This window comes from Mytilus trossulus, unplaced genomic scaffold (genome assembly GCF_036588685.1).
Source record: "Mytilus trossulus isolate FHL-02 unplaced genomic scaffold, PNRI_Mtr1.1.1.hap1 h1tg000486l__unscaffolded, whole genome shotgun sequence".
In the NCBI taxonomy this organism is placed as follows: Eukaryota; Metazoa; Mollusca; class Bivalvia; order Mytilida; family Mytilidae; genus Mytilus; species Mytilus trossulus.
Genome location: NW_026963378.1, coordinates 112,874 through 245,825, shown reverse-complemented (window position 1 = coordinate 245,825; position 132,952 = coordinate 112,874). Strand labels below are relative to the sequence as shown.

General features: G+C 32.4%; 4 protein-coding genes and 1 long non-coding RNA gene across 6 annotated transcripts; 2 read left to right on the top strand and 3 right to left on the bottom strand.

The window, feature by feature from the left end:
- Window positions 1-15,866: 15,866 nt before the first annotated feature.
- LOC134702472 (uncharacterized) lies at window positions 15,867-26,071 on the bottom strand. Its single transcript, XM_063563371.1, has 5 exons — window positions 25,988-26,071; window positions 23,949-24,748; window positions 23,214-23,412; window positions 22,448-22,567; window positions 15,867-16,889 (listed from the first exon to the last, which is right to left on the bottom strand). Exons 2-5 carry the CDS (start codon window positions 24,594-24,596, stop codon window positions 16,108-16,110), a joined length of 1,749 nt encoding a protein of 582 aa, XP_063419441.1. The 5' UTR covers window positions 24,597-24,748; window positions 25,988-26,071; the 3' UTR covers window positions 15,867-16,107.
- Window positions 26,072-33,800: 7,729 nt separating this feature from the next.
- Window positions 33,801-56,661, top strand: LOC134702475 (uncharacterized). 2 transcript variants are annotated; one of them, XR_010104420.1, is made up of 3 exons: window positions 33,801-33,868; window positions 53,819-53,906; window positions 56,238-56,660. It is a non-coding gene; the product is annotated as an uncharacterized LOC134702475 (long non-coding RNA). The 2 variants fall into 2 exon arrangements; XR_010104421.1 differs by lacking the exon at window positions 33,801-33,868 and adding an exon at window positions 53,170-53,332 and having other exon boundaries at window positions 56,238-56,661.
- A 28,685-nt stretch (window positions 56,662-85,346) lies between these two features.
- Window positions 85,347-87,950, bottom strand: LOC134702477 (perlucin-like protein). The gene is made up of 3 exons (XM_063563373.1): window positions 87,835-87,950; window positions 86,745-86,829; window positions 85,347-85,670 (listed from the first exon to the last, which is right to left on the bottom strand). Exons 1-3 carry the CDS (start codon window positions 87,889-87,891, stop codon window positions 85,447-85,449), a joined length of 366 nt encoding a protein of 121 aa, XP_063419443.1. The 5' UTR covers window positions 87,892-87,950; the 3' UTR covers window positions 85,347-85,446.
- A 1,103-nt stretch (window positions 87,951-89,053) lies between these two features.
- Window positions 89,054-109,377, top strand: LOC134702466 (alpha-1,3-mannosyl-glycoprotein 2-beta-N-acetylglucosaminyltransferase-like). Its single transcript, XM_063563366.1, has 8 exons — window positions 89,054-89,072; window positions 94,974-95,112; window positions 100,657-100,791; window positions 104,164-104,254; window positions 104,737-104,841; window positions 105,491-105,581; window positions 106,359-106,529; window positions 106,993-109,377. Exons 1-8 carry the CDS (start codon window positions 89,070-89,072, stop codon window positions 107,104-107,106), a joined length of 849 nt encoding a protein of 282 aa, XP_063419436.1. The 5' UTR covers window positions 89,054-89,069; the 3' UTR covers window positions 107,107-109,377.
- An 11,844-nt stretch (window positions 109,378-121,221) lies between these two features.
- Window positions 121,222-125,332, bottom strand: LOC134702474 (uncharacterized). The gene is made up of 2 exons (XM_063563372.1): window positions 125,148-125,332; window positions 121,222-122,410 (listed from the first exon to the last, which is right to left on the bottom strand). Exons 1-2 carry the CDS (start codon window positions 125,169-125,171, stop codon window positions 121,499-121,501), a joined length of 936 nt encoding a protein of 311 aa, XP_063419442.1. The 5' UTR covers window positions 125,172-125,332; the 3' UTR covers window positions 121,222-121,498.
- Between the last annotated feature and the right edge of the window lie 7,620 nt (window positions 125,333-132,952).

Below are 132,952 nucleotides of genomic sequence, written 5' to 3'. Positions count from 1 at the left end.
TAATACGATTGGTCTGGTTTTAACACTATTGTATACCCGATAATATCTATCGACAGAGTTATCGGTCCTGAATAGGACTGATATAGTTGGGTATGGATTAAAAAAATCACGATGATGATCGTAACTTCGTCTATGGATGATCGTAACTTGGACTTGTTATATAAAAAGATGATCGTTACTCAAAATTTACTAATGTTTTTCTTTTCACTAAATGAACACCCTATTTAGCAGTCACAATAAAAAAAAATATTGTGATTTAAAAATTATAAACAAAGAATAATTGAAAACTGCTATTCTGAAAAGAAATGCCATATGAGGGATTAGCAGAATTATATGCAAATGTTCTCAATATTTTTTTCTCATGAGAAATATAGTTAACATTCAACATATTTTTACGTTGGTATGAAGTTGATATAAATATCATTCTCATGATACAGTTTAACAATACAGGCCAAAACTTAAGTAAAGTAAAGGGAGACATGAAGATCAAACTATGACTAGTAAACATTGGAAGACTACAGAGGCGGACTAAGGGGGAGGATCAAGGTGATCGCGTCACCTTTTTGTGGGGGAAATTTGGTTGATTGTATAGGGAATCAATGAAGCATGACTGTAGTGGGTCTACTCTTAGGCAGCCAGTACCCCATCCCTTTATGAAAATCTCTGGATACGCCACTTGACTACTGTTTCCTATATTTGACATGGGTGGGCTATGTATGTAAAGAAGGAAAAGTTGAAATAGATGGTAAACACGTTCATATAAGTTTTTTCAAGCTCCAAATTCTTACGGGTTATATGACATGTAATATTGAAGTTAGTCTAGAAGTTGTTTTAAGCCAAACAGGGATCTACCGTTTGATTTTTATATGGGGGGGGGTAACATTTTGAAAAAGGCAGGACAGGAGATTTGAGTAAAAAAAGGCCGGATGAACATCTTGACCAAACAAAAAGGCAGTATGACAATTTATGTAAAAAAATCAGGATGAAAAAGCAGGACCCAATAGGAAAAAAATAAAAAAGCAGGATAGAGATTTCAACATAAAAAATGTAGGACAAAATTATTCATCCTAGCCTCTCCCCCAAATTAAAATAAAGTAGTAGCTCCCTTTATTGACGGTTTCGTTGGTTTTTTTGTCATTGAACATATATGATTACACTTCTTAATGCTTTATTTTTCAACCTTTCCTTTTAAAATCGTAAATCTGTTAATGAAAGAAACTATAAAGTCTGAATTCCAAAAAATACCAGATCCTCGAAAGGTACTATTGACCCTTTAAAGTGTAAAAAGGGGTGGGGGGTGGGAAAAAAATATCCAATTTCAACAAACTGGTCAATAATATGAACTGTACAAAACCTTATTTATAGAAAACATTTGAAATCAATATTGAACTAGATAACTATGTGATCGTTCATCACAATATCAGCTGATAACGTACATTTTTTCGCATACTAAACCGCGTTATCTGTCCTTATTTATCAGAAAATGCTTCTTTTGAACAGACAGTTACGATCATCTTTATTACTATCACTGGGTCGATGCCTCTGCTTGTGGACTATTAGTCCCCGAGGGTATCACCAGCCCAGTAGCCAGTACTTCGGTACTGGCATGAAAATACGGATTTTTTGTGTTAAAATTTGCTGTAACAAAATATTAGAAATTATTTTAAATTAAGGAATGTATCTCCCTCATGCAAAGCTCTGATTCCTTTCACTGATTTGGCTTTACTTTTTGGACCTTTTGGATTATAGCTCTTCATCTTTTATATAAGCTTTGGATTTCAAATATTTTGGCCACGAGCATCACTGAAGAGACATGTATTGTCGAAATGTGCATCTGGTGCAAGAAAATTGGTACCGTTAATTTTATTAAGTAGAAGTTACGATCATCGTTGATAAAAATAAATAAAAGTTACGATCATTATCGTGATTTTTTGTATGTCGATTTTCATTCTTCTTGTTGCTTTTCCTTCCTGTCCGAAAAAATATTTCAATGGCAATGCTTATAAAGATTTTCCTTGACATAATACAAATCTGAAAATAAGCTGCTAAAGTGGAGAAATCAGCCTTATAAAATTTCCCTATATTTGTGTCCGCCATATTGGGATGATCATCACGTTGACACCGGTGATACTGCCATGACGCCCATAGGATATATCGGTCATACCCGAAAAAACGAAACGGCCATAGAACAAAAACGGCTATACGAAACGGCCATAGAACAAAATGTAGAAATGGAAACTGATGCGTTTTTATGTGCCCGGATGTAATCGCCCCCATCCATGCTACCAGAGCTATTTTCCTAGTCTGTAATAAACGGCTATACTTTGTAAAGATGTTTTTATTTAGGCGGTGGCTATTTGACCGGCACCGGCAAAATAGCAAATTTGCTATTTGACCGGCACTGGCAAAATAGCAAATTTGCTATTAAGCCGGCTCTGATTAAATTATATCTAACTGGAATTAAAATTTAAGAATAATAATTAAATATCAAAATTTTCTATTTAAAAACTTTTGTTACGTTTGCTCATATAAACACTTGAACTCTTATCTAAAAAATAAAAAAAACAAAACTGTGCCGGTACACATCGAAAATTTGACAAAAAAACAAACTATTTTGAATAGAAGTGAAGTAATAAGATAAATTATAAACAGTAAATTATAAATAAAATAATAGTCACTTTGTAGCTATACTACGTTCCAGAAACTAGTATACTCTTTTCATTTTAAGGAACCAGCATTGTGATTGTGTTGCCGATGCAATCGCAGAATGGTCTTTCAGTACCATGAGAAGACTTGAGAAAAACAATTATAATCAAGCGATTATCTGGCTTGGTCTTAAACACAACAATTTCATCAGACACATTTTTTTTCACTATAAGAAGGAAATGTTCCTTGATTTTTAGAATTATATTTGAGAATGAAAAGGTCACGAAAAAAAGACTAAAACAAAGAGAAATGTAATTGTATTTATTTATGTATTTTCTCATTTTGAAAAATAGCATGTAAGTTGCACAGACGCTGCTCCGTATTATCCAATCTAGCTCAACCTAATACACATTAGAAGTTTGTTTTTCTCTTATGATTTTTTTCTTCAAATTATTATATGATATTTATGAGTTCATGTTAAGTTCCAGGAAATTGCGAGAATGCAGAATTTCCAACTATTAACACCAGAGCTTCCAGGTACCTTGAGGGCCCCAAGACCCCTCGCCATATGACTTTTTTTTTTTTTTTTTTTTTTTTTTTTTTATCCAACATACATTATAAACAACAGTACAGTTATTAAACAATAATTAAAGTTCATATATATAAATGTAATATAATACAACCTATTATAAAATGTATAGAACTTGAAAATAACATTTTGTTTGGATTTTATAATTGTATCTAATTAAAAAGGACATACCAAAAAAAATATAGAGAATTAATAAATAAAAGAATTAAAAGATGATTAAGAAAAAGAAAAAAACAAAAGCAACAAAAAACAAAAAACAAAAAACAAAAAACCAATATAAAAAAAAAAAAAAATCATTTTGATGTCTGCTAATTTTTTCATAGTTGCTAATCCACCAAATTATAAAGACTCTTGGTAAATGCACCAAGCTTGATTAAACTTTTCAAAACATTTATTTTTAACTGATATCTTCTTCTCCAAAATATAATGATGCTTTATTTTTTCAATCAATGCTGTTAAACTTAATTCTCCTTTAAAATATCGTGTATTATATACGATTTTACTGTTACAGTAAATAGGTGAAATTAGGAATTACACGTAATTACTAAACATTTCAGTAAATACCTGTAATTACTAGCCAATTTAGTAATTACATGTATTTACTAGTTGTTTCAGTGATTACTGGTAATTACTGATTTTTATTGTCATTTTTACAGCTATTTACTAACTTGATGTTTTTGTTTTAAAATTAAAAACATAACTCAAGATACCAAATTAGAAAGTAAAGGGGTAGGGATTCTATGGGAGCTTACTTGAGGATGTAGGAATATAAGGCACATCAAAAGTGCATATGCTTTATTGTTTGTGGATTGAAACTGAAAAATGGTTGATTTATAGGTCTTGAAACTCCATAAATATATGCATGCAAGACAATGATATCAATCCAAAATTGATTTTCATAATTTTGTTAAACTAAAATCTCAATCATGCATTGTGGTTTAAAACTTTAAAATAACTTTCTCCAAATATCTTGGATTTATATCAAACTTGGACAGAAGCTAAATGTATATGATCATAAGATAATATCCCAAAGTAAAGATTGTAAAAAAAAATCCTTTTTTTTCTATATTACTTATAAACATGATAAATGGACTATTTTTTTTCCTAGTTAACATTACATACACGCTGCAGTTAAAGTTTTTAAAACATTAGATTATATAAACCATCCTGGATTTTTACCTAATTTTGACAGAAGCTTCTTATAGTACTAGTCAAAAGATAGTATCTAGAGGAACATTTTTATATTTTTTCCTCATTTTTGTTGAGCCTGCGATTAACATCAAAAGTAGGCGAGACTATTTGTTCTGCAAAACCCTGACAATTATAATAGCTTAATACATCGATAACCCATCTTCACCTAGGGGTTGAATTAAAGGTCATATGAATACGTATTCAATGGGGTCCAAATATTCACTCGCAAGTGCACAACTCATCAACCTTGTTTTTCAGCTACTTTAACAAAATAGAACTAGATTGGCTACTAACAGTGAAGTTTAATTTCACTATATCATTTTTATTAATGATTTAACAACAACAAAAATATAAAAAAAAAATTATATCTCAAAGCTAATGCACATAACAGTTCTTTCTAGTTCTAAGGTCATAAGTCTAAATATTCTTCAAACTTAAATTTTTTTTGAAAAAAGTTAAAACATAATGCTTTGGGAGAATTTTCCATTTCTGATTTCCATGTCTGCTGAAATTGGTAAAAAATTATCTGTATAATGCTCAACTTTAACCATTTTGGATTAAAACTTAACTTACTCTGATTGAACCAAATATTTGAAAGTCCATATTTATTCAAGATATTTTGAATACAAATCAACCATTCAATATTTTATGAGTAATAACTGATCTTCTAGTTAGTATTACCATTACTTTTGATCATCTGACCATGATACAACATTGTTTTAGCAGTCAGTAAATAGGTGTAAAAACTCATTTTAAAATTAGTAATTACTGGTAATAACTGGGCCGTTTCAGGAATTACATGTATTAACTAAGTGCACCGGGAAGTACCTGTAATTCCTAAATTTCAGTAATTACATGTAATTCCTAATTTCACCTATTTACTGTAACATATATATTGTTTAATCCAGAGAAAAAAGGGTCACCTTTGTACATTCGTGATAAATTTCCAAACAAAATATCCTGTGTAAATGGTATACTAATACCATAATGGAGAAACCACATTTCAGTTTGCTCAATAAATTGTTGTACATAATAACAATCCCACAGTATATGTTCAATTGATTCAAGTTCAGTCTTACAAAAAGTACAATATGGGTTTTGCACTATCCCAATTTTGTTTAAAAACGTATTTGTTGCCAGAATTTTATGATTAATTCTATACTGAAGCCATTGTAGCTTAGTATTTTTTGTGATAGCAAATGGTAGTTGAAAAATCTTTTTCCAGTTTTGATTTTCTAAAACTAAAAATGCTTCCCATCTTTTTACTCCTGTAGGAACAGTGTTGTTTTTGTTTAGCACCAAATACATATCTTTGGATCCCTTTTTGCTTTTGCGAATGGTCTTTATAACTGATGGTATGAAAGGAGATACTAATTTATAATCTCCCCTATTAATTTTTTTGGAAGTTTTAGTTAGCATAGAAATTATGCTATTATATTTCATGATGTCTATATCCATCTGAAAACACTCCTGAAATTGATAAAAATTTAGAAAGGTACCATTCTCCCCCACAATATCATTTACATATAAAATACCCTTACTATGCCAGTCTTTGAAAAAAACTGGTTTGTTATCAATTTGGAATAGGTTATTCATCCAAATTGGACTGGAAAGAAAATATTCCCAGTCGTGCAAATTCATTTCTTTTTCAATTACCATTTGCCAAGCACCCAGTACATCTTTCCAAAATTTATTCTTAATACTTTGTTGTAGTTGCTTTACATAGCTATTACCACAACTAAATAATCTATCTCTATCAACATATGACGAAAATATATTTCGCCATTTACAATCATTTTTACAAATTCTTCTAATCCAAGAAATCTTCAAAGCATTTATAAAAGCATGTAAATTTATCATTTTTAAGCCTCCATCACAATAATCTTTTTGTATTACATCTTTTTTCACTCTATGAACTGGTGAGTTCCAAATAAACTTATACATCAGTTCATTTATCTGTTTAATAATATCTTCACTTGGATTAGGTAGTGACAATATTAAATGATTTAAAATTGGCAACATAATTGTCTTTACAACAGTAATTCGACCAATAACAGTAATGTTACGTCTAGACCATTGTTTGACTAGTCTTTTTCTTTTTACAATATTTTCATCATAATTAATTTTAACTAGTTTTTCTAAATCAACATCAAAATTAACACCCAATAATTTAAAGGATGTGCTTCCCCAAGTAAGATTTTGATTTGTATTAAGTGTCTCTGTGCTGTACTTTTTGCTTCCAATCCAAATGACATGAGTTTTGGAAAAATTTATATTCAAACCAGAAATTTTAGCAAACCAATCTAGTTCCAATAATGCCTCATTTAAAGATTCTTCACTACCATCTAAAAGTAGTGATGTATCGTCAGCAAACTGCGAGAGTTTGTGTTCAACATCAAGAACTTTGATTCCATTTATATTTTTGTTATCTCTTATTTTTAACGCTAAAATTTCAGCACAAAGAATGAAAAGATAAGGCGATAATGGATCACCTTGCCTACAACCCCGTTCAACTGTGAAAAAGTCTGAAAGATTCCCTCCCTGAATGACTGCCGAATTAATGTTTTGATAGAGCACTTTCACCCAATTTATAATAGAATCGCCAAAATTTAAAAAAATCAATACATTTAAAAGAAATTCCCATGAAATGGAATCAAAGGCTTTTTCAAAATCTACCAGCAATAAAAGGCCTGGTATATCATTATCTTCAGTATATTCCATGATATCATAAATCAATCTTAGATTTTCCCCAATATATCTTCCACTCATAAAACCTGTCTGATCAGTATCAATAAGTTTAGTCAAAACTGTTCTAAATCTTCCTGCCATAACCCCAGAGCCAATTTTATATACAGTATTAAGCAAAGATATAGGGCGCCAGTTTTTTTTTTTAAATGTCTAGGTTTGTTACCCTTTGGAAGACATGTAATTATCCCCTGTTTTTGAGTAACAGAAAGTTCCCCTTTATCATACTCTGCATTCAAGGATCTTACAACAAAATTTTTTTTAAGTCAGGCCAGAAATTTTTTAAAAATTCACTTGAAAAAACATTTGATCCAGGCGTTTTATTGCTTTTCATTCTTTTTAAAGTTTCACCAGCTTCCTGAACTGATAATTCACCTTCTAGTTTATCTTGTTCATCAAAAGATAACTTTCTTACATTTACATTTTGTAGACTATTTTCAATATCTTTGGGTTTACAACATTCAACATCTCTTTTTTTGTACAAACTTTCATAAAATATTTTAACCTGTTTAAGTATTTCTTTTTGGTTAGTTACAATATCACCATTTTCTTTTTCAACCTTTGGAATAATCTTGCTGGTAAAATTCTTAGATTCAAGTCCACAAAAATAACTTGTGGGTTTTTCTCCCTCTTCTATCCACTGTATTCTAGATCGAACTATTTTACCATGCATTTTTTTCCTTTCTGAATTTTTCTAGTTCATTTTTTTGTCTTCCAAGTGCTGTATAGAACCTGAGTTTACATTTTCTTCTAAAATATTAATGTCATCTTTTAAAGTTTTTTCCCTTCTCTCCCTTTCCTTTCTTTTTGAAGCTAGAGTATGAGATAGTTTTGCCCCTCACCTCCATTAATAGAGTTTCCAAAAACAACTGACTATTAATTGTCAAATGAAGATCATTATTATTCACTTCATTAATATTGTCAAAATTATATACCAAGGCTGCATACTGTTTTTTTTACATCCAATATTTTTTCCTTGATAACATTAACATAGTCAGCATCATACAACAAATAATTATTGAACTTCCATAAACCTTTCCCCCTAATGAATGGATTCCATTCAAGTTCTAGAATAATTCTAGAATGATCCGATCGGTAACTGGGTTCTACACAGCAATTTTTCAAAAACGACAAAATGTTTTCAGAAAATAAGAAAAAATCAAGCCTAGCTTGTTGGAAAGGTGATTTTTTTTCTCCAAGTGTATCTACACAGGTCAGGAAAAAGTTCCCTATAGGGGTCAACTAGAGATCTATCGTCAATTAATTCTAATAGTTTGTCTCTAGCATTAGAATTATTAATGTGTAAATAATTATAACAATCTAAACTTGGATTTAACACAAGATTAAAATCTCCACAGATAATAAAACACTCATTTTCAAAATCATCAATAATTGACATAATATGCTCATAAAAAATGGACTGTCAGTATTGGGCCATATATAGTTATGAGAGTAAAACGAACTTTATCTACAACCAAATCCAAAGCTAAGTAATTTCCATCAATGTCCCTTTTTTCTTTAAGTATTTTCCACTCAAAATTATTTTTAAACATAATAGCTACACCTTTTGAATTTGAAGAAAAGGATGAAAAGTAGCATTCATATCCCCATAACGTTCTTATACTATTTTCTGTATCCACTGTGAAATGAGTGTCTTGAAGACAATAAATGTTATGGTTTCCAGATTTTAGAAAACTAAATACATCCCTCCTTTTAGAGAAATCACCCAGACCCTGACAGTTAACAGACAGTATCTTTAAAGAGCCCATAATGGTTTGAAATATGTGTACATCATCATTTCATATAGGCATGCATTTTTACATATGATTATCCATATTATACATTCACATGAGACACAAAGACATATACGCAAAGATTTGCTCAAAACATCTAGATATGGTGGTATAAAAATTCTCAACATACATGTATTACCAAGCCTCGTACATGGACCAACAGTGTAATTCAATACTTTACAGACATTCAATTCATAGAAAAAAATTAAATTAACAGACAAAAATAGTGTTAAAAAAAAATATATTTCAATATGTTTGGTCACATTGTAGTTGGGATTTGTCAGTTTATGCAGTTTGCCTTATATGACACCAACAAAATAATAGTTCAACAAAAATTAAGATTATCTGTACAAAAAAAAAATTAATATCAATATGTATTGTAGAAAGAAAATCAATACTATACATGATCTATAGTTAAAAGAGAGATAACTCTGATTTCTTTTATACAAAGAAAGGGAGATAAGCACAAATATTAAGACAAATATCAACAATGAACTATAGAATTTTCAAAACTGTCCGTGAGGTCTAAGTTCTAATTACGTAACATCTATTTCCCTTGCTGTACTCTGTAATGAATGTCATCATAAAGTCCAAATTTCAGCTGAAGTCCTGCAGGTGTTCTACCATAAATTCCACAATTAAAGTACCAGACAGACTCAAACTCGTCAGTTTTTCTAAGTCTCTCAATTAAACTCATGTTTCTTTGGGTAACGTAATCCACAAATCTATTTTACTGGTCAATTCTTTCCTACATCTCATATATAATCTGGCGCTAAATAACATCACTACTGAATAGCTTGACAATAACTGGATAGGGCCCAGCCTTTTGGGATGGTATACAGTGAATAGCAACCACGTCTCTGTCTTCTAATTGGACATTTAGTTCTTTTTTCACAGTTTCCATAAAGTCCTTTCTCAGATCTTGTTTATCCTTTCTTGGAAAATTTATTATTTTAATGTTATTTTTTCTCGAGTACTGCTCGTTATAATTGCTGCTTATATCAGTCTGCCTTGAAAGTCGACTTGTTTCGTTTAAGTCTCTTCTAATTGTTGTATTGGAATACTGTATAGCTTGTTTCTTATTTTTCAGGTCTTCATTTTCTATAGTTAAAGCATCAAATTTTTCCTGCATTTCATTTTTAACTTCTTCGCCACATGACTTACCCCCGGCTTTGAGTACGCATCATTTTGGCCTAGCTACAACCCTGGCTGTTTATATTATTTATTTATGAAAATTATTTGTTTTTTATTGTACTGTATTTTTTATGCTTGATATTGTGATAAAATGATTTAAAATTATTATCAAGCTTTTTTATTCTCCACTAATCACATCAATGAACAGTTTTATTAAATGCCGGCTAAATAGCAAATTGCCGGCTAAATAGCAAATTTGCTATTTAGCCGGTGCCGGTCAAATAGCAAATTTGTTATTTTGCCGATGCCGGTCAAATAGCCACTGCCTTTTTTTTTATATATATAGATGTTATTATATGAATTATTCTGATACTTATAGATCATGTAGATGGTTATTAAAACTTTGAATAAACTATACTGTTTTAACATTATTTATCATGTTTTATTTTGTTATACATTCTCCGAAAGAAGGTTGTTAATTGCTTATTATTACTTCTTTGAAGAACATACTTATCAATCATGCTTTTGTCAAAAATTGCAAAGTAATTCGAGAGGCTATAAAAATACAGTACACATGTACACAGTATATAGCGGAATGCAAACATACATTAGGTAGTGAAATTTTTGTAAAAATACAAGCTGTTTGAGCAGTCTTTTTGATGTACCGACTTTGCTTTATAAAAGTAACCAGAAATGTCGATGGCACTGTAGTACCCCGCTAGATTAAAACTGACGAGGAAAGGTAACACACGGCCACTGAAAGCTTTATTATTTGTAAATTTTTGGTTCTTCCCTCGCCATGATTCGAACCCATGTTACTGAGATATCGTGATACCAAATCGCCTGCACTGCAGCCGTCCCGCTAGACCACACGACCACCTGGGCTCTACAAATAATAAAGCTTTCAGTGAAATTTTATTTATGACATGGTCTTTCTAAATTGTATGTTGAATTATAGTTTCAATCCTAATTTCATGGTTCACAGAACAAAGTAACTAATACAGACATTATGTATGTGCCTGTCCCATGTCGAGAGCCTGTACTTCAGTGGTTATCATGTGTTTATGTGTAACATATTTGTTTTTCGTCCATTTTTTTTTAAATAAGGCCTTTAGTTTTCTCAATTGAATTGTTTTACATTGTCTTATCGGGGCCTTTTATAGATGATTATGCGGTATGGGCTTTAATTGCTCATTGTTGAAGGCTGTAAGTTTACCTACTAGTATACGTTTGTAATTATTAATTTCCGAGTTATTTTGGCCTCTTTTAGATAGTTGTGTCATTGGCAATCATACCACATCTTCTTTTTCCCCTAAATTATTATCTTTTCATTTTTTGTCCATTCTGTCTACTTTGTCCATTATTTTCTTTTATATCAACACTCCACCCAGACCTTCATGCATGTGTATGACAGGCACCATTGTTTGGTTAATTAGAACGAGATTTACATTTTAGTCTTTAAGTTGTAGTTTACATGAATTATTCTCTATTTTTACATCAGAGGCCCCTGAGGGGCCTCGGGTGTATTGCCATCGCCTACTTTTCAAAGATCTTCAAGATCAAAGAAATGCATATATAATTAGAGTTGGGAAATTAACCGACAGTATGAACCCGCGGATATTATAGTGCAGAATTAAATTCCTTGTCGCTTCTTTTAAATTCATGTTTTCAATGGATACTAAGATTATTTTTTTTTAAATGCAAATTAATAATATGAAAATGTTATGTCGTTAGAAATATTCGTATATTAATCAAACGATCTTCAATATCAATGATATACCGAAAAATTGTTGCTGCGGATGAATACCACGAATGCATATTCATCAAGTTAGCAAGAGCGAGAGAAAATTAATTTACGCAATTACACACAGAAAGGTACCCCCAGATAGCAATACTTTGTTGGGCCAACATCAGAGGCGGATTTAGGGGGGGCAGGGGGCCCGGCCCCCCCTTTTTTGGAAAAAAATTGGTTGCTTATATAGGGAATCACTGAAGCGTGACTTGAGCGGGCCCCTCTTAGGTCAGTCAGTGGGCCCCCACTTATGAAAATTCCTGGATCCGCCACTGAACATTGGTGATTAGTTGGCACAGTTGGTAAACAGTTGGCGTTGGTAGGACAACAAGAGCCGGACCAGCGTTGGTCCAACAACATTCAGCCAACAGTTATTTTGACACTGTTGGCCCCTCGTTGGCCCAACAACTTAGCACCAACTGTCATTTTTGTATGGTTGGCCAAATGTTGGCCCAACATTTTCTTACCAACTGTTATTTAAGTAGTTGGTCCAATGATATTCGACTTATGCCGTCCATTGGTTCAGTGTAAGATCTTCTGACTGAACCCACTGAACCAATTTTAAACAAACTCTATTTGAATGCTCATTCTTAGGATATATTTCATGTCAATATTGAAATATAAGCCAACATTGTGCCTACAATATGCCAACGTATTAAGTACTTATCTCCCCATTTTATACCACAGATTTTTTATTTAAAAAAAAATATTATTCCAAAGTGCAAACAAAAAGATGTGCTCTTCATTCTCTTTATCTAATATTTTCAAATCTGTGTAGTCATCTAAATGTATTTATCTTAATGTTTGAATATTATTTTGCGCAAATAAAAAATATTTAAAACCAGCCCAAACAAATAAATTAAATTTGAATATAGTTTCATTTGAAATTAACCATTAATTTCTACTGATCAATTGACACGAGTGGATTTCTCACTCTCCAAATGATAGGCGGTTGTATATTTTATATCAATATACAATACAGTATAGACCATAATATACTGATTACTAATAAATATATCATGGGAAGCATAATAAAACGTTGGCAAACTGTAGTACAACCAACAATGGCCCAACATAATTCCAAAACTAGACTACGTTGGTAGACTGTTGGCAAACAGTAAGTAAGTAAGTAAGTAAGTAAGTAAATTTTATTTAGAGTCGGCATATATATACATTATAACAGAGAAAACATGAGCTCTGGTGATCTCTTTAACCGACTATCACATAAAAAATCATGCAGCATCATGCAAATACTACCAAATAAAACATGCAATATAATGAAAGCAAACTTCTATTTGATTTGTGAGCCTCCAGAGTCAAAGCTCATGTGGCAGGCGCCTCTATGTGCATTGAAACAGGGGAATCAGCAAATCACTTGACGATCATAAAATATAACAAACTAAAAGCATACAAACAATAAATAAATAAAAATAAGCACTAGCATTTAATGGCAGATATATTAAAAAATGCATAAAAAGCAGAGCAAAAGGCCATTATAAAAAGAAAGAAAGAAATTTCAGCTTTGAGACAGCACTGGGTGGAAACGACATGAACTGCAGAAGCATTTTTGACTCCCACACCAGGAATTTATGTAATTCCTAAACTGGTCAAAAGAAGTCATGAGTCTAGCCTCATTAGGAAGTGAGTTCCATACTTGTGCTGCCTCAAATCTAAAAGATCTTTTACCATAACTGGAGGTTCTAGGTCTAGGTACCTCAGCAGTGTTTACATACCTGAAATTATATGAATTGTTTTTTATTACAACTAAACCTTGTATAAATAAAGGACATTTTTTATTAATTATTTTAAAGGTCTCCAAGGCAATTGAGGGCATTCTACGAGTTTTTTTAATGATGGAAGGTTCGAAATCTGTAGGAGTGTTTTGTATGAGCTCAGATGGTCTTCATAAATAAATCGAAGCGCTCGTTCTTGTATTTTTTCTATTTTTCTGGTATTTTGTTCCCCACAGAAATGCCAAGTCAAAGGGCAGTAACTGAAATTAGACATAATAAAAGAGTAGTAAATTGTAAGCTTACTCAGTTTGTTTAGATGTTTCCCAATTCTTTTCAAAACATTTAATTGCCTTGCAGCCTTTTTACAAATATTTGAAATGTGTAAATTAAAGTTTAATTTAAAATCAATCGTAACTTCAAGAAGTTTCACCTCATCCTCACATGATATAGATATACCATTCAAGTCAAACACAATCTTTTTATCATGTGTTTTTTTGCCAAGAGAGATAGCTTGAAATTTCTCTGGGTTGGCCTGCATTTTATTGGAAGAAAACCACTGTATTAAATAATTGCTGTCTTCCTCAAAAGCAGATATTACATCTTGTAAGGAATTTCCAGACTTTGACAAAGTATTGTCATCAGCATAGTTATATAAAGAGCATTTTTTTACAAAAAAGAACAAATCGTTCATAAAAATATTAAATAGGATGGGTCCAAGGATAGAGCATTGTGGTACCCCTTTAAATATGTGAAGCATACCACTTAAATTTTGGTTTACTTTCACACATTGTTTTCTTTTTGTTAAATAACTATATAACATATCAAGTGAGGATTTGGATAGACCATAAGCTTTTAGTTTCAGTAGCAGTAAGTCATGGGGGAGACAGTCAAATGCTTTGGACAAGTCCATAAGGATAGCTGCAAGGTATATTTTGATCTAAGGCTAATTTCCAATCTTCAATCACTCTTAATAAAGTTGACTGACATCCAAAACCAGATCTAAAAGCTGCCAAAAATGGACTGAAAATTTTATCAAAGTACTGTACTAATTGTACTTCTATGGCATTTTCAAAAATTTTAGAAATAGCCGGTAATACACTTACCGGTCTATAATTTCCTTTTTCTAAAACACTATTCTTTTTGTGAATAGGTGCAACTTGAGCTTCCTTAAGACGGTCAGGGAAGGTCGATGATGATAATGACAAATTAACAATATCAGTAAGGGGTTTTACAATAGCTGGTTTAGCAAAATGCAGTAATTTAGGTGAGATGCCATCTATACCAGTGGCTTTTTTAACATTAATTTTACGTATACGTTTCTCAACAAAGTCTTGATCAATAGGGGAAAAGGTAAAATTGTTTTGATCAAGATTAGGAATATTATCTTTAATGGCCAAAATACTCGGGTGATCATCATAAACCTTTATTTGACTGCTACCTATATTCTTTGCAACATTTACAAAATAATCATTAAATATATCTCACACCTCCTCCTGTTTTGTAATTAAAACATTATTTTCAGAGAGGACAGTTTCCTTTTGTTGTACATTTCCCTTATTTGTAAGAAAAGGTTTCACTGTTGGCCAGAAATCTTTCGACTTCGGGCCTCCAGCACACCTCTCTACAAAATATTGGTTAATGGATTTATTTTTTAGTTTTGTAACAAAGTTGCGTTGCCGCCTATATGTCTCCCAGTTCTTACTACCACTGAATTTTTGAAATTTATTATACAACATTTTTTTCTTATAAATGGCACTTTTAAGCTCTGCATTCATATATGGTACTTGATTAGGAAAAAATTTCCTTTCCTTAAAAGGTGCGTGTTTGTCAGCTACCTCAATGAAACTTTTGCTAAAATTATCATATGCTGTATTTACATTATCAAATTCAGATATATCAAAATGCTGATTTTCTAAATCATTTAAAAAATTTGAAGCATCAAAATTCTTAAAGCTTCTGCATATCTTCTTTTTTGGTAAAATTTTAGGTAAATCACAATTTAACTGCACAGATATAAAGTTGTGCACATCACTAATTTCAGTGCCAAAATTACATATCTTTTTAAAATCACAGTCATGATTCATTAAAATCAAATCTAAAAGGGTTGCTTTAGCAATTTTTGTAAAACATGTAGCTTTCTTCAGATAATGTTCTTCAAATTAAAAATATCACAGATTTCTCTTATCATTGCACTCTTATCACAGTTAAGATTTTCATTAAGATTAATCAATGAACCATTTACATTCAGACAGGATGGCTATCTTTCTTTAACAATTGCAACTAATATCGGTCAACACTTAAAAAAGTCATTTATTGATAGAAATAAATTCATCTGGAAAGTTCTAAAATTCTGTGTATAAAGCAGGAGATTATACAAAAACTATTTACAGACAAGTCATGATTGGTGATGAAAATTGCCAAAAAGGTTAGCTGAAAAGATATACATGTAATATATAAGTCAATATAATTACAAAGAATAATCAACTAGCTTTCAGGTGTTAGGAAGTCAAATATTTTGCGAATGACCTTCATACAATTTGTGACTCGAACATTTCCTCTGTCAGTTTTTTCAGACAATAAAGCTTTTAATCCTTCTAGACCCATTCTCTCAATAGACAGTTTCAGATGAGAAAGCTTTAAGTTGGATTTTGATGCCTTCAAAGCAGTGGCTCGTGATATTGCTTTACAAGCAATGGCTTCATTGTAAGACTTCAAATTGTCTTGCTGGACTATACAGTCATAAGGATGACTTACAGGAAATACAAATGCATCCAGATTGTTTAAGGCTTTTGAGGTTAATAATTTAAACAATGCTCTAGTGTCATCAACTGCATTGTGTGCACAATAGTTTTCACCGAGAATATGTGACACCAATGAAGTTTGAGAATATGATGGTAATCCTGGCATTATCTTCTTAAATAGCTCCAGAGTGTCTACAAACCCACATACATGAGATGAAAACTCATTCCACATCTGATTTGCCTTTAAAGAATAATACAAAACATGGCAGTCGAATCGTTTGATGTTGTGTCCTACTAGAATTGGCTTTGATGGATATTTGGAAAGAAATGTTATAAAATCAGTGAGAGCTTCATGTGGTAACTTGTACGAAACAGGTTGTAAATCATAAAACATCTGATTAGCAGAAACGGTAATTTTTGTTATTTCGGAGGCCTGTATTGAGATTGGTTGGTTTGGAAAGACGTAACTGCTAAATTCATTATTGCTTGAAGTTGCAGCAATCTGTATAACATCTGATGTTCTATCTGGAAGAAAAAATATTTAAATATTTCTCAATTTATACAAAATATGTCACCTGCTAATTTTATAGTTTTAGCAATTGACGTATTACACCTATTCTCAGAATAAGTGTCCACGGTTGGAAAATAATTTCTAATTCAAAAAGTTGTAACAAACATCAATATTTATATTTTATTTCAAACATAAGCATACAACAAATCAAAATGCAAAACGGCAGATCTCAACCAATAGAAATAAAAAAGAAAATACAATGCCAAAATATGGGTATAGAGTATGCTGTAATCTACGTTTCAGGTACTTATGCATAGATTCAAATGAATAGTTCAAACATATTTTGTAAATTTGAATAGTTTTCAATGGCTAAATAAACTGATAATAATACAGTCAAATAACTGTAAAAGTTTCTCCTCAAAATTCCTATTAAAAAAAAACATTGGATCGAAATATAAACTGATAAAAATTTGGTATAAAACATGACAATAATATGACAGCTTACATTTTCAGTATTAAAAAACATGCTCAGTGTATGCAAACACTCTACATGTTGTGTATTGCCTCTCATCTGATGAAAAAATAATTACTACACATCTTTTGAAAATGTTTTCATAACAAACTTGGATTGCCAACAATGAAACAATAACGTAAATTACACAAAACTGTAACGTATCTTACAAAGAAAAATTCTCTCATAATCAGGATTGTTTCATCCTTCTTCCTGAATTCTTTCAAAATGTATGAAAAAAGAAATATTGTAACAACATTTTGGGTGTTTTATCATTAAACTGTAAATGTTTTACAAATATAACGTAAATTACACTTTATAAAAAAAGAACGTTCTTTCTTGATTTTCAGTTTTTAAGCATCTGTTTAAGTATTAGATCTTAACTGTAACAAACTACAGGCATTTCTATAGTCCTGAGGATCAATTTCAAAGCTTCGACCACTCCGTCCAACTTTATTGGGCTCTCTAATGTTACACAATATGTCTGTGACCTGTAACCATATTTTGTCTTCTGGATTTGGCCATTTATACAAAGGATTTCCAGTATTCCTTCCTTGACTTGGCCGCAAAAAATTAACTTGACATTCTTTATCAGTTTCATCGATGTCTGTTATTTTTCCAACGTGCCATGCATTATCATATATTGCCGCAACAAATTGGTCGACGGCGATGGTTATCTCAATCCTGTCAGCTTCGACTTCAGCTGTTTCAACATGCTCATTTTGATTTATATTGGCCTCTTTTTCTGGTACTACAACACGACCAGCATTCTCTCCTTTCAATATGTTTGACTCTGAGTAATCATGGAAATTACCTATCAAACATTCCTCACAGTAACAGGAAGTCACGGTCGTCTTGACTATACCTTTAGATACACCAACCACACAGTGGACCTGCATTATTCCCTTCAATGGAATTATGTGTTTGTTGAACTCTGAAATCTCTAACCTGCTATCTGTGCATTCTGTTGAATTGTAATAAATGTATTTAGCACTCGTGTGGTGCTTTTGCACTCTTTCAAAGTACTCAGGTGCATCCTGTACTGTTATTTTTCCTTGTCTGACGGCGAGGTCTGCGGTACGTTTTGATGTTCCCCCAATGCCATCGCATGGCCCTTTTCCGTGCCCGGTTTCAAAATAGTTCCAAATGGCATTGACACCAAATATATTTTTATGATCAGACACAATGTAGAAGGCCGTCTTGTTACGATATTGTGAACTTGGACTATCTGTCCAGTAGTGAACAACCTTCAGATTATTGACATGATTCTTTATTTCAGACAAAAGCTTTTGAATGATGGTATAAACAGATCCTATGTTGTGCCCAAGATCGTCGGAAACGAAGACATAGTTTTTATGTTCAAGTTCCTTCTGTTCGTTCTTGAAATAAACAACAACTGGATGTAGGGTAACAGCACTCGAATTCCAATATGCACTCTGAACTTCATCGGCTGAAGTACATGAAAAGTTTTCGGCAAAGTCCATCTGCACGATTACATTTTCACACGGTAAATTTTCTTTCAGATTGTTTAAGGCTTGGTATTGAAGTCGAACTCTTGACACGTGTTCTTGAAAATCACGAACTTGAGTATGTACAATTGAAATGAAGCTGTTCCTTGTTTCCTCTCTCTCAACAATTTTTGTTCTTTTTTTGCCATCTGCCATCTCAACCTTTTTCCACTGTTCATACCTGACATTTTCATTTCGAATTTCTGAGAGTATCTCTGGGAGTGGCTTGTCTTTTAGCTGCCTTACAAATTCATCGGGATTGATGGTTACGTTGGCACCTGACGTTTTCATGTTCTTAAGGGCTAACGCCATGTTTTGGTGCTTTTGGCAGAGGCATTTATTTCTACTTAAATGTTTGGTTAGGCATATATGCTTTGGTCTCAAACGACAGAAGGTAGCAAGTGAAATTTTCTTCGGTGACTCAGTTTTGAATTTGAGATGCAAAAATAACATGCTGTCGTTAAGAACTCTTTTTTGTATATGACCGGTTTCAGTTTTCTTTTTATCGTTTTTGCCAGGCATCATTCTGCTATTATCGTCTCTTTCTAAGAATGTGACGACGTCTCCACGAAGTATTTCTCTTGATTCTACACGCTTCCTCAATAAAGGAAAAGAGAGCAATTTGTTGGAACACACTGTGGCCTTGAAGTGATGACGTCTTATTCCGGATTTGATGCCTAACATTTTCTTCATCTTGTACTTCTTGATTATTTCTCCGTTAACAATTTTCTTCAAAACGTGTTTTCCCTTCAACCCATTTGATTTCCAAGCAGCCCCTATCTCTTCTGTTATAACATTTGCAAAGAGTAGTTTTTCCTGGATCTTTTTTGGAACCTTATGTGGTGTCAGACCCTCTTCTCTGATTTCTTGTATAGTTCTTTTTCTAGGTGTCAGAGCAATTGATGTTGATGTAGAAGGGCTATTTCTGGAGGAGGATGATGTAGTAGGATTTCTTATGATAGTTTGTGTTTTCTTTTCCCTGTTTATTAATCTCTGATATCGCTTTGATACGGTCCTAATTTTTCTATTGAGTAGTTCATTTTTGTCTGTCAGGTCTGCTATTGTTCTTCTATGTTTGGCGTTGGCACGATTTACTCTAGTTCTGGTTCTTTTCTTTGTAGCCAGTGACGGTAACTTAACTATCAATTGTTCAGTCACAATGTTAACTGTAGATGTGACATCTGATGATGATGATATTTCTGAACATTGCTCCAAGTTATTAGCTACTGTTTTGGTTTGCTCCAAATTATTAGCTACTGTTTTGGTAAGATTCTTTTTCTTTAGCCTATGTTGTCGAACCCATTCACGAACCTTTTTACGCCTTTCATTTGCCTTTCTTTGTGGCTTTTCTTCTATTGGCACATAGTATCCTTTGACTCTTTCTCTTTCTTTTTTAAGATAAGCTTCTCCTTCTTTCTGTTTTTTTCGCTCTCTATAGGCTTTCTGAATTTCAGCCTTTGATTTTCCCATTTCTGAAAATAAAATAAAATTTGATTAAATCAACAGAACACAAATTAACTACAGCATTATAAAGCCAGCTATCTGAAATGATGGTAGAAATTCTTTGATATACTCTTAATAAGAATGCGTAATCTACGTTATCAAGTTGTGTAGTCTACGTTATAACATTTTGCACACGTTAAATGAGAGGATACTTGGAAATTAAATAGCAATGAAGCCGTTAAAATAACGATAAACACCCTTGCTGTTGTTTACATGCTTTCAAAACATGTTTGAATTGACACAGCAAAAGAAATGTTATAAATTATAAGCCTTTCTGTAGCCATAAGTAAGCTACGTTATCAGGGATTCAAAGGAGCAAATATGCAATATATTTACACGTCTGGATACACAATGGAATAAGTTTGCAAAATTCATGAACAATTATGTCTATTTTTATAAATTTTTGGGATGCTAACTTCTTTGTACCTTATTTGTAGTCATAACATTCGGACACTACTGATCACGTAAATTACCAATTTTTCTAGTGTTTTTAAATTGAAAATACATGCTGTAAATGCTTATAGCCTCTAATGAATGCATCACAAAAGGTTTGATAAATATGCATTTAACTTTATATATAATCTTGAATCACAACGAAAGACAATATAAACTCCTTACCTGAATTTAAGCTGAGTATTCCACATTCATATATTTTGAAAAACCTTGAAGGTCAAATGACGCTTTCCTTATATGATGTCAGACGAAATATGAAAACAAAGAACCACTGGCGGTAGAATAACGTCAAAATTTCCGTACTAACGTCGCGTTTTATTGTCATATTGTATAGCAGGTAACGTAATTTACAAAACGTAAATTACAACCACCATCTATTTTCAATTTTTCAGCAAGTTCTAAAGCCTCAAATCTAAAACACCGGGTATTTAATTGGTCTTTACAATAAGGTGTACCTTTTAAGGCAAACAATAAGCATTAATTCACATACTTATGTTAGTAATCGCTATAACGTAACTTACAAGCTTATAGCAACGCTCGTTTTCGGTTTCATAAAATGTAAAAAAAAATATTTCAATGAATTTCAAGACAAAGTTTGTACATATGTTTAACAGCAATACTTTTAAAATAAGTTTGGTCTAGTTAACATTCGTTAAATACTATATGTAGTAAAATTGTATAAATTTTAAGCTTAACAACGTAGATTACATAGTTTTCGGCGACATCAGAAAAAAAGGTGTATTGAAAAAATGTATATATTTGAATGAGAACTGTTTTTTTCACTTTGTTGTAACGTTAATATGCTACAAGAAAACACTTTACATTGTTCAGAACTATAGATTGGTTTATATTTGGCAGTTGTTTCATTATAGCCCTATGCCTGGCGACATGCATTTTTGGTGAAATTAGCGTACTTTCGACACTAAAATTTTACTGAACTAATGTAGGCAAGTCAAATAAATTGATTGAAATCATTAAATTATATATATCTTCGTATAAAAATCACAATAATTGACAGATATATGCTGTAATACTCCCCTCGGGCATCAGCGACAAGGATTTCACAAGCGTGGACACTTATTCTGAGAATAGGTGATTAACCTTATCACCAAAATGAATTGACAAGTGTGCACACCCTGAAATGTCTCGTCTTCTTTACTAATCATTGATATTATGTTGATAGTTCTAAGTATAAAGCTTAATTACAACTGTCACATAAACTTAACATTAACCAAGATAACTAAACAAAGACCAATAAACCATAAAAATGAGGTTAAGGTTAGATTACCCATGCCAGGCAGACATGTACAGCTAACAAGTTCCATACAACCAATATAGTTGACATATTACTTATAGTTTAAGAAAAATAGACCAAAGCACAAACACTGTGCAATGAACCGTGAAAATGAGGTCACATAAAATAAAACCTGCGTGATTGACATACAGATCATAAAATATTTCCATACACCAAATATAGTTGACCTATATAGTATTAGATAAAAAGACCAAAAATCAAATACTTTACTTTGACCACTGAATTAATTTTTTTTTTTAATTTTAAATGTTAAACTTGTTTTATATTTTTAAAAGGACTTACATAGGCTTGTAGTTTCTAAATCAAAGACTACCAGTGGAGCTGTAGAAATATCTATCGGTATACATAAAGATGCATTCATTGGAGCAGGGATTTCTTCATCTAACTGCTCATTGTCCATTCCTATAACACATTAAGTTTTGTAAAGACAAAATTGCAGATTTTAATTGTTACATACATGTATGGTATAAAATGTTTTTGTACATATGTTTGAGTGCATAACTTTGCATCAATTTAACAGACAAATAAACAGGCTCTCCCCTTAATAGACAACTGTATTGTATTTGAAGATCTTTACCTAATGGATAATTTTTTCCCAATGTCATGCTTTAGTTATTGAGATATATACATTTGCAAGCAAAAATCTACATTTGCAAGCAAAATCTACATTTTATCCATATTTCTAGTTTAAGCCATGGCAACCATCTTGGTAAGCTGGCCAGGTCATCAAACACATTTTTTTAACTAGATACCCCAATAATGATTACGTCCAATTTTGGTTGAATTTGACCCAGTAGTTGCAGAGGAGAAGATTTTTGTAAAAGTTAACAGATGATGGACAACAATCAAGACAAATGAAGGAAGCTAAATGCAAAGTGATGAGAAAAGCTCACTTGGCCCTTTGGGCAAATTGAGCAAAAGATGAATATCTTAAATTGAAACTGTGTCAGAAGAGCAATACATTACGCCATTTTTATGAGGGCTTGGATAAAATTTAAAAAAAGGACAGGATAGAAGTTCTGATTAAAGAAAATGCAATGCGATTTACCTATTTCACTTTCATAAGTTTTTCCTTCTCTCATTTCAACTCCGGTACTTTTCACTGATCTTTCTTTTTTCAGATTGATTCTTCTTTTTTTGTGTTGCTTTGTTTTGGCTCTTTCAGATTTTTTATCCCTCTTTCCATTCAATCGTATAGCCCTCTTGATAGTCTCATTCCCTGGTGACAATCCAGCTGCTTCACTCACCTTAAAATATAAATAAAAAACAAAATGTATAAATAAGATATGAGTATCGTCCTAAAAGTTATTTAAGAATTGACTGTTTCTTTTTGTTTAAAATTTTAAGTTTGATGTAAAAGCATTTATCAAGGCACATGTTATATTTAGTTAGGTTTGTTAACACATACCCCATTTCAATTTTTAATTTTATTTCTTAAAATAACATTTCACCTTGAAATATACAATGTACTGGTTGTATAGTGAGATAACAGATCTCCCTTAACTTGTTTTTAAACATTAGGGAGCCATTATTGAATTTCAGTTGGGGGAGGGGGTATAACTGTTGTGGGAGTAAAACAAAATATTTTCGCACTAAGTTATTGCATTGAGTCTATGATGCAAATAATATTTTTTTCAAAATTAAAAACTATCGGTGGAAATTTTGATACAGAATATTTTTTGTCATTTGATCGAACAGAATATTTTTTTTCATCAATATACATCAAAATAACTTTATTATGGAAAAAAACATAAAAGTGTAATTAGCAAATAATTAATATTACCTTTGACACATAACCATATCCCTCATTCTTTTGTAAAACTGCGGCACTGACACGATAATTTAAACTGGAGGAGCCCGAATAATGTTTATTCTTTGCTGCCTTGGTCGAGACCGTATGGTTAAAGCTCTCATTTGCTTGGGAACTGGCAAGTTTTGATAGTTTTTTTGATTGGCTCTCTATTTTTCCCAGAAACAATTTCTCCAGATCAGCTCTGAGACTTTCAGATTTCAAGTCCTTTCCGAAAGGTAAATTTGTGTGCCTGTATGACGCTCTGTCTTTTAAAAAACCACACCATTTTATATCACAGTTTTCGTGTTTCCCATACATATGATCAATCATCCCTCTTACTCCTTTTTCTATTTTTTCTGGAGAATCTTGATTTTGTGCCAACATGTATGAATAGTTCTTGGTAATTGAATTGATAACCATTGGTGTCAACTCTTTTTGCTTTGGTTTAAGAGCGTAAAGCTTTTTGGTGACATTTATGATGATATGATTTCTGTCGCTTGTTTTTACCATTTTCGAATTTGGTAGTAGTTTTTTTACCCGGTCAAACCCAACCGAATCGTCATCACCTGCCAGTTCATTTATATTGATATCTTGTTCATGTACATCTTTCACTAACTGAACTACCATGTCTGGTTCCATGCCTTTTGCTGTCCCTGACCAGTTTTTCTTACAGTTGTGGGGTAACGGTGGTCCTCCCTTCTTTTGTGCATTCCGACATATACGGCAACCAGCAATTCTGAGGGTGTGATGCACAATTTTCCCTGTTTTTTCCCCTATCAGTGAGGCCACACCTGAAAAGTGAAATACATACATGTATGCTAATGCAAGTAAGTGTAAAAAATTTAATATGGAGTTATCATGTTGCTATACTACTCATTTAAAATGATTGTTTAATTCTTTTTATATGGTTTGCATATCTATAAATACTTGACTTGGTTAAGTTAATTCAAATTTTTCTCTTGGTTTAAAATTAGATAATTCATGTTTCCGAAACTCATTTCATAATCTGTTTATGCATGCTACACATGCTTGCAGGGATCCTATGTTTTTCAGCAAATTGAGATTGAATAACAAATAATAATTACCAGCTATGCAGGGCACAGCTTGATACTTAAGTTAATGTCCGAACACTAAGTGATTCCCATTATAATCAAACAAATTTTTCAAAGAAAAGGGGGGGGGGGGGGGGCGCCCTGAAAAAAACCTATAAATCCCCCTCTCAGGATTCACAAATATTTGGCTGAAGAATTATCAGGATTATGGGGGCTCGCAGGTCTAAATCATTTTTTTATTTAATATAAGATTTTGCTAATTTTTTCTATAAATGAACTTTATCTTATACCTAATAAAAAAATGAAATAAAAAAGAGGGGTCACCGATCATTTACGCTCACAATCTGCCTTCGAAAGAAACATACATTTTGTAAATGTCCTTTTTTCTGTTGAACTAATAGGAGAAAAAGATGTAATATCGAAATAAAAAAAAGAACCTAATTACAGAAATTGCTTAAATTTTACAATTATTTAGTTTATGTATATAGCTTATTTGAAAACAACAATAAAAAATATAGGTCACCGATGAGTAAAAAAAAAGATATTTCAATTTTCATGCCAAAAAATTGCATTTTTGCACCAAAGGGAGATAATTTCGAGCTTTTTCAATGATATCTTCATTTAAAAAGTCAGCTGGGGCCAACACAAATTAATTTTTTGGAATGATTTTTGTGCCATATGATAAAGTAACAACTACTTAAGGTAATTTATAAAATTTGTTAAGAAAATTAAATGTTTAATTTTTTTCTGAATATCTTATACCCGCGAGCCTCCTTAAGCACAGTTTTTGTCTGAATTTGGTGTCCATACTTTTCAAATCTGTTCTAAGATGGGCATTTTATAACTATATACGAATGTATATGGAGCATGATTTTTTTCTTTCTATTTTAATATTTGTTTATTTGTACTATTTCTTTAATTATATTACCTGCACATTTTTTGGGTCCTATTTTAAGTCCAATATGATTTTATATTTACCTGACAAACTATTATAAGCCCTTCCGGAACCTTTTTTTTGCCAACATGTGTCTGTGGATGCATTAATACCTGCTTGTTGATTACCCTCTGTAAAAAAATATTAGATTTGTAGTGCAGTACCTGGAAGTCATGTATTTAAAATCAGATATCCAGTCCTAAAGACATAAACCAAAAGGTAAAACTTAAGCATTAAAAATATACCAAATTGGCTCAAGTGCTGTAGAGCCAATTTGTCCTTTAATTTATACATCAGGACTTAAGCTAATAATTATCACTGATTTAATATGAAATGTTTTCATAGAAATAAACCTAAACACAAAACTTAACCACAAAATTAAGGTATTAAAGTGATTGTGGCACCTTAATCTTATCGTTAGCTATTTATTCAGTCATTTCATATATACTGAGCCAAAAAAGTTTATATACAATAAAAGAAAAGTTCCTAACTGATTATCTATAAAATATATAAATATAATTGTTTTTATCCTGCAATTAGCAAACTAATGTACAAATTACAGGTATAAAAGTATATTTTTGCCTAACCAGTTCGTTTTAGGGTCTTCTTCATGGTCCACATTTCAACTAAATGTATGTCAATTTTTTTTAAATGTAGTTTTTTGAGTTTTTTCAGGATTTACACAATATATGTACATAGATGGAAAATATATTTTTTATTTATACTTGCTAGGAAACAGGAGAACAGCTTGGCAATTTAACACATACATGTATTGTAGGCATTAACATATACATGTCAATATATAAAATGACATTGGTAAAAGTTGTAAGCCATTGTATCTACAATGAACATGTATATGCAAATGACAGGATCTGGACTATTATTTTTACAAAATTATTGTATTAAATTTTCATTCAAACCTGCATCAATGGTCATGGACTGGAAAGCTTCATCGAGTAAAAACTTCCTTTCTGAAGCATTTGCCTGATACTCCATTATATCCCCAACCTCATTTTCTCTTGATTTTAGGGACTTGTGGTGAGGATAATGCACATTCATGGCAGCAAGTAAATTGTTCAGCTGTGTTTCACCAATACCTGCATGAATCATACCTGTTAATATAAAAAAAAACATACAAAAATATAAAATAACAAGCAATTTAAAACACCAGCAAAATTGTAAGAGTACATATAGCTTAAATTATACCATATTTAGACCATATGTTTATGTACATGTAGGAAATTGAAAAGTAAGCAAAATTAATTTTGTGACAATGCAAAATAGGGAATTATTATGTCTGACCAGGATGAAATTGTATTTTTCAAATTATCACACTACATGCAGCTGATTTTAGTTCTGGTGTGCTAATATTATATACAATAAATCTTGCAAATTAAAAATTTAAGAGGATTTCCATGCTGACAATTAAGATTGACATGTGCTGCGCATAAAGATACTCTGACATTACCATTATCAAAAAGTGAACTCTTATTCAGTTTCTTGTTGGCTGGCATTAAAAACAAAGGACATTATCAAGTTCACTACCTCATCATTTGCCCTACCCTATTCATTTAATGTGCAATACATGTACTGTGAACCCAATTTTTTTTTTAATAATTCTTGTATATGAATACTATTTTGGTTATTAAATTAAATTTCCTCAATTTTACAGTTGATATTTTACTTTAATGCATCATGTAGCATATTGAAATTAAACAAAAAACAAATATGCTCTTTAAATTTGAATTGTCAGAACTTCAGATAAGGGATCGTTCAATATTTATCAGATGGATGGGCCGGTGCAAAATGGGGCGGGGCAAGAACTTTTTTTAATATATATAGTGGATGGGCTAGAACTTATTTTATTGGAAAAAATGCTCTCAATTTTTTTGGTGTGTAGGAAATTTCTTTTAAAGGCACAAAAAACATAAGGGACATGGTCTCAACAATAATTTTCAGTTTGGGCTAAATCCAGATAGTCATCTTTTAATTTTTTTATAACTTTTTCAAATCAGCATGGATTTTCATAAAACTCTATAATTATTTCATTTATATATTGATCTTACAGAATACCAGGTTGTTTGGTAGTTAAGTGAATTGCTGTCATTCTATGGATTGAATAAATAGGTTAAAAAAAAGCAAATTTTACAGTTTTGGCTATATCCAGATAGTCATCTTTAATTTTTTTCATAACTTTTCCAAATCAAGTGTCATTCCCATTAAACTCTACAATTGTTTCATTTATATATTGATCTTACAGAATACCAGGTTGTTTGGTAGTTTGGTGTAATGCTGTCATTCTATGGATTTAAAAGAAAGGTTAAAAAAGCTAAAAATTTCAGTTTAGGCTATATCCAGATAGTCATCTTTAATTTGTTTATATCTGTTTCAAATTAACATGGATTTCCATAAAACTCCATAGCTATTTCATTATATATTGATCTTACAGAATACCAGGTTGTTTGGTAGTTTGGTGAATTGGTGTCATTCTTATGGATTTAATAAAAAGATTAAAAAAAGCTTAAATTTTCAGTTTAGGCTAAATCATTGGATAGTCATCTTTAAACTTATTTATAACTTTTTTAAATCAATTTAGATCTTCATATAACTCTACAGCTATCTCATTTATATAATAATCTTACAGAATGCCAGGTTGTTTGGTGTTTAACATTAATACAATCAAATTTACGGAATTAATTAATTGGTGAAAAAGGGTGCATCAAAGTCAAAAACATGTCGGCCTAAATTAATTAAAAAGACCATAATTTCTTTTTTGAAAAGTAGATTACATAAAGGGACACAATGACAATGGTATTTGATCTATATCTAACATGCGGTGTTATTAAGACAATAATTAGTAATTCAGCATATGATAATAGTTTTACTAGTCCAAGAGTTATTTTCTCTTAGTTTAGATTATTTCCTTTATTTTTTAAAATCAATATTGTATCTGAGGTTGCAAATATAAAATCAAATATATACATGTATACTCATACTGGTTTTTTAAAAAAACAATAAAATGTATGGTTCTGATACACACATGAATATTTATTATATATAAATGGAATTAACAAGCACATTTTAAATTTTGTATTTACACCAAAGTCTATTTTTTGATTTCAAGACATAAATTTGCAAACTTACAAATAGAAAAAGAAATTTAATATTTTTTGATTGTTTTAAGCTTTAGATGGGCAAGGACTTTTTTTACAGATTTTTTGAGATGGGCAAGGACTTTTTTTCAGAATTTAAAAGGATGGGCAATCACTTTTTGAATGAATCAATATTAAGAATGCAAAGGCCCATCCATCTGATAAATATTGAACGGTCCCTAAGATGTCTTAAAATAACATTAAGTTTCATGTAATGTATCAACCTGTGGCCACTAATAATTCTAATATGGCTAAGCCAGTCTTGGAATTAAGTATTTTCTGGACTTTTCATAGTTTATTACAAACATATATTTATAAATGTATAAATAATCTGCCTCACCAAGTTTGTGTGTTTGTAACATGTTTTCTGCTTTTTATTGATCTGATGAGATATAAAAATAAGCCCTTTTCAACTGTCAGCTTATTCTATTTTGTTCATAAATTGTGCTGAATATGTACAACACTGTCCTAAGAAGGGCACCAGAAAAAAATTTAACCCCTCCATATTCTGTATGCTCTTGTGCCAAGTAAGGTGTCTGTAATTCAGTGCTTCAATTTGATTTAATGCTGTGTAACATATTTATTTTTCATTTATTGCTAAGATTAAACATTTCATAAAATTGTAAGTTTTTTTGTTTGAATTGTTTTACAATTATCATTTGGGGCATTTATAGCTGACTATACTATACATGTATGTGGTATGGGTTTTGCTCATTGTTAAAGGTTGGATGGTGACATTCAGCTGTTAAATTGTATGTATTTGGAGTCTTTGGTAAAATGGTCTTATTAGCAAACATACCACAACTTTTTTTTTATACATAATACATTCTTCATGTATGCAATGACCAAGCTATATCTTATCATAATTGAAAGGACATTGGTTTACCTGCAGCTAATTTTGTATTTACATCAAATCTACCAACTCCTCTTTTATTCTTGTTTGCATAATGTGTTTTCCCTAATCTAATTTTAGCAACATCTCCACATTCTGAACATTGTACATACAAAATACCAGCAACACCATAAGGTTTAACTCCCAATGAATTTTGTAAGTGTAAGGGCTCTTCACATTTTGAACATTTTAGTCTTTGAACATTGTTTCATTCAAGGATTTACAAAATTTCATTGACTAATTCTGAACATACCTTTTACATACTCACCACTTTATCTCTTTCTTTGGGTGGATCTACGTGTTGAAAATTAGTAATACAGCTTAAAAATATACCGAAATGAATACAAATTATCACAAACATTGATAGTCATTCTAGTATAGATATAAAAGCTGGTTACTTGTCGAAATATTGAAAGCAAGTTTCTTCCGAGATTCCAAAATGGCGTATCTCGATGTCAACAAACCGTAAAAGAGTCGACTTTGAAGTTTCAAATACCGTCTTCAATTTAATTTCTGTGAATTATGAATCGAAAAAACAGTAACCTAGAACAGAAATAGCTAGTGTTTTATAATTGTTTATTATCAAGAAGAAAGTAAATATTTTGCGACGTTCGAACCGATTACCGTAATGGATGCGCACCAATCAACTCAACGGGCGCGAAAATTTAAACCCGCGAGCCCCCTTAAGCATGTTATAATTAAAATCACCAATAAAAATATAGTTGTCATATTTTGATATAATTTTGTCTATAGTTTTGGTACAGTCTGTACTGAAATGGTCATCTGACATACTAGGAGGTTTATATATCCCACAGAAGAACCATTTTTTGTTACCAATTGCTGCCTCTATACCAATGGATTCAACATCTGAGAATTCAAGTTGAATTTTTCTATCAGCTGCAAGATCAGATCTTACATATGCAATGATACCTCCACCGTGTTGATTTCTGTCAGCACGCCACATTGTAAAATTATCGACACAAAATTGAGCATTGGGAAAAGATTCATCAATTTTTGTTTCTGATAAAAAGAGAATATCTACTAGATTTCAGTGTAGTAAGTCTTTAATGCATTCAAATCTATAGCGAAGGCTATTGATATTCAAATACCCACACATTAAATTACTGGTGTTACTGCTTCGAACTTTTTTTAGCTCCTCAAATACATCTTCGTGCATGTTGTCATTTGCACTCGCAATAACATTGTTGGCAGATTGTTGGCAAATAGTTAACTGTGTTGGCATACTGATGTTGGCCCAACAAAGACCCAACATGTTGGGCCAACGAAGGGCCGATGAGCAAAATGACGGTGGCCCAACATAGTTTTCCAACGTTGGCCCAACAATGTTGCCAACAGAATGCCAACGTGGGCCCAACACATGTTTGCTATCTGGGCCGTAATTATAAAATTGAATTGTTTGATTTAGAGTAACATCTTTGAACATTGTTTCATTCAAGGATTTACAAAATTTCATTGACTAATTCTGAACATACCTTTTACATACTCACCACTTTATCTCTTTCTTTGGGTGGATCTACGTGTTGAAAATTAGTAATACAGCTTAAAAATATACCGAAATGAATACAAATTATCACAAACATTGATAGTCATTCTAGTATAGATATAAAAGCTGGTTACTTGTCGAAATATTGAAAGCAAGTTTCTTCCGAGATTCCAAAATGGCGTATCTCGATGTCAACAAACCGTAAAAGAGTCGACTTTGAAGTTTCAAATACCGTCTTCAATTTAATTTCTGTGAATTATGAATCGAAAAAACAGTAACCTAGAACAGAAATAGCTAGTGTTTTATAATTGTTTATTATCAAGAAGAAAGTAAATATTTTGCGACGTTCGAACCGATTACCGTAATGGATGCGCACCAATCAACTCAACGGGCGCGAAAATTTAAACCCGCGAGCCCCCTTAAGGATGTATTCTTCTGACATTTCAGTCTCGTTCAGTCTCGTTGAAATCTCGTTCTGGAATTATGTCTAAAACATGAGATACAAGTGTAAAATATGAATGAATTTAAAAAATGTAATAATCAAACTCAACTCTGTAAAAAAATTGGGTATTTCCAATGAGTAGTTTTTGAGTAATACATTTTTCAAATTTTATTACCAATCGAGTCAGTCTTTTTAGCCAAAATATCGAGAAAATAGGTGAGGGATACAAAAAATGATTTTACCACAAACATGTACATCCCACATCCCTTTTTTCTTTTCAAATTACTTAGATATGAATGTTTTCAATCATTTATAACAAAGAAGTTGAAAAATATGCAATTTGTACTTAAAACGGAGAAAAATCACAAATTTACAAAATTGACAACATGGTAAATTTGACACAAAAAAGCATCAAAATATGATAAAACTTTCTTATATTAACACCTACCTATAGTTTTTGAAATTAAAATTTATTCAGATTGGTCCCCTTCATCTTTATTGAAAGTATGACAAAAAGTTTAATTGTGGAAATGTGATTTTTTTCATGATTAGAGCCCAAAAATAGGTAAAAACTGATGAAAAATGGGAAAATCATGAAAATTGGGTACTTTCAAAGGGCCGTAGCAAAAAAAGAAGTGCACCACCGTATGATTTTTTCTTCACCAATTATTTTTTTACAGTCATATGAACACAAAAAACCGGTTTAGAAAAAAGTTTAATTCTAGAAATTTTTGGCTCCTCAGAGGTGTACATCCTTAAGCATGTTATAATTAAAATCACCAATAAAAATATAGTTGTCATATTTTGATATAATTTTGTCTATAGTTTTGGTACAGTCTGTACTGAAATGGTCATCTGACATACTAGGAGGTTTATATATCCCACAGAAGAACCATTTTTTGTTACCAATTGCTGCCTCTATACCAATGGATTCAACATCTGAGAATTCAAGTTGAATTTTTCTATCAGCTGCAAGATCAGATCTTACATATGCAATGATACCTCCACCGTGTTGATTTCTGTCAGCACGCCACATTGTAAAATTATCGACACAAAATTGAGCATTGGGAAAAGATTCATCAATTTTTGTTTCTGATAAAAAGAGAATATCTACTAGATTTCAGTGTAGTAAGTCTTTAATGCATTCAAATCTATAGCGAAGGCTATTGATATTCAAATACCCACACATTAAATTACTGGTGTTACTGCTTCGAACTTTTTTTAGCTCCTCAAATACATCTTCGTGCATGTTGTCATTTGCACTCGCAATAACATTGTTGGCAGATTGTTGGCAAATAGTTAACTGTGTTGGCATACTGATGTTGGCCCAACAAAGACCCAACATGTTGGGCCAACGAAGGGCCGATGAGCAAAATGACGGTGGCCCAACATAGTTTTCCAACGTTGGCCCAACAATGTTGCCAACAGAATGCCAACGTGGGCCCAACACATGTTTGCTATCTGGGCCGTAATTATAAAATTGAATTGTTTGATTTAGAGTAACATCTTTAAACCATCTGTAGCATATTTGTCTATAATATTAACGTAGCAAAATCAGGAATATTTAATCTGACACAATATTAAAATATTTTTTTCAGGCCTCGTCCCCCGGAGCCATTTAGAAAATACCAGCAGTTTGGGTTGCAGTAACAAGAACCTGCAAGGCCCTTAAAGATAAGGTTACTTTCTTTGTATTCTTTAATGCAACAATTTTTTTTTTTTTTAAGATCTCAACAATTTTTGAAGTTAAATTTCTTTTCTTCGTAAATAACACGATAAGTAGATTGATCACTTGGACACACACGTGGAACTATTTTCTGTTTTTTAAGGTACTGTTTCGGATTCTCGCTCCTTCTCCGACTTCGTACTTGCATTAGTATATTTGAATAATTATGTCCCTTGACGACAAAAAAAGCGGATTTTGTTAATGAATTTGTAAGTATTTCTTATATATAATTATTGGTTGAAATAATTGTATTTTATGTAATATTCAGAGAATCTTCGACTTCTTATTCTTCCAATAGAGATGGACTATTTTTGAGTGTGAATTATGACCTTTTAAAAGCTAGAGAGTAGAGTGGGGAGAGTCTTGTTTTTACACTAAAAGTCAGAAATGGGTAAATCACATTTACTAGCCTCTAGATATATTTGGAGAATCCTTACATTTTTAGAGGTATAAATATAGATTAACTGTTATGTTTTAAGTCTTCCTTGTAGTATTGTATAATTTTGGACCATACATATACATGCACCCATATGCAACTATTCCAGTCATAATTAGGTTCGATAACTCTGTATGTGACTGGTTTAATTATGATTATGTAAAATGTACTGGTTACCCAAGTAATGATTTCAAAATATATATAGATATATAGATATTACATCTTTGTTACAATCCATCCGTTGTTTCCTTTCATTGATATAAAACATTATCATAAAATGATTTCATAAACAATCGTATAATGATCTATAATATTAATCTTATACTAAGTCTTGTCCAAACTTACATCGTGATTAGGCCACTTTGCCATGTTTGTTTTCTTTGATCACGTTGATGACTTAATTAATACTCCACAATCTAGCTTTATTAATTATCATTCGAGTTACAATAACGTGTCATGTTTAATTGCAATAAAAACAGTTAAATCTTATTGAACTATTTGCATGTGCAAAATAAGTGTCGAACATCGTCTACGTTTGAAATTATTTGGTTGCCATTTTGTTATATGTAACTTCGAAATTGTATCAAAACAAATAGCAGTTTCCACTGTCACAGAGGGAAATAATGTTTAATTCTATGCTGCATTAAGGTAAGACAATTATTGAAAAGACATGCATCTAACAATTTTTCGATTTTCATCGTAAAAATCTACAAAAATATATATTCCCATGTCGCCCCACGCTATCAATGTTCATGTAAACTGCATGGTCGATGCATGTAAATCTTTATTTTTAGTGAGAGACTATTTCTTATAAATATATTGAGGAACATGTGAAAAAGAAATTTCTTAAGTACAAAAAGACACACTTTGATAAATATTTGAAATATTAATTTCCGATGTACATGTATAACTAAATGAATACCGGTGTCATATGGTATTTTGAACCCCCTAAAAATTGAACCCGGGGTCAAAATACCATGCGGTAAAAGGACCCCGGGGTCATTATACCGCATGGTAATTTGACCCCGGGGTCAATTTTCACATATGGTATTTTGAACCCCCCTGCGGTATATTGAACCCCCTGTTTTTGAGAAATAGTATTGCAGATAATCTAATTTACAATTTATTGGCTATTATTTTTTTTTAATTAGAGGTTATGAGTAGGGGGTTCAATATACCGCAGGGGGGTCAAAATACCATGGCTATATAAAATTTTGCAATATATCTTTTCCAGTATGCCAAATACATATAAACTACTTATCGGAGTATTATAACTATGTTAAGGAGTTAGAATAGCTTGGATTTTTGAAATTCAAGGTCTATAGTAGGGGGTTCAATATACCGCAGGGGGGTCAAATTACCATGGCTAAGTAAAATTTTCAAAATATCTTTTCCAGCATATTGAATACATACAAATTACAATTTGCAGCATTGTTACAATGTTAAGGAGTTAGAAGAGCTTGAATTTTTGGAATTCAAGGTCTATGGGAGGGGGTTCAATATACCGCAAGGGGGTCAAAATACCATGGCTAAGTAAAATTTTCAAAATATCTTTTCCAGTATGTTAAATACATACAAACTATGTGTAGGAGAATTATAACTATGTAAAGGAGTTTGAATAGCTAGAATTTTTTGAAATTTAAGGTCTTTAGTAGGGGGTTCAATATACCGCATGGGGGTGACAATACCATGGAATTTTTTTTTTTCAAAACATTATTTCCAGGATGTTAAATGCATACAAACTACTTATTGAAATATTATAACTATGTTAAGGAGTTAAAATAGCTAGAATTTTTGAATATTAAGGTCTATGGTAGGGGGTTCAATATACCGCAGGGGGGTCAAAATACCATGAAATTTTTTTTTTTTTCTCACATCTTTTCCAGCATTTTAAATACATACAAACTACCTATTGGAGTATTATTACTATGTTAAGGAGTAAGAATTGCAAGAATTTTTTTAATTAAAGGTCTATAGCAGGGGGGTTCAATATACCGCAGGGGGGCCAAAATACCATGGCTAAGTAAAATTTTCATAATATCTTTTCCAGTACGTTAAATACATACAAACTACTTGTAGGAATATTATAACTGTGTTAAGGAGTTTGAATAGCTAGAATTTTTGAAATTTAAGGTCTATAGTAGGGGGTTCAATATACCGCAGGGGGTCAAAATACCATGGAATTTTTTTTTTTTCAAAATTTTTTTTCCAGGATGTTAAATGCATACAAACTACTTATTGAAGTATTATTACTAAGTTAAGGAGTAAGAATAGCTAGAATTTTTGAATATTAAGGTCTATGGTAGGGGGTTCAATATACCGCAGGGGGGTCAAAATACCATGGAAATTAATTTTTGTTCTTACATCTTTTCCAGCATTTTAGATACATACAAACTACTTATTGGATTATTATAACTATGTTAAGGAGTAAGAATTGCAAGAATTTTTGAAATTGAAGGTCTATGGTAGGGGGTTCAATATACAGCAGGGGGGTCAAAATACCATGGCAAAGTAAAATTTTCAAAATATCTTTTCCAGTATGTTAAATACATACAAACTACTTGTAGGAGTATTATAACTATGTTAAGGAGTTTGAAAAGTTAGAATATTTGAAATTTCAGGTCTATAGTAGGGGTTTAATATACCGCAGGGGGTCAAAATACCTTGGAAATTATTTTTTTTCAGAACATTTTTTCCAGGATGTTAAATGCATACAAACTACTTATTGAAGTATTATTACTATGTTAAGGAGTTAGAATAGCTCGAATTTTTGAATATTAAGGTCTATAGTAGGGGGTTCAATGTACCGCAGGGGGGTCAATATACCATAGAAATTATTATTTTTCAAAACATTTTTTCCAGGATGTAAAATGCATACAAACTACTTATTGAAGTATTATAACTATGTAAAGGAGTTAAAATTGCAAGAATTTTTGAAATTCAAGGTCTATGGTAGGGGGTTCAATATACCGCAGGGCGGTCAAAATACCATGGCAAAGTAAAATTTCCAAATAACTTTTCCAGTATGTTAAATACATACAAACTACTTGTAGGAATATTATAACTATGTTAAGGAGTTTGAATAGCTAGAATTTTTGAAATTTAAGGTCTATAGTAGGGGTTTCAATATACCGCAGGGGGTCAAAATACCTTGGAAATTATTTTTTTTCAGAACATTTTTTCCAGGATGTTAAATGCATACAAACTACTTATTGAAATATTATTAGTATGTTAAGGAGTTAGAATAGCTCGAATTTTTGAATATTAAGGTCTATAGTAGGGGGTTCAATGTACCGCAGGGGGGTCAATATACCATAGAAATTATTATTTTTCAAAACATTTTTTCCAGGATGTTAAATGCATACAAACTACTTATTGAAGTATTATTACTAAGTTAAGGAGTTAGAATAGCTAGAATTTTTGAATATTAAGGTCTATGGTAGGGGGTTCAATATACCGCAGGGGGGTCAAAATACCATGGAAATTTTTTTTTTTTCTTACATCTTTTCCAGCATTTTAAATACATACAAACTACTTATTGGAGTATTATTACTATGTTAAGGAGTAAGAATTGCAAGAATTCTTGAAATTGAAGGTCTATGGTAGGGGGTTCAATATACCGCAGGGGGGTCAAAATATCATGGCAAAGTAAAATTTTCAAAATATCTTTTCCAGTATGTTAAATACATACTAACTACTTGAAGGAGTATTATAACTATGTTAAGGAGTTTGAATAGCTAGAATTTTTGAAATTTAAGGTCTATAGTAGGGGTTTCAATATACCGCAGGGGGGTCAAAATACCATGGAAATTATTTTTTTTCAAAACATTTTTTCCAGGATGTTAAATGCATACAAACTACTTATTGAAGTATTATTACTAAGTTAAGGAGTTAGAATAGCTAGAATTTTTGAATATTAAGGTCTATGGTAGGGGTTCAATATACCGCAGGGGTGGCAAAACACCATGGCAAAGTAAAATTTTCAAAATATCTTTTCCAGTATGTTAAATACATACAAACTACTTATAGGAGTATAATAACTATGTTAAGGAGTTTGAATAGCTAGAATTTTTGAAATTTAAGGTTTATAGTAGGGGTTCAATATACCGCAGGGGGTTCAAAATACCATGGAAATTATTTTTTTCAAAACATTTTTTCCAGGATGTTAAATGCATACAAACTACTTATTGAAGTATTATTACTAAGTTAAGAGTTAGAATAGCTAGAATTTTTGAATATTAAGGTCAATGGTTGGGGGTTCAATATACCGTAGGGGGGGTCAAAATACCATGGAAATTTTTTTTTTTTTCCTAATATCTTTTCCAGCATTTTAAATACATACAAACTACTTATTGGAGTATTATTACTATGTTAAGGAGCTAGGATAGCAAGAATTTTTGAAATTTAAAGTCTACGGTAGGGGGTTCAATATACCGCAGGGGGGTCAAAATACCATGGAAATTATTTTTTTTCAGAACATTTTTTCCAGGATGTTAAATGCATACAAACTACTTATTGAAGTATTATTACTAAGTTAAGGAGTAAGAATAGCTAGAATTTTTGAATATTAAGGTCTATGGTAGGGGGTTCAATATACCGCAGGGGGGTCAAAATACCATGGCAAAGTAAAATTTTCATAATATCTTTTCCAGTACGTTAAATACATACAAACTACTTGTAGGAATATTATAACTGTGTTAAGGAGTTTGAATAGCTAGAATTTTTGAAATTTAAGGTCTATAGTAGGGGGTTCAATATACCGCAGGGGGGTCAAAATACCAAGGAAATTTATTTTTTTCAAAACATTTTTTCCAGGATGTTAAATGCATACAAACTACTTATTGAAGTATTATTACTAAGTTAAGGAGTAAGAATAGCTAGAATTTTTGAATATTAAGGTCTATGGTAGGGGGTTCAATATACCGCAGGGGGGTCAAAATACCATGGAAATTATTTTTTTTCAAAACATTTTTTCCAGGATGTTAAATGCATACAAACTACTTATTGAAGTATTATTACTAAGTTAAGGAGTTAGAATAGCTAGAATTTTTGAATATTAAGGTCTATGGTAGGGGTTCAATATACCGCAGGGGGGTCAAAACACCATGGCAAAGTAAAATTTTCAAAATATCTTTTCCAGTATGTTAAATACATACAAACTACTTATAGGAGTATAATAACTATGTTAAGGAGTTTGAATAGCTAGAATTTTTGAAATTTAAGGTCTATAGTAGGGGTTCAATATACCGCAGGGGGTTCAAAATACCATGGAAATTATTTTTTTTCAAAACATTTTTTCCAGGATGTTAAATGCATACAAACTACTTATTGAAGTATTATTACTAAGTTAAGAGTTAGAATAGCTAGAATTTTTGAATATTAAGGTCAATGGTAGGGGGTTCAATATACCGTAGGGGGGTCAAAATACCATGGAAATTATTTTTTTTTCCTAATATCTTTTCCAGCATTTTAAATACATACAAACTACTTATTGGAGTATTATAACTATGTTAAGGAGCTAGGATAGCTAGAATTTTTGAAATTTAAAGTCTATGGTAGGGGTTCAATATACCGCAGTGGGGGTCAAAATACCATGGAAATTATTTTTTTTCAAAACATTTTTTCCAGGATGTTAAATGCATACAAACTACTTATTGAAGTATTATTACTAAGTTAAGAGTTAGAATAGCTAGAATTTTTGAATATTAAGGTCAATGGTAGGGGGTTCAATATACCGTAAGGGGGGGGTCAAAATACCATGGAAATTTATTTTTTTTCCTAATATCTTTTCCAGCATTTTAAATACATACAAACTGCTTATTGGAGTATTATTACTATGTTAAGGAGCTAGGATAGCAAGAAGTTTTGAAATTTAAAGTCTATGGTAGGGGGTTCAATATACCGCAGGGGGGTCAAAATACCATGGGTAAGTAAAATTTTCAAAATATCTTTTCCAGTATGTTAAATACATACAAACTGCTTGTTGGAGTATTATAACTATGTTAAGGAGGTAGAATAGCAAGAATTTTTGAACTTTGGGGTCTATGGTAGGGGGTCAGCAACCTCAGGGGGTCAATATACCATGGAATATTTTTTTCTCTTCAAAATATCTTTTCCAGCATGGTAAATACATACAAACTACTTGTTGGAATATTTTAACTATGTTACTCCAATTTGTAGTTTGTATGTATTGAACATGCTGGAAAAGATATTTTGAAAATTTTACTTAGCCATGGTATTTTGCCCCCCTGTGATATATTGAACCCCCTACCATAGACCTTGAGTTTCAAAAATTCAAGCTATTCTAACTCCTTAACATAGTAATAATACTTCAATTTGTAGTTTGTATGTATTCAAAAAGCTGGAAAAGATATTTTGAAGAAAAATATTTTCATGGTATTTTAACCCCCTAATACCATGGTATATTGAACCCCCTACTATAGACCTTGAATTTCAAAAACCAAAGCTATTCTTACTCCTTAACATAGTTATAATACTCCGATAAGTAGTTTGTATGTATTAAACAAACTGGCAAAGATATTTTGAAATTTTTATGTAGCCATGGTATTTTGACCCCCTGCGGTATATTGAACCCCCTTCTATAGACCTTGATTTTCAAAATTCAAGCTATTCTAACTCCTTAACATAGAAATACTACTTCAATAAGTTGTTTGTATGTATATAACATGCTGGAAAAGATATTTTGAAAATTTTACTTAGCCATGGTATTTTGACCCCCTTGCAGTATATTGAACCCCCTACCATAGACATTCAATTTCAAAAATTCCAGCTATTCTTAATCCTTAGCATAGTAATAATACTCCAGTAAGTAGTTTGTATGCATTTAAAATGCTGGAAAAGATATTTTGAAGAAAAATTATTTTCATGGTATTTTGACCCCCCCTACCATGGTATATTGAACCCCCTACTATAGACCTTGAATTTCAAAAACACAAGCTATTCTAACTCCTTAACATAATTATAATACTCCAATAAGTAGTTTGTATGTATTTAACAAACTGGCAAAGATATTTTGAAAATTTTACGTAGCCATGGTATTTTGACCCCCTGCGGTATATTGAACCCCCTTCTATAGACCTTGATTTTCCAAAATTCAAGCTATTTTAACTCCTTAACATAGTAACAATACTCCAATCTGTAGTTTGTATGTATTCAACATGCTGGAAAAGATATTTTGAAAATTTTACTTAGCCATGGTATTTTGACCCCCTGCGGTATATTGAACCCCCTTCTATAGACCTTGATTTTCAAAAATTCAAGCTATTCTAACTCCTTAACATAGAAATACTACTTCAATAAGTTGTTTGTATGTATATAACATGCTGGAAAAGATATTTTGAAAATTTTACTTAGCCATGGTATTTTGACCCCCCTGCAGTATATTGAACCCCCTACCATAGACAATCAATTTCAAAAATTCCAGCTATTCTTAATCCTTAGCATAGTAATAATACTCCAGTAAGTAGTTTGTATGCATTTAAAATGCTGGAAAAGATATTTTGAAGAAAAATTATTTTCATGGTATTTTGACCCCCCCTACCATGGTATATTGAACCCCCTACTATAGACCTTGAATTTCAAAAACACAAGCTATTCTAACTCCTTAACATAATTATAATACTCCAATAAGTAGTTTGTATGTATTTAACAAACTGGCAAAGATATTTTGAAAATTTTACGTAGCCATGGTATTTTGACCCCCTGCGGTATATTGAACCCCCTTCTATAGACCTTGATTTTCCAAAATTCAAGCTATTTTAACTCCTTAACATAGTAACAATACTCCAATCTGTAGTTTGTATGTATTCAACATGCTGGAAAAGATATTTTGAAAATTTTACTTAGCCATGGTATTTTGACCCCCTGCGGTATATTGAACCCCCTTCTATAGACCTTGATTTTCAAAAATTCAAGCTATTCTAACTCCTTAACATAGAAATACTACTTCAATAAGTTGTTTGTATGTATATAACATGCTGGAAAAGATATTTTGAAAATTTTACTTAGCCATGGTATTTTGACCCCCCTGCAGTATATTGAACCCCCTACCATAGACAATCAATTTCAAAAATTCCAGCTATTCTTAATCCTTAGCATAGTAATAATACTCCAGTAAGTAGTTTGTATGCATTTAAAATGCTGGAAAAGATATTTTGAAGAAAAAAAATTTTCATGGTATTTTGACCCCCCCCCCCCCCCTACCATGGTATATTGAACCCCCTACTATAGACCTTGAATTTCAAAAACACAAGCTATTCTAACTCCTTAACATAATTATAATACTCCAATAAGTAGTTTGTATGTATTTAACAAACTGGCAAAGATATTTTGAAAATTTTACGTAGCCATGGTATTTTGACCCCCTTGCGGTATATTGAACCCCCTTCTATAGACCTTGATTTTCCAAAATTCAAGCTATTCTAACTCCTTAACTTAGTAACAATACTCCAATTTGTAGGATGCATGTATTCAACATGCTGGAAAAGATATTTCAAAAATTTTACTTAGCCATGGTATTTTGACCACCTGTTGTATATTGAACCCCCTTCTATAGGTGTAATACCACCATTGATTTTCCCCTATTAGTCTTTGTTAAATTTGCACTTTTCAAAAAATTGTGCAGAATTTATCTTTGTTTCAAATAAAGAATTACTTGGCATGAGGAAAGTTTTATCCTGTCCAGTTCTATAGAAAAAGTTTCACATAACATTTCATTGCATATAAGAAAATAACCATTATTGGAAGTTAACCAATCAAATTTCTCCCCTTATTCTATCTGTGTACAAGGTTTAGTCACCATGTAACCTCAAGATTACAAAATTTTCTATAGAAATCACAAATGAAAAATAATGGTGTTTTGAAATACCCAAGACATATGTTTATGACACAGAAATAGTTTTACTGCAATAAAATGTAGGATTAATTACCTACAACGGTCAAATTCAAGGGAATATTTTTTTAGACCTACTTTCGTATGCAACCGGATGTGGCGTACCATGATTTGGTGGTATTACACCTAAAGAAGACCTTTTTGTTCAATAAACTGAATGAGACTTTCTCCCTTTGTAATACTGGTTATTTCAAGCATTTCTGTCAAGTTTTGTCATAATCAGTTCAATAGTTTGAGAAAATCTAGTATATGGAAAGACGACATCTACAGCGAATCGAGCAAAATTTCTTCGACAAACCCAAACCAAGCCGCATCAAGATAGAAAAGAGTGTGGACCAATAAATGATCAAATATCTATCTTATCTGCCTACAAACAGTTGAAAATGATACACAAGATGATTTTAGGAAAATAAAATACCACTAATAAACCTCTTTGTCTGCTTTATAAGGTCTCTTTGGGTCAATTCATACCTCTCATTTCCTGAAAATTTCAACTTTTCAGGCGTAATTTCAAATTTAACTCCTTAACATAGTAACAATACTCCAATTTGTAGGATGCATGTATTCAACATGCTGGAAAAGATACTTCAAATTTTTTACTTAGCCATGGTATTTTGACCCCCTGTTGTATATTGAACCCCCTTCTATAGACCTTGATTTTCAAAAAATCTAGCTATTCTAACTCCTTAACATAGTAATAATACTCCAATAGGTAGTTAGTATGTATTTAACAAACTGGCAAAGATATTTTGAAAATTTTACGCAGCCATGGTATTTTGACCCCCTGCGGTATATTGAACCCCCTACCATAGACCGTCTATTTCAAAAATTCTAGCTATTCTAACTCCATAACATAGTTGTTATAGTCCAATTTGTAGTTTGAATGCATTTTTAAAACATGCTTGAAAAGATATTTTTGAAGAAAAAAAAAAATCCATTGTATTTCGACCCCCTCCCCCTTCCATGGTATATTGAACCCCCTCCTATAGACCTTGAATTTTAAAAATCCAAGTTTTTCTAACTCCTTAACATAGTTTTAATACTCCAATAAGTAGTTTGTTTGTATTTAACATGCTGGAAAAGATATTTTGAAAATTTTACTTAGCCATGTTATTGTACCATGGTATATTGAACCCCCTACTATACATCTAAAGACCTTTCATGTTAAAATATCTTGCTACTGTAACTCCTTAACATATTTATTATACTCCAATTAATAGTTTGTATTTATTTTATTAGTTTGAAAAGATGTTTTGAAAATTTTACTTTTTAAAATCAAGTGACCCCCTCCCCCTTTTTAACCATGGAGAATTAAAACTTAAAAGTCTACCATTCTATATAAATATTTTAAATTTCAAAGAATTATAGTGTCCAAGCTACATGGTCTAGTTGTAATGCTTTAAGAAGTTTTTTGAATGAAATTTTGTTGGTTAAGACTTCAGAGCACTTATACCAAGCAATTATTTTTTCTTTTAACCAATCATTAAAAATTGACCTCCCCTTCTTGTATAAATGTTTTTTAATATTTGATTAGCTTTTATATAATGTTAAATGTTTTATTAATCATCTAAAATGAAAAAAACAGGGGGGTTCAATTTACCATGGGGGTTCAATTTTCCATACAGGGGGGGTTCAATTTACCATGGGGGGGTTCAATTTACCATAGCGGTATTTTGACCCCGGGGTCATTTTACCATGGGGTTCAAAATACCATATGACATTTTACCATGGGGTTCAAAATACCATATGACACCGGTGTCATATGGTATTTTGAACCCCATGGTAAAATGACACCGGGGTCAAAATACCGCTATGGTAAATTGAACCCCCCCATGGTAAATTGAACCCCCCTGTATGGAAAATTGAACCCCCATGGTAAATTGAACCCCCCTGTTTTTTTCATTCTAGATGATTAATAAAACATTTAACATTATATAAAAGCTAATCAAATATTAAAAATCATTAATACAAAAAGGGGAGGTCAATTTTCAATGATTGGTTAAAAGAAAAATATTTGCTTGGTATAATCGCTCTGAAGTCTTAACCAACAAAATTTCATTCAAAAAACTTCTAAAAGCATTAAAACCAAACAATGTAGCTTGGACACTTTAATTCTTTGAAATTAAAAATATTTATATAGAATGGTAGACTTTTAAATTTTAATTCTCCATGGTAAAAAAGGGGGAGGGGTCAAATTACCATGGCTCAGTTAATCTAAAAAGTAAAATTTTCAAAACATCTTTTCAAGCTAATAAAATAAATACATACTACTTATTGGAGTATAATAAATATCTAAAGGAGTTACAGTAGCAAGATATTTTAACATGAAAGGTCTTTAGATGTATAGTAGGGGGTTCAATATACCATGGTACAATAACATGGCTAAGTAAAATTTTCAAAATATCTTTTCCAGCATGTTAAATGCATACAAACTACTTATTGAAGTAGTATTATTATATTAAGGTGTTAGAATAGCAAGAATTTTTGAAATTTAAGGTCTATGGTAGGGGGTTCAATATACCGTAGGGTCAAAATACCATGGAAATTATTTGTTTTCAAAATATTTTTTCCAGGATGTTAAATGCATACAAACTCCTAATTGAAGTATTATTACTATGTTAAGGAGTTAGAATAGCTAGAATTTTTGAAATTTAAGGTCTATAGTAGGGGGTTCAATATACTGCAGGGGGGTCAAAATACCATGAAAATATTTTTTTCTTCAAAATATTTTTTCCAGGATGTTAAATGCATACATACTACTTATTGAAGTATTATTACTATGTTAAGGAGTTAGAATAGCTAGAATTTTTGAAATTTAAGGTCTATGGTAGGGGGTTCGATATACCGCAGGGGGGTCAAAATACCATGGAAATTATTTTTTTTCCTAATATCTTTTCCAGCATTTTAAATACATATAAACTACTTATTGGAGTATTATTACTATGTTAAGGAGTCAGAATAGCAAGAATTTTTGAAATTTAAGGTATATGGTAGGGGGTTCAATATACCGCAGGGGGGTCAAAATACCATGGATTTTTTTTTTTCTAATATCTTTTCCAGCATTTTAAATACATATAAATAACTTGTTGGAGTATTATTACTATGTTAAGGAGTTAGAATAGCTAGAATTTTTTTAATTTAAGGTCTATAGTAGGGGTTCAATATACCGCAGGGGGGTCAAAATACCATGGAAATTAATTTTTATCAAAATATTTTTTCCAGGATGTTAAATGCATACAAACTACTTATTGAAGTAGTATTATTATATTAAGGTGTTAGAATAGCAAGAATTTTTGAAATTTAAGGTCTATGGTAGGGGGTTCAATATACTGCAGGGGGGTCAAAATACCATGGAAATTATTTTTTTTCCTAATATCTTTTCCAGCATTTTAAATACATATAAACTGCTTATTGGAGTATTATTTCTATGTTAAGGAATCAGAATAGCAAGAATTTTTGAAATTAAGGTATATGGTAGGGGTTTCAATATACCGCAGGGGGGTCAAAATACCATGGAAATTTTTTTTTTTCCTAATATCTTTTTAGCATTTTAAATACATATAAACTACTTGTTGGAGTATTATTACTATGTTAAGGAGTTAGAATAGCTAGAAATTTTTAGATTTAAGGTCTATAGTAGGGGTTCAATATACTGCAGGGGGTCAAAATACCATGGTGATTAATATTTTTCAAAATATTTTTTCCAGGATGTTAAATGCATACAAACTACTTATTGAAGTATTATTACTATATTAAGGTGTTAGAATAGCTAGAATTTTTGAAATTTAAGGTCTATAGTAGGGGGTTCAATATACCACAGGGGGGTCAAAATACCATGGAAAATATTCTTTTCTTCAAAATATTTTTTCCAGGATGTCAAATGCATACAAACTACTTATTGAAGTATTATTACTATATTAAGGTGTTAGAATAGCAAGAATTTTTGAAATTTAAGGTCTATGGTAGGGGGTTCAATATACCACAGGGGGTCAAAATACCATGGAAATTATTTGTTTTCAAAATATTTTTTCCAGGATGTTAATTGCATACAAACTCCTAATTGAAGTATTATTACTATGTTAAAGAGTTAGAATAGCTAGAATTTTTGAAATTTAAGGTCTATAGTAGGGGGTTCATTATACCACAGGGGGGTCAAAATACCATGAAAAAATTCTTTTCTTCAAAATATTTTTTCCAGGATGTTAAATGCATACAAACTACTTATTGAAGTATTATAACTATGTTAAGGAGTTAGAATAGCTAGAATTTTTGAAATTTAAGGTCTATAGTAGGGGGTTCAATATATCGCAGGGGGGGTCAAAATACCATAGAAATTATTTTTTCCCCAATATCTTTTCCAGCATGTTAAATACATACAAACTACTTGTTGGAGTATTATAACTATGTTAAGGAGTTATCATAGCTAGATTTTTTTGAAATTTCAGGTCTATGGTAGGGGGTTCAATATTTTGACTACTTATATAGACCTTAAATTTCAAAAATTCTTGCTATTCTAACTCATTAACATAGTAATTATACTCCAACAAGTAGTTTGTATGTATTTAAAATGCTGGAAAAGATATTAGGAAAAAAATAATTTCCATGGTATTTTGACCCCCCCTGCAGTATATTGAACCCCCTTCCATAGACCTTAAATTTCAAAAATTCTAGCTATTCTAACAGCTTAACATAGTGATAATACTCCAACAAGTAGTTTATATGTATTTAAAATGCTGGAAAAGATATTAGGAAAAAAAATAATTTCCATGGTATTTTGACCCCCCTATGGTATATTGAACCCCTACTATAGACCTTAAATTTCAAAATTTCTTGCTATTCTAACTCCTTTACATAGTAATAATACTCCAACAAGTAGTTAATATGTATTTAAAATGCTGGAAAAGATATTAGGAAAAAAAATACTTTTCATGGTATTTTGACCCCCCTGCGGTATTATGAACCCCCTACCATAGACCTTAAATTTCAAAAATTCTTGCTATTCAAACTCCTTAACATAGTAATAATACTCTAACAAGTAGTTTATATGTATTTAAAATGCTGGAAAAGATATTAGGAAAAAAAATACTTTCCATGGTATTTTGACCCCCCTGCGGTATATTGAACCCCCTACCATAGACCTTCAATTTCAAAAATTCTAGCCATTATAACTCCTTAACATAGTTATAATATTCCAATAAGACCTTTGTATGTATTTAACATACTGGAAAAGATATTTTAAAAATTTTACTTAGCCATGGTATTTTGACCCCCCTGCGGTATATTGAACCCCCTACTATAGACCTTGAATTTCAAATATTCAAGCTATTCGAACTTGTTAACCTAGTTATAATATTCCAATTAGTAGTTTGTATGTATATAATATGCTGGAAAAGATATTTTGAAAATTTTATTTAGCCTTGGTATTTTGACCCCCCCTACGGTATATTGAACCCCCTACCATAGACCTTCAATTTCAAAAATTATACCTTAAATAACTCCTAAACATAGTTATAATATTCCAATAAGTACTTTGTATGTATTAAACATGCTGGAAAAGATATTTTTAAAATTTTACTTGACCATGGTATTTTGACCCCTCTGCGGTATATTGAACCCCCTACCCTAGACCTTCAATTTCAAAAATTCTAGCTTATATAACTCCTTAACATAGTTATAATATTCCAATAAGTTCTTTGTATGTATTTAACATGCTGGAAAAGAAAGTTTGAAAATTTTACTCTGCTATGGTATTTTGACCCCCCTGCGGTATATTGAACCCCCTACTATAGACCTTAAATTTAAAAAATTCTAGCTATTCTAACTCCTTTACATAGTAATAATACTTCAATAAGTAGTTCGTATGCATTTAACATTCTGGAAAAAATGTTTTGAAAAATAATAATTTCCATGGTATTTTGACCCCCCTGCGGTATATTGAACCCCTACTATAGACCTTAAATTTCAAAAATTCTAGCTATTCAAACTCCTTAACATAGTTATAATACTCCTAAAAGTAGTTTGTATGTATTTAGCATACTGGAAAAGATATTTTGAAAATTTTACTTTGCCATGGTATTTTGACCCCCCTGCGGTATATTGAACCCCCTACCATAGACTTTAAATTTCAAAAATTCTTGCAATTCTAACTCCTTAACATAGTTATGATACTTCAATAAGTTTTTTGTATGAATTTAAAATGCTGGAAAAAATGTTTTAAAAAAAAATAATTTCCATGGTATTTTGACCCCCCTGTGGTATATTGAACCCCCTACTATAGACCTTAAATTTCAAAAATTCTAGCTATTCTAACTCCTTAACATAGTAATAATACTTTAATAAGTAGTTCGTATGCATACAACATTCTGGAAAAAATGTTTTGAAAAATAATAATTTCCATGGTATTTTGACCCCCCTGCGGTATATTGAACCCCCTACCATAGACCTTCAATTTCAATAATTCTAGTTATTATAACTCCTTAACATAGTTATAATATTGCAATATGTTCTTTGTATGCATTTTACATGATGGAAAAGTTATTTTGAAAAATTTACTAAGCCAATGTATTTTGACCCCCCTGCGGTATATTGAACCCCCTACCCTAGACCTTCAATTTCAAAAATTCTAGCTTATATAACTCCTTAACATAGTTATAATATTCCAATAAGTTCTTTGCATGTATTTAACATGCTGGAAAAGAAAGTTTGAAAATTTTACTCTGCTATGGTATTTTGACCCCCCTGCGGTATATTGAACCCCCTACTATAGACCTTAAATTTAAAAAATTCTAGCTATTCTAACTCCTTTACATAGTAATAATACTTCAATAAGTAGTTCGTATGCATTTAACATTCTGGAAAAAATGTTTTGAAAAATAATAATTTCCATGGTATTTTGACCCCCCTGTGGTATATTGAACCCCTACTATAGACCTTAAATTTCAAAAATTCTAGCTATTCAAACTCCTTAACATAGTTATAATACTCCTCAAAGTAGTTTGTATGTATTTAGCATACTGGAAAAGATATTTTGAAAATTTTACTTTGCCATGGTATTTTGACCCCCCTGCGGTATATTGAACCCCCTACCATAGACTTTAAATTTCAAAAATTCTTGCAATTCTAACTCCTTAACATAGTTATGATACTTCAATAAGTTTTTTGTATGAATTTAAAATGCTGGAAAAAATGTTTTAAAAAAAAATAATTTCCATGGTATTTTGACCCCCCTGTGGTATATTGAACCCCCTACTATAGACCTTAAATTTCAAAAATTCTAGCTATTCTAACTCCTTAACATAGTAATAATACTTTAATAAGTAGTTCGTATGCATACAACATTCTGGAAAAAATGTTTTGAAAAATAATAATTTCCATGGTATTTTGACCCCCCTGCGGTATATTGAACCCCCTACTATAGACCTTAAATTTCAAAAATTCTAGTTATTCAAACTCCCTTAACATAGTTATAATATTCCTGCAAGTAGTTTGTATGCATTTGACATACTGGAAAAGATATTTGGAAAATTTTACTAAGCCATGGTATTTTGACCCCCCTGCGGTATATTGAACCCCCTACCATAGACTTTAAATTTCAAAAATTCTTGCAATTCTAACTCCTTAACATAGTTATAATACTTCAATTTAGTAGTTTGTATGTATTTAAAATGCTAGAAAAAATGTTTTGAAAAAAAAATAATTTCCATGGTATTTTAACCCCCCCCCCCCCCCCCCCCTTTGCGGTATATTGAACCCCCTACTATAGACCTTAATATTCAAAAATTCTAGCTATTCAAACTCCTTAACATAGTTATAATACTCCTACAAGTAGTTTGTATGTATTTAACATACTGGAAAAGATATTTTGAAAATTTTACTTAGCCATGGTATTTTGACCCCCCTGCGCTATATTGAACCCCCTACCATAGACTTTAAATTTCAAAAATTCCTGCAATTCTTACTCCTTAACATAGTAATAATACTCCAATAAGTAGTTTGTATGTATTTAAAATTCTGGAAAAGATGTTAGAAAAAAAAAAATCCATGGTATTTTGACCCCCCTGCGGTATATTGAACCCCCTTCCATAGACCTTAATATTCAAAAATTCTAGCTATTCTAACTCCTTAACTAAGTAATAATACTTCAATAAGTAGTTTGTATGCATTTAACATCCTGGAAAAAATGTTTTGAAAAAAAATAATTTCCATGGTATATTGTTCCCCCTGCGGTATATTGAACCCCCTACTATAGACCTTAAATTTCCAAAATTCTAGCTATTCAAACTCCTTAACATAGTTATAATATTCCTACAAGTAGTTTGTATGTATTTAACATACTGGAAAAGATATTTTGAAAATTTTACTTAGCCATGGTATTTTGACCCCCCTGCGGTATATTGAACCCCCTACCAAAGACTTTAAATTTTAAAAATTCTTGCAATTCTAACTCCTTAACATAGTTATAATACTTCAATAAGTAGTTTGTATGTATTAAAAATGTTAGAAAAAATGTTTTGAAAAAAAAATAATTTCCATGGTATTTTGACCCCCCTGTGGTATATTGAACCCCCTACTATAGACCTTAAATTTCAAAAAGTCTAGCTATTCAAACTCCTTAACATAGTTATAATACTCCTACAAGTCTAGTTTGTATGTATTTAACATGCTGGAAAAGATATTTTGAAAATTTTACTTTGCCATGTTATTTTGACCCCCCTGCAGTAAATTGAACCCCCTACCATAGACCTTGAATTTCAAAAATTCAAGCTATTCTAACTCCTTAACATAGTAATAACACTCCAAATTGTAATTTGTATGTATTCAACATGCTGGAAAAGATATTTTGAAAATTTTAATTAGCCATGGTAATTTGACCCCCTGCGGTATATTGAACCCCCTACTATAGACCTTGAATTTCAAAAATCCAAGCTATTCTAACTCCTTCACATAGTTATAATACTCCAATAAGTAGTTTATATGTATTTGGCATACTGGAAAAGATATTTTGCAAAATTTTATATAGCCATGGTATTTTGACCCCCCTGCGGTATATTGAACCCCCTACTCATAACCTCTAATAAAAAAAATAATAGCCAATAAATTGTAAATTAGATTATCTGCAATACTATTTCTTAAAAACAGGGGGGTTCAATATACCGCAGGGGGGTTCAAAATACCATATGTGAAAAATGACCCCGGGGTCAAAAAGGTCATTATACCGCATGGTATTTTGACCCCGGGTTCAATTTTTAGGGGGTTCAAAATACCATATGACACCGGCATGTCATGTCGTTGTGAACCTTCAACAAGTGGCCGCCATTTTGAAAATATTGCTGAGGACTGCCAAAATATGAACTTTTCAAACAAACTTTGAAGCAAAAAGTTTAATACCTGAACTGATATGGTTTGGGATTTACTTTAAATAAATATGTTGTCGATCTTTTTAGGGGTTGGAAGGATATAAGCAACAATAAATTAGTTGAGAAAATTGATTTTACAAATAGGTCCCATTGCAATTTTGTCAAGTTTTTACCAAGGTGTCAAATGAGGCAGTGTGGCTATGTCACCTCAATTTTCAAACTTATTTCGAAGCACGAAATCATATTTCTGTCAGAACTGAAACTTAAAACATATTTAATTGTAAAAATTTATAAACTGTAAAACGCGGGGTTAGAAGGAAAATATACATTATAACAAAAAAGTTATGACCGTTTTATTTATGTACCCGTTCACTTTCATGGATAATCTGTCGGCCATTAAAAATATACAACTTAAGTGTAAAAGTCACGTGATGACCGAGATAGTTGGATATGCCCTGTTAGAACAAAGGAGCTGGGATGTAATTTTTTGGTATTACATAACACTTGTATGCAATATTTCTGCAGATACAGATAGATTTTTTTTAGAATCAGATTGCCCCATATTACATGAAACTTGCAAAACTTCCAGTGAATAAACTTATAGGCAGACTAGCTGAGTTAAACGCTTATTAATTCTTTTAATAACAATATTCTATTAAAATAGTATACATGTATATCTGATGAGTTAATATTTTTAATTCTAAGTTGCTTAGTGAGTAGTTTCAAGTCATGCACTAGTGATTATCTTCATGGACCAATGAGTTAGGTTAATATTGTAACTGTTTAGGTTTTACAAGTTTGGGGTATGACAACTCTCTTCTTTATAATGATTGGTTCATTAAGTCACATGGTTTTTTTTGGAGGGAAATTCTATTGTCTTGGTTAGAATTTGCTTATATCTTGAACTGAGGGGTGCTGATATAGTTTGTACTCATATTTAATGGACATCTTTGATTTTATAAAAAAAAAAGTAAGTTTTCTATAACATGTTAAACATTTGTAATATATCTCTTATTTCAACATATAACTGATATGATTTTATTGCATAAATGGTCAAAATGAAGGATTCTAGATATTTTATTAAGGTTCAACATTCTAGATAGTTTATTAAGGTTCAACATTTCAGGAATAACTATCAATATGCCAAGTTTTGTGAATCAATTACATCAATTGTGGAGAAATGTGTGAAGGTATGTTCCAATATTTCTGGTACCCTGATGTCCATTCACCCTGAGTTCGTTTGCCCATAGAGTCCATTCGCCCTGGTTCAACATTTCTTTTCTTTTTTTTTTTTGGTGAGGGGGGGGGGGGATAAAACTGTATATATCATAATCAGTAAAAAATATTAGCACAATAAAAACAATCATTCTGTTAAACAAATTACATAATTTATCTCAGTTAAGTGTATAAACAAATTTATCTTTTAGCAGCAACAGTTATTATGTTTTTATTGCAGATATTGAACCAGACTAAGATTGTACATGATGTAGTACCACAAGGGTTCCAGAGTTTTGTTTATACAGGACATTTGTACCTCATACAAGGTAGGTTTTGCATTCTGTTTATTGTCTCGACTGAAAAATTATATAAATCAATAGAACTGACACTATGTTTCTTTTAATTCATATATTGATGGTCAATATGAAAATGTTATGACGCCACACATAACAACTACAATGCTTCAGTGGTTACCTATATAATCAATTAGATATTTCCCACAACACGGGGATTTTCAAATTAAATAAGATATCGCATTAATATACAACATATATTTTGAATTGATAGGATATCTTAATAATTGAACGATATGAAAATGACTTCCAATGCACAGGACAGGGATTTACAATGTAACCTGTTTTCATTTATAAATCTGGCACATCACATACCTACTATTCTGATTGCAATGTAATAAACTTTTGTCCAGGCCTGTGACTTTTTACGCAAAAGGTAGACATAGTGTTCCTACGTTGTGTCATCAGCCTTGTCCACAAATATTCACTCTGTGGTTAAAGCTAATGAAATTTTGACAACTTAAATGTAAAAAAAAAAATCCTTTTAACAGTGATTTACTTATAACTTTTCTGCCAGTTAACATTATGGACATTAATAACTCTGTGGTTAAAGTTTTTTAAATTTAAATAACTTTCTTAAAATATCCTGGATGTCTACCAAACTTGGACAGAAGCTTGTTTATACTGTCATGACTGTGGATTCATTTATTGTCGTTGGTACCAATTTTCGTGGAATTAGGAAAACTTGCATATTCGTGGATTTTTAATTTCGTGGTTTTGCTGAAGTCTGCATTCAAAGCTAGAAAAATTATCATTCGTTGAATATTGAATTTCGTGGTTTGACTGTGCCCACGAAATCCACGAAAATTGGTATCCAACAAATAATAATGAATCCACAGTAATCAAATACTAGTATCTAGAAGGAAATTTTTGGTTTTCCAAACATTAATTATAAATGGACTTAGTTTTTGTTGAGCCTGGAACCTTTGTTGCAAAAAGCTCGACATAGGGATTATAAGTGATCTGGTGGTGGTGGCATTAGCTAACTTTTTTTTTAAAGCTTTATAGTTTAGAAGGTGGAAGTCCTGGATGTTTCATACTTTGTACATGTATATAGATGCCTCATGTTACAGAGTTTCCGTCAGTCACATGTCCAATGTCCTTGACCTCATTTTCATGGTCCAGTGACCACTTGAAAAAAAAGTTAAGATTTTTTGTAATGTTGAATTCTCTCTTATAAGTATTAGGCTAATTATATTTGGTATGTGCATACCTTGCAAGGTCCTCATGCATGTTAGTCAGACAGTTTTCACTTGACCTCGACCTCATTTCATGGATCAGTGAACAAGGTTAAATTTTGGTGGTCATGTCCATACCTTAGATACTATAAGCAACAGGGCTAGTATATTCCGTGTATGGAAGGACTGTAAGGTGTACATTTCAAACTGGCAGGTGTCATCTGACCTTGACCTCATTTTCATGGTTCAGTGGTTATAGTTAAGTTTTTGTGTTTTGGTCTGTTTTTCTCATACTTTATGCAATAGATCTATTATGTTTGTTGTTTGGAATGATTGAAAGGTGTACTTTCAACATAATATCAATGATAAATAAAGAAGGCGACACATTTCAGCGTGTGCACTCTTGTGAAACTTTTACATAGTTTACAAGTTAATGTTTGTGTTTAGGTTTGTTTAAAGGGAACGACTTATAATGTCAGAGACGATGGTAATTGGTATGCAGTTGTATTAGCAGTGGCACATCTCTTTCCATTGAGATTGTTTAGCCATGTACCTTCAGTCATTGTTCATCGACTTTCAATATTTGCATAACTTACATGTTTAAGTATTGCTATTTTAATTTCAACATTTGCATTATCAAAATTACAAAAGGCGAGACATATCACTGTGATAACAGTTTATGTTCCTTATTTTGTACTTTTATTAGGGCATTAGTTTTCTCGTTTGAATTATTTTACAATGGACATTTTGGAGCTTTTTATAGCTGACCATGTGGTATGAGCTTTGCTTATTGTTGAAGGCCATACTGTGACTTATACTACAGTTGTTAATTTCTGGTCAGTTGGTCTATTGTTGAGAGTTTTCTCATTGGCAATCATAACCACATCTTTTTATAAAAATATAACAATTCAAAATTAATCAAACTAAATTTGTCATATGAATGGCTGATTAAACCATCCAAATAATGTTGGGTCAAATTGTGCTTTGTTGACTCTCACTGCATAAAATTTTTATTGACACAATGTTGCAGATGAAATCACTATCAATCCAAATCACAATTTATTAATGTAAACCATTAAAGGTCAAGAATACTTTAGGAATAATAAATGTTATTTTTACTTTTCAGTATGTTGAGAGAAGTTCAGAACAAGCTATTATGTTTGAAGAGGAGTTGTCAGCACGTCATCATTGAATAAAGTCAGTTGTATTAGAAGTGAAGCCTAAACAGAAATGAGACAATTATCAAATAATTCAAAGACTACATGGATGTTATCTGGACTAACATTTGTATGACCCAAATGTGGTATTTTTCATATGAAGACTTACAAGGCAAATAATTGGCTGTGGCAACATGTGTATGCATTTAACATGTTTAAAGACTTGAAGAACTTGTACTGCCTTCTTCAGATTTCAGTAGAATTTGTTTAAGACAGTAAATTCCGAGTATGAATTGAAGAATTTTTGCTCATTTAAATGAATTATGAAAATGTTTTACATCTTAAATATACAAAAACAACATACCGGTAAATTATTTTTTCTTTCTTGAAACTTTTTACAAAATAAATTCTTATATACTAATTCTTGAAATTAACAAGTTTATTTTTAGTCTGAACGTACAACTCAATGCACTGGTTATTCACACAGAAAACTACATTTATCTCTCAGTCATATTAAAAAAAATGATATATGGTAGAATTGCCAATGAGACAACTGTCCTTAAAATAAATGCCAATGATCAAAGATAATGTATACATATATAGTGTATCATGGATTCAAAGCGAAAGAGAGATTACTATATAAACATATTTTATATAAGATATCTTATATACTTTATAAGATATCTTATAATATATATATAGATATCTTATACAATTTATAAGATATCTATGATATCTTCTATAATTTATAAGATATCTTATAAAGAAAAGCATTTGAGATATTATAGATATCTCGTTAACTTTAATAGATATCTCTTTAACTTCATAAGATATATCATTAACTTTATAAGATATTTTATATAGTTCATTAGATATCTTACATAATTCATTAGATATCTTATATAGTTCATGTGATATCATACATGTATATAGTTTATTAGATACCTCATATGGATAATGAGATATCATATTTAATTTATAAGATATCTTATATAAAATATATTTATAAGATATCTAATAAACTAGGAGATAAAGTACATACTATATCTTATATACTATATAGTCTATCTTATAAACTGTATAAGATATCTAATATCTTCTATATCATATAAGATATCTTAGAAAAAACAGATTATATAAGATATCATATTTGCTATATGAGATATCTTATTTATTATATGAGATATCGTATATAATATATAAGATATCTTATTTGTTATATGCGATATCGTATATAATAAATAAGATATCTTATTAATTATATGAGATATCTTGAAATTCGAATAAATAGTAAAACAGCTTACCATATAAAAAACTTCAGTGTTAAATAGATATAAGAATATGTGTCAGGTATGAGTGTCAATGAGGCAATTCACCATCCAAGTCATATCTTTCTGGTTTTACTCTTTAGTTGAGTTGCTGTCACACTGTACTGTGTTTACTGGAATGCAACATCTTATTCAATCCTTACAAAAACCATCAAGGATATCAAAACTAGATATCTTGTATAGAAAAGTTATTTCACTTCTTAACACAGGCAACTTGGATTCAAGGATTTTGTTATTCTTTTAGTTCATTTAAAAATTATTTTCAGTGACTGAAAATGAAAAACATGACAACATTATGTATCAGTTAGCATTAGATACTTGTGTACACGTATGGGAAGTTAAGTCGCCATCTGTGTTTAGGGTTCACAGATACTATACCTCTGCTCTAGGTATAGTAACGTCCCCTACCATACGTATCAAGTATCCATTCTTACTGATACAAACTGAGAGTGAGGAGGCTCAGTTGGACTGATGTGCGGCGGCTCAGTCAAAACATTTTTGCTTTTACGGTACAAACTGAGAGTGAGGGGGCTCAGTCTGCATGTGAAGCTCTGTAACATGTTTTTACGATACAAACTGAGAGTGAGGGGGCTCAGTCTGCATGTGAAGCTCTGTAACATGCTTTTAAGGGGAAATGGGTATTTTAATTGTTTTTATAAAATTTTATTGGGGACATTTTACTGTTTTTATCCAAATTTTAATTTGAGAGGTTTAGCTAGCTATAAAACCAGGTTCAATCCACCATTTTCTACATTAGAAAATGCCTGTACCAAGTCAGGAATATGACAGTTGTTACCCATTCGTTTGATGTGTTTGGACTTTTGATTTTGCCTTTTGATTTTTGATTTTCCTTTTTGAATTTTCCTCGGAGTTCGGTATTTTTGTGTTTTTACTTTTTACTGTTTTTACTGGTACAAACTGAGAGTGAGGGGGCTCAGTCTGCATGTGAAGCTCTGTAACATGCTTTTATGGGAAAAACAATGGAATTTTATTTGTTTTTATCAAATTTTAATTGGGGGTCTTTTACTGTTTTTACTAGAACAAACTGAGAGTGAGGAAGCTCAGTCTGCATGTGAAGCTCTGTAACATGTTTTTACGATACAAACTGAGAGTGAGAGGGCTCAGTCTGCAGGTGAAGCTCTGTAACATGCTTTTAAGGGGAAATGGGTATTTTAATTGTTTTTATCAAATTTTATTGGGGACATTTTACTGTTTTTATCCAAATTTTAATTGGGGGTATTTTACTGTTTTTACTGGTACAAACTGAGAGTGAGGGGGCTCAGTCTGCATGTGAAGCTCTGTAACATGTTTTTATGGGAAAATAAGGGTATTTTATTTGTTTTAATCAAATTTTAATTGGGGGTCTTTTACTGTTTTTACTAGAACAAACTGAGAGTGAGGAAGCTCAGTCTGCATGTGAAGCTCTGTAACATGTTTTTACGATACAAACTGAGAGTGAGCTCAGTCTGCATGTGAAGCTCTGTAACATGTTTTTATGGGAAAAAAAGGGTATTTTATTTTTTTTTATAAAATTTTAATTGGGGGTCTTTTACTGTTTTTACTAGAACAAACTGAGAATGAGGGGGCTCAGTCTGCATGTGAAGCTCTGTAACATGTTTTTACGATACAAACTGAGAGTGAGGGGGCTCAGTCTGCATGTGAAGCTCTGTAACATGCTTTTATGGGAAATGGGTATTTTACTTGTTTTTATCAAATTTTATTGGGGACATTTTACTGTTTTTATCCAAATTTTAATTGGGGGTATTTTCTGTTTTTACTGGTACAAACTGAGAGTGAGGGGGCTCAGTCTGCATGTGAAGCTCTGTAACATGCTTTTATGTGGAAAAAAGGGTATTTTATTTGTTTTTATCAAATTTTAATTGGGGGTATTTTACTGTTTTTACTAGAACAAACTGAGAGTGAGGGGGCTCAGTCTGCATGTGAAGCTCTGTAACATGCTTTTATGGGAAATGGGTATTTTATTTGTTTTTATCAAATTTTATTGGGGAAATTTTTTTTGTTTTTTTATTTTATTTAGTAAAAATGTTAAGCCCCCAAGTCAAATCAAAGACTTAAAAACTGGTACTCCAAAAGGAAAAGATAAGTGAACTAACTGTGGGCATTTGTCTTGGTGAACTAGCACCTTAAAGTCCAGCTAACCCACAGGCCAGCTGCCTAGTACAAGCAGACAGGTTTTTTTAATACCATTTGGCATTTTTAAACTTTGGCATTTTTCATTTGGCTTTTTGCTTTATGTGTTTTGAACTATTTGGATTTTTATAATATTTGGCATTTTTCATGTACTTTTTTTTCAACACTCCCAAAACACTTAAATTGAGAGTTAAATATACACTTTTGGCATTCATAATGTTTATCAATCAAGGTAGCATTCTATTTTTAAAATTTACATTACACAATTTGGCTTTCTGTAACTTTGGCTGTTAATCTTTTGTACGAATGCTATGATAACCATTATGTGTAGAAAATAAGACTACATTTCTAAAAGTGGCTCAGGATCAAATTTTTATGTTTGATATCAAGTTCTAAGTTTCCATCTTATTTCTAAAATTTAAGTTCTTCCATATCTGATACATCATATAATATTGTATTCATCTACTAACCCAATTTTCTCATAGGGACTTAACACGAAGCAGAACAGAGGGGTATAGGTGGTAGGTGGTTAAGGGTGTTATGAATAGATGAAAAGGCGAGGAAGGGAGGGAGAAAAATAAAATGATTGAGAGGGTGAGGGTATATGATTGTGAGTGGAATTTGGAGAGGGAGGAAATCTGTGAGAGAATGGAATTTCATGGTAAGGGCAGGATGTACTGGTCTGGAAGTTCAGTTTTCTGTTTTGTCTCATGTAGTTTCTATTTTCTTCATCAATTCTATAAGTTTAAATATTGAAATTGCTGCCGTCTAAAATTTAACAGGGTTAACAGCCTTTCTTGTTACTGTTTATGTGCTGCTTATTTATAACTATTGTAGCACTTCTCAGTTACTAGATAGAGTTGTAGCTTTTCATCAGTTTTAGAAGCAGCTAAGTGTATCCTGTCTATTTCGGATTGACACAAGAATGACTAGGTTGTGAGACTCCAAAGTTTTTTTGATGAGTGTTTTCTCTTGTGATGGCAGGTGTCATCTGACCTTGACCTCATTTTCATGCTTCATTGGTCAATGTTTAGTTTTCTTGGTTACTGTTAACTTTATGTGACAGTTGTTATAAAGCTTTGTATTAAAACTAGTATATTTTTGTTCAGGGACTAGCTGTAAAAAGGACGCCTTCGGGTGCAGAAATGTCTTGCTACATTGAAGACCTGTTGGTGACCTTCTGCTGTTGTTTTTTCTATGGTTGGGTTGTTGTCTCTTTGACACATTCCCCATTTCCATACTCAATTTTATTATATTTAGGACTATCAAAATAAAATCAATGATTAGTAAAGAAGGCAGGGCATTTCAGTGTGTGCACTCTTGTTAAGTTATTTTAGTTGCTTGAAGTTGAAATTTAGGTATACCAGAAAATGTTTTTTAAACAGATGTTGGGTTGAGTGCCATTCTTAGTTTTAGGCATACAGTTGTTTTTGATCGGGTATTTATTTTTGTAAACTAAGAGGACAGATTATTCATTTTCTGCACTATTGGAGCAAGATTTTTCATTTTCATTAAACAAGGGACTGATTATTCATTTTCACAACTATATTTATGATATTCGAAAAAACATACAATTTTGAAATGATTTGTTTATTTTAAATGTTACATGTATAGTCAAGTGATTATATACCATTTAACTAGAATTAATCATCATCCTCTGCAGAAATGAATCTTTGTTTTAAGGGTTTTGGAGCCACTGAAGGTCGAAGAAGCTATAGAACAAAGGATGCAATTCATGCTTTCTTGGTTTTCAAAAGACCCTTTCATAATCTGAAAATGCAATTTTAATAATTTTTTGACAATATTTTGGTATTCTATATAAATGTATAAATTCAGTGAAAGCTGACTTAATTTTCTAGGGACAACATCAAAAGACCAATGTGCATGATAAAGCAAAAATGGAATTCATATAGTTTAGTCTGTGGCTGTTGTTTTTTTTTCCTCTAAACTCATGATCAAAGACAAATAAATAAGAAACATTGATCCAAAAAAATCAGGGCTACATGTACATCTGAGGGAAAGCATGAAATGTAATTACGGCCCTGTTAAAGGTTTCCTGAGACAATATACCTCATTTTAAATTAAACCAATTTTCAGACATTTCCAGTATATTTAAATAAACTATACTTTCATTGTTAAAAAAATTGGGAAGTGTTTCCCGATTTTTTGTTGGAAATAAGATGAATTTATGAAGAATCTGGTGCCATCTCATACTATCGATTAGTTATTTTCGAAACATTGCAAGTCAGGTAATTTATTTTCAAGCTACCACAGAACAAACCATTTATTTTTGTGATTATCAAGGCTGAGTTATTTATTTTCAAAATCCATTGTTAACGATAGGAAATGAAAAATCATTTCTTTTATCATAAATTTTAGTATGTTAATAAATGTTTAAAATGTTTAAGGTTTTTGTTTATTTATTATTCTGTGGAAATTTAAATCTCAAGAATCTTTCTGTGAGTTTGCACGAATAATTCCATGTTCTAATTTGTACCAGAAGCTCGAGTCACACACAAGTTAACATGGATTTAAAATGTCCACGATTAAAACCACATGTACATATAAAAAAGAAGATGTGGTATGATTGCCAATGAGATAACTATCCACAAAAGACCAAAATGACATGTATATTCTAGATAATTCAAACAAAAAGTTCAGCAACATTTAAAGGAATCTTTCTATTTTTAATTCCCAAACATAATTTAATAATAATACAACCTTGCTTTAAAACAGTTCAGATTTCTATAAAATTGGATGAGAATCCAGGAGTTTTAAAGGGGGAGGGGTCTAGCAAGTCAACATTTTGGGTAAAACTAAATAAAAAAGGGACTATGCATTTACCATACATGGAGCTCCTTGAAAAGGACATGCCTTCAGCTCCTTCCTCCCCCCAAAAGTCTGCCTTAGCAATTTTAAAAACTCTTGCGCTGTCTATTCATGTAGCTGTACATTTTATGTACATTGGAGCCTATGAGGCTACAATCTGAGTAGCCATCTGAATCACAGAAAATCAACCTATAGATATTTTCATGTATAAATTGATAATTAAATTTTAACCAATTAACCCGGTAATACATTTTTTTAAATTTGTTTTGGACAATTTTTTGTTCATTTAAAAATATAGGGACAATGTTAACAGAGTTGGTGTATGTTCGATTCCCACCCTAGGCATTCATTTATATTGGCTGGTGCAAAGCGGGCAGTTTAGCTAAGTGGCCCCACACTGACTCTGTTGTTCATATGTCACTTAAAATATCGGACAGCCTTCTTCAGGTCTTGCCATCTCTATTTTTCTTTTTGTAAATCATACACAACAAAACTTTTGAATAATTGTGAAAATTATACCACAGATAACTATGGTAAAACTTAAATTGTTGTTGGCATAATTAAACTTGGCTGCCATCCAAGGTCCAAAAAGTTTTTATATTGATGAATTATATATATCAGATTTGAATTCTTTTGGTCACAAAACATTTTGGATGGTAGGTGGTGGCCAAATCTTTATTCTTAAGCTTTCGGGTCTGAAAATTGCCCAAAATCATCATGTTTTGACAAAATTTGGAACAGAAAATGTACTTTTATGAAAAGAACTGATTTATTGAGCGTTAAGACTTGAGAAATATACCCATTTGAGAAACCAAATTGTGAATTTTTTGGAGCTTTATGTTAAAGTTTATATTTTAGGCCATTTTGGAAAAGAAGTGAAATCTGTCCTTTGAAACAGTACTAGTGGTTTCACACTAATAACCATACTACTAGTATATACTAAGTATCTGTAAGAAGATACATGTAGCTCTTTCACAGTACATTGTTAAACTTAAAGATATATTTATACCACAATGACAAATATTAATGATGGAATGAGATTATACATGTATATATACTGTTATTGTTACATGTACAGTACATACATAAATGAAAATCAACACCAAACCGTTGTCATAATTCATAAAAAAAAGAAATGAAAAGGGATTGGTAATCTGGTAATCAGACACCAGCCCTATACAAAATGACAAAAAAGGAAATAAAGCTTACCAAACAACACTTTTACAATCAGAAAAAAAACTATACATGTACATACATCAGTAAGAAATAGCCATGAAATGACAAATGTTAAACAAAACATACAAGAAAACTAATGGCCACATCAATGTACAAACGGAAAACCAAGATATACACCAAAAAATTACAAGCCCTGTTTTACATGCTTCTTACTAAGGACCAACACATTCATATGGTAGTTGTGTTCTATATGTGTGAGGCAAAATTTTCTCATTGCTTAAACCAGTGGTATTCAAAGTATTAAATCCAGAACAAAGTAGAAAAAAGAATAACTGAAGAATAACATCCAGATGTTGTAAAATTCAATTAACAAAAAAAAAACATCATTAGCGAAAGGCTATCTTCATATTATACATTGTAATATTTACAATGAATCATTTAATAATTAGAAAACAGAACCTACAATGTACATGTATAGCTGCAGATTCTTTTTTTTTTTTTTTTTTTTTTTAGATATAATGGATAAATGATTGACTGTGTTGCAATAAAACCAAGATAACTCAGCTATTTATGAACATTAAAAAAGTTTTTGTTGACTGCAACAAAAATCTAGAATAAGGGATAGTAATATTGCTGTGTTAACATCCACTCCATTTGTGATTGATCCAAAACCTAAATGTTCCAGAAAGTAGAAGACCTGGCCATTGATACTACATGAACAAACATTGTTAATAAATGTCATTTGTAGAGCAGGATCTGCTAACCCATCCAGAGCACCTGTGATCACTCCCAAGTTTTGGTGGGGTTCTTGTTGCTCAGTCTTTAGTTTTCTATGTTGTCTTAAGGGTACTTTTATTTGTCTGCATGTCTTTTTTAGTTTTAGTCATGGAATTGTAAATTTATTTTTCGGTTTATGAGTTTGCTGTTCATCTGGTATCTTTAGCTCCAATATTACAATTTGTCTGTTTTAATATGATTGTGTTAAACCTCTTTATCATAGTTCAGTGAGCATTGCTGAGTGACTATATAGCTACTCGAAGAATTGTGTGCCATGTTGATTCTCTATTATAAGCTATATGCTAACTATTTTTGTATGTGTGCAACTATATGGTCATAATGCCAATCTAACCGTTCTCGTTTGACCACATAATTTTGATAATTCACAAAGTTAAGTATCCTAGTTCACGACAGTATCTCAGATATGATAAATATAAATATATATATATATATAAGTGTCTAAGAATGTAACTTTAACACACTAATGAGTGTTATAAAATTAGGTGTTATATTTTATATATTATATATTATTCACATATATTATATATTATAGTGGCAGCTGAGGGTGAAACAAACAATTTTTTTTATCTCAGGGTCAAAAACTGGAACCCGAAAATCACATTCTTAGACACTTATATATATATATATATATATATTTATCATATCTGAGATACTGACGTGAACTAGGATACTTAACTTTGTGAATTATGCTGCCACATATATATATATATATATATATACGAGTCTAAATTGAAAACTACGTTCAAACCTATGACTGCGTTGGATAAAAACCGCAATTTTTATACGTGTGCATATCAAACAAATTTCGTTGTAGAAGGGTCTAAAAACAGCACAAACAACATTTTCCAAAAGACCAAAAGAGTGAAAAAGTATATTTAAACAAAACGCATTTGACTAACAGGTCGAACAACTGATGTTCTTTAACCCTGCTGACTGCCATTGGCGATTGCCAAATAAAAATGATCACAGGTTGTAACAAAATGGATCTTATTTATAAATTTAATACGTCACAGAAAAAAAAATTTTGTTAACTTGTGGACAGGATGTTGTGCCACAAACATTCGGTGTCAATATTTCTTTAGTACACCATATCCGGATTTCGACAATAAATGTCTCTTCAGTGATGTTAGGGATCGAATATATATATATATACAACTCGTCTAAACATCAACTCAACAATGTTAGATCTGTAAATTTGCTTTCGCAAATTTTTGGTTCTTCCCTCGCCGGGATTCGAACCCATGCTACTGTGATATCGTGACACCAATTCGCCTGCACTGCAGCCGTCCCGCTAGACCACACGACCACCTGGGCTTATATATTTATATAGATTCTTACATTGATAACAGTGAATTATCGGATTTATCCAATCGAGATAGTTAAATTATCTATTTTAAAGTCCGAGCCGCCTCGGCTATCGAGATTGGATAAATCCGATAATCCACGAGTAACTATGTAAGAATCTGTTTCTCTAATGATTAAAAAGACATTTTCTTTTTTTGTTAACCGAAAATCCCCTTCGAGTGCCTTTTACATTGCACGAAGTTGTCAATTTCATTAACACCTGTTATCGTATTTTGATTCATTCCTGTTAGCTAAAAAGGTCATGACCCTCAAAATCATTCAATGATCTTTTGAGATCACCAGCAACCACACGTTGATTAATTTTTTTTATACAATGGGTTCGGAAAGGGATACATTTCCATAGAGTTAGAGAAATATAGATTCTTACATTGATACCAGTGGATTATCGGATTTATCCAATCGAGATAGTTAAATTATCAATTTTAAAGTCCGAGCCGCCTCGGCGAGGACTTTAAAATTTATAATTTAACTATCGAGATTGGATAAATCCAATAATCCACGAGTAACTATGTAAGAATCTGTTTCTCTAATGATTAAAAAGACATTTTCTTTTTTTGTTAACCGAAAATCCCCTTCGAGTGCCTTTCACATTGCACGAAGTTGTCAATTTCATTAACACCTGTTATCATATTTTGATTCATTCAGTTAGCTTAAAAGGTCATGACCCTCAAAATCATCCAATGATCTTTTGAGATCACCAGCAACCACACGTTGATTAAATTTTTTTTATACAATGGGTTCGGAAAGGGATAAATTTCCATAGCGTTAGAGAAAAATATATATAGCATAGCAAATTATATTATTTGTACTATATTGTAAGGTGAACATATCTGTCCGGCAAGTATAATATAAACACCTGTCATTTATCAATAATTCAACACAACATGAGGTCCTCTGATGTTCAGTACTTCAGTACTTTGATTATCCTATTGTTTTTTTCATTTCCTTTTCGTGTCAATTCTGACTCAGTGGCGGATCCAGGAATTTTCATAAGTGAGGGCCCACTGACTGACCTAAGAGGGGGCCCGCTCAAGTCACGCTTCAGTGATTCCCTATATAAGCAACCAATTTTTTTTCAAAAAAGGGGGGGCCGGGCCCCCTGCCCCCCCCCTAAATCCCCCTCTGTCTGTTGTCTTTGTCCATCATCCTCTAATATATAAAATATATACACCCTATCCAGAACTTCATTTATATATATGACAGGGCAGGCATCGTTATTTGTGAGTTGTATGAAACATATTTAGAACGAACATTAAATCTTATTCTGTAAGCTTATAGTTTACATTTTATTTAGATCTAAAGGAGATACTTCAAACCCAATATAAAAATAATTACATTTTCAAAGTATAATTTATTCAAATAAATCAAGACAAAAAAATTTAAATTATGTTAAAATGTTATTTCTCTAAAAACTTTAGACACTGTGTAAAGGGAGGCAAATCAATTTTTCCAAAAAAGGTGCCGTATCGCCAGTTGATGGTGCTATATCAGCAGGTGCTCTATCGGCAGGTGAGTGATCTAGACCTTACTGGGCGATTTGGTGTCACCATATCACAGTAGCATAGGTTCAAATCCCGGCAAGCAAATTTACAGATATAACATTGTTGGGTTGATGTTTAGGCAAGCAAAACAAACTGACAACGCCATTGCTGAAAGAGAAAAGGAAAAACAGACAAATGATAGTACACAAGAAACTACATAGAAATCTAAAAAACTAAGCAACACGAACAACAAAACCACCAAAAACTTATTTAAGTTGGTTGATTACAAGTTATAAACATAATTAATGATCGCGGCTATCTATCTTGACTCACTTTGTTTTTAAAAGACCCACTCGGAGACAATGGTACAGTTGATGCAATAGATCCGAATAGATACAAAGGTGCAGTGGGGGGGGGGGGGGGGTCCAAGGGCAATGTGGGCTGACTTGGTCTAGATGGCGCAACTGGAAGAAAAGGAGAAACGGGCTTAACAGGTTAGCCATTGCTTACAAAGTAACAAAGCTAGCCATAGAAAATATTATAGGGTTTATTAAAAAAAAAATGAAAACAACAGGTTTAATATTTGTTTGCGTCCGAAGCGCTTTTGTGGATTTACCTTTATCAGGAACGCTCAAAGACCCTGTACAATGTTCAAGTGGAATTAATAAACATGATTACTTCTATTTTTTAAAAACAAACTTGCAAGTTGATGAGGTTAATAGAGAATGAACAGAATACTAAATTGAAAAACGGAGAGAGAAAAAAACATTCTGCTTTTGTAATAATTGTTGGAGATCTTTTATTAGAATTTCCTCATGATCAACAATGTAACTGTGAATCAATTAAGAGAAAACCTACTTGTCTTTATGAAGTATAACAAATATCGGTGCATTACGTTTACGCGCATTACCATTACATTTGCGCGCAAAAATCTTACGTTTGCGCGCAGCTTTTCATTACAATTGCGCGCATGTATTTGACAGTAAACTCAGGTAAGCTTAGACAATAACTCTTATTTATCTATAAATTATTCAATTATTTTTAAGTAATAGTACCCATTCCGTAGGCCTAAGTCACCTACTCACCCACGAGGAGTTATAGATGTTGGATACAAGCAGGATAAGTCGGTTGCAAAATTATATTCTTTCAATCAGATTTGCAACAACAAAAAAAAGTAACTTCAAATTTTCGTTTCTTGACAAAACTTTACAAACTAACTTAGATTGTTTACATTTGAGCCATGTCCAGTTGCAAACTTTACCGTACAGAGCTGGCGAGTCTAACCGAAATAATGTAGGTGGTATAAGTATTTATTTTTCTTATTAGCAACTTTGATCCTGAGCATTTCCCGAATGGTCCTAACCCCTTAAAAATAATTTCAGATGAAAACTTCCCCCGATTATACCTTTTCATTTAAGCCATGTCCAGTTGCAAACTTTGCCGCACGGAGCTGGCGAATCTTACCGAAATAATAAAGGTTGGACACGCATTCATTTTTCTTAACAGCAACTTTGAACCACAGAATTTCCCAAACATTTCCAACTCCCTAAAAAATTAATTCTGTCAGAGCTTTCCACAATTATACCCTTTCATTTGAGCCATGTCCAGTGGCAATATTTGCCGTACGGAGCTGGCGAGTCCTACCGAAATAATGCAGTTTGTATACATATTTATTTTTCTTAATAGCAACTTTGATCCTTTGCATTTCCCGAATGGTCATAACTCCTTAAAAATAATTTCGGGGAAAACTTCCCCCAATTATACCTTTTCATTTTAGCTATGTCCGGTGGCGATATTTGCCATACTGACCTTGCGAGTCTTACCGAAATAATGCAGGTTGTACACGTATTTATTTTTCTTAACAGCAACTTTGAACAACAGCGATTCCCAAACGGTCCTAACTTCCTAATGATATTTTCGGTGAGACTTTCCCCTTAATATACCGTTTGATTTTAGCCATGTCCGGTGGATATATTTGCCGTACGGATCTGTCGAGTCTTACAGAATTAATAAAGGTTGTATAAGTATTCATTTGTTTTAACATCAACTTTGAACCACAGCATTCCGCAAACGATCCTAACTCCCTACAAAACTAATTCAGTCAGACCTTCCCCCGATTATACCCTTTCATTTGAGCCATGTCTGTTGGCGATATTTGCCGTACGGATCTGGCGAGTCTTACCGAAATAATGTAGGTTGTATACGTATTTATTTTTCTTAACAGCAACTTTGAACAACAGCGATTCCTGAATGGTCCTAACTCCCTTAAAATATTTTCGGTGAGACATTCACTCAATTATACCTTTTCATTTGAGCCATGTCCGGTTGAGACTTTTGCCGTACAGAGCTGGCGAGTCTTACCGAAATAATGTAGGTTGTACACGTATATATTTTTTTTAACAACAACTTTGATCCGTAGCATTTCCCGAATAGTCCTAACTCCTTAAACATAATTTCGATGAAAACTTCAGCTAATTATACCTTTACATTTGAGCCATGTCCAGTTGCAAACTTTGCCGTACAGAGCTGGCGAGTCTTACCGAAATAATGTAGGTTGTATAAGTATTTTTTTTTCTTAACAGCAACTTTGATCCTGAGCATTTCCCGAATGGTCCTAACTCCTTAAAAAAAACTTCGGTTAAAACTTCCCCCAATTATACTTTTTCATTTGCGCCATGTCCAGTTGCAAACTTTGCCGTACGGATCTGGCGAGTCTTACCGAAATAATGAAGGTTGTGTACGTATTCATTTTTCTCAACAGCAACTTTGAACCACAGCATTTCCCAAACGCTCCCAATTCCGTAAAAAAATAATTCTGTCAGACCTTCCCCCAAATATACCCTTTCGTTTGAGCCATGTCTAGTGGCGATATTTGCCGTACGGAACTGGCGAGTCCTACCAAAATAATGCAGGTTGTAAACGTATTTCCCTTTTTTAATAGCAACTTTGAACCACAGCGATTCCCTAATGGTCCTAACTCCTTAAAAATATTTCGATGAGACCTTCCCTTAAATACACCCTTTCATTTGAGCAACGTCCGGTGGCAATTTTTGCCGTACAAAGCTGGCGAGTCTTACCGAAATAATGAAGGTTGTATACGTATTTATTTGTCATAATAGCAGCTTTGATCCTTAGCATTTCCCGAATGATCCTAACTCCTTAAAAATAATTTCTTTGAAAACTTCCCCCGATAACCTTGTCATTTGAGCCATGTCCAGTTGCATACTTTGCCGTACGGAGCTGGCGAGTCTTACCGAAATAATGCAGGTGATATACGTATTAATTTTTCTTAACAGCATCTTTGCTCCTTAGCATTTCCCGAATTGTAATAACTCTTTCAAAATAATTTCGGTGAAAACTTCCCCCAATTATACCCTTTCATTTGAGCCTTGTCCAGTTTCAAACTTTACCGTACGGAGCTGGCGAGTCTTACCGAAATAATGAAAGTTGTCTACGTATTCATTTTTCTTAACAGCAACTTTGAACCACAGCATTTCCCAAACGCTCCCAATTCCGTAAAAAAATAATTCTGTCAGACCTTCCCCCAAATTTACCCTTTCGTTTGAGCCATGTCCGGTGGCGATATTTGCCGTACGGAACTGGCGAGTCCTACCGAAATAATGCAGGTTGTAAACGTATTTCCCTTTTTTAATTGCAACTTTGAACCACAGCGATTCCCTAATGGTCCTAACTCCTTAAAAATATTTCGATGAGACCTTCCCTAAAATACACCCTTTCATTTGAGCAACGTCCGGTGGCAATTTTTGCCGTACAGAGCTGGCGAGTCTTACCGAAATAATGAAGGTTGTATACGTATTTATTTGTCATAATAGCAGCTTTGACCCTTATCATTTCCCGAATGATCCTAACTCCTTAAAAATAATTTCTTTGAAAACTTCCCCCGATAACCTTGTCATTTGAGCCATGCCCAGTTGCATACTTTGCCGTACGGAGCTGGCGAGTCTTACCGAAATAATGCAGGTGATATACGTATTAATTTTTCTTAACAGCATCTTTGCTCCTTAGCATTTCCCGAATTGTAATAACTCTTTCAAAATAATTTCGGTGAAAACTTCCCCCAATTATACCCTTTCATTTGAGCCTTGTCCAGTTTCAAACTTTACCGTACGGAGCTGGCGAGTCTTACCGAAATAATGCAGGTGATATACGTATTAATTTTTCTTAACAGCATCTTTGCTCCTTAGCATTTCCCGAATTGTAATAACTCTTTCAAAATAATTTCGGTGAAAACTTCCCCCAATTATACCCTTTCATTTGAGCCTTGTCCAGTTTCAAACTTTACCGTACGGAGCTGGCAAGTCTTACCTCAATAATGTAGGTTGTATACGTATTTATTATTCTTAACAGCAACTTTGAACCACAGCATTTCCCAAACGGTCCTAACTCCCTAAAAAAATAATTCTGTCAGACCTTCCCCCAATTATACCCTTTCATCTGAGCCTTTCCGGTAGCGATATTTGCCGTACGGGGCTGGCGAGTCTTACCGAAATAATGTAGGTTGTATACGTTTTTATTTTTCTTAACAGCATTTAAACCACATCAGTTCCCAAATGGTCCTTACTCCTTGAAAATAATTTTGGTGAGCACTTCCCCCAAGTATACCTTTTGGTTTGAGCCATGTCCAGTTTCAAACTTTGCCGTACGGAGCTGGCGAGTTTTACCGAAATAATGAAGGTTGTATACGTATTCATTTTTCTGAACAGCAACTTTGATCCTTAGCATTTCCCGAATGGTCCTAACCCCTTAAAAATAATTTCGGTGAAAACTTCCCCCAATAATTCCTTTTCATTTTAGCTATGACCGGTGGCGATATTTGCCATACGGACCTGGCGAGTCATATCGAAATAATGCAGGTTGTAAACGTATTTTTTTTTTTAACAGCAACTTTGAACCACAGCGATTCTTAAACGGTCCTAACTTCCTAATAATATTTTCGATGAGACCTTCCCCTAAATATACCGTTTCACTTTAGCGATGTCCGGTGGATATATTTGCCGTACGGATCTGTCGAGATTTACCAAATTAATGAAGGTTGTATAAGTAATAATTTTTTTTATCATCAACTTTGAACTACAGCTTTCCCCAAACGATCCTAACTCGCTAAAAAAATAATACTGTCAGACCTTCCTGGATTATAACCTTTCATATGAGCCATGTCTGGTAGCGATATTTGCCGTACGGAGCTGGTGAGTCTTACCGACATAATGTGGGCTGTATACGTATTTATTTTTCTTAATAGCATTTGAACCACAGCAGTTCTTAAACGGTCCTAACTCCCTTCAAAAAATTAATTCTGTCAGGCATTCCCCCATTTATATCTTTTGATTTGAGCCATGTCCATTTTCAAACTTTGCCGTACGGAGCTGGCGAGTTTTACCGAAATAATGAAGGTTGTATACGTATTCATTTTTATGAACAGCAACTTTGTACCACAGCATTTCCCAAACGGTCCTATCTCCCTAAAAAAAAATCGGTCAGACCTTCCCCTAATTATACCTTTTCATTTGAGCCTTTCCGGTAGCGATATTTGCCGAATGGAGCTGGCGAGTCTTACCGAAATAATGCAGGTAGTATACGTAATTATTTTTCTTAACAGCATTTGATGAAAGCATTTCCCAAATGGTCCTAACTTTTTAATAATCTTTTCGGTGAGACTTTCCCCTCAATATACCCTTTCATTTGAGCTATGTCCGTTGTCGAAATTTGCCGTACAGAGATTGCGAGTCTTACCTAAATAATGTAGGTTGTATACGTATTTATTATTCTTAACATCAACTTTGAACCTCAGCATTTCCCAAACGGTCCTAACTCCCTAAAAAAATAATTTTGTCAGACCTTCCCCCATTTATACCCTTTTATTTGAGCCATGTGCGGTAGCGATATTTGCCGTATGAAGCTGGCGAGTCTTACCGGAATAATGCAGGTTGTATACAAAAAAAAATTCTTAATAATATTTGAACAACAGCAGTTGCCAAATGGTCCTAACTCCTTAAGAATAATTTTGGTGAGCACTTCTCCCAATTATACCTTTTGATTTGAGCCATGTCCAGTTTCAAACTTTGCCGTACGGAGCTTGCGAGTCTTACCGAAATAATGAAGGTTGTAAACATATTTATTTTTCTCAACAGCAACTTTGATCCTTAGCATTTCCCAAACGGTCCTAACTCCTCAAAAACGTTTTCGGTGAGACTTTCTCCTAAATATTCCCCTTCATTTGAGTTATGTCCGGTTTCGAATTTTGTCATACGGACCTGGCGAGTCTTACTGAAATAATGCAGGTTGTACACGTCGTATCTATTTTTCTTAACAGTAACTTTGAACAACAGTGATTCCAAAACGGTCCTAACTTCTTAAAAATATTTCGGTGAGACCTTCCCCTAAATATACCCTTTCATTTTAGCCATGTCTGGTGGCGATATTTGCCGTACGGATCTTACCGAATTAATGAAGGTAGTTTAAGTATTCATTTTTTTAACATCAATTTTGAACCACAGCATTCCCCAAACGATCCTAACTCCCTAAAAAAATAATTCTGTCAGACCTTCCCCTAATTATACCCTTTCATTTGAGCCATGTCTGGTGGCGATTTTTGCCGTACGGAGCCGGCTATCTTACCGCAATAATGTAGATAGTATACGTATTTATTTTTCTTAACAGCAACTTTGTGTCTTAGCATTTCCCGAATGGTCCAAACTCCTTAACAATAATTACGGTGAAACATCCTCAAGTATACCTTTTCGATTAAGCCATGTCCAGTTGCAAACTTTGCCGTACGGAGCTGGCGAGTCTTACCGAAACAATGAAGGTTGTATACGTATTCATTTTTCTTAACAGCATTTCCAAAACAGTCCTAACGTACTAAAAAAATAATTCTGTCAGAACTTCCTCCAATTATACTCTTTCATTTGAGCTATGTCCGGTGGCGATATTTGCCGTACGGAGCTGGCGAGTTTTGCCGAAATAATGCAGGTTGGATTCGTATTTATTTTTCTTAACAGCAACTTTGATCCTTAGCATTTCCCGAATGGTCCTAACTCCTTAAAAATAATTTCAGTAAATTTCCCCAATTATACCTTTTACACTGAGCCATGTCCAGTTGCAAACTTTGTCGTATGGAGCTGGCGAGTCTTACCGAAATATTGAATGTTGTAATACGTATTCCTTTTTTTAAACATCAGCTTGAAACCACAGCATTTCCCAAACGGTCCTAACTCCCTAAAAAATTAATTCTGTCAGACCTTCTCCCAATTATACCCTTTTATTAGAGCCATTTCCGGTGTCGATATTGGCCGTATGGAGCTAGCGAGTCTTACCGAAATAATGCAGGCTGTATAAGTATTTATTTTTCTAAACAGCAACTTTGAACACCAGCGATTCCCGAATGGTCCTAACCCCTTATAAACATTATCGGTGAGACCTTCCCCTGATTATACCCTTTCTTTTGAACTATGTCCGATGTCAAACTTTCCCGTACAGAGCTGGCGAGTCTTACCTCAATAATGTAGGTTGTAAATGTATTTGTTATTCTTAACAGCAACTTTGAACGACAGCAATTCCCAAATGGTCCTAACTCCCTAAAAATATTTTCGGTGAGATATTCCCCCAATTATACCTTTTCATTTGAGCCAGGTCCGTAGGCAAACTTTGCCGTACTGAGCTGGCGAGTCTTACCGAAATAATGAAGGTTGTATACGTATTCTTTTTTCTTAACAGCAACTTAGAACCACAGCATTTCCAAAACAGTCCTAACGTACTAAAAAAATAAATCTGTCAGACCTTCCTCCAAGTATACCCTTTAATTTGAGCTATGTCCGGTGTCGATATTTGCTGTAAGGAGCTGGTGAGTTTTGCCGAAATAATGCAGGTTTTATTCGTATTTATTTTTCTTAATAGCAACTTTGATCCTTAGCATTTCCCGAATGGTCCTAACTCCTTAAAAATAATTTCAGTAAACTTCACCCAATTATACCTTTTACATTGAGCCAAGTCCAGTTGCAAACTTTGTCGTACGGAGCTGGCGAGTCTTACCGAAATATTGAAGGTTGTATACGTCTTCCTTTTTTAAACACCAGCTTAAAACCACATGATTTCCCAAACGGTCCTAACTCCATAAAAATTTAATTCTGTCAGACCTTCCCCCAATTATACCCTTTCATTTGAGCCATTTCAGATGAGGATATTTGCCGTACGGAGCTGGCGAGTCTTACCGAAATAATGCAGGTTGTATTAGTATTGATTTTTCTAAACAGCAACTTTGAACACCAGCGATTCCCGAATGGTCCTAAGTCCTTATAAACATTATCGGTGAGACCTTCCCCTGATTATACCCTTTCTTTTAAACTATGTCCGATGTCGAACTTTGCCGTACAGAGCTGGCGAGTCTTACCTCAATAATGTAGGTTGTATACGTAATTATTATTCTTAAAAACAACTTTGATCTCAGCATTTCCTGAATGGTCCTAACTCCTTAAAAATAATTTCGGTGAAAACTGCCCCTAATTATACCTTTTCATTTGAGCCATGTCCAGTTGCAAACTTTGCCGTACGGACCTAGCGAGTCTTACCGAAATAATGAAGGTTGTATACGTATTTATTTTTCTTAACAGCAACTTTAAACCACAGCAACTACCGAAAGGTCGTAACTCCTTAAACATATTTTCGATGAGACCTTCCCCTGAATATACCCTTTCATTTGAGCTATGTCCGGTGGCTAACTTTGCCGTACAGAGCTGGCGAGTCTTACCAAAATAATGTAAGTTGTATACGTATTTATTTTTCTTAACAGCAACTTTGATCCTTAGCATTTCCCGAATGGTCCTAACTACTTGGAAATAATTTCGGTGAAAACTTCACCCAATTATACCTTTTCATTTGAGCCATGTCCAGTCGAGAATTTTGCCGTACAGAGCTGGCGAGTCTTACCGAAATAATGAAGGTTGTATACGTATTCATTTTTCTTAACAGCAGATTTGATCCACAGCATTTCCAAAACAGTCCTAACACACTAAAAAATTAATTCTGTCATACCTTCCCCCAATTATACCCTTTCATTTGACCATGTCGCGTGGCGATATTTGCCGTACGGAGCTGGCGAGTCTTACCGAAATAATACAGTTTGTATACATATTTATTTTTCTTAACAGCAACTTTGAACCACAGCATTTCTCGAATGGTCTCAACTCTCTCAATATAATTTCGGTGTTACCTTCCCCCAATTATACCTTATCATTTGAGGCATGTCCATTTGAGAATTTTGTCGTACGGGGCTGGAGAGTCTTACCAAAATAATGCAGGTTGTACACGTATTTATTTTTCTTAATATCAACTTTGATCCTTAGCATTTCCCGAATGGTCGTAACTCGTTCAAATAATTTCGGTGAGACCTTCCCCCTATTATACCTCTTCATTTGAGCCATATCCGGTGGTAATATTTGCCGTACGGAGCTGGCGAGTCATTCCGCAATAATGCAGGTTGTATACGTATTTATTTTTTAAAAAGCAATTTGAACCACTCCGATTCCCGAACGGTCCTAACTCCCTAATAATATTTCGGTGAGACCTTCTCCTTAATATACCCTTTCATTTGAGCCATGTCCGGTGGCGAACTTTGCCGGACAGAGCTGGCGAGTCTTACCGAAATAATGTAGGTTGTATACGTATTTATTTTTCTTAACAGCAAATTTGATCCATAGCATTTTGCGAATGGTCCTAACTCCTTAAAAATAGTTTCGGTGAAAACTTCCCATAATTATACCTTTTCATTTAAGCCATGTTTAGTTGCAAACTTTGCCGTACGGATCTGGCGAGTCTTACCGAAATAATAAAGGTTGTAACATCAAGTTTGATCCTTTGCATTTCCCGAATTTTCCTAACTCGTTAGAATAATTACTGTGAAAACGTCTCCCAATTATACCTTTTTCATTTGAGCCATATCAGGTGGAAATATTTGCAGTACGGAGCTGGCGAGTCTTTCGGTAATAATGCAGGTTGTATACATATTTATTTTCTTAAAAGCAATTTTGAACAACTCCGATTCCCAAACGGTCCTCACTCCCTAATAATATTTTCGGCGATACCTTCTCCTTAATATACCCTTTCATTTGAGCCATGTCCAGTGGTAAACTTTGCCGGACAGAGCTGGCGAGTCTTACCGAAATAATGTAGGTTGTATACGTATTTATTTTTCTTAACAGCAAATTTGATCCTTGGCATTTCGCAAATGGTCCTAACTCCTTAAAAATAGTTGCGGTGAAAATTTCCCCAAATTATACCTTTTCATTTAAGCCATCTCCAGTTGCAAACTTTGCCGTATGGCTCTGGCGAGTCTTACCGAAATAATGAAGGTTGTATACGTATTCATTTTTCATAACAGCAACTTTGATCCTTAGCAATTCCCGAATTGTCCCAACTCCTTAAAATAATTTCGAAGGAAACTTCCCCTAATTATGCCTTTTCATTTGCGTCATGTCCAGTGGCACACTTTGCCGTACGGAGCTGGCGAGTCTTACCGAAATAATGTATACGTATTAATTTTTCTTAACAGCAACTTTGAACCACAGCATTTATTAAAGGTACTTACTCCCTAAAAAAAATTCTGTCGCACCTTTCCCCAATTATACCCTTTCATTTGAGCCATGTCCGGTGGCAATATTTTTCATGCGGATATGGCGAGCCTTACCGAAATAAAGCAGGCTGTATACGTGTTTATTTTTCTTAACAGAAACTTTGAACCACAGCGATTCCTGAATGGTGCCAATTCCCTAAAAATATTTTCGGTGAGACCTTCCCCTAAAGATACCCTTTCATTTGAGCCATGTCCAGTTGCGAACTTTGCCGTACAGAGCTAGCGAGTTTTTTCGAGATAATGAAGGTTGTAACGTAACGTATTTATTTTTCTTAACAGCAATTATGAACCAAAGCAATTCCCGAATGGTCTTAACTCCCAAAAAAATATTTCAATGATGTCTTCGCTCAGTAATATCCTTTCTTTTGAGCAATGTCTAGGTGCAAAATTTGCCGTACGGAGCTAGCGAGTCTCACCAAAATAATGTAGGTTGTATAAGTATTTATTTTATTAACAGCAACTTTGAACTACAGCAATTCCCGAATGGTCCTAACTCCCAAAAAATATAATTCTGTAAGACCTTTCCCCGATTATACCCTTTCATTTGAGCCATGTCCGGTGGCGATATTTGCCGGACGGAGCTGGCGAGTCTTTACGAGCATCACTGAAGAGATATGTATGGTCGAAATGCGCATCTGGTGCTAGAAAATTGGTACCGTTTATTTTATTACTACACTTGGTCGATGCCTCTGCTGGTGGACTATTAGTCCCCGAGGGTATCACCAGTCCAGTAGCCAGTACTTCGGTACTGGCATGAAAATACAGATTTTTTGTGTTATTAAAATTTGCTGTTACAAAATATTATAAATCATTATAAATTAAGGAATGTATCTCCCTCATGCAAAGCTCTGATTCCTTTCACGAATTTGGCGATAATTTTTGGACCTTTTAGATTATAGCTCTACATCTTTCATATAAACTTTGGATATTCAAATATTTTGACCACGAGTATCACCGAAGAGACATGTATTGTCGAAATACGCATCTGGTGCAAGAAAAGATGTACCGTTAATTTTAATACTACCACTGGGTCGATGCCTCTGCTTGTGGACTATTAGTCCCCGAGGGTATCACCAGCCAGTACTTCGGTACTGACATGAAAATACGGATTTATTTGTGTTATTAAAATTTGCGGTTACAAAATATTACGTACAAATGAATATACTTTCACATTTGGATTACTGTTGTTCAGTATGGGGAAACTGTAACAAGTTTTTAGTTGACAGTTTACTAAAATTGCAAAAAAGGGCAGCTAGAATTATTTTAAACGAACACGATATTCGTAAAACATCCATTGAACTATTTAAGGGATCTGGAATTATTCCTGTTACTAAGAGAATATCTTACCACAAATAATTATTAATGTGTAAATCAAAACGCCAACTGGCACCAAAATATTTATCAAATCTTATTGTGCCTACAAGTAGTAAACAATCGTACAATACTCGACTTTCATCATCGGATAATTTTATTGTTCCTAAATCAAATACAGAATTATACAAATCAAGTTTTTCTTTTGATGGTCCAAAAGAATGGAATTCATTGTCCAGTGAAATTAAAAAATCAAAAAGTATATCTGCATTTAAAAACTCTTACAAGTCATTTTATTTTGAAAAGTGTTAAATTTTTAAGTTAAGCCACAATGTATACCATAGGTGTTGTTGCTGTTGTTGTTATATTACTTTCTATACGTCTATTCTTTACATGTGTGTAATAATAGATTAATTATGTTTCATTCATATTGTTAACATTGTATGTATATATAGAGAGCCTGATTGAAAATTGGTTTAATCCAAATAAGTTACTCTCTTTAAATAAAGCTATTATTATTATTATTGTTATTACTCCTACAAAATCATTTCACTATTGTCTTCCCCCAGTTATATCCTTTCTTTGGAGCCATGTTCGGAGGCGAAGTTTGCCGTGAGGATCTGGCAAGTCTTACGGAAATAATGTAGGTTGTATACTTATTTTTTTTCAGTAATTTTGAACCATAGCATTTCCCGAATGGTCCTTACTCCCTCAAAATAATTTCGGTGTGACCTTCCCCAAATTATACCTTTTTTTTTAGCCATGTCCGGTTGAGAACTTTGCCGGACAGGGCTGGGGAATCTTACCGAAATAATGGATGTTGTATACGTAATTTTTTTCTTTGCAGCAATTTTGTACCATAGCATTTCCCAAATGGTTTTCACTCCCAAAAATCATTTCAATGGTCTTTCCCCAATGATACCCATTCATTTGAGCCTTGTTCGGTTTCAAACTTTGCCGTCTCGAGCTGGCGAGTCTTACCGAAATAATGAAGGTTGTATACGTATTTATTTTTCTGAACAGTATCTTTGAACTACAGCATTTCCTAAAAATAATTTTGGTGTGACCTTCCCCCAATCATACCTTATCATTTGAGCCAAGTCCAGTGGCGATATTTTCCGTACAGTGGTGGCGAGTCTTACCGAAAGAACGTAGGTTGTTTACGTATTTATCTTATTTAACAGCAACTTTGAACCACAGCATTTCACGAATGGTCCTAACTTCCTAAAAATAATTTCGGTGTGACCTTCCCGCAATAATACCTTTGCATTTGAGCCATGCCCAGTTGAGAACTTTGCCGTATGGATCTGGGGAATCTTACCGAATTAATGTAGGTTGTATAAGTATTTTTTACTTAGCAGCAACTTTGAACCACAGCATTTCCCGAATGGTCCTAACTCCCTAAAGATAATTTCGGTGAGACCTTCCTCAAATATACCCTTTCATTTGAACCATGACCGGTTGCAAAATTTGCCGTACGGAGCTGGCGAGTCTTACCGAAATAATGAACGTTGTATACGTATTTTTTTTTATGATCTTTAAATACTTACCTGAATTGAATTCCAATTGATTAACTCGAAAGCTACTCGTGTTTTTTTTACTAAACACGCATTCGTGTATATCCTTAATTATAAAATACTGGTTCTTACTAAACACGCATACATGTATATCCTTAATTATAAAATACTGGTTCTTACTAAACATGCATACACATTCCCCATTTCCATTCTCAATTTTATGTATATCCTTTATTATACAATACTGTATTTTTGAAGAGTTTTTATTGATTTTTGAAACATCAGTAATATTTCTAAAGCACAGTGTAGATACTATTCTGTACGCTATTCGGAAGTCGCGATTTTCGAAGCGAGGATTTCAAACTGCCTAACAGAACGGTTTTGTTTTGGTGCTTTTTCTCATCATTTGTTTACTCCTATATCTATAAAGTGCCTTGCACATCTTAAATGTATGTATAGCATCCTAGATATGAGTAACTGTAACAAAAACATGCAGTAGAATATAAAATATACGTGTGCATCACACCAACTTCATAGCAAAAAGTGAAATCGATTGACAATTTTGCTCTCGTAGTACAAAGCAAATAATCTTTTATTGTAAATATTAGCATCAGTTTACAGTTAAATATATACTGTTACAATATTCCTACCGTATTTTAGTAGTTTATTCTTTAGTTTTCTATGTTGTGTCATGTGTACTATTGTTTTTCTGTTTGTCTTTTTCATTTTTAGCCATGGCGTTGTCAGTTTGTTTTAGATTTACGAGTTTGACTGTCCCTTTGGTATCTTTCGTCCCTCTTTTAGTAGAATGTTCGTATTTCTAATAAAAAATATGCTTTCCTTGAGGATCCCAAAATAAATTACTGTACGATCAGTCCAAAACTGACTGTATTCTAGAAGCGATTTCAGATTTTTTGTCTGTATGACCAGTCGTGATTTTGAAGAAAAAAACCAACAACAAACGGAAGTTTTTAACGACCTTGACTGAAAAATAACGGCAATTAGATGGTATAAACGTGTCTATGTGATATTATGATTGTGTCCATGAAACTATAACGTGTAATTTCTTTCATCGGACAATATAAATATATTTCTGATGATTTTTGTAGACGGCAAATAATTATATTTTTGTTCCGTCAGTGTTACTTAAAATCAAATGCCTAAAAGGCAATACATGATTCGCTTGTGAACTTTGTATTAGTGTGTCGTTGCAGTTATCTGTTTAACTATTACATTTTTAAAGACTATTTACACCGTCTGCCGTTGACAAATTGGTGATAACATACATCAAGCCTGTCTCTTTTAAAATGACAAAAAAATAGATAGAGAAAGCTTTGTTTAAAAACTTTAGGTATTGAGGAAAGAATTAACGAAATTATACCCCGCCACTTCTATAGTCTATGTTTTGAAAAAAAATAAACCATCAGAAAACTAAATTATAGGTGCACAGGGGCATCATTTAATAACGAATATGAGGAGTTTTTTTTAATATATGGTAAGTTTTTGAAAGTTGCGTTTAGTAAACGGGTACCACTCAATATTAAAGATAGTGAAAAAGTCCTTATCATGGGAATAGAAAACCGATGAATTTTCGAAAATTCAAAATAAGAGGTGCCTAGTTGAATTAAATGATAAGGAATCGGAAAAAAGATTCATTAAGTTATGACAAGTGTCTGAAGGAAGTTGTGGATATAAAATGGGTATGCCCAATATAAGGTTATGACAAAGTCCGTATTTTAAATATAGAAACATCAAACATATTTTTACCAAAAATTCTAAATAGAAGGTCCATAATACATTAATTGATAAAAAATGGAGCAGTTTTAGAAAAGTGTCACGGTTGGAAATACCTGATGGGTGCCCCATATAATGCAATGTTCAAGTCCGTATCTTATATAAAGAAACCCCATAAAAGATTTTTTAATTAAATTCGAAATACATTCCATTTTGAATATATAAATAAGGCCGTTAATTTTCTCGTTTAAACTGTTTTACATTGTCATTTCGGGGCCTTTTATAGCTGACTTTGTGGTATTGGCTTTGCTCATTGTTGAAGGCCATACGGTGATCTATATTTGTTAATGCCTGTGTCATTTTGATCTCTTGTAGACGGTTGTCTCATTGGCAATCTTATACCGAATCTTCTTTTTTTATATTATCATTTATGATACGGAATCCGAGAAAAAATTATTAATAGTTATACCAGTGACGGATTCAAGAAAAATGGGATCCGGCTGTTTGAAACTCTTTCTTTTAATTTTCAATGCATTTGTATGGGGACATATATTTGGAATTTTCTTTTCTCCTGTATTGGACCCCCTCTTCATTTAAAAATGTCTTGAAACCCCAATGCATATTAAGTGGTTTATGAGGAGATGCCCTTACAAAACCGGCGGGACATGTTGTACCGGTCCAACGGACGAACTGAGAGACGGACTTCATTATCACTATAAACCATCGCTTTACCAAGAGGTGTACAATTGAGTGTGAAAGAGACAGATCTACACCCAAAACAAAGTGGAGGAACTGTGATCAATTATAGGCTACAGTACGGCCTCAAATGTTTTTAAATACATGCATTTTTATAAAACAATTACATCTGTGTGTTTGTACAATTTTAAATATAACGGAGGACATTTCTGAAACTTAAATAAACAAACAAACCTTCCTCTTATTTAAGCAACATTCAAACATACTTATACTTAATGTAGTAAGTCGAGTACACCCTATCAAGCTAAAAAATGTTTGATAAGTTTTCAGGATGTGAATTTATTAAAATATATCTGTGTTATTAAGAAAAATGCAATCTTCTAATGTATCGTAAATAGCTTTGAAATCACTACTAGAATACAGTGAAATAAAGACTGATCATACAGTTTCAAAATATACAAGCGAGACTGATCGTACAGTGAGAAATTCAAACAAGTGTAATTTTCTTATTTCTGGCTTCAAAGATCTGGCTGAAACCTTTACCTCCACTTAAAATATACTTTATTTAGTAAATTAAGTCTGGTTTTTACGGTAATTTGTACAGTAAGGGTGCAAAAAGATTGTTTTCAGGTTCACCGACTGATTTACCGTAGTGATGCACTTAAAAATCTCTTGATTAAGGCAAAGATACGAAAAATGAATGTGCTAAATTTAATTATAAACCATTTGTGAATATCGATGTCAGCTGAATTAATCATTAAGCAATGTACAGATGAACATCTTACTGTTTAATATAGTATATTTAACAAATTTAAAATGTGATTCAAAAAGTTCTCGCTTCGAAAATCGCGACTTCCGGATAGCGTACAGAATAGTATCTACACTGTGTAAAGGTAAAGTATAAATACTTAACAGAATTGACATGAACGCCAAATTACCAGAAGGGATGACGAATAACAGTAATGACGTTTCCTTATTAAAACGGTCCATCCTTTTGTTCAGAAACATGAAGAGAATGGTGCAGACCATATGTCAGGGATCTAACAAAATACAAATTTGAGATCTTAATTATGCACGTCACAATTCCATCATCTATTAACTATTCATTATAATAAATTAGGTATGAAGATACTGTAAGCATTGTAAAATGACCTCATAAAAATATAGAAAACAACAAGTCGGAGAGAGACAAACAATTGTCTATTAAACAGAAAATTATCATTGCAGCATCCCAGATCGTACACGGCACCTGTCACGATTGATAAGATGCATTCGATGATTTATCGAACTAAGAAAGAAAACAATGGATAATGAAAACAAAAACTTAAACCTTTCTTGATCATGATCATCAGTGAGATATTTATTGTACGAAGTTTTTGTTATTCCCTACGTGTGCCTTGCTATCCTTGAATTTTTTCGTTCTATTAGCATGAATTGAGACAATTTAGAACTTTGACCAAAGATAGTTTATATGTAATTTATTAATCCGTCATGTGTAATATGTTCGCATAAGTGTAATTGATATGTGTTTATCGAAATACATTCCTATTTGTGATACATAGTAGGACGCCTTCGTCTGTTTTCTGCTCTATGGTCGGGTTGTTGTCGCTTTGACACATTCCCCATTTCCTTTCTCAATTTCATGTCCAAAACCATGAGTATTTGGACCGTATTCATATAATCGTACGCATAAAAGGGACATGCATGCATGAACTGCAAACATGTAGATTTTAAAAAAAATGTGTAAAGTTGCTAAATATTATTAAAGAATTGTCCTCCCACATTATGTTTACTCCCGATAATTTAAATTTCAGTGATCATATTTCAATAAATGTATTACTGGTCGACATGCTAAATGCAATAGAGTAACAGATTTATGTAGTTAGAATATATTTTTTTTTATTTCAAGTGCAGTTGAACCTTTTTTTTTTTTTATTAATTTGTGAGTTAAGTTATGTTGATCTGTTATATGCATTTGTATCTAATAAACATTAGTAAGTGCTTAATATTAGACAAAGCGAACGCTATCAAAATAAAGTTCATACTGTAGAAAAACAATATTTAATAAAAAGGAATAACTATGTGCAAAGTTAACTCTCATTTTTACAGACATAAAAAAAAACATGAGAATTAAACCACAGTTGGTTTTAATGTTTCTCACAAATAAATGAAAATTTATGTGAACATTGAATGTCATTCCACTTATATTTAGCGCCACTATTCATATGTGCACAGTCTTCTTGACCAGCATTATAAGGTTCGCCCGTATTCCAGTCGGTATAGGTTAGCACGGTATTATCGGATTCCCATATAAAACGTGATTCTTGTACTGAATCATGAGCTCCAATCCACACGTGACCTGGGTTTTTATCTGAAAGTAAACATCGTTCTTTGTATTTAGCTAATAAGTTATTTAAGGGATTAGTTGAATAGTTTGTTCATATGTTGTACTGTTACAACACAGTCTCATGTAAAGGGACGGGTTTGATCTCGCGAACATTTTTAATCCAGCCACATTCTGTATGTGCCTGTCCCAAGTCTTGTGGTGCCTGTAATCGGATGGTTGTATTTTGTCGCTTTGATATTAGTTTGATTTTTGTTCATTAATTGTAGCAGTTCTAGTGGTATCCTGTAGCACCACTGGGCCGGGATCAAGGTTGGATTGGGTACCCACTTACATGTTTAACCCCGACACATTCGGTATGTGCCTGTCCAGCAGAGAGCCTGTAAGTCAATGGTTATCTTTTGTTGCTTTATATTATATCTGTTATTCCTTTATTATTTTGTACATAAACCAAACTGTTAGTTTTATCGTTTAACTTTTTTTACATTTATCATTTTGGGGCCGTTTATACTCATTTTTCGGTGTTGGCTCATTGCTGATGACCTTACGATGACCTATAGTTGATACTGTCTGTGTCAGTTGATCTCTTGTTGATAGTTGTCTCTTTGTTAGTCAAACCACATGATCTATCTTTTTTATTAGAATTTTACAATTGCCTACTATTAGTACGTGTATTTAAAAAAAAATTGTTCTACTCAAATATCTCAATGAAATCCCTGTGAAATAGAATCAGATCACTCTAACCAAAATATTATATATTATGTTATAATACTTTTGCATTCAATGGACGTATGCTTTTTCATTTCGTTCCTCGGCGTAGGCGTTCAGTCATACAACAGTCACACATTTGTAACTATTGAAGCAGGAACTGCCTACCGTGCCAAATCACCAGATATCACACTTCGAGTTTGCTGGTTTTGTTTTACTTACTTTGAAAGTGCTTAATTAACTTTGTATATTGATACTTTAATGTGACAGATACCGATATTGTCTGTGTTCTTTAAATACATTCCCCTATACAAAATATAAGATTAACTGCAAAATTCAGTCAGTTTTATATAGGAGTATTTATGTACTAATTACCATTCCTTTTGTACTTACCGATAATTATAAACGATTTCAGGAACCAACTTTCAACAGTATTGTCAATTTTTACTAGGAATCCGCCCTTTCTATGACAATCAGTCTACAAACAAAAATTCTAAATACGATGTGAGAATAGAATGGATGTCTTATATTTTCAATAATTTAAAAGGCTCTTTACATTGAGTAATGTCTGAAAAGACTAATGTAATACCACCATTGGTTTTCCCTTTGTTAAATTTTCAACTTTTCAAAAAAATCTGCAGAATTTACCTTTGTTTCAAAAAAAGAAAAACGTGGCATGAGTAAAGTGTAATCCTGTGCAGTACTACAGACACAATTTTGCATAACATTTTCTTGCATAAAAAACAAAACATCACTGGAAGTTAACCATTATAGTTTTCTCTTCTTTTTTACTTGTGTAAAAGCTTTAGTAACCAGGTAATTTCAAGTTTCTAAAATATGAATGAAGCAGCAAATAAGAAATTAAAGATGCTTAGAAATACCCAAGATATAAGCTCATGACCCAGACATTTTTTTTACTGCAATGAGATATAGGATTAAATTTTCCTACAACTGTCAAATACAATTAAATATTTATTGACCCTTTTTTGTATGTAACCGGATGTGACGTACTGTGATTTTATGTATAACATCAAAATAGCTGTTTTTCACTTAAATGTTTTTGAATTGTTCCCCGCATTTCTATGATTTAGCGGATATTATAAGCAATAATTTCATACATAAATAAAAATTAAAAGGGAGATTTACTACCTCCTTGCCTCATCGGCATTTAGAATTAAATGTGTTTGCTCATAAATCAATTAATTGTATTATAAATCCTCCCATTTCTATCAAAAGTCCAATGACTGATAAAATAAACAAAATCAAAACATTGGTACACCATCATTTTTTTACTCTTGACTAGCAAAAGGGTTTCATTATTGCCTTATATATTGCTATTTGTTAAGTTCTTCTATTAATTTATCCCCATACCTTTTTATTTTAATATTCCGAATAAGTTGGGAAACTGAAAAGTAAATTGCGATATTTATTTTGCTGTATCCAAACAAATACAAAACCATAAAGCTTATTTCAAACATCTTACTTTTGCCGCATTCCATGTCATCTTTGATTTGAATTGAAAATAATAACAACTTCTCATAAATTGTACCCATCCGGAACCACAGGTTATTGTCCTGCCTGAAAATGTTTGAATTTAATTTGGTTTAATGACATTATTGGAATAGAACTTGTTTACTAATCAGAATACAAGAACGGTATAAAACCTAATAGTTTGTATTACCTTTTAAACTATAAAGATAGATTATCAAAACAGACAATGGCCAGGTACCAAAATATAAGAGGGGTAAAGTCTTGTTATATATATCAGTGTCAAAAAGCGGACAAACATTTTTAAATAATACATGTGCCTTCGATTTCTAATTTTTGTCAATAGTTTGTATATAAAAAGTAATACAACAAGCTGCTCCGTTTGGATTTCATACCTTGGTTAACATAATCTTATTGTTATAAACCAGTTTAATTACTGTCGTACCAGGTTTTATATCATATTTCAATTTAACTAACAAGAAATTTTGCTCTTAAAGTTAATAATAAGATCAAGGTTTGAAAGGAAACTATTTTTTTTTTTAATTTGTCATGTACATTGGTTTTGATCCCTGATTCTCCCGGATTTCCCTTTTCACCATTTTGTCCTCGTGCTCCTGTTATTTGACATAAAGATATAAAAAAAATGATGTGATTAAAAAGGTATAGCCAAATTCAATAAGGGCGTAAAATAAAGAACATTTTCAACCAACGTCACGAATGGAAACTAACTGTTTTATTTCTTGGTATTTTTGGAAATTCTTAATGGTCATTTATAGCTTGCTAAACCTGCGGCTTGTATGAATGTGTTTGTAGTTCCGTTTTTTTTATTGACAACATCGGGTTGAAAAACTTAACAGACATACTCAGATAATATAAAAACTCTACATTCAAAACGGATAATATTTACCTCTAATCTTTATCATCTTTAGTTATTGATATAACATTTAGTACATCGGTTAATAATACAACTTTAAAAACGTAAATATAGTATTATGAAGACACTCGGCTTGAGACTTCGTGCAATAATAGGCTAAACATTCATTGCAGTACGCAAATTTATCATAGATACCAGGCTTAAAAAGACGTATCAGTGACGCTCGGATTAAAACCGACCGTGCGACGGCTGTATAGCAAGTCAAGGTCGTTGATAACTTCCTTTTGTTGTCGAATTTAAAAAAGAAAAAATGCTCAAATATAAAACGAATTGAAGGGTATTTAGGACAGCTAGCTATGGTAATGTATTCCTAGGGTAGAAAGGTATGGAGGACAGCTAGCTAGGGTAATGTATTCCTAGGGTAGAAGGGTACTGAGGACAGCCAGCTAGGGTAATGTATTCCTAGGGTTGAAGGGTACTGAAGACAGCTAGCTAGGGTAATGTATTCCTAGGGTTGAAGGGTATTGAGCACAGCTATCTAGGGTAATGTATTCCTAGGGTATTGACGACAGCTAGCAAAGGTAATGTATTCCTAGAGTTGAAGGGTATTGAGGACAGCTAGCTAGGGTAGTGTATTCCTAGGGTTGAAGGGTATTGAGGACAGCTGGCTAGGGTAATGTATTCCTAGGGTTGAAGGGTATTGAGGACAGCTAGCTAGGGTAATGTATTCATAGGGTAGAAGGGTACTGAGGACAGCTAGCTAGGGTAATGTATTTCTAGAGTTGAAGGGTACTGAGGACAGCTAGCTAAGGTAATCTACTCCTAGGGTTGAAGGGTATTGAAAGAGTCTCGATTGATCCATTTTTCACTTATAACATCATCTGCTGATATGACCCCTTCCTATAGAAACAATAGAAAGTGTCTTTATTGGTCCTTTCTTTACTTATTACATCACCTGCTGATATGACCCCTTCCGATAGACACCATACAAAGAGTCTCGATTGATCCATTTTTCACTTATAACATCATCTGCTGATATGACCCCTTCCTATAGACACAACAGAAAGAGTCTCTATTGATCCTTTTTTAACTTATAACATCACCTGCTGATATGACCCCTTCCTATAGACACCATAGAAAGTGTCTCTATTGATCCTTTCTTTACTTATAACATCACCTGCTGATATGACCCCTTCCTATAGACACCATAGAAAGTGTATCTATTGATCCTTTCTTTACTTATAACATCACCTGCTGATATGACCCCTTCCTATAGACAACATAGTAAGTGTATCTATTGATCCTTTCTTTACTTATAACATCACCTGCTAATATGACCCCTTCCTATAGACACCATAGAAAGTGTCTCTACTGATTCTTTCTTTACTTATAACATCACCTGCTGATATGACCTCTTCCTATAGACACCATAGAAAGTGTATCTATTGATCCTTTCTTTACTTATAACATCACCTGCTGATATGACCCCTTCCTATAGACACCTAAGAAAGTGTCTCTATTGATTAAGTGTCTATAGGAAGGGGTCATACCAGCAGGTGATATTATAAGTAAAGAAAGGATCAATAGAGACACTTTTTGTGGTGCCTTGAGGAAGGGGTCATATCAGCAGGTGATGTTATAAGTAAAGAAAGGATCAATAGAGACACGTTCTATGGTGTCTTTATCGAGGGGTCATATCAGCAGGTGATGTCATAAGTTAAGAAAGGATCGATAGAGACACTTTCTATGGTGTCTATATCGAGGGATCATATCAGCAGGTGATGTTATAAGTGAAGAAAGGATTAATTAGGCCAGAAATATGTCACAGAAAACAGTTACATAAACAAATGCTATAAATGTATCATGAATTGTAAAATAATTCTTATCAAAAGCAAGCCCAGCATGAAATTATTATTTACTATTGGTAAGGGGCGTATGACATTTGTGTCGATTTTGAAAATTTCCTTCTTTCATTTGCGCCGATTTCATTTTTTCATTGGCGCCGATTTTTTATTTGCTCCTAATTAGATTTACAGGTAAATTAATACTTGTACATGTACTATACCAGTGGTAAAATTTGGTTCTTAATGTTTTTATACGACCGCAAATTTTGAAAAAATTTTCGTCGTATATTGCTATCACGTTGGCGTCGTCGTCGTTGTCGTCGTCGTCGTCCGAATACTTTTAGTTTTCGCACTCTAACTTTAGTAAAAGTGAATAGAAATCTATGAAATTTTAACACAAGGTTTATGACCATAAAAGGAAGGCTGGTATTGATTTTGGGAGTTTTGGTCCCAACATTTTAGGAATTAGGGGCCAAAAAGGGCCCAAATAAGCATTTTCTTGGTTTTCGCACTATAACTTTAGTTTAAGTCAATAGAAATCTATGAAATTTTGACACAAGGTTTATGACCACAAAAGAAAGGTTGGGATTGATTTTGGGAGTTTTGGTTTCAACAGTTTAGGAATTAGGGGCCAAAAAAGGGCCCAAATAAGCATTATTCTTGGTTTTCGCACAATAACTTTAGTTAAAGTTTATAGAAATCAATGAAATTTAAACACAATGTTTATGACTACAAAAGAAAGGTTGGTATTGATTTTGGGAGTTTCGATCCCAACAGTTTAGGAATTAGGGGCCAAAAAGGGACCCAAATAAGCATTTTTCTTGGTTTTCGCACCATAGCGTTAGTATAAGTAAATAGAAATCTATGAAATTTAAACACAAGGTTTATGACTATAAAAGAAAGGTTGGTATTGATTTTGGGAGTTTTGGTCCCAACAGTTAAGGAAAAAGGGGCCCAAAGGGTCCAAAATTAAACTTTGTTTGATTTCATCAAAATTGAATAATTGGGGTTCTTTAATATGCCGAATCTAACTGTGTATGTAGATTCTTAATTTTTGGTCCCGTTTTCAAATTGGTCTACATTAAGGTCCAAAGGGTCCAAAATTCAACTTAGTTTGATTTTAACAAAAATTGAAACCTTGGGGTTCTTTGATATGCTGAATCTAAAAATGTACTTAGATTTTTGATTATTGGCCCAGTTTTCAAGTTGGCCCAAATCGAGGTCCAAAATTAAACATTGTTTGATTTCATCAAAAATTGAATAATTGGGGTTCTTTGATATGCCAAATCTAACTGTGTATGTAGATTCTTAATTTTTGGTCCAGTTTTAAAATTGGTCTAAATTAAAGTGCAAAGGGTCCAAAATTAAACTAAGTTTGATTTTAACAAAAATTAAATTCTTGGGCCTCTTTGATATGCTGAATCTAAACATGTACTTAGATTTTTGATTATGGGCCCAGTTTTCAAGTTGGTCCAAATCAGGATCTAAAATTATTATATTAAGTATTGTGCAATAGCAAGTCTTTTCAATTGCACAGTATTGTGCAATGGCAAGAAATATCTAATTTCACAATATTGTGAAATAGCAATTTTTTTTTTAATTAAGAGTTATCTTTCTTTGTCTAGTATAGTAAGCAAGAAATATCTGCAAGAATTTTTTAATTGGAGTTATCTTTCTTTGTCCAGAATCAACTTAAATCTTTGTTATATACAATATACAATGTATATTCACTTTTTACTACCAACTGATAAATTTAAATAATCTTTACCATTCAGTGATAACAAGCAGTTTTTTTAAAATCTTAATATTTTATGATGTATTTAAATGAGTAGTTATTGTTGCAAACTCCATTAGAATATTTTAATTGAAATTAGTTTTGGAATAAGGGAGAGGGGGATGTGATTAAAAAATTGGGTTCAATTTTTCTCATTTGAAATTTCATAAATAAAAAGAAAATTTCTTCAAACATTTTTTTGAGAGGATTAATATTCAACAGCATAGTGAATTGCTCTAAGAGAAAACAAAAATTTTAAGTTCATTTGAATACATTCATTCTGTGTCAGAAACCTATGCTTTGTCAACTATTTAATCACAATCCAAATTTAGAGCGGAATCCAGCTTGAATGTTGTGTCCATACTTGCCCCAACCGTTCAGGGTTCAACCTCTGCGGTCGTATAAAGCTACGCCCTGCGGAGCATCTGGTTCATTTATGTTTAAGATAATTTTGATTCATATTTTTTTGCAACTTCATTGTAACATGATAGACATATTGCACACCGAAACTAGCCGAGGAGACAATTCTTTAATCATCAAGGGCCATACATATCGGAAGATATTAAAGTGTCCTGAAATATAACAACATATCTTACTAATGTACTATAAAACTGTGTAAAGCCAGAGTCACCACGGATTTTATTGTCAAAACACAGATCGAGCATAAATATGTGGCAGATGTCCGAAAGACAGAGGCTAAAGAACTACTGTTACGTTCAGGGAAAATGTCTGGAGATGTATCTTGTAGGCCTTCTTCCACCTCCCCACTGTGAGCAGGGGACAACAGTTATATACATGTTATGATTGACAATTCATAGATTTATACAAGTGGCTAATGGAAGAGGTCTATAATGTTAAATGAAAAATAACATGACTTGGATGGAGAGTTCTCTCATTGGCACTCATATCACATCTTCTTATATCTTTTCACCTGTAATTTACCTGTAAAAAAAATCGGCGCAAATGAAAAAAAATATTGGCGCAAATGAAAGAAAAAATCGGCGCAAATGCAAAACGCCGTTCGTAAGAGAATTAATATTAGGATTTAAAATGAACACTTTATCATAGCATATCAATACCGGAAATCTGACTTTCATCGATAAAAAATATTTTTTTATGAGAGTTAAAAGATAAAAAAATGACTTATGTACAGTTTATCTTTTTTAAAGATTACATGGGTATAATCCTGCCTGCAGTTGTAGTTCATAGTGCATTTGCCCTGTGACTACTATTATCATGATTATAGTATTCTCAGATTTGGCGATATTCAATTCATTCTCTAGATCATTTTTATTTGGACAACAGTTGTTTAATTTGTTGGACACTTAAATTGGTAGATAAAATCATCCATGAAAACCAAAAAAAAAATGATTCCCAACAAATAAAAGTACTTTCACAGTCAATGAGTCATGACAGTAGTTAGTTTATCATGTTCACGAATCCGGGTCCGTTCGCGCCTATTCACGTTCGCACCCACTCATGTTCGCCCCCTTTCACTTTCGCACCCCACATGTTCGCGCCCAATTTTAATTGGTTTTGTCAGAGACATATAGTATATGTCTCTGGTTTTGTGTTTGATAACTTTGCAATCAAGTTTTGGCAAGTAGAATTATTAAAAGTATAATTGATTTCATTGTCTCAAAATAAAGCGAGACAGCATTTTTTAAGTGTTGAATAAATCTTAATGATGTTTTTTTAGAGCGTATTGTTAAAAATAATAATATTCCTTTCTATAATTGAAGTGGGATTCTGTCAACGTTTTATTTTGTGTTGAATAACACTTAATCATGTTTTGTTTATTGTATTGCCTATAACTTTGTTGCATTGACTTGTTTCAAAATGAAGTGAGATTCTGACTACGTTTTTTTTGTGAGTTGAATAAATTTAATCATGTTTTGGTTTATATAATAGTGTATTGCTATATTTCATTATTTCATTGTTTCAGATCAAAGGGACCAAGCTGTTATTAAAAACAATTATCTTTTGGGTTTAATTTATCATATACAATATTCAATCTTTTACTCATACCAAGCTACAAATACATTCAGTATTTACGTCAAAGCAATTAAAAACAACAATCCTGATTTTCCAAATATTCAGCTGGAATTTGAATTAAAATTGGGCGAACGTGCAGAGTGCGAACGGACCTTGGGTGCGAACGTGCGAGGTGCGAACGTGTTAGGTGCGAAAGTATATTGGGCGCGAACGGACCTGATACCCATGTTCACCAACCTCTCAACACTCAGGTTCAGAGTTCAAACGTTGCTCATGGTAGATGAGTTCCACAATATTCTTCAATGCATTAAAAAAAAAAGGGACCTTTGAAAAATTGGTTCGTTATCTTTACATTCATGTCAATTATTTGCTGTAGTATTTATACAGTTATATAGTCTATATAGCAAAATATTCAGAAAAATAACATGAACAGGAAAAAGGATTATGTATTTTTTAAATTAGTACATCTTAATTATAATTGCAAATGAAGATATTGAAGAATACCACATATACTGCAGATGTTTTTCCTATATAAATGTGAAGAAGATATGATGAAACATGCCACCTTTAGCAGCCAATCAAAGTCTTTACATTTTTTATTTGAACCAATTAAAAGTACTGTCTCATAGAACTTTGTGTCTTTTCAGCATCCAAATCTTACTGATATTAATCTACCTTCACCAAAGAAGAAGTTCAAGGGTTACTACAAAATTGCACGCCATTACAAATGGGCACTCGACCAAATATTCCACAAATTTAATTACACAGCTGTGATCATTGTTGAAGGTAAACAGCAAAATATTGGTCTAAAGAGGTCGCCATGGTGATGGAATAAGTTATCATGTATGACTCATGTATGGGTAAAGTAAAAGTAGATGTTTGTTTTCATGTTATGACCTTCCAGTTAAGTTTCATCAAACAGATTACATTTATTCAGGGCAGTTGAAGATTGAAAAAAAAATTGCAAATAGATTTCATCATCAGTTACAAACTAAAAATATATATTATTCTTTAATTTAATTATTCAAGATAAAAGGATTGCAGTCTAACTCCAATATTTTATCATAAAAATTTGAAAACCTAAAATTTGATTTGAAGAGCTCTTTCAAATGAATATTAACAAGATTGTCTTCGAATTCATAGATATTTACTTGTAGGGTGAAATTTAAACTGGAAGCATGAAAATAAGTAACATCTTAATTTTTCCCAAACATAGTAACTATGGTAACTTGTCATTTGTACCTCCATGATTCATTTATATTATCATAGTAGCCATTCTGATTTTGCAATACATATATTTTACTGTAAATTCACAAATTTTTAGCATCAAACATGATGTGAGTCAGTTAAATAACATCATTTGGTGTTTTTGAGTGAATTACTATTGCAGTTAGAACACTCAACTTACAAGTTACGAAATACAGCTACAAATTTCTTAATTTTTGCATGGAATATTCTAAAATTATCAGCTTTCATTTTAACAAATTACTGACTTGCCCTGTGTGTATTGTTACACATTAATTTTTGAGTTTACAGTATTATGACCAATCTATTCTGACAAATTTGTATGTCCATCAATTGGTGACCTCTCAATTGAGTAATTATGTATTTATTTCCAGCAACCTGACCTTAGTGATTTAAAACTTGCTTGGCCACAGAAGAAGTTCAAAGGCTACTTCAAAATTGCCCGACATTATAAATGGGCACTCGATCAAATTTTCTTCACTTTTAATTATACGGCAGTTATAATCGTAGAAGGTAAACTAACATTGCTAGAAATTCTTATACTTTTAATCAATTATCTAGAGTTATCTTTCCTTTCACATTATCTTTCTGGCTTTTTTGGCTTGAACGTCAGATTTATTTTTAGCTTGGTTGCATATGAATTTCCCAAACATTTGTAGAGCAAGTGCATAGCTAAAGTCACATGTCTAAGAATATGGATTGGCAGGGGGTGGGGGTTCAACACTTATACTGTAAATTCTCCTCAAAATGATTATTCTACTAAATTTTTCATGTGATTTGGTGATTTCTTTTTTTTGGTAAATTGTTCACTTATGTAATAGGAAATGTATTACCTAATTCTGTTATTTCTCACAGTTTTATGCCCCACCTCCAATAGAAGAAGGGCATTATGTTTTCTGGTCTGCGTCCATTCATCTGTTCATTCGTTCATCTGTCCCACTTCAGGTTAAAGTTTTTGGTCAAGGTAGTTTTTGATGAAGTTGAAGTCCAACAACTTGAAACTGAGTACATATGGGTTCTCGGTGATATGATCTTTCTAATTTTAATGCCACATAAGAGTTTTTATACCAATTTTACAGTCCACTGAACATAAAAAATGAAAGTGCGAGTGGAGCATCCGTGTACTGGGGACACATTCTTGTTCTTTATACTTTTGTGATCCATTATTCTCCATTCTTTATATTTTTCTCATTTTTCCTTGATTTAATATTTTTCATACCATTATTCTCTTTTCATCATGAATTGTAATTGGTTTATTTTCATAGTGTCATCATGAATTGTAATTGGTTTATTTTCATAGTGTCATCATTCCTCATGTCTGTCATCATGAATTGTAATTGGTTTATTTTCATAGTGTCATCATTCCTCATGTCTGTCATCATGAATTGTAATTGGTTTATTTTCATAGTGTCATCTTTACTCATGTCTGTCATCATGAATTGTAATTGGTTTATTTTCATAGTGTCATCATTCCTCATGTCTGTCATCATGAATTGTAATTGGTTTATTTTCATAGTGTCATCATTCCTCATGTCTGTCATCATGAATTGTAATTGGTTTATTTTCATAGTGTCATCATTCCTCATGTCTGTCATCATGAATTGTAATTGGTTTATTTTCATAGTGTCATCATTCCTCATGTCTGTCATCATGAATTGTAATTGGTTTATTTTCATAGTGTCATCATTCCTCATGTCTGTCATCATGAATTGTAATTGGTTTATTTTCATAGTGTCATCTTTACTCATGTCTGTCATCATGAATTGTAATTGGTTTATTTTCATAGTGTCATCATTCCTCATGTCTGTCATCATGAATTGTAATTGGTTTATTTTCATAGTGTCATCATTCCTCATGTCTGTCATCATGAATTGTAATTGGTTTATTTTCATAGTGTCATCATTCCTCATGTCTGTCATCATGAATTGTAATTGGTTTATTTTCATAGTGTCATCATTCCTCATGTCTGTCATCATGAATTGTAATTGGTTTATTTTCATAGTGTCATCATTCCTCATGTCTGTCATCATGAATTGTAATTGGTTTATTTTCATAGTGTCATCTTTACTCATGTCTGTCATCATGAATTGTAATTGGTTTATTTTCATAGTGTCATCATTCCTCATGTCTGTCATCATGAATTGTAATTGGTTTATTTTCATAGTGTCATCATTCCTCATGTCTGTCATCATGAATTGTAATTGGTTTATTTTCATAGTGTCATCTTTACTCATGTCTGTCATCATGAATTGTAATTGGTTTATTTTCATAGTGTCATCTTTACTCATGTCTGTCATCATGAATTGTAATTGGTTTATTTTCATAGTGTCATCTTTACTCATGTCTGTCATCATGAATTGTAATTGGTTTATTTTCATAGTGTCATCTTTACTCATGTCTGTCATCATGAATTGTAATTGGTTTATTTTCATAGTGTCATCTTTACATATGTCTGTCATCATGAATTGTAATTGGTTTATTTTCATAGTGTCATCATTCCTCATGTCTGTCATCATGAATTGTAATTGGTTTATTTTCATAGTGTCATCTTTACTCATGTCTGTCATCATGAATTGTAATTGGTTTATTTTCATAGTGTCATCTTTACTTTGGTTGGTTGGTTTGACACAATTTGAAAAGAAGGAGACATTTCCCAACAACACAAAAAACAGGGTCCAGGTCAAATATATTTGAATTCACATAGGATGATATGTAATTTTATTAAGAGCTTAGCAGAGTGATATAGACAGTTGGACTACCTCTAAGTTGTTGTTAATAGAACTAATTTGTAACTCAGAAACAAATTATATCCGATATAGAGAGAAGGTTGGGTGCCAGCCATTATATTTATCAATGTCACATTTTTTATGTACAATTTATATCAAGAATGGAAACACAGAATGTGTCAAAGAGACTAACCAAATAGTAGAAAACAAGTCATGGCCAACAAAGGATCTTCAACACAGGCAGAGTGAAAATTCCAAATCTAAAGGCGGGCTTTAGCTGGCACCTAAACAGTAATATATGGAATAAACAAAACCCAGCAGTGCACATAATAAAACTCAGTTTATAGAGGTCTGAGTCTGAGTCAGGAGCCAAAATTTAGTGATATTTTTGCCTCTGTACAATATATATCTTTTTTGTTCTCTATTTATTGTTTTGTACAAAGTCAGGCTGTTGGTTTTGTCAATTGAATTTTTATTTCATATTGTTTAATGTGACATTTCATTGCTCATATAGCTTAGCAAACATGTGTTTTAATCATTGTTAAAGGCCTATAGTGTATTGAAGAACCTTTTACATCTATGTATTTTAGTTTATGAGGATAGTCCAGTCTAACTTGCAATCATACTGCATCTTCTTGTCTAGAAGGAAGGAAATTCAAAATCATCATTTTATTACAATAATTTTGTACAAATTGTAAATTGTAATTTGTACAAGCACTTTTTGTACAAATTACAATTTGTTTAAAGTTAAAATACAAATTATAAAAAGGGCCCAAAACAAGTATTTTTCTAGTTTCTGGATAAAAACTTGTATATAAGTATTTCAATTGCTCTGAAATTGGACCACACTGTGTAATACCACAAGTAGAAAGTTTGGATTCATTTTATTGGTTATGGGGCAGAAGTTTAGGAATTAAGGGCAAAAAAAGGGGCAAAAAAACAAGCATTTTTCTAGTTTCCAGACCATAACTTGTGTGTAATTGTATGGATCTCTCTGAAATTGTACCACAATGTTACGTATAACAAAGGAGAGGTTGGGATTGATTTTTGGGTTAATTGCCCAAAATATTTAGGAATAAGGAGCCAAAAAGAAGCATGTTTTTAGTTTCCAGAATAACTTACAATAACTTGTCTTTGATTGTATGGATCTCTCTGAAATTGTACTTCAAGGTTCCATACTATAAAGGAAATGATGGGATTGAGTTTTAAAGTTTTTGCTCAAAAGGGGGGGGGGGGGTTCAATAAGTTTGGTTTTTGATTTTTGAAAAGTTCCAAGAAAAAATCTTCAATTGCACAATATTGCATGTGTAGTGCAATCCATTTGTTAGATCTCTGACCACATTTATTTTGTGACATAAACCTATATTATGTCAAAAATTTGATCACAATCCAAATTCAGACAGTATCAAGCTTGAACATTGTGACCAAATTTGCCCCGACTGTTCAGGGTTAAACCAATGTGGTCGTATCAGGCTGCACTCAGCAAAGCATTTTATAAGCAAATATTTCTGTAATCCACACCTACTTGTTTCCAGACAATAACTTTTGTTTAAGTGTATGGATCTCTTTAAAATTGTACTTCAAGATTCCATACCTGAAAAGAAAGGCTTGGATTTAGTTTGGGGGGTATTCACTCTATAAAAGGGGGGGGGGAGGATTTTTTTTCCAATTTTCTTGGGGTTCATATATTTTTTTCAATTTTTCAAAATTTATAATTTTTATGCCCCATTTGTGGCCATTATGTTTACTGGTCCGTTCGTCTGTTCAGTAGTCCATCCGTCCATTTGTTTGTTAGTCTGTCTGTTCGTCCGTTTGTCTGTCCCGATTCAGGTTAATGTTTTAAGTTAAGAAAGATTTTGATAAGTTAAAGTCCAATCAACTTGAAAGTTAGTAAACTAGTTCCCTATAATATGATCTTTCTAATTTTAATGCCAAATTAGAGATTTTATTCCTTTCCACTGAACATATAAAATGATAGTGCGGATGGGGCATTCATGTACTTGGGACACATTCTTGTTTGAAAAATTTCAAGAAGAAATCTTCAATGGCACAGTATTTTGCAATCAATTTTTAATTTTAAGGTCTTTGATCACAATCAAAATATAGACATTATCAAGCTCAAACATTGTGTCCAAACTTCTCCCAACTGTTAAACCTCTGCAGTCTTATCAGGCTGTTCTCGGCGAAACATTTTATTTTGGTCACTAATGATGTCAATAATTTGAATCTACATTTATACAATTTTGCCCTGAAGTGCAATATGAAAGAATATTGCACACTCTCATTAATTTTTCATTGCATTCTGTGAGAAATGTTATGTTGCTATATAAATGATATATCACTACGGTTTATTTTTCAGATGATCTTGAATATTCACCTGATTTCTTCGACTACTTTTCTGCCACCTACCCAATACTAAAGGCAGATCCTACTCTATGGTGTGTGTCAGCCTGGAATGATAATGGTAAAATTGGCATGGTATCTGATGATCCAGGTAAATATACAAAAGTGGCATGGTATCTGATGATCCAGGTAAATATACAAAAGTGGCATGGTATCTGATGATCCAGGTAAATATACAAAAGTGGCATGGTATCTGATGATCCAGGTAAATATACAAAAGTGGCATGGTATTTACTGCTCATTGGTCATTTCAATTCTCAGTTTTATCTACTAAAGTGGCATAGTATCTGATGATAAACAGGTAAATAAATTTTATCATACATAATACATGATAATGACCATATCAATGATATTTCATGTCAACACAGGAACGCTGACTGCTGGGCTTATGATTGTACTTGTGGCAGAAACCTTCACCTGCTATTTAATATCAGAAAATACTGTAAGGTTTTGCTGAGTAGTTTTCTCACGTTTCTTTAACAAAAGATTCATCAGTGATGCTCTAAACCCAACAAAATAGACCAAATTAGTTATGGATGTTTTGTGTAATTCAACATAATCTATACCTTGGGAACAAGATCCCTTGCATTACAAACAAGGCAAAATTTTGTTGACAGTTGATTTATAATGATGACCATATCAATGATAGAACACAGAATTGCTGACTACAGGACAGGTGATACCCTGATGGGCAGGTGATACCCTGATGGCAAGGCCGTAACTACCCTTGAGGCAAGTGAGGCAATTGCCTCACTAAAATTTCGACACTGATTATTTTTTTTTTATACATATATATATAAATATAATAGTCATTTGTTGTTCTGTCTCAACCTTAATTTCTATAACTTGTCATTCCTTTTTAACTATTCTTCCTGGATATAACTCAGCATCTCAACGGGTGATGTTTCTCGATTACATTAACCTATAGTAACGATAATCATCATGGATCTCTGGTTAAAAACAGGCTGTTGCAGAAAAGGGAAAAGCGACACTGAAGGTAAAGATCGAAGGAATTAACTATATTTTTGGGAACAGAGTCTGAGTATTGCAAATAAATTCTTCATTAGAACAATCCAAAAAAGATAAGTACTGGGCTTTGCAAGGGGGCAGTTCTGTCTGCGTATTCATTTCTCCGTTTCACGAACTGTAATCTTTCTCTGTACAGATAAATAAAATATAAATAATATAAAACATGCATTGATTAGTTTTTGTCCATGTTTCTTTAACCTTAAAAATTGAAAGTATATCCCATATTCCAATTTGATATTATTGAGGAATGGTAGAACCTTTAACACAGGGTTTTGTCTTTATTTATTCGGGACTACGGAATTTCCTTTTCTTATTTTCGGGGTTTCGGAATCGGACACCCCTAACCCCTAAATTTATAGATTCTGGAACTAAAATACCACCGACTATTTCCAGAAATAATTTGAAATTACGGACCTACATGTAAACGTCAAAAACTCCATTCAAATTCCCCTGTACCCATATCAATATACTTACTTTATAGATAGAATCATATACATGTATCTTATCTCATTCTATCCCTAGTTTGTCTTCTCTATGTCAGAATACAAGCCAGTTTAATATTTTGTAAATGCGACTGTATGATGGTGCTTACAGGAAAGTTTAATTCCCTTTTTCAAACAAAACTGTTACTATCGATGCTGCTACCGAATTGCTGATGGAGAAGGAATTGGAAGAAGACATTGATCATTGTGTTGATGATAATGTGCTACCTTTAGAACCACAGAATGCCCTGACCAAAACGACTATAAACTTGGAAAAGATCATGCATGAGTGGCGAGAGATTGTGCGGTCTTTAAATGCTCCATGTTCATCACGATAAGGATATCAGCAGACCAAATTATGATTCTGAAACAATTTAACTGAACCGGCCATAGAAACAAGAGGCTCTCAAGAGCCTGAATCGCTCACCTTAATTCTTTTGGTGAAATCTCTCATCAATGATTATTTTGGCTTTTCAATTTATTTAAATGTTCTTTGGATCGTCCTGTTTTCTTCAAAAGCAAAAAAAAAATCATTTTCTCCTATGTTCTATTTTAGCCATTGGAGCTATATTTCTTTACATACAAGGAAATAAAATATAAAATTTATACTAGATACTCTGAAACTCATTTAGCCTAAGTTTGGCTGAAATTGATACAGCAGTTTCAAAGGAGAAGATTTTTTAAAGTAAGTCAACATGATGAACATATTGTGAAAAAAGTCTTTAAAGGGCAATAATTCCTTAAGGGGTCAATTGACAATTTTGGTCAAATTGACTTATTTGTAGATCTTACTTTGCTGAACATTATTGCTGTTTACAGTTTATCTCTATCTATAATAATATTCAAGATAATAACCAATAACAGCAAAATTTCCTTAAAATTATCAATTTAGGGGCAGCAACCCAACAACATAATGTCTGATTCATCTGAAAATTTCAGGGCAGATAGATCTTGACCTGATAAACAGTATTACCCATTGTCAGATTTGCTCTAAATGCTATGGTTTTTGAGTTATAAGCCAAAAACTGCATTTGACCCCTATGTTCTATTTTTAGCAATGGCGACCATGTCTGTTGATAGATCAAAACTTCGGATACAATTTATAAACTAGATACCCTAAGGAACATTCAGTTATAGTTTGGAAGTATTTGGCCTAGTAGTTTCAGAGGAGAAGATTCTTGAAATAGTTTACGACGACGGACGACGACGGACGCCAAGTGATGGCATAAGCTCACTGCCTTTCGGGCCAGGTGAGCTAAAAATTGGAAAACTCTACTGAATTGATGTTTGTTTTATGTTCTGGCAGCAGACTCAAATTGATTTTTGGCTGATGATTATCTTACATATAAATTTAAATAAAGTTGTTAAAAATTTGATGTTAGTAAAAGTCTTAAAATATGAAAAATTTGTATGAAAAGTGTCCAAATTCAAAACATTATCAAACTCTCTAAAAGTGCCTAGAATGCATGATTTTGCACCATTCATTTCATACCCTCAAAAAAAAATTTCGCCTCGCTTCGCTCGGCTCAATTATTTTGCCTCATTAAAATAAGAGGCCTAGTTACGGCCTTGGATGGACAGGTGATACCCTGATGGACAGGTGATATCCTGATGGACCGGTCATACCCTGATGGACAGGTCATACCCTGATGGACAGGTCATACCCTGATGGACAGGTCATACCCTGATGGACAGGTCATACCCTGATGGACAGGTCATACCCTGATGGACCGGTGATACATTGATGGACAGGTGATACCCTGATGGACAGGTGATACCCTGATGGACAGGTGATATCCTGATGGAGGAAATCTCTACCAACAATGACATAGTGGTTGTAAATAAACTGAGTAGTTGTGGATATTAAATTGGAACACACTTGTCCTTCACTATATATTGCCGGCTTAGTACAAACAAAGGGACATAATCTCAAGACTGAATTTTTATTTCAGAATTACTGTACAGATCAGACTTTTTTCCTGGATTGGGATGGATGTTAGAAAAACATGTCTGGCTTGAACTTAGTCCAAAATGGCCAGATTCGTAAGTATTTGTGTATTATAGAGTTTTGGTATCATTGAATGCAATAATATATGGGGCACTGGGGTAACATAAAAGCCGAGTTTACAGATTAAAAACAATATTGATGATCTTTAAGCAGTTTATTCCTATTGAGGTTACCTATCCAATTTATTCATGGCATTTCTTATGCAAACAAATGGGTTAGATATAGGAAGATGTGGTGTGAGTGCCAATGAGACAACTCTCCATCCAAATAACAATTTTAAAAAAAGTAAACCATTATAGGTCAATGTACGGCCTTCAACACAGAGCCTTGGCTCACACCGAAAAACAAGCTATAAAGGGCCCCAAAATTACTAGTGTAAAACCATTCAAACTGGAAAACCAACGGTCTATATAAGTTTTTATCTATGAATTATGATAGACTAGTATCTTTCTTTTTAAGCATAAAGAATTTGCTGACATCACAATTGATTCCTAGTAAAGATTTGTTTTGATTTCAGATTTTGGGATGACTGGATGAGACATCCAGACCAAAGGAAAAAAAGAGTTTGTATACGACCAGAGATTTGTAGGACAAGCACCTTTGGTAAAAAGGGGGTTAGCAAGTAGGTATTATAAAGGACATGGTTCAATTCTGGTCAAATATTGCCATGAATTTCAAATTGATTGTTAAACATTAAAAAAGGTTATAATTTTTTCATAAATTTATCTCTTTCAAAAGCATAAAAGGCTGCAACCAACGATAAAAAAATGACCCTAAACAGGAATATTATCTGGTTCAAGAGTTGTGACCAAATAAACAATTCTAAGGTTTTTTAAGTTTTTGGTGAAATCAAGACCCAAACTGTGTTCCAATACAAATAATACCTAATTGAATGGTCATGAAAATTGAGAAAGGAAACAAACAAACTGTGTTCTGATACAAATTATACCTTATTGAATGGTCATTAAAATTGAGAAAGGAAACAAACAACCCGACCATACAACAGAAAACAGCTGTAGGGCCACCAATTGTCTTCAACACTTCATTTTTGATCTTTTATATGTCAAAAACTAGTTTTTTTTTTTTTTTATTGTATATGGTTGTCAGTAACATTCCAGTGATTTGTGGGAGTTGTGTGCTTTACCCTAGGTATATCTAACTTGTAAGGGGAGATAATTTGTTGTTTATAAGAATTATGTCCCTTTATCTACCTCCTCAGTAATATTTTAATCCTTAAATGTTATAACTTTTTGTTTTTTATTTGTTTTCAGGGGATTATTTTTTGACAAACATTTAAAATTTATAAAGCTTAATGAGAAGCCAATAGACTTTACCAAGAAAGATTTAACCTATTTAATACAAGTAAGTATATTAACGATAGGATGTATAATGTGTTACTAACTGATATTGAATATCTCTTTGAATTATAAATTATTTTCAGATAGTAAAGAGAATGAAAACAGGGAATCGTTCAAAGAGACACCAACTTGACCAAAGAGCACAACACAGCCTAAGACCAGTGAGAAAATCCCCAACACAGTGGCAACTTCAGCTGCTCTCTAAACAGTAAATGATACTTGTTCAGTGAAATGGACACCCATACTAAATCAACACTAAACATATAAATGACAATTCTAACAAAGGATATTGCTGACGTTGGTTTTGTTGTAAACTCTGGGGTATGGAAATGCTATGCCCAACTCTTCTGACTGAACAAATATATCTATCCCTTCCTTACCCTTGCATGTATGTTAGAGTGGTAAAAATTTCTTGCACAATAAGCAAGTGGCAATTGTTTACTTGCATTTTCTACATGTGATTATGTTATAGGCGCTTTTTGATTGGATGCAGCCAGTTACAACTGAAACCAATGAAAATCATTACCTTGTGTCTCCTAAATTCTTTCTCAATCGGCCAAGGGTAGAGTGGAGGGAAGCAGATTGTAACCCTTGGCTAGCGAAGATGTTAAGATCCCAGTTTCATAGACAATATCTGAAATGCATGGTCTGATAACCTGTTGTGCATGAGATTTGGGTTACTAGAACAAATTTTGGACTTTTAAGTACTGTGCTAAGAATCTTTGCCTTGATGTCAGATGTCAAACTTTTTAATTGAATAACAATATTGATATTTTTACAGGAAAATTATGATCCAACATTCCACCAAACAGTTTATGGCACACCGTTAGCTTCTGTGACAGATGTGGTAGCATTGAGGAAGAAGACACTTCCTGCTTTACGAGTTCAGTACTCAACAAAAGAAGAATTTAAGTCGGCAGCTAAAACATTAAAAATAATGGAAGATTTTAAGGTATGTAATGCAGATATTACAACAGTTCTGAATGTGTGTATTTGTTTACAAATTAAATCGTTTATGTTGTTTAATAGTTTTCTGGCTTTACCTTCAATAGGAACACTCAGACTCAAACTTAAATCTTCCTATATCTATTAAACGTTTGATGTGTAAATACCTACAAATTTCAAAAAGTGCTAAATGACAAAAAAGACCTATATGCAATGATCAAATTCATAAAAGACGAGGAACAACATTTTTTTTTATTATTATTTTTGGTTATAGCCTAGATATGAATAAGCTGTTCATATAAATATGGTATGAGAGGTTCATATTCAAATATTAATGACAAGATAAAGAAACCAAGAATATCATACCTTCCTTTGGAAACAATTCAGGAGTGTTGCTTTTATTAAAATATGAATTAGTTCTTTGAACAAAGTATTGAAAGGGATAATATTTTGTTTTCTCTTTATTTCAGGCTGGCGTACCTAGAGTTGCTTACCACGGTGTTGTTAGCTTTATGCGTTCCGGTCAAAGAATTTATTTAGCCCCTCCGGAAGGGTGGAAAGGTTATGACACATCCTGGACGTGACAACTGCTGAACTTAGTCATTTATGTACAATTGTGTGCGTCTACCATAAACAGTGATTGAAAGAGTTATTTTAGTTACATACACGTAGTTTTGTTTTTGAGCCTGATTGGTAAACCTACCTATTTTTAGTTGTTAGGAGAACCACCATTTTCAGGCCACAGCTGCCATGTCTATTACATGAAGTTCTGTACTCCGTGTGTAGTATCTTTTTCATTGTCTGTTATGTACAATGAACTAGGAATCCATGATTTGAAATAAAGCTATGGTAAAATTTAGGCAGTAAGTGTTACCCTGTTGGGTAGTTGGAGATGGCAAAGTTTGCATCCGTATAAATGTTTATTTATTTTATCAGGAACCAATTTTCATTTCTAATGTTATCTGATTACTATATATATATATATATGCAGCTCACTAGTAAATATATATTTGTCTTATTCACCCTTTTCCATTTTATAATCAGTATAGTTAAGATGTGACATGAATTCATTTATATTCTTGGATTGAGTCAATGCAGTATTAGTATTAGTAGCTCTACAGACTAGTTAGTATGCTGTTCGTTTTATACCGGTAAATACAGAACAAAGACTGAACATATTTACTGCATAAGAATTGTATGAAGTGGTCTTAAATCAGTCCAATGGATGTTACTGAATTTTTACTGAATTACAGAAGAAGGCATAATATTTTTTACATGGTCATTAAAGTTAAGTTAAGTAATGCCACTAAATTTTATTGTTTTATTTGAAGTGAGTTGAACTCTTTACAAGAAGGCATTCTAACTTTGATGATCAGGGTAACCACAAATTTAAATGTACAAATAAGGTTTTAATTGAAATAGCGTTTGTAAGAGGAATTTGGCAAACTGCAACATCAAACATCATAGAACATAAAAGCATGTGTCTCAATCCACTAACATTAGTATCCAAGAATATAAATAAATTCATGCTATCTTATTATCTGCACTATATTTTTTGCACTTCAGCTAATGATTATTTTTGCAATCCACCAGTCCATTGTAATAATTGGTTTGTAGTTCATTCCCTTTAATTAACACAAACTTTTATATTTAATATTTATGTTTGGAAGTAAAACAGTTGTTATTGTATGAGTGAATTGTTATGTTTGTTTTCTTTATGATTTGTTGTAATAATGATATATCTGTATCGTATAGATTGGATCTTGTTAGTGATAAGTTATTGTATGAAGCTACTTGAGTGATCTGAGCTTTCTGAGTGAGAGTATGAGAATGTATGTAATCATGAGTCATTTCTGTTGCCTTGGGAAGCAGCAATAAACAGATTTTCATTTAGAATGTTTCTTAACTACCCCCTCAATGATATTGTTGCTGAGAAATACCATCAATAATCTATAATTCCATCACAACTAGAAAGTGGCAATGTTATTTTATTATGTTATCTGTCAATCTGTGATTGAAAATTTTTGTAAAGAAATCCAAGGAATTTTTTATGCTACAATTAATCTTGTATTGTTTAATTATGTACTTGAAATTTTTTAACAATTAGCGGTTGTATCCTTACTATTATGAAAAAAGTGAACAGATAGAAATTACTGTAACTGACATTAACATCAGGTTGCAAGAATGTTTTTGAAATTAGATATTTTTTCTAATAATGATTCACCCCCAAAAAATGTCCTGTTTTATTCATTCATACATAAAAGTCACATGCACCTTTTCATTTCATACAAACATTAAACTGTGTCTTGCCACCGAGTTAATGACATAAACAGTACCACCATTTCTGCACCTGTAACACATTGCTATCATTAATGTCTCTTCAGGGCCAAAATATGGTTAAATCCAAAACAAGACCAAAAATATAGTCAAAGTCAGGTAACAAATCAGAGAATCAAAGCTTTGCATTGGGGAAATATTTTGTAATAATTTCCAAAATTATGTAACAGCAATTCTTACAACACTAAATCCATATTTTGATGTAGTTATCTAAGTTCTGGGTTAGAGGTATCATTACTGGTATTAACAGTATAAAGTCTTCTGAGGTAGATACTTGTTAGTATGAATAGAATGTTACTTTAGTTAAAACTCAACAATGACATATGTTTTAATTGTTGATGGAAATCTACACATTGTTTTCCTGATAACTTACCTATAACATTCCCAATTGTATGTACATATGTCTCTCTGTGATCATCATGTGATTGTCATGTGATCGTCATGTGGCAACAAGAAAGTCTCAATGTGATTTTACTGACTAGGTATATCTTATCAGAAATGTAATAAATTTTCAATTCAACTATAAACATCACCATGACATCTGAGACTACTATAACACAGAGATTGGTCACTACCGATTTGTCGTGTAGTGTGAGTCTCCACCTTTTCAGCTACGTTAATATAACGTAGTTTCGTATTCAATCGTAGTTTCGTATTTATCAGTAGCAGACGACAAATTTCATCACCTAATCACCGAGACTACTAATTGTCTATTTCAGTATCGGATATAATTAAAAATAAATCATAAAAAAAAATGAATTAAAGGGAAAAAGAAAATAAATTATTAATATTTTCGTTTAACTATTCATATCTAGATATTTTTAATCAGTTTATAGTTCATTAATAAATTTTAATTATGCGGCGAAAATGCAAATGTGATTAATCTTATCCATCTTAAAGTTTGGTACATTGTTTTGCTACAGGTCCGTTAATTGTATCTAATAAACAAGTATTTTACCTGTAAAGACACTCACAGGTAGTCTCAATAGCATGGGAGGTGAATTTGTTTCACAGCTGGGTGCCCTCAAGATACACGAGGCTCCGTTAATTGCAATAAACTTGTATACTTGTACAAGGTATTTTTACAGCTCACTACGAGTACCCATGTTACATATTTATTGCAGTAAACCTTGTCAATTACCATCGTTGCACTGGAGGTAGGATTCAGGAGGGTATAAATGGGGTTTTATAATATTCAAAAAACATGTAGAGAATGGAGAAAAATGGACCGTCAAATAAAGAATAGAGACTAGAAACTAACTCGGTGTTACAATTTAAAGAATAGAGAATAATTACACAGAAATAATCAAATCAAATATTTTATTATAGTAAATAAAGAAACCCCACCAAGAACCTCATTTAGATTATCCTACGTAAATTTTATTTTTGAACCCATATTTTTTTCGGTTTCAACCCTTTCTGTTATGTCTTTTTTTAAATTTTCAGTTTGATAATTAGGTGGTGCGGTTTATCTCTGATCACATATAGTCATTGCTTTCTATTAAAGATTCAGCTAATAAGGATGCCTTTCATAGTCAGTAATAAATGATAAATCAAAGATTCCTTATTCAATCAATTTAGATAAAGATTTTGCAAACAATGTATTTTGCGGCAAATACATTAGAAACACAAAATTTCATTATAAAAGTCAAATGAATAATTTACTTGGGTAATAGATCAGAAAAGAGTTAGAATTTCACATAAGCTAAACTGGACCCCTGCTGTTGTTTCAATCTTCGATCATGTCGAAGTATCAATCAGTACCGTATGTGGCCAGTTTACACATAAGCCATAAAAATTAAAATTATGAATAAATGTTCCCCCAAAATCGTCGTCATTTTTATTTTCCAATTCACAATGATTTTTTTTATCTTGGGATGATTGAAATCGATCTTTAACGGAGTGATTATACTGCATCAGATATTGAATCTGACAAGGATAAAGTCTCTGTTGCAAAGACTGCAAAAAACTACAAAAGAAGCAGCAACCGCAGTTGCTTGTCAATCGAAACGACAAGCTATATATCAGTGGCCCGAGTGTGACAATACTTAATGTTGAAGGCCGTATATATACAGTGACCTATAGTGGTATATGTCTGTGTCATTTTGGTCTCTTGTGGTGACAGTTGTCTCATTGGCAATTATACCACATCTTCTTTTTTATATTATTCTTCCGTTTCTGGTTTCCATGGCTATTTAAGAAGAAAAAACATTCTAATCAAGATAAAAGGTAAGTAATAAGTCTCTCCTCAGAGACCAAACAACACAGAAGTAAACTTCAGGAATTCCGAAATCGAACTGCCTAGAACAATGGCCAAAACCAATACCATAATGAACTATATAAATAGATGAAATGGTATATTTTTGTTTCAAAATCTTATGTTTAATGGCGACATTTCCAACGAAATGCTTTTTATTTAACAGGAATTGTCTAGAACAAAAACAACATTTTTGAAATAATAATGAAAATCCCGTTTTCAATTTGATCAGTGAAAAGTATGGTGAAGGATTGTCAAATTTCAATTTCTAAGCTACATGAGAGCACCAGTGGCAAATATTTCTCGAATATGGGGTTTATTGCGTTTTTACAAAATCTTTATGAGATCTTATGACGTACATTAAATTTTTTTGTACCCTAGTGGTTGAGGTTGTATGAAGTATCTAAAACTCAATTAAATTTGTAATATCACATTGTTTTCGTTGACAATTTCCAAATTTTACCACGCCTCAACTGAAGAAGTATTTTTGGTGAATTGTATTTCTTGGTGTAACAAATCTAGTTATATACCATTTAATGTATAGTGCAGTTCCAGGTTTAATGACACAAGATGTTCTATATAAAGAAAGCTTCCAGGTTGCATGACTAAATGATCAAAATATCATACAAATTATATGTGTGAGCAAAAACATTGCAGAATGTATAAAGATGAAGCAGGGTCAGATCTAAACAAGACTATAAAATATGATAGTATATGATGATGTCACTCTTTCTGTCAATTAAAATTCAATTCACAACTCATCTGTCAATGATGAATATTTTATGTACAGTCAGTCTGATGATCCTGCAATGAAACTTTTTTCAACATTTTTAAAGTTAGTTCTGATTGTGTTGTTTCACCTATGTCTCAAGTCAGCATACTGTATTTCAGTGGTTGGGTGTGGTTCATGTCTGTCATATCTGATTTTTTGGTAAATTGCTTTGTTAATGTAGACTATTCGTTTTCTCTACTGTAATATACCAACATTTCCTCTTTAAATAGTATTAGTACATGTATTGCTTAAAGTCGCTTTCCCTTTGATATATCAAGATGTGTGGTTACTTGTGTGTTTTTTAATTGACCTGTCATTCAGACTAAGCATGTATGTAAATTTCTGCAATTCAGTTGTAGAAATCATCGACATATAAATAAACATGTATATCAAAATTCATAAATATTTATTTCTCCATATACTGAGACAAGCATAACAATATGACAATGAAATTTTAAAATAATAATTATTTTTTTTCACTTTGTTCAGTAGACTTCAACGTTCTTCCAAATCCAATGCATGATTTCTTTCTGGGATAATCCTACAATAAAGAATATATTATCAATGAAAATGTATAGAACCTTTATCATTATAAGATCTCATAATTTAAAAAGAAGATGTGGTATGATTGCCAATGAGACAACTGTTCACAAAAGACCAAAATGACACAGAAATTAACAACTATAGGTCACAGTACGGCTTTCAACAATGAGCAAAGCCCATACCTCGTATCCCAGCCTCGTATTCAGCTAAAAAAGGCCCCGATAAGACAATGTAAAACAATTCAAACGAGAAAACGAACGGCCTTATTTATGTAAAAAAAAATGAACGAAAAACAAATGTGTAACACATAAACAAACTACAACCACTAAATTACAGGCTCCTGACTTAGCTAGGACAGACACATACATAATTAATTACTCCGAGATTACTCTGACGTCCGACTGCTGTTTTGCAAGACAAGCTGGGGCCGTAGGACGTCAGAGCTCTCCAATATCAAAAAGTGGATATTTGCCTACCCAAAATAGATGCGCTGCTTTATCGCTTCTTGAGCCGACTGGGGACATTGGAATTTTATAAATAGGGCATCCATCTCTTCATTTTTCATTAATCTCTTCATTTATGTAAGTTCTACCTGCCAACCTTTATTTTTCTATATTATGTGTTATAGTAGTCTCAGATGACATGTATAAGATAATTCTTACACTAGGTGAAAGTTGGTTAGATAATATTAAATACAATTTGTATACTAATCGTTTGAAAAAAGAAGCCAAATGTTTTGAAAAGATTGACAAACTGAAGTATGAAGTAGGTTTTATAGAACTTTTTGGTTTTATGGCACTTTTGGGTTTTGTGCTACATTTGAACTTGAAGATCTAGATGAAATCAATTTATATTAATTTTTCAATTGATAAATAAGTAAAGTCATTTTTTATGATCATGTTGATGTTTAATTAGAGGAAAAGTCCTTCATGCATCATGTGCTTTTCTTTAAATTTAGTTTCGATTATTGTCGATCCATCATATTTACATTTTTAATTTAGTTTTTTTTTAATTTTTATTATTTTTTCGAATTAGCACCATCCTAATAAGACAGATCTTTTGTTACTTGACCTTTTTTATGTTTAAAACAGTTAATAACAAGAGATCTTTGTTCTGTTGAAAAGACAGTATCCAGCATTAAATTTTGAAATAATTTTTATTCATTGCATATTTTACTGATACATGTACATAAACAGTTTTATTCACAGTTCACATAAAAATACAATTTGAGGTAACAGGTTTTTTTTCTGAACAACAGGAAATTTGTAAAACCTTTATGGAATTTCACGAAACTTTCACCAAAGTCTTTTCTGAAAATAGCATAAAAAGAAAATAAAGTTTTGAATTTTTATGATTGTTTTGTTCAATGCATTGAGTTTTTTCAGTCAACATAACAATACTGCACTGACATCTGCAGGACAGAAACTGTAAGAAACCTATGAAATTTATAGTTGACTATAAAGGAAATGTTTTTTTTTTTATTGTAAGATTGACAGCTAACACATAAGTTGTCTAAGTGGCAATCACCACATTTCTTTATTTGAATTAGGTTCCTTATTCCATGTTGAAATGACAAGCTTTGTAAAACACTTCTAGTAAATCATTCTCTCTAGTTAGTTCATTCTATTAGTTAAGCATTGGCACATTTTTTTTCTTTGAAAAACTTATAAAGAATAAGGATTTTTTTTGATTTTTCAAAAATATCATTTATACTAAAAGTATAAAATTTTGAAAAGAATTGAAGAGTTTGGCAGGCAAGTCTTCTAATGGCACTACATCAATAAAACCATAGGATTCTAAGTCTCACATAAAATGTCAGAAACATAAGCTGCAAACATCCTTAATGTTTATAATTGAACTAAAATAAATTGTATGAATACTGTATTGTAAACTAATGCTGATAAGGAAGCAAATTATGAAAGAAACTCAATTTCTAGAGTTTTTTGTACCTGAAGCTTCTACAGGTATAAAGTTAGATTCAATATCATAGTTGACTCTGAGCTTTAATTGTGTGGGGGAAATGTTTTTATTAAAATGTTTTCAGAATTTAGATGTGTTGTCAGACATGAATGTAAATAATCATTTCAGATAATATATATTTTAATAATAAAAATATTTGTATTAGTTTTTTTTTTAATTTTTATTAATTTTTCGAATTAGCACCATTCTAATAAGACAGATCTTTACTCATAGTCCTTCCCTCAAATAGACATATTTCAATGATTTAAAACAAATATCTCTAAAACAAGCTTTTTTAAATGCTTACATTCATATGTCTATCATTCTCTTCTCTGAAACTACTGAACCAATTCCCACCAAACTTAAGCCAGTGGCGTAGCTGAGTCATGTTTACGTGTACGCCCGAACCTTGGCGAGGGATATGAGGGGTGCCAGCTCAATGTTAAATCACCTGCTAGTAGTGGGTTCGTCTTCGAAAGGGAAGAAGCTCCCGAAAGCTATCGAGAATGAGATACCGTAATGATTCCTGTCAGTATGAAATCATTGATAGCAACATACGTTTGAATCTAAATGGTTTGTTTGTTTTGGTTAAATTTTGTAATTTTGTTAACTTGTTCATCGTGTTAAACTGGGAGCTAGCCTAATAGTTATCGGTTTTAGAGAAAACGTCCAAACCAATATTACTTTTAAATAAGTTTAAAGGGTGCCGTGAGTAAGCATATAATCGACAAAAGCATCTTTCGTGTTCAAACAAACATTTCTAAGAGGTGCAATATAAAAAATTCTGGAACACTTAGGATTTCTTCCCACAAAAAGAGAATCAATGTATCATTCCTTTAAAGGGATTTAAAAAAAATCTAAGATTTTCTTTTGATATTTTTTTCTTGATCTGGAATATTTCACGACAATCTATGAAGGTTTATAAATTGAGCATGTAAAACAATTAATTGCATAAAGAAGAGTCCGGCTATCTGTCTATCAGAAAAAAATAGAAAAATGAACGAAAACAAATGCTTTCAAAATTTTAGCTTTATACATTAGCCATAGAAAAAGCTTCTTCGGCATGTTCATAAAAGGATGAAGGTTCGACAAGTAGTTAATGTAATTAAGAAAAAACAAAATATAAGCCCAAACTGCGACCACTTATTAAGTGAAGAAAGAAATGAATTTTGTCCTTAAAATGCTGGAAAATTAAAGATATAATTGCAGTATTATATTGCTCTGAATACTCTTTTGATCATAAACAGTTTCTGTCAAACTTTCGTAAAATTTCATGTAGAGTCATTCAAAAAACTGTATCCATATTCGGAACCTAAATATTGACGCCGCTTTGTCTCGCTTTTGGACATAAATCACAGGTTCGACAAAACTACAAACAGCATATCGAATTTGAGCAGATAGTGAATTCTTTAAATATGAGAAAAGTATGCAGAAGTCATAGTAGATTCAGACTTTTACAAAATATTATTTTTCTATTCTATTCTAAAATTATCTATTTGAGTAAATTTAGTCCTTTTTTATTCGAAATTGCAATTCATTGAAAACAGAAGCACAAGGCTGATGTGCTTTTGACCAGTTTTTCTTATTCTATGTCCATTATTTGTTATATTTTCAAAATTCAAGTGTACGCCCGGGCGTTTTGACGTAAACGTAGCTACGCGCATGTAAGCTGAATGATCCTTAGGGTATCTAAAATAAAGATTGTGTTTATTTTCTGCTTTGTCAAAAAACATGGCTGCCATGGCTAAAAAATTAACATAGGGGTAAAATGCAGTTTTTGGCTTATATTTCAAAAACTTAAGCAGTTAGGGCAAATCTAACATGGATTTAAAGTGTTCAATTGGTCAAGATCTATCAGCCCTGAAATTTATCGAACAACCCATTGTCGGGTTGCTGACACTAAATTGGAAGATTTTAGGAAATTTTGCAGTTTTTGGTTATTATCTTGAATAGTAGTAATAATAAAGATAAACTGTAAACAGAAAACATGTTCAGCAAAGTAAGATCTACAAATAAGTTTATATGACAAAAATGGTCAAAGAGTTATTGCCCTTTAAGGACAATTTTACACAATTCGATTGTCATGTTTTCTTACTTAAAAAAATCTTCTCTAAAACTACTGAACCAGTTCCTACCAAACTTAAGCTAGATCCTTAGGGTATCTAAAATTAACTTTGTGTTTTATTTTCTGTTTCGTCAAAAAACATGGCCGACATGGCTAAAAATAAAACATAAGGGTAAAATGCAGTTTTTGGCTTATACCTCTAAAACCAAAGTATTTAGAGCAATTCTAACATGGCTAAAAGTGTTCATTAGGTCAAGTTTTATCAGCCCTGAAATTTTCAGACCAATCTAACAACCCATTATCAGGTTGCTGCCACTAAATTGGTAATTTTGAGGAATTTTTGCTGTTTTTGGTTATCATCATCAAGCGGAGGTGAGCGATTCAGGCTCTTGTCAATAAAGTGATGAATGGATGTAGAAATCAATTAAAAATTTAGTTTATAACCTTCGACCTTAGCCCTCAATTACATGTAAATGAACCAATCAAAAATGTCTAAGATCTCTATAACTTTAAGGTACATGATATTGATATAAATCACTTACACCAAACATAAAAAGGATACTAACTGCCATATAGATTTTAATTGATCGAATCATCCTTTCTAATCAAAGATATAATATTGAACAAAACTTTTGTTGATGATGTAAAAATGGTTAGATATAAATTACGATACCAAGCTAGAGAAAGAGGACTGTACGACACATGGATGTCACTTTCCAGCATTTGATGTCTTATCCTGAGAGGAGAACAGTCTGTTTTTTTCTTTATTTCATAGCTCATAGCTATTGCTGTATCTCAGTCGCATCATGAAGCATCCAATTAGAATCTATATGTGATACGTAATTATTTCAAGATGATGTATAAGGAGGGAAACATTACAGTATAAAACTAAAACATATGCATACATTATGAATAACAATTTAAATCACTTGGCTATCAATGATCATCAAAAGGATGGAACAATTCTTATAAAATAATAAAACGTATTATTCCATATTGATAAAATATTAGTAGGTTTTTCTATATGAATGGGATTTTAAATAAATAAGCATATTCACCAGCAGAAAAAGAATATTCACCGCGCAAAACGTCGTGTGCTTTTTTGTGTACAATTTTGGTTAAAAAACGTTTGATTTACAATTGTTTTTAGTAAATATTTTCTATTACATTCATTTCTTTCGGAATATAGAATAAAACATTTCGTTATATGCACAGTAGTATTGAAAGTGGCATTAACTATGAGAGCGTATAAGCACCACACATTTTTTAAAAATAAATTCTATTTGAATAATAAAATAAAGGTTTTTTTGGAAAGTTTGCTATAGCAATAAACTTTCTTAAGGCATCGGCCTAACCGGAAAAGAGACAGACTAACTTACTTTAGGAAGTGTGTCATACTTTTGTTTGAAAACTAATAATTATATCAGAAAAAAATAACGCCTGCTATTGTCTGCAATTGGACAAATATAATTTTATTAATTTATTGGAACTAAGAGGTGAATGAATGAACTAACTAGTTATGTTTCTTCTTAAGAAATACTAGAACACACCCGTGATATCGCAGGTCTGTGACTGAATTAAAATATAACTATGCGCAAGCCTTATTTTAGTATTAGTATTGACATCTGATAGAGTCATGTCGATTATAAGATACACACTTTTCTCTGCTTTCAAATTTTCTGTTTGAACCCGTCGAACTGGAACTTATCAATCATTGGTAATATTAATTATTTGGAAAACAAAAGGTCCTGGAATGGAGCATTTTTCTATCAACAGCAATGTCCTATATTAGTTATAAATAAAGTTGAATTCTTTGATTCGCTGTTTTACGTCTGGCCCGCTAACAAATTGAAAACTGTGCCTTTACGCCTTATTTTTTGTTCAGATTTTTAGTATTTGTATTGTTATCTTAGAAAGTCTTACTGATTAAAATACTACAGTAGGTAACAATTTGACAATTAAGTATTGTCAACCCTGTGATTATGACCCGTGTATATAGCATATAAATCCTGAATACACCGTTTGGTGGTGCACCTGTCAGATGTGGAACATACAGATAAGGTAATATGTAACCGGTGAATATACTATTGGTATAGGTATCGGACTCGACCCGGAACTTCCTAATTATTGGCAATATTAATTACATGGAAAACAAAAGGGCCTGGAGTGGTGTAATTTTTAATCTACACCTTTGTACTATATTAGTTATATATAAAGTTGAATTCTTTGAAACGCTGTTTTAACGTGATGACGGCTGACAAATTGGACCTCGTAATTTTAGTATTATAGATGCATGGCATAATGTAAGTTGAATAATGAACATTTTAGTTAATGAAATATCAAACTTCAAGGAAAACTTGTATGATATATGCCTCGAGTTCATTTTCTACTGAAGCACTTTAGCAAGGTGCAACTTTAAAGTCAGTACTCAGTTTTAAAAAGCATAATTACCTTTTAAATAAAATAGTCAGCTTTTCTATAACAACTAAGTGCCGGCTTACGCTAGCGTATATACGTCATGATAGAGTCATTATTGGCATAGATTTTCAAAATTTGGCATTTTTACATGAATAAGTATCTAACAGATATGGAAAATGCAGTTTAAAGCATTTCATTGTAGGTGTTTAACATATAGGTGAGTTAACTCATCAGATGGATACAAATATAAATACATCTAACAAAAAACAGAGTGAACGTGGCCGGGTACTTGTATATCCCAACAACAAAAAGACACTATAAGTACTGATCTGAGAGTACTCGCAGTTACTGACAGCTAGTTCAAATAACTAATAAAAAAAATCATGCATCATTATTCCAAGTTTTTGTCGAGCCTGCAACTTTTGTTGTAGAAAGCTCGACATAGGGATAGTGATCCGGCGGCGGCGGTGTTAGCTCACTTCTTAAAAGCTTTATATTTTAGTAGGTAGAAGACCTGGATGCTTCATACTGTGTATATAGATGCCTCATGTTACGAACTTTCCGTCAGTCACATGTCCAATGTCCTTGATCTCATTTTCATGGTTCAGTGACTACTTGAAAAAAAAGTTAAGATTTTTTGTAATGTTAAATTCTCTCTTATTATATGTAATTGGATAACTATATTTGGTATGTGCGTACCTTGCAAGGTCCTTATGCCTGTCAGACAGTTTTCACTTGACCTCGACCTCATTTCATGGATCAGTGAACAAGGTTAAGTTTTCGTGGTCAAGTCCATATTTCAGATACTATAAGCAATAGGTCTAGTATATTCGGTGTATGGAAGGACTGTAAGGTGTACATGTCCAACTGGCAGGTGTCATCTGACCTTGACCTCATTTTCATGGTTCAGTGGTTATAGTTAAGTTTTTGTGATTTGGTATGTTTTTCTTATACTATATGCAATAGTTCTACTATAATTGGTGTATGGAATGATTGTAAGGTGTACATGTCTAGCTGACAGGTGTCATCTGACCTTGACCTCATTTTCATGGTAACTCAGTGGTCAAAGTTAAGTTTTTTAGTTTTGGTCTATTTTTCTAATACTTTATGCATAAGGTCAACCTTATTTGGTGTATGGAAATATTTTATGATCTATATGTAGGTTACGCAGGTTTTATTTGACCTTGACCTCATTTTCACGGTCCATTGCTAAGTTTTAAGTGTTTGTGTTTTGGTCTGTTTTTCTTTATTTATAAGCAATAAGTCAACTATATTTGTTGTATTGAAGAATTGTTAGCTGTACATGTCTGCCTGGCATGGTTCTTCTGACCTTGACCTCATTTTCATGGTTCATTGATCAATGTTTCATTTTCCTTGGTTAATGTTGAGTTTATGTGGCTTTATATTTAGGTCTATAAAGATAGTATCAAGGATTAGTAAAGAAGGCGAGACATTTCAGTGTGTGCACTCTTGTGTATTTAGGTAAAGATTGAAACAAACTGTGTGTAAAAAAGAATGATTTACTACTATTTAATAGTAACGATTGTCCATGAAAAAAGAGTCATCTTGACCTAAATTAATTCTGGTTAAGATACATTAAGATACAAACTCTAACCAACTACAAGTCATAGAAGAATCATATCTTTTAGATCGCACTTCTTTGATAACAATGGACCTTTAAAAAAGATTCAAATTTGTTTTAAGGTCCAGATGATAGTAACAACACATAAAAGAGGAATGCTTTTTGTTACTGAGCACTTCTTTGATTTTATTGAAGGTCCACACAAAATTGGAAAATTAAATGAGTGTTGGAACAATACGAAATTTGATTATAATTTTACAAAATCAATTCTGCTGCTGAGGTATCACATGAGGTGACGTATTAGGTCAGGTGATGTCAGGTTTGAAAGATGCCGATGAATGTGTTAAGACAAGTAATCTAAATGTGGGTCTTGGGTGGGCATGTGATACCTCAGCAGCAGAATTGATTTTGTAAAATTATAATCAAATTTCGTATTGTTCCAACACTCATTTAATTTTCCAATTTTACAAAATCAATGCTGCTGAAGTATCCCATGAGATTTTAGAGAAACACATGAATTGGCAACACAGCCAGGTAAACATGAAAGCTCGGTACACCAACATGTTACGTGTCCATGAAAATATCTGAAAGTCCTAAAAGAACAATTACCTATCTCAAAGACTATATACCACACAACTAAATTTTGTTTGATGATTCTAAATTAAACAGAAATCATATATGTTAACTATTTATCTAATAAAAAAAGAAACACATTTACAACATGCAATCACATAAGTAAAACAATAGATAAATCTAACGATCATGACAAAAATAGTTATCAAGAAGTACTTTACTCAAACCCTTATTTTTGTTATTGTTTACTACAGGTTTGTCATAAAACTTTCTAAAAGTTGATTCTTTTTTCCAACCAGCTGATTTCATTATAACATCTAAAGAAATCCCTGCTTTTTTAGCAGATGAAGTTGCAGCTGACCTAACACTATGGGGCTTAAACAAGTTAATATCTAATCCTGCAAGTTTCATTGTTAATTTAATCCATCTACTTATAGTGTTTTTTGACACAGGTTTATGTGGTTTCATAGTCATAATAAATAACTTAGTATATTGTCCCCTTGTGATTTAGTTCTTTTAATGTACTCATTAAATGTATCCACAACACATAAAGATTTGTCTTTGTTGTATGCTGGCAAATGTATGTCTGATAAATGACTCCCTGGTTTCGAAGTTTTGATCAATATTGTCACTTTTATAATTAGTTCATCATTATTAACAGTAATATCATTGATATCCATCAAATGTAAAGTTTGTGTTCTCTGAGCTGTTAATAAACTAAGTATCATGGTTAACTTTAACGTGAGGTTTTTCAAAGTCAACATATTTACAGGTGATAGAGTACATAAAAACTTCAACATCACATCAACGTCCCATGTCACTTCATATCTTGGTAAAGTTGGTCTTTTATTATATACACCTTTCATAAAACGACAAATTAAAGGATCATTCCCAATAGGATTGACTTTCCCACAATCCAACACTGATGATAAAGCTGATCGAGCTGTATTAATAGCACTGTATCCAAGACCTTTTTGAAATAGTTCCGTCAGAAATTGTAAAACTATAGAATTAGATGCTTTAAATGAATTAATTTGTCTTTTAACACAAAATTGCACCCATTTGTTGAGATAACTCCCATATTGCTTTTTTGTGGAACTTCTCCATGAGTCATATAAAATGTTTGTAGTGTCTGTTGGTAAGCCAAAACTGTTAAGTCTTGTCCTGATAAAGGAAACACTGCTAACTGCATTTTCTTTAACGGATGCTGCCTTGAAGGATCTGATGGATGAATCAACAGATTTTTCTTTGGTAGTATGTAAGATTGTCCGGCTATCAGATGAAGAATTTTTGCAAACCATGGTTGAGTCGTGAACATTGGTGCTATCAATATCAATGTTGCCTTGTCTTCTTCCACTTTCTGGAGTACTCTTCCAATTATACTGAAAGGAGGAAAAGCATAGCCATTATACATATTCCAAGAAAAAGAAAATGCATCAATTGCACACGCATCTGGATCCGGAATATATGAAACATACTTGTTCAATTGACAATTAAGTCGTGACGCAAAGAGGTCTATATTAATTGGACCAAATAGTTTTTGAATTTTCATGAAAATGTTTTCATTTAACTTCCACTCCATATCATCACTTAAATGTCTTGAAAGTTTGTCTGCCTCTACGTTAGTTTTCCCCGGCAAATGGCATGCACTTAACCAAATGCTTCTATTGATACACCAATTCCAAATATCTCTAGTTAACTCATTCAACTCATCCTTCCTTCCTCCCATATTATTTATATACTGAACCGCTACTGTAATATCCAAATATATTTTTATATGAATATTGTTTTTTGTAGCACAGAAACTTTTAAGAGTTAAAAAGGCTGCAAGAAGCTCTAACACATTTATATGTTTATCTTGTTCATGGTAAGACCAATGTCCCCCTGTTTTGGCCATAGCTAATTTAGGATGTTTAATCAGTCCTCCCCATCCTGTTTTTGAGCTATCAGATTGAAGAATCATACTAGGTTCTATTGTTAAAATAGGTTTGCTAGACTTCTCAATATTATTTATCCACCAAATTAAATGTTTGTGTATTTCACAATCCAAATACATTATCGCATCGTGTTTTCCTCTATTAATCTTTAATGCTTTGTCTTTCTTTTGTTCAAGAGGTTTGACATAGAAGTTTGCATACTGGACTACTGGTTCAGAAGCTACCAATTTTCCAATTAACTGAGAAAACTCTCTAATTGTTGTTTCCCATTTTTTAACAAACACTTTACACATGACTACAATAGTCTTTGCCTTTTCAGATGTTAATTTTACTGTCATTGTTATAGAATTAATAACAAAACCCAAAAAAAGTTACTTCTTGACATGGATATAGCACTGATTTAATAGGGTGAATAGGGCGTATTGCATTTCCGCTAATTATTCAAAGTCCCAATACTACGTTTCCGCAAATTTAAAGTATACGTTTCCGCAATTTGCATTTATTACTTTTCCGCAAATTTACCTGGTAAATTATAAAGATTTGAATGTACATATATGATAAAAAAAAAAAAATTAAATTAATAAAACAAATGTTCTGATCTCAGTATAGCTACAATTTACTAGATATAACTAGTTTACTCGAGTGAGGATGAGTTAAACTTCATTGAGAAATCTTTGGTTTGGCTTACTTGCCAACTGACATGATTAAAGAATGCTTTGTTGAATTAATTGCCGATGCACCATCTGAAGATAAATGCATGAGGTCTACCGATTATATATTGGAATTTCATATGGGTGGCAATTAGATTTCCACCAAGCATTTGGGCATCACCCCTGACCCCGAGGAAAAGAGAACAACGAATGGTGTCGAGTCTTTTAGTGTCTACCTGTGCGAGCAGATTTAAGCTAACCATCCTACCATATTTGTCTTTGTCGATGTGTTATTGAAACTGAAGACAACATCTTACATAAAGATGAGAACTCTAACTGTAAAAGCACCCGTTCGGAAGTATGAAAAGGAGAAGATGGACTTCCTTCCTAAACAAAACACAGAACTTGTAAACGGTGAATGTACTGCTATGGACTTTGCACGACGTGTTGGCTTCAAATATTCTGCCAGAACTGACTTATGAACTCATATCAAGATATGTTTGAACATACGTTTTCATACATTTTAATGATGTTTTTTACTTACATGTTATGATGACCTTTAACTTAATGCATATTTATTATAGCTTTGCTTTCGATCAATAGGTATTCCTTAATTATTCGCGGAAAAGTAATAATTTATTTTTTCCGGAATAGTTACTTTTTTTCCGGAAAAGTAAGATATTTATTTGCGGAAACGTAAACTTTTTTTTCCGGAAACGTCATCTTTTTTTCGCGGAAAAGTAATGCCAATTTGCGGAAACGTAAAACGCCGGGTGAATAGTAAACCCACATTGGTCGAGGAGATTACATGTGTCTATAATGTTATCACAACAATGCTGATAAGTGTCACTAATGAGAAGACTATCATCTATGTATGCCACATTTAAATATCCATTTTTGCGAAGTGCAGAAAATATTGGTTTTAAAAGCTTAGTAAATATTCTCGGTGCACTTGCTAATCCGTTTGGGAGACAAGTAAATTGATATTTTGTCCCATTCCAATAAAATCTTAAAAATTGCCTATCACTATGTACAACATTAACCGAAAAATATGCATCCTTTAAATCTGCAGATGCAAACCAGACATTCGGTTTAATTAATTGTAATGCAGTTTTAAGTGTTTCCATTTTAAAATGGTGATATTCAACTTGTTCGTTTAATTGTCTCAAGTTTAATATTAACCTATGAGACCCATCTTTCTTCGGTCTGATAAATATGTTCGAAATAAATTCTTGTTTGTTTATGTCCTGGATATTGACTTTTTGAACAACATTTTTTAGTACAAATTTTTCAATTTCTCCATTAAGTATAGACCGTTCTGATTCATTAAATTTAATTGTTCCAGGTAACTTGGTTTGTTGCGGTACAGTGTCAAATTCAATTTTGTAACCTTTAACCAAACTAAGAATCCAATTATCTTGTGTAAGCAATTTCCAGCACCCCAAAAAATTACGTATTTTCCCTGCAATAAAATTGTCAGGAGTGTTCATAAATGCACATACATGTAACTTTAAATCAGTTTGTGAACTTACATGTTCAAAAGATTCACATTCCATGTCAACAGGATTTAATGTCTGTCTTTCTTCTTGAAGTTGTTCCTCATGACTGGTCTTTTCCCTAAAAAATGATCATTACCATGAGAGAAAGATGGTCTGAAGCTGTTATTCTGCGATTTGAATCTGAACCGATTCTCTGGTATTGTATAGGGAGCAGAGAACCTGTTAACTGTGAAACCAGTGTTTATTCTATGATCCTTATTATCTGTTGAGGTTGCTGGTACTCGTTATTATGTCATTTATAATTATTTCAATGGAGAACTACTAGTCAAGTATAGTTTTACTATGAATTCTTCTCGTTGTTGTTAATGGCGTTCTAATTCTTCTCACAAACAAGCTTGTCTATAGTCTGGGGATTTCTGTTATTTTTGCTAACATTTTTTTCTCCATATCCCATGTTAGGATCAATGTAAGAGGTTGAAAATATTTTTCGTTAACTGGAAAGTTGCTTCTGACGATGGATCTTAAAAAAAATCATCTTGATTGTTTCTGTGGGGATTCTTTCTACTGTATATGGATCATTCACGGAGTAAAAATTGGAAAATTGTCGAAACTAATTTGACTTTTATGTATAGCATAGTCCGAATTATACACTAAAAAGGATTTAATTTCACAAACTAGTTATTTTGCACTAAATATTGCTGTGCCATGCCATTTTTAAAATAAGATTGAAAAATGAATTGATATACAACAACCTTATCTTAAAAGATTTTTTTGGGGCACTCAATGACCCCACATAACGAGTTTTGGACCTCAATTTGAATTTGACCTCAAACTGAAGGTCTTGAATTACCGGTCATCTTGGCAATTTATAGTAGGTTGGTATATTTTTATACGACCGCAAAATTTGAAAAAATTTTCGTCGTATATTGCTATCACGTTGGCGTGATCGTCTGCGTCGTCGTCCGAATACTTTTAGTTTTTCGCACTCTAACTTAAGTAAAAGTGAATAGAAATCTATGAAATTTTGACACAAGGTTTATGACGACAAAAGAAAGGTTGGGATTGATTTTGGGAGTTTTAGAGTTATTTTTCTTTGTCCAGAATAGTAAGCAACAGGGGCGGGTCCAGGTAAGGGCGTAGGCCCCCCCTTAAAAAAACAAACAAAAAAACTATCGTTATAATCTGCTAGTATTGTATTGAATAATGGCAATTTATCATATTCATTAATTAAACACATACTCTGATTTCTTTTTATACTGATTCCCCAATCTGATGGGTCATCATCAACCGTAAAATTTCGTTTCTCGGAGTCCGGCGTGTTCGACTATGCGATTAGTATCCATTGTTGTTGATGTGATAAATAATTCGCCAAAGATGTCGATGTCCAAAAAAAAGAAGCACCATGAAGGAGGATCGCCTAAATGCTCTGCTTCTTTTATATGTTTACAGAGACATTAAACTTGATTTTGATAAAATTATTGACGATTACGCCATGAGAAATCCACGTAAAATGGTTCTAATAAATCCACTCTAGTAATTGAAAATGAGAGTCCGTCAGTATTTTTCTGTGTTCATTTTAGGTTTTGCGTCAAGGTACATGACTAGAAATATGTATATTTCCACATTAAAGCAATACTCAGAACGAAAGAACTTTATTCTTCAGTGTTTATTTGTCTTGTATCATGTGTGTCGTTCAACGAAACCCGAACTTAATCAAAAATAGAGGGATTACTTCATCATTTGATGCTAAATTGTTGAAATTCAGGAGCTTCTGAGCTTCCCCCATGGACCCTCAACCGTAATCACGCCTCTCGTTCATAAAATCCTGGCCTAGGAATTGAAATGTTAAGTAACTCCTTATACCCTTGAGTTTGGAATTTCTCGTTATTGGTCTACTGTTAAGATCCATCCAATCATTTTAATATACCATAGACAATTAATGGAGAGAACTCGGCATAAAAAATGTCACACCCTGACACTTTAACTATAAAATATACATGCTCCAACTCAGGAACCGTTACATTAGTGCAATTCTCTATTATTTTATGTTTTTAAGCCAAAAAAAGGTCCAAAAATTTTTTCGCCTCGCTTCGCTGGGCGAAATATTTTATTCTACGCCCCCCCCCCTTTCAAATATCCTGGACACGCCCCTGAGCAAGAAATATCTAATTGCACACTATTGTGCAATAGCAAGAATTTTTTTTAATTGCAGTTATCTTTCTTTGTCCAGAATCAACTTAAATCTTTGTTATATACAATGTACAATGTATATTCACTTTTTACTACCAACTGATAAATTAAAATAATCTTTACCATTCAGTGAAAACAAGCAGTTTTTTTACATCTTAATATTTTATGATGTATTTAAATGAGAAGTTATTGTTGCAAACTCCATTAGAAATTTTAATTGAGATCAGTTTTGGAATAAGGGAAAGGGGGATGTGATTAAAAAAAATTGGGTTAAATTTTCTCATTTGAAATTTCATAAATAAAAAGAAAATTTCTTCAAACATTTTTTTGAGAGGATTAATATTCAACAGCATAGTGAATTGCTGTAAGAGAAAACAAAAATTTTAAGTTCATAAGAACACATTCATTCTGTGTCAGAAACCTATGCTGTGTCAACTATTTAATCACAATCCAAATTTAGAGCTGAATCCAGCTTGAATGTTGTGTCCATACTTGCCCCAACCGTTCAGGGTTCAACCTCTGCGGTCGTATAAAGCTACGCCCTGCGGAGCATCTGGTTAAGAATTTGAGAGGAACGTTCAATACAGGAAACTCTTATCGTTTTTTTAATATGTAAGCTTGAAATTTTTGTTGCACTTGGTGACCTTTGACCTTGGGTGGAAATTGAAGGTGACATGAACTTAAGATTATTGGTGTACGTCCCAAGTCTCTACGAATTCTGGTTCTCGAAATACATTTTTTCAAAAATTGTGTCTATTTTTTTCAAGGGAAATAACTCCTTATAAGGGTTAACAACAAAACGATTTATAAATACGTTTACTTTTCTACATTGGCTAGAGGTATAGGGGGAGGGTTGATATCTCACAAACATGTTTAACCCCGCCGCATTTTTGCGCCTGTCCTAAGTCAGGAGCCTCTGGCCTTTGTTAGTCTTGTATTTTAATTTTAGTTTCTTGTGTACAATTTGGAAATTTGTATAGCGTTCATTATCACTGAACTAGTATATAATTGTTTAGGGGCCAGCTGAAGGACGCCTCCGGGTGCGGGAATTTTTCGCTTCATTGAAGACCTGTTGGTGACCTTCTGCTGTTGTTTTTTTTTACGGTCGGGTTGTTGTCTCTTTCACGCATTCCCCATTTCCATTCTCAATGTTATTATTAACATTGCATATGTGCTTGTACACGTTGCCGTTTTCAAATAGATTCTAACTCTAATACTTTTTAAGAAAAATGCATTTAGGAAAGAAATTGCTTCAAGGGGATATGACTCTCATAGGGAATGATGAAACCCTATGAGCCCCATATGGTAAATTAATACATCATGATAAGATCTGCCTATCGTCCAATGATATCTTTAAAAACAATGAGGGCACCCATGTTGAAAAAAAAACAATAATAGGGAGATAACTTCTAAATGGGATGATAGTTCCTACAAAAGTTAATCTGGTAAAACTTCATGATGAGGTCTATCAATTTATGCTGTTGTTAACGAGAGTCTCCTGTCCGCCGTCAAATATTTAAAACAAGTTGCTTTCTTTAAAAAAAAGAAAAGCAATACATGAACCTAGGACCGCTGACTGCCGGGTCCCCAAAAGATTGTTGCTGAACTTGTGTTTGCTTTTGAATTGAAATAATTAACTGTCAATAGAAGAAGCCAGTTGAAAGTATATATTTCATCTTCTATTTGAATAGTTATTTTAAAGCTCGACTATTTTATTTATAACTTGGGAATGTACATCATTTTTTCCGATTATAACCCTTTGGCAAATCCTAATTTCTTCTAACCAGATGACTTAGGCAAATTGCACAAACCTACTCAGTTTGCTTTGTAATGTGGAATTCTGGATGCATTTATTTTATCTATCATATTTTTATATTTTGTTTCCTACATGAATGCCTTTATATTCTCAACTCGTATTTGAAGCTGTCTTTACTCATGGTAGATGTTGTATACGGTGAAACCTGTGGCATGCAATTGATTGGGATCTCTTATGAAGAGACTTATTTTGGTCTCATAAAACTTCTCAAATTTTAAGGATTTCCTGATTTTACTTAAATCAATTCAAAAATTCTACAGGGAAACTTAGTTTTGCCGAAGAATTTCTTTATTCAGAAATTTATGAATACCTGTAAACACTTTCAAAATAACCAATTTATATAAAAAGGTATATATATAATATCAATACACACGAACGTCAAGTATTTACATTCATTTATCGATAGAATCTGCTTTTAAATTCTAACAATCCACTATGTGAATATCTTAGTATACAAAATATAAGCAAAGACTTCTATCCATACTAAAACGGTGTAAAATAATCAACATTATGGTTGTAATTAAATTTTGTAATTTAAAATCATGCTGTTTGAATTGAAAACACACAAGTAATTTTTTTCACGACTGTTTAAAATTTAAATATTTACTAAATTTATCTTACTTTCAGTTTTATGGATATATTACAATACAAAAAAAAAAATAATGATTACTCATAAAACCTAAATACTAAAATGGTATGAAATAATTAACGTAGAAGCATAATGATTAGTTGTTTATAAACATTTTTGTGTAGGATTCAAGAATTTATTTAGATTTAATTTTTATGTTTCCTTTACAAATGAATATTTAAAAATACCAAAGCAGAGTATCTTGTTATATATAAAATACTTATTTCTTAATTGCAACTCTGAAAATATTCGGATTTTAATCATTGTTAGTTTCTTCAGAAACATAAATACAATATATATTTTGTAAATATATTTCTTTGATTCCGATTGAATTGAATACTTTTGATAAGAATATTATCTTTCTTTTTTTCTATCAAATATCATTATTTTAACCAGATTCTTCTCTCCCGTAAGTCTATGATGAAATACACACTCAGTATCCCGTGGTTAAATCTTCCAACATAATTAATTCACATGTTATCGAGACAATATCACACAATACCACGTTATAATTGACCCAGATACACACAATTTACAGTGGTCGTTTTAAAACAAATATAATTGCGTCGTCAAGGGTCATCAAGGGACCATACATGATACCAAAGACGTAGATAACAACCTGTTAAAACCTGTATAAATGATCGAAACTTTCGAGACGTTCCGAGAATTTTATTCTGACTTCCGGCCGAGAGATATCGAGTGGCCCATAGACACATTCAAAACTCACCAATATATAAGCATGAACCCCTCAGGGGGTTCATGCAGAAAAAACGAGTTTACTTACCTATCAGATCATGTTCAAATAACTTTATATATATTAAGTCCTCTATATAGATAAAGAAATTGGCCTTGAGGAAAAAGGGTGGTACAGGATTAAATCATATAAATGATCAGAAATCTCTAAACTTAAACTTAGTGATGCTATATATACCGAAAATGTAAAGAATGAGATAATAGAGTTTGAAATGGTTATTAATTACGAGGAAAAACAGGTTGGTGATGACGAGGCTTCAGAAAAATTGACAAAATTTTTAGATAATATTGCAAGCCTTTCTTGTAAAGCAACTCCAAAAACTAAGAGGAGGAAGAAGTAAAAGAAATTTAAAGTTTGGTCAGACAATGTTATATGAAACCAAGCATCAAATAAATAAAATAGGGAACAAAATAAGGAATAATCCAAATAATAATAGTTTAAAGCAAACGTTTTTTTAGTTAAAAAAAAAACTTGAAGAAAATGGTTAAACAGAAAAAGTATGGATATAAACCAAAATTTATAATTGTTTAAGTGAATTTATCAATCAAAATCCAAAGGAATATTGGAAAATTTTAAAATCTCTTAAGGTTAAAACAGAAAAAGATGAAATACCAGAGGTATTTCAAAAAGATGAAGAAGTTTTAATAAAACGTTTTCGAAATCAAGGTAAACCTTCATCTATAGATAATGCTTTTATGATAGACATTGAATCACAATTAAAGCTATTAGAAAATAATATAGACTTCAAAGCTTCAATATCTTGTTCAGAAGTAAATCAGGTAATCAGAGGACTAAAACTTCAAAAGTCTGCTGGACCAGATATAATTATAAATGAAATAATCAAAACCTCAAATCAAGTAATAATGAAGTCAATTGTTAAAATATTTAATTTAATTCTAAAAACGGGTATATACCCAAAATCATGGAAGGACTCATATATAATCGCACTTCATAAGAAGGGAGACAAATCTGCTCCCAATAATTACAGAGGTATATCTTAAATCATTAATCTTACTAAAATATTCAATACTGTACTCAATAATATACTATTATAAATCACAAGTGTAGATAAACAGCTGAATAACTGTCAATTTGGCTTCAGAGAAAATCACAGAACTGCTGACAATATTTTCATATTAAAATCTTTTAATTGATAAATATATACACAAAAATAACATAAAATCTATGCATGCTTCATTGACTTAAGAAAGGCATTTGACTCTGTATTGAGGACAGCCCTTCTATATAAATTATGCAAAATGGGAGTGGGAAAGTCTTTTTACATGTAGAGTAATAAAACAACAATATTTAAATACAAAATCCTCTTTAAAATATAAAAATCACATTTCTGACTATTTTGACACTAGAGGTGCAAAACAAGGGGACTCATTAAGTCCTAATTTGTTCAACATTTTTATAAATGGTATCACTAAAGGTTTGAAAGATGACAACTCAAGTCCATTTGAGCTTATAAATAGTAAACTAGGCTCCCTCTTGTTTGCTGATGATCTGCTTTTACTATCAGAATCTAAAAAGTGTCTCCAAAATAGTCTTAATAAAGTTTCCACGTTTTGTGAAAACTGGCAGCTTTCTCTAAACATAAATAAAACAAAAAGTATGGTCTTTTCAACAACAAAACAAAAGCCTGAAAAATACATATATGTAAAAAGAAAAAAAATAGAGAATGTTTTGGAATATCCTTACTTGGGTCTGCTGATTAAATCAAATAGTAATCTCTGTCATAGTACAGCTGAATTAACAAAAAAGGCAAAAAAGGTTTTGTTTTCTATTAAAACATATATACTAATTATCTTTGCAGCCTTCCTACAGTGAGACCTATATTGACTTATAATTCTGAAATAACATATTTAAACTCATACATAACGTATTTCAAAGCTAAAAAAAAGACGGCTTTGGTTTCTGGAAAAATTGTGGACCCATTTAATTTTGTCAAGACTCCAATAGAAAACTTGCATCTTGGTTATTGCAAGTTTACCCTTGGCACTAACAATAGTGTCTCAAATTTTTGTACAAGGAACGAATTTGGAAGACTGCCTATTGAATGTCATATAATAACCCTAACTATAATTATATTTAGCAAGGCTGTTCACCTCAAATTTGAATCCCTTATTACATGAATCTTTTCAATTTACTAACACTTTGGATTCTAGTGGCTCATGGTTCACTTTTGCAAAAGATATTCTTTCTGAATCTAACATTGATATAGATTGACTAAAATCCTGTGATCATTTAAAACAGTTAAAAAATCATAAAAGCTATATTAAACCCCAAATAAACTCATACTACAACAACCTGTTGATGGCTAAGTTAAAATCTATTGATGGTAAAAGTAAATTAAGCTTTTTATAAAGGACTTGAGCCTAATCTATTGATCAAACCTTACCTCTCTAACCCAAACTTTGAATTTAGAAAATTAATTACAAAACTTA

What these genes read in the sequence shown, in the direction of transcription:
- LOC134702472 (XM_063563371.1), bottom strand. Translation starts at nt 24,596, where the DNA reads ATGGAACCAGACATGGTAGTTCAGTTAGTGAAAGATGTACATGAACAA. An exon ending in GATATGGTTATGTGTCAAAG is followed by an intron (nt 23,413 to 23,948) that starts GTAATATTAATT and finishes TTATATTTTAAG; the next exon opens with GTGAGTGAAGCAGCTGGATT. An exon ending in TTTAGAAACTACAAGCCTAT is followed by an intron (nt 16,890 to 22,447) that starts GTAAGTCCTTTT and finishes TTTTTCTTCCAG; the next exon opens with ATAGAACATCAGATGTTATA.
- LOC134702477 (XM_063563373.1), bottom strand. Translation starts at nt 87,891, where the DNA reads ATGAGAAGTTGTTATTATTTTCAATTCAAATCAAAGATGACATGGAAT. An exon ending in TGACATGGAATGCGGCAAAA is followed by an intron (nt 86,830 to 87,834) that starts GTAAGATGTTTG and finishes TTTTGTTTGTAG; the next exon opens with ACTGATTGTCATAGAAAGGG. An exon ending in GAAATCGTTTATAATTATCG is followed by an intron (nt 85,671 to 86,744) that starts GTAAGTACAAAA and finishes GTTTACTTTCAG; the next exon opens with ATAAAAACCCAGGTCACGTG.
- LOC134702466 (XM_063563366.1), top strand. An exon ending in AGTCCAAAATGGCCAGATTC is followed by an intron (nt 104,255 to 104,736) that starts GTAAGTATTTGT and finishes TTTTGATTTCAG; the next exon opens with ATTTTGGGATGACTGGATGA. An exon ending in ATTTAACCTATTTAATACAA is followed by an intron (nt 105,582 to 106,358) that starts GTAAGTATATTA and finishes ATATTTTTACAG; the next exon opens with GAAAATTATGATCCAACATT.
- LOC134702474 (XM_063563372.1), bottom strand. Translation starts at nt 125,171, where the DNA reads ATGGAATGTGAATCTTTTGAACAT. An exon ending in AATGTGAATCTTTTGAACAT is followed by an intron (nt 122,411 to 125,147) that starts GTAAGTTCACAA and finishes TCCTCCTTTCAG; the next exon opens with TATAATTGGAAGAGTACTCC.